Raw genomic sequence first — 139,199 nt, 5'->3', positions numbered from 1 at the left:
GGAGTTTCAGCTTTAGCATCATTCCTTCCAAAGTGTATATATGTCTATCTCAATCTTCCAGTTCATCCCACACCTCCATTTCTCCCATTGGTGTCCATATATTTGTTCTCTACATCTGTGTCTCTATTTCTGATTTGCAAATAAATTCATCTGTATCATTTTTCTAGATTCCACATATATGTGTTAATATACAGTATTTGTTTTTCTCTTTCTGACTTACTTCACTGTATGACAGTCTCTAGGTCCATCCACACCTCTGCAAATGGCACAATTTCTTTTTATGGCTGAGTAATATTCCATTATATATATATGCCACATCTTTATCCATTCCTCTGTTGATGAACATTTAGGTTGCTTCCATGTCTTGGCTATTGTATATATTGCTGCAGTGAGCACTGGGGTGCATGTATCTTTTGGAATTATGGTTTTCTCTGGGTATATGCCCAGGAGTGGGATTGTTGGGTCATATGGTAGTTCTATTTTTAGATTTTTAAAGGAACCTCCATACTTTTCCATACTGGCTATATCAAATTACATTCCCTCCAACAATGTAAGAGGATTCTCTTTCTTCCACACCCTATCCAGAATTCATTGCTTGTAGATTTTTTAATGATGGCCATTCTGAACCAGTGTAAGGTGATACCTCATTGATTTGCATTTCTCTAATAATTAGTGATGTTGAGCATATTTTCATGTGTTTTTGGTCATCTGTATGTATTCTTTTGGAGAAGGCAATGGCACCCCACTCCAGTACTCTTGCCTGGAAAATCCCATGGATGGAGGAGCCTGGTGGGCTACAGTCCATGGGGTCGCGAAGAGTCAGACATGACTGAGCAACTTCACTTTCACTTTTCACTTTCATGCATTGGAGAAGGAAATGGCAACCCACTCCAGTGTTCTTGCCTGGAGAATCCCAGGGATGGCAGAGCCTGGTGGGCTGCCAACTATGGGGTCGCACAGAGTCGGACATGACTGACGCGACTTAGCAGCAGCAGCAGCAGCAGCAGCATGTATTCTTTGGAGAAATGTTTACTTAGTTCTTCTACCCATTTTTTGATTGGGTTGTTTGTTGTTTTGCTATTGAGCTACATGAGCTGTTTGCATATTTTGGAGATTGATCCCTTGTCAGTTGCTTCATTTGCAAATATTTTCTCCCATTCTGAGAGTTGTCTTTTTTTGTCTTGTTTATGGTTTCCTTGGCTGTGCAAAAGTTTTTAAGTTTAATTAGGTCCTCTTTGTTTATGTTTGTGTTTATTTTCATTACTTTAGTTGGTGGGTCTAAAAAGATCTTGCTGCAATTTCTGTCAAAGAGTGTTCTGCCTGTGTTTTCCTCTGAGAGTTTTATAGTGTCTGACTTACATTTAAGAATGCATTGAGCTGTATACCCACCACCTCATCTGGGACCTAGAACAGTTGTATCACATCCAAAAATTATCTTGTGCTTTAGTCAATTTATCCTTGTGCTGATACCATGCTGTATTAATGATTTTAGCTTCACAATAAGTCCTAATATAGGAAGAATATATCTTCTTCATTTTTTTTTTCAGTATGTATTGAGCATTCTTGGTTCTTTGCACTTATATATATGTATACATGCAAAAACTTGGATTCTAATTGGGACTGCATTGAACTGAGAGAGCATTTTGCCTTTTCTCTAAACAATGGGTCCTTAAAAAAATTATTCATTTTTGACTGTGCAGTATCTTCCTTGCTGCTCATGGGCTTTCACTAGTTGTGGCAAGTGGGGGAACTCTTCCTTGTGGTTCACAGGCTTCTTGTGGTGGTGGCTTCTCTTGTTGTGGAGCATGGGCTCTAGGCGTGTGGGCTCAGTAGTCACAGCACTCAGACTCAATCGTTGCAGAACACCGGCCCTAGAGCGTGGGCTCAGCAGTTACGCTGCACAAGGTTAGCTGACCCTCAGCGTGTGGAATCTTCCTTGACCAGGGATCTAACCCATGTCTCCTGCATTGGTAAGCAGATTCTTAACCACTGTACCACCAGTCAAGTCCAATAATGGGCCTTTTTATTGGTTTATAATTGTTATCTTTGTAAGGACATGTTATGAACATTTTAATTGCTGGGGCAATTAGTGAGTGCACATATTCACTATATAGTAAATGATAAAATCACAGGCATCAGATGATATTAATCTGTTATGTTAAATGTTTGAATAATCTTTTTTTTTCCAGCTACCAGCCAATTGTTGACTACCTAGATGCTCAATTTGAGTCCTATCTTCAAGAAGAATTGAAAATTAAACGTTCCTTAGGTGACTACTGTGATTCCCGAGTCCACGTGTGCCTTTACTTCATTTCACCGACAGGACATTCTCTGAAGTCTCTTGATATATTAACCATGAAGAACATTGACAGCAAGGTGCGTTTGGTAAATCCATCAGCCTGTCAAGATTTGATACTTTTTTTCAAACAATACAAATCTTGAACTTCCCTAGTGGTCCAGTAATTAAGAATCCATCTGTGGGTGCAGAGGACATGGGTTCAATTTCTAGTCTGGGAAGATCCCATATGCCGCGGGGCAACTAAGCCCATGTGCCACAACTACTGAACCTAAGAAACAGTGCAAATCTTGAAAGCATTTGCACACAAGAACTTGACTTCCCCAGTGGCTCCGATGGTAAAGAGTCTGCCTTCAGTGCGGAAGACCGGGTTTGATTCCTGGGTTGGGAAGATCCCCTGGAGGAGGAAATGACAACCCACTCCAGTAACCTTGCCTGGAAAATTCCATGGACGGAGGAGCCTAGCAGGCTACAGTCCATGGGGTCACAAAGAGTCGGACACAACTGAGTGACTTCACATATATATCATTTTTCCTGTTAACCTTTAAAGCATTTTCTAGAGATACCATTACAAAATGTCACTTAGTGATTTAACAATAGAAAGAGATTTAAACAATAGACATTTATTTTCTTACAGTTCCAGAAAGTGTCACCAAGTTTTGTTTTTTCTGAAACCTCTCAGTTCAGGAAGTAGATGGCCACTTTCTCACTGTCATCTCACACGATCTTTTGTTTGTACACACATGTGATGTCTCCGCGTGTCCAAGTTTCTCATTTTTATGAGGACACTGGTGGAACTGGGTTAACGCTATTTTAATGGCCTTAGATGGTGCAAATGAATGATAAGTAGAAGGAAAAAGTTGATCTGTTCTACAGTGTTGATGAAAAGTCTCTTCTGACATTTTAATACTCAATCAAATAAGAAATCAAATTGATCATACTTCATTTTGCTACTTACATTTTACCAAACCCAGATGCATTGGAAGTGTAAGAAAATTTGAGAAGAGAAAAAACTGAGCCTTCTAAACCTGATTTCTGATTAAAGTTTAATCTTCAAAAATACTGATGATTTTGGAAAGCAATTTTATGAAGAAGTTATGAAAGCTAGGGATTATTTGGTTACAAAAATATGTTGTCAGATATTGTGAAGTTTTCACTGTAAAAATAACATTTAATAATTAATTCTCAATGGTGAGTTTTTCTTTGCTTCTTTCTTAATAGGTGAACATTATACCAGTGATTGCCAAAGCAGATGCAATTTCTAAAAGTGATTTACAGACATTTAAGTGTGAGATAATGAATGAATTGATTAGTAATGGCATCCAGATGTATCAGTTCCCAACAGATAATGAAACTAGCACTCACATGAACTCCTCGATGAATGTAAGCTTCTAACTATTGAATCTCAATTCTATTTGACAGGGGGAATGAAAACATAATTTATAAGTAACCTTATTAGCAATACAGAAAAAACTGGAAAACACCCTGATGGTGGGAAAGATTGAGGGCAAGAGGAGAAGGGGGCGACAGAGGATGAGACGATTAGATGGCATCACTGACTCAATGGACATGAGTTTGAGCAAACTCCAGGAGATAGTGAAGGGAAGCCTAGCATGCCGCAGTTCATGGGGTCTCAAAGAGTCGGACATGACTTAGCAGCTGAACAACAATGTTAGTAATATAGTGTCACTTGTATCTGACAAAGAGACTATAAATAAGGTATTTTTCCCCAAAATCCAGTGTGGGAAAATGTTTCTTTTTCTTGATTTTGAAAAATATTTGCTGAGAATCAATTATTTTAAGAAGCATTTTATTCTTTTAAAAATGCTTTTAGAAAGATATAGTTCACATACCATATGACTCACCCATGAAAGTATACAATTTAATGATTTTTAGTCTGTTCACAATGTGTGCAACCACCTCCACAACCAAACTGAGAACATTTTTATTATACAATAGAAATAGAAATATTATCTCAAAAAGAAACCCCATACTCTTTAGCTTTTCTCCCCTACCGCCTGTCAACCTTCCTCTCCACCAGCCCTAGGAAACCGCTAATCAACATCTTTCTCCTCAGATTCCTCTGTTCTGGATATCATATGAATGGAATTATATAGTATTTGGTCTTTTCATGCTTTAATTGGCTATTAGTATGTCTTCCCAGGGGAAAAATTTACTCAGATCCTTTGTGCATTTTTAAATGAGCTCTTTTTTTTTTAAATTGAGTTCTTAGAGTTCTTTATGTATTCTTTTCATACTGTTCATGGGGTTCTCAAGGCAAGAATACTGAAGTGGTTTGCCATTCCATTCTCCAGTGGACCACCTTCTGTCAGATCTCTCCACCATGACCCGCACATCTTGGGTTGCCCCACGGGCATGGCTTAGTTTCATTGAGTTAGACAAGGTTGTGGTCCTAGTGTGATTAGATTGACTAGTTTTCTGTGAGTATGGTTTCAGTGTGTCTGCCCTCTGATGCCCTCTTGCAACACCTACTGTCTTACTTGATTTGCAATTATTTTCCCTTATCTACTAGTCATTTTTTCATTTTATTTCTGGTTTCCTTTGAAACATAAGCTTTTTAAAAATATTGATGAAGTCCAATTTATATATTTTAGTTGTTACTTGTGCTTTTGATGTCATATCTAAGACTGTTTTGTCAAATCCAAGGTAATAAAGATTTTCTTATGTTTCCTTCTAAGAGGTTTTAAAATTGTGGTAAAATATACGTCGAATGAAGTTTACCATCTTAAACTTTTAATTTTTTTTAATTTAAAAAAATTTTTTAATGTTTTTGATGTGGACCATTTAAAAAGTCTTTACTGAATTTGTTATGGTTTTATGAAGTCATTACTGAATTTGTTACGGTTCTGTTTTATGTTTTGGGTTTTTTTGGCTGCGAGGCATGTGGGATCTTAGCTCCCTGACCTGGGATCAAAGTTGCAACCCCTGCATTCAAAGGCAAAGTCTTAACCACTGGAATGCCAGGGAAGTCCCCAACCTAAATCTTTCAAAGTTCACAGTTGAGTGGCATTATCTGTTCATAGTGTGCTACTATCCTTGCCACCAACTATATCCACAGAACTTTTTTCATCTTGAAAAACTGAGGCTCTGCAATAAATAATAATTCCGTGTTATTCCTTCCATCAACTTTATGGATTTGACTACTCAAAGTACTTCTAATAGATAGAATTATATAATATTTGTCCTTTCCTAACTGTACAAATATTTCTTTGAGTCTCTGCTTTCAATTCCCTTGGGCCAATTCTTGTCTGTGCCAAGAAGTGGAGTTGCTGGCTTGTATGATAATTGTACGTTTAATTTCTTGAGGAACCACCATACTTTTTTCCATAGTGGCTTCACTATTTTTGCATTCCCACAAAAAGTGCACAGGGTTTCCAGATTATCCACATTCATAGCAACGCTTGTTATTTTCTGTTTTTTTTTAAGTGATACCTTATCTTAATGCATATGAGTTGCTATTGCACTGTGGTTTGTGTGTGTGTGTGTGTATAGTCATCTTTATTATAGTTCATGTGTACATTAGAAACTGACATGGATTTCTTTATTAAGACATAGATTGTTATGGGCAGCTGCTTTCCACTTTTACTTGAGAATGGTAAAGAAGCCAATATTAGTGTCATTACATCAAGTTTTCACCTGGTAGGAAACCTGAACAGGTCTCTTGGGTTTTCTAGGTCACTGTTATACTGTCCCCAGACCTCCCTGCACCCAAGTGTCTCTGGAATTCCCTATACATTTCAAAAGGCACTTGGGCAACAGAACACTATTACTCTGCTTGCTTTTAAGGTGCAATTCCTGGGTTAAATATTGTGCATATGCATCTCTTAATTGCCCAGGCTTATCTTCTAAATAATGCATTACTCATTTTACTAATCTCCCTGCCAAACAAAGGACCCCAAAGCGTTGTGTTAATCTCAAAGAAGTCAGGTGAGGCTCTTCTCTCCATAAATCAACTTATTTGAAATCCCAAATGAAATGCTAGTGTCAAAGCGCAAAACAATAGCCTTTCCTGAAAAGCTGCATTGTGATTTTTTAAAAATTTATTTATATATTTATCTGTTGGCCGTGCTGGATCTTCATGTTGCAGCACATGAGCTCTAGGTGCTTCATTTGTGGCACAAGGGGCTTTGTTGCTCCGTGGCATGTGGGAACTTCCTTGACCAGGAATCAACCCTATCCTTTGCATTGGCAGGAAGATTCTTTACCACTGGACCACCAGGGAAGACCTGCCCTTTTTAAAAAATGGGTTGTTTGCTTTGATATTGAATTGTATGAGCTGTTCATATATTTTAGGTATTAACTCCATATTAGATATGTCATTTCCAAATATTTTCTCCCATTCCGTAGGTTGTCTTTTCATTTTTTGACAGTTTCTTTTGCTGTGCAAAATGTTTTGAGTTAAATTAGGTCCCATTTTTTTAGTTTTGCTTTTGTATCGTTTGCCTGAGAAGAAAGATCTAAAAAATATTGTGACCATTTATGTCAGTGTTCTGCCTAGAGTTTTCTTTTAGGAGTTTCATGGTTTCTGGTCTTACATTTAGGTCTTTAATTCATTTTGTGTTTATCTTTGTATGTATTATGAGAAAAGTTCAAATTTCATTCCTTTACATATTAATTGTGTTGTTATCATGTAGTTATCCCAGTACCACTTATTGATGAGACTGTCTTTTCCCATCGTATATTTTTCCCTCCTTTGTTGTAGATTAATTGGCCATATGTGTGTAATTTTATTTCTGGGTTCTCTGTTCTGTTTCACTGATCTGTGTGTCTGTTTGTGCTGCTGCTAAGTCACTTCAGTCGTGTCCGACTCTGTGCGACCCCATAGATGGCAGCCCACTAGGCTTCTCTGTCCCTGGGATTCTCCAGACAAGAACACTGGAGTGGGTTGCCATTTCCTTCTCCAATACATGAAAGTGAGAAGTGAAAGTGAAGTCGCTCAGTCGTGCCTGACTCTTAGCGACCCCATGGACTGCAGGCTACCAGGCTCCTCCGTCTATTGGATTTTCCAGGCAAGAGTACTGGAGTGGGGTGCCATCGCCTTCTCCACTGTTTGTGCTAGTACCATGCTATTTTGATACTGTAGTTTTATAATATAGTGTGAAGTCAAAGAGTGTGATACTTACAGTTTTGTTCTTTTTTCCTCAAGATTGCTTTGGCTATCTGAGCTCTTTTGCAGTACCATACAATTTTATTATGTATTATGTAACTAATTCCATTAGTTTTGTGGAAAAAGCCATGTCTATTTTGATAGGGATTACATTAAATCTGTAGATTACTCTGAATAGTATGAACATTTTAACATTATTAATTCTTCCAATCCATGAACATGGTATATTTTTTCAGTAATTTGTGTCATCTTCATATTCCTTCATCAGTGTCTGATATTTTTCAGAATATTGGTCTTTCACCTCCTCTTTTAAGCCATCTAGGTATTTTATTCATTTTGATGCAATTTTAAATGGAATGTTTCCTTGATTTCTCTTTTTGACAGTTCATTATTAGTAAATAGAAAAGCAACATGTAGAAATTTGTATGATAACCTTTATTATTCAACTTTATTGAATTCATTTATTATTTCTAGTGATTTTTTGGTAGAGACTTAAAGTTTTCTGTGTATAGTATCATATCATCTGCAAATACTGACAGTTTTACTTTTTCCCTTCCAACTTGGATACCTTTTATTTATTTTTGTTGTCTGATTGCTGTGGCTAAGACTTCTAATATTATGTTAAATAGAACTGGGATCTCACACAAATGCTTACAGAAATTAATCTGCACATATTTAATGCTAAGTCATAAAATCTGAGGCAGGATAAATCACTTGTTTGAGTAAACTTATTGTGTATTCTTGTCTCTGTTATTTCCATAACAGAAATAAGAGTAACAGAGTAAGTCATATTGGTATAAGAAAATATGATGAAATTTGTTCTTACTTTCTAGGGCCTCTTACCTTTTGCTGTAGTAGGAAGTACGGAGGAAGTGAAAGTTGGAAAAAGAACAGTCAGAGGACGTCAGTACCCCTGGGGAATTTTACAAGGTAAGCATAACAAACCTCCATGAGAAGACTTACTCTGGAGTGATTATGCTCAAATACAGATAATTATAAAATTATGTAAAATATAACTAAAAATATATAAAACAAAATATCTTAACTTGAGTCAATATTGGTAACTCTCATTAAACAGCAAATTAACAGTTACTGATAAGGAGCACAGATTCTGTTTCATTTGAGATAGTGATTATTTTGACTATAATTTATTCTCATGGAAATTTTCTGGAATTTTTTTGTACTTTAGGCAAAAATTCAGAAACTGAGCAGAACCTTCTCATCTACCCCAGTCTGCCACATGCAGATTATCTCTGTGGTGCTAAACTATCATATTCAGAATGTGGAAAAGTTCTTTGAACAAAAGAACTTTGAACAGCATGGAAGCATAAATATTGGTTCTTGATACATGTTATATAAGTTAATTGCTACTCAATTTATAAAGCACTTTTAAGTGGTTACTAGTAAAAGGGATGGTAAACTATTTAAAAAATAAAGTAATATAATTTATTTTTGGATGAATTATACCTAGACATTTATATTAGTTACCTAACATCATGATGAATTAGAATATTGTCATAACAGTCATTTATTATCTGATTCATATACTTGTGATACTAATTATTGGAGACTGGATTATCTCTATCTGTAGAGATAATGTTCCAAATGTTATTTTCAATTAATGTATTATAAATTTTAATTTTATTAAATGTACTTAAAGACAATATATTTTAATGAATATTACATTTGGTTACAATATCGTACCCAATACCCAAAATATTGTGATCAGTCTTTTGGATATGACAGGCACAAGAGAGAGCCATGTGAATTTATTGAGTGATTTTAAAAAGTGACTAATTCATTCTCATACATATGGTATACAAATATAATTTAATAACTACATCATGTACAATTGTTAAGGCCTTTACATTAGAAGGCTTTAATTAAATTACTTAGTTTAGTGAAATTATCTTCTTTAAAAGAAGATAATTTATAGTTCATTTATAGACCAGGAAATTTGCTTTAAATTTATTAACCAGAGACTAAATAGGAAACAGTGAAATAATATGTTACATTATATTAGTATATAGCATCAGTTCATCAGTTTACTGCTCTGTAAAATACCTTGAGAATATTCATTTGAAAAATACTAAATTATTAAAGAAAACTTATGCTATATAAGTTTCAAAACCACAAAATTAAAAGACTCTTGCTCCTTGGAAGAAAAGCTATGACCAACCTAGACAGCATATTAAAAAGCAGAGACATCACTTTGGCGACAAAAGTCCATATAGTCAAAGCTATGGTTTTTCCATTAGTCATGTATGGATGTGAGAGTTGGACCATAAAGAAGGCTGAGTGCCCAAGAATTGATGCTTTCAAATTGTGGTGTTGGAGAGGACTCTCGAGAGTTCCTGGGACTACAAGGAGATCAAATCAGTCAATTCTAAAGGAAATCAGTCCTGAATATTCATTGAAAGGACTAATGCTGAAGCTGAAGCTCCAATATTTTAGCTACCTGATTGAGAAGAGTCTTTTCCTCATTGGAAAAGACCCTGATGTTGGAAAAGATTGAAAGCAGGAGGACAGGGGACAACAGAGGATGAGATGGTTGTATGGCATAACCAATTCAATGGACATGAGTTTGAGCAAGTTCCAGGAGACAGTGAAGGACAGAGGGGCCTGGTATGCTGCAATCCATGGGGTCCCAAAGAGTCAGACACAACTGAGCGACTGAACTGAACTGAAGCTCTATAATAATATAATGTAACATATTATTTCACTGTTTCCTATTTAGTCTCTGGCTAATAAATTTAAAGCAAATTTCCTGGTCTATAAATAAACTATACCTATAATTGACATGTACCATATAAGCATATTAAATGGTTAGAAGATTTATAGCTATTATTCAGAACACTCTAAGCTCATTCAAAAATGCTTACTGAGTGATAGAGATTGATAATAAGCTTTGTGGCTTTATTATTTTTCTGCCTAGTGGAAAATGAAAACCACTGTGACTTTGTTAAGCTCCGGGATATGCTTCTTTGTACAAATATGGAAGACTTGAAAGAACAGACTCACACTCTGCACTATGAACGTTACAGGCGCAACAGACTTCACATAATGGGATTTACTGATATGGGTCCAAACAACCAGCCAGTTAGGTGAGTGGAGATCTCGCTCGAACAAGATGATAGGTGACTTGGAAATCCCCTATAACCGTGAGATGTGATTATTTTGGAATGAGAATAGCTCTGCTTCTCATATTCTGGGCCATCTGAATCTTGTTGGTTTTCATTATCTTCAGACCTCAATAGAGGGTTAGTAGGAGCAACATAATGCAAGGGCTCATTTATATGCCTCCAATATGTACATGTCCCTGGAGGAGGGCATGGCAACCCACTCCAGTTCTTGCCTGGAGAGTCCCATGGACTGAGGAACCTGGCAGACTACAGTCCATGGGATTGCAAAGAGTCGGACACGACTGAGCGACTGAGCACACACAGTATGTACTTGTGCTAAAACCCTCCATGTCAATCCCAAAGAGAGAAGTTTTTATAGGCAAAATTTGGGAGGGAGGGCTGTAGGCTGTGTAACCCTCCCCTTACTGGTTGGTGGTGAGGTAACAAGATGGTGTTCAATCATCAGCCTTCTGGTTACAGCCAGTCTGGGGTCCATATGCTTGTGCTCAGCCTGAAGGTATCATCCTCCGCCTGGGTAGGAGCCTTGGTTCCTGTAGAACTCAGAGGTCTGTTTCTGTGTCTTGGCTGTTGTGAATAGTGCTGCTATGAGCACAGGGGTCCAGGTATCTTTTTGAATTGTAGTTTTGTTCTGACATATGCCGAAGAGTGGGATTGCTGGATCATATAGCAACACTATTTTCAGTTTTGGGGGGAATGTCTATACTGTTTTCCATAGTGGCTCTCTTCCACTTTACATTTCCACCAGCAGTGAAGTTTTGGTTTGTTTTTTTCTCACACCCTCTCCAGCATTTGTTATTTGTAGATTTTTTCATAATGGCCTTTCTGACTGGTATGAGGTGGCACCCCATTATAGTTTTGATTTGTATTTCTCTAATAATTAGGAATGCTGAGCATCTTTTCATGTGCCTGATGGCCATCTGTATATCTTTTTTGGAGAAATGTTTATTTAGGTCTTCTGCTTGTTTTTCATTTGGGTTGTTTGGTATTTTGTTTTCAAGTTATATGCGTTGTTTATATTGGGTTGGCCAAAAAGTTTATTTGGGTTTTTCCATACAAAGTTACATATATTTTAATATATAATATATATTTTTATATGTTTATTTATATTAACATTTTAATATAAGAACACACACTTTTTTTTTAGTTTTCAAGAGATCTATGAAGCCAAGAGGCAGGAGCTCTTGGAGCAATGTCAGAGGGAAGAAGAAGAGTTGAAACAGAAGTTTATGCAGCGAGTAAAGGAGAAAGAAACAGCATTTAAAGAAGCTGAAAAAGAGGCAAGTCCTGCTAGTTTGATATAATCCATATTCAAATTTAGGGGTCCTTTAAATTGGGGGTTTTTATCTCAAGAGTTTAGATGATTTTGTTGAAGGATACTTTCTATTCTTCAAAAAGTAGCTATTTACCATGTAAGTTTTGGATGCAGCCTTTAAAAAAATGATTGCCTGTAATCTTATTTTTCCTAGAGCTTTTGGAGAATCAGCTTTTTTGAATTTTTGTAAACTGAAGTATAAATTGACTTACAATATTATATCAGTTTTGGGTGTACAACAGTGAGTCAATATTTTTATATATTAAATACCACCTGTCAATGAGGAGGGCATGGCATCCCACTCAATATTTTTGCCTGGAGAATCCCATGGACAGAGGAGCCTGGCAGGCTACAGTTCAGAGGGTTACACAGAGTCAGACACGACTGAAGCGACTTAGCATGCACGCATGCACCATTTGTCAGCATAGAAAGTTATTAAAATATTATTCACTATATTCTGTATGCTGTACATTACATCCCCATGACTTATTATTTTATAACTGGACGTTTGTATCCTTTAATCTTCTTCACCTATTTCATTCATCCCTCTCCTCTGGCAACCACCAGTTTTTTCTCTGTATCTATGAGTGTGTTTCTGTTTCATTATGTTTATTCATTTGAATTGTTTTCTTTAGATTCCCTGTATAAGTAAAATCATATGGTATTTATCTTTCTCTTTCTTATCTATTATCTACCTCTGACTTATTTACTTAGCATAATACCCTCCAGGTCCTTTCATGTTGTCTCAAAAGGCAAGGTCTCTCTCTCTTTTTCTTTTTAACAGGTAATGTTCCATTGTATGTATGTATATGTATACATATAGCACATCTTTAAGTAAAAAAGTTTCTCAGTGATTTTGCTATCATTTATAAATACCACAATCTCACATCCCCAGCCTTTCCAATCATTCTTCTTGCCCTTGTATGTAGATGCTCATTTGCCCTCAGGTCTGAAAATGTCTTTACCAGCGATATGACTCCAGCAGAGATACTTTTGAGACTACTATTAAGATCAAGTGCTATTCTAATGATTAGGGTAGGTTTGATAATCAGAAGGAAAGAAACAGGTTCCTGGGGATGTGCCCCCATAGGGTGCTTTGAGTCACAACTGCGGGTTTGTTTTACAGCTACAGGACAAGTTTGAACATCTTAAGAAGGTCCAACAAGAGGAGACAATGAGACTTGAGGAGGAGAGGAGACAACTGGAAGAAGAAATCCTGGAATTTTATCAAATGAAGGCCTCCTCTGGGACCTCGCAGGGTCAGGTGTGCACCGGTGTGAAGAAGGACAGAGAGCGGAAGAAATAACCCTTTACCACTCTGTGCTGTAGGGCCCTTTCACTCTCTCATCTTCCTGTGAGATTTTCCTCATAGCCCTTAATTCTGATTGAAATTACGCTAAGTTTGAAAACTTGTTTACTTGCTGTGTATTTCCTCTCCCTAGAAGGTGAGCTCCCTGAGAGCACATACCTTGATCATCTTGTTAGATGCTCTGTTATCAGGGTTTAGAACAAGAGTAGCACAGAACTGGCGTTCAATAAATATTTGCTAAAATGAAAGAAGATCAAAGATTTATGTAGCACAGTGTAAAAGTGTTGATTAGCTGTGGAAATTCTTTTACCATAGCCCTACCTGTGACTCTGGTGACCCAGTATATGTATTATTTCATATCTAAACAGAAGTAGGGGATTTGTTGGCGTGCAGTATTACAAAAAGCTAATCCTTATGCTCATATTCCTTATAAAATTCTACTGATAATAGTTTCTTGATAGTTTTTATTAAATAAAATGCTGTTTCTGATTTTAACTCTTATACTTTTATGTTAGACCTTGTAAAACTAATATTGGAATAAAACTTCAGAAGTGAAGGAGAGTCAGAGAATAATGGGAAACCACGAGTAACATTTGGATGATAATATTATGCCTTACTTACGAACATTTACTTCAAACTAAAGTTATCAACGTTTTAGAAAATAAAGTAGATTTTTAAAACTATTTCCAAAGTTTCCTTCTGACTATATATCCTGAATTTTCTGCATTTACAATGTCAGTTCACCTGTTTGTGTGGCTGAACTTTACCATGACTTATTCAGCAAAACTACTACCCTTGAGTGTCTGTGTATATTTACTCTGAAATTTTTCTCATGTTCCTGAAAGAATAAAAAATTTTTCTGTTGTAATTGTTTTTGCTGCTTTCATTTCAAAGGCAGCATTTTTTTCAGGGCATCAGGATATTGTGATTTAGGTTGGAAAGGGAAAACCTGAAATATTGAAAAAGTTGAGAAACAATGAAGAAAGAAATATCAATACATCAAAGCAATGTTAAAAAAAAGCAATGTTAGAAAATAAAACATGTGGTATCATTGATTTAAGGGACATGGGGTAAATAAAAAGGAAAAAAAAGACATCTGAAGACAGCAAAAATATCAGGCTTTTTGGATGCCAATCTTCTTCTTGGCTACTTATGACAACTTCTCTAGCCCCAAGGTAAACACTCCTGTCACTCATTGAAAGCGAGAGTGGTGAAAAGACTTTTCAGAGCCCCCTTTATGTCCTTGTTCCTCAGAGAGTAAATAAATGGATTCAGCATTGGCGTGACCACAGTGTACATCACAGAGGCTATTGCGCTGGTTCTGGAATTTTGGGTAGTGGCAGAACTGAGGTACACCCCAAGACCTGTGCCATAAAACAAGCAAACAACTGAAAGATGAGACCCACAGGTGGAAAATGCCTTGCACTTCCCCCTTGCTGATGTAATCCTCAGTATGGAGGAGACAATCTGAGAATAAGAAACAACAATGCCAGAGAGGGGAATAATGCCCATGAGCACAGTGGCAAAATACATCTCTATGATACTGAGAAGATTATCAGAACAGGCAAGTTGGATAACCTGATTGATTTCACAGAAGAAATGGGGGATCTCCAAGTCAGTACAAAAGGACAGCCGCAACACCAGCAAACTGCGTAGCAAAGAGTCCAGGACACTCAATATCCAAGATGCCAGCAACAGCAAGCCACAGAGCTGGGGGGTCATCTTGGTTGTGTAGCGCAGTGGATGGCAGATTGCTACGAACCGGTCATAGGCCATCGCAGAGAGGAGGAAAATGTCCAGTTCTGCAAAAAGGATGAAAAAATACAGCTGGGTGAGGCAGCCTTCATAGGTGATGCCTTTATTCTGGATGTAGAGGTTCAGCAGCATCTTTGGGATGGTGGTAGAGGTGAAACAGATGTCTGAAAAAGACAAATTGGAGAGGAAGAAGTACATGGGTGTGTGGAGGTGGGAGTCATAGATGGTGGTCAGAATGATGAGCAGGTTTCCAGCAATAGTTATCAGGTACATGGAGAGGAAAAGCCAAAAGAGGAGAGGCTGCAACTCTGCCTCATCTGATAGTCCGAGGAGAAGAAATCCTGAAAACTGTGTGTGATTTTCCTGTTCCATATAGCTGGTGTGACTGTCTTGAAAGAGGCAATAAAAAAATACAAACAAATAAACATTATCAACCAATTGAACTACTATTGATTATATTTCTCATATCATATAAATACAGTTAATATTACAGTTTACACATAATATAAATACATCCCTATATTTTGTTAATGGATCAGGGTCAGTATAGCCCAAAAGTTCAGAGGATTAAAAATGTAGCCAATCTCTTTTTGCCACTGTCCCCACTTCAGTATGCAAACTAGCCGTTCGTCATATCTTATTCCTCAAAGCCAACGTTATTTCTACCATTTCTCTGAGATTGAATTATGTAGTAGCTCCTTGCCCTTCATTGTCACTCATGGACTCACAGCATTAGCATCATCTGGAAAGCTTGTTAGAAATGCAGAATTATATAAGAAAACTTAGGGATTTCCCTGATGGACCAGTGGCTAAAACCCTGTGCTCCCAGTGCAGGAAGCCCAGGTTTGATCCCTAGTCAAGCAACTTGATTCCACATGCCGCAACTAAGACCTGGCACAGCCAAATAAATTTCCTTTTTTAAAAAAAGAAAACTTTTATGAAGCTCATGGCTAATAAGAATACAGCCATGGTTCTAACCAGCTTGTTCGTCAATTCATTTGCTCCTCATAGTGCTACGAGGTAGGCAAATTGCCACTTACTGGCTGCTTAAAGCAACAGTGACTCAGCAATAAAGAATCTGCCTGCAAAGCCAGAGACCCGGGTTCAACCCCTGGGTTGGGCAGAGCCCCCGGAGGAGGGCATGGCAACCCTCTCCAGTATTCTTACCTGGAGAATCCGATGGACAGAGGAGCCTGGTGGGCTACAGTCCATGGGGTCTCAAAGAGTCAGACACATCTGAGGTGCCTAACACAAAGCAACACCAGCGTATTTTCTTACAGTTCCAGAGTCTACTTTTGAAATCAGTTTCACTGAGCTAAAGTCAAGGTGTTGGCATGGTTGGCTTCTTCTGGAGGCTCTGTAGTGGAATCTGTCTTTTCCAGTTTCTGGATGCTGTCTGTATTCTTTGGTCCCTTTGTTCACATTACTCCAACCTCTTGTTTCCATCATCTCATGGTCTTCTGTCTCTTTGATCTTCTGCCTCCTTTATAAGGAATGCTATGATTAAAATAAGCCCACCCAGAGAAGCCTAACCCTAACCCTCCCTGTTGGACCTCCCTTCCACTTCCCTTATCCCACCCCTCTTGGTCATCACAGAGAAGCCAGCCAAGCTTCCTGTGCTTTATACCAGGTTCCCACTAGCTATCTATTTTACATATGGCAGCGTATATATGTCAATCCTAATCTCCCAGTTCGTCCCACCCTCCCCTTCTGCCCCTGTGTCTACATGTCTGTTCTGGACATCTGTGTCTCTATTCCTGCCTTGGAAATAAATTCATCTGTGCCATTTTTCCAGATTCCACATATATGCGTTGATACACTATGTTTGTTTCTCTCTTTCTCACTTACTTCACTCTGTATGAGACTCTAGGTCCATCCACGTCTCTACAGGTGATCCTATTTCATTCCTTTTAGGGGCTGAGTAATATTCCATTGTATATATGCACCACATCTTCTTTGTCCATTCATCTGTTGATGGACATTTAGGTTCTTTCCATGTCCTGACTATTGTAAATAGTGTTGCAATGAAACAGCCAAGAAATGGAAACATCCCTGGTTCTGAATTCTGGTTTCCCCATCATGAACAAATATTCAGTAAGTACTGGCTTATTCTTATGCACTGTGTCTCTCAGATATTTCAATTATTTCCCCACTACTTCTATCCCATCTCTGTGGTCCCTCATCATCTCTTCCTCTGAAATGACAGGAGACTAGAATGTCTCCAGCACAATTATTGCATTGGCCCCAGAGAGATCTTTCTACAATGTAAACCTACTCATGTATCATAGTTTCCTTTCGTCAGATATTGGACCGGTTTTGTATTAAATTTAGAAATACACTAACTGTATAACAGGGCACTTACTGATTTTTGTCTTGCCAAGCCAATTTCATCTTTTACTGTTCTTCATCTACCCCACATTGTTCTCCAGGCATTTAGGATTATTTTTCATATCGTAAGTATGCAATGCACTTCTTAAAAATTGTGATAAAACTCATATAACATAAAATTCACAACTGTGATCATTTGAAAGTATACAATTTCATGGCACTTGGTATAGTCACAGTGTTGTATGAACATCGCCAATATTTAGTTCCAGAAATTTTTTGCTATCCTAAAAGAAAACCTCGTACCCATCAAGCAGTCATTCACCATTTACCTTTCCTCTAATCTCTGGCAACCACTAATCTACCTTCTGCCTCTACATATTTGTCTGTCCTGGATATTTCATGTAAATAAAACCACACAATACGTAACCTTTTATGTATCTGTGTCTGGCTTCTTTCACTTATTATGACTCCACATTTTTACACCCCAATTTCTTCTGCCAGGATAGCTCGTACCTTGAAAATTCCAATTCCTCCATCAAGACTCATTCCAACATTTTTCTCAGGGAGCATACTCTATTTTACCCTAGTCTTTATTGCCCTCCCGCTCCCTGACACAGCTGAACAGTTTTTATTGCAGTCTGTCGACACTGTTTTGCCTACTGTGAGATTTTTAAAAAAATATTTATTTATCTGGCTGTACCGGGTATTAGGGGTGACATGCAGGATCTTTTCTTTTCTTTTTTTTTTTAGTTGCAGCATGTAAACTCTTAGTGGTGACATGTGGGATCTAGTTTCCTGACCAGGGATTGAACCCAGGCCCCCTGCATTAGGAGCGTGGAGTCTTAACCACTGGACCACCAGGGAAGTCCCCGTATGCTCCTTTTAAAGGGATAGTAGCTGTCTGGCTCCAACTACTTTTTGCCCAGTGGGAATATGGTCCTCAAGGTGTCTAATCTTTCAAACCATCAAGAGAAACCATAAATCTAGACTGTATATGAACCTTACCCCAATTTGGTAGGGAAGTCCTTATCATGGGATATTACTTTTAGTTTTTTGGTCTTATTCCCCTCTTTGATGGAAGGAATAACATCTCATCCCTTCCTTTATTCCAGAACACAGTTAAATGTTGAATTTAGAGTAATCCTTGCTAATTATTTCCTGAATGAAAGAGTTTGACTAGAAATTGTTGATAGTGGAAGGTAAGAGAAACAGAAACAAAAGGAAAAGCTGAAGTGGATATGGAAGATAAACAGGAGAAAATGCGGGAGACGAGGGAAGGGGCAGCCCATGTGACTGAACTGAAAGCCAAAGCAGATAAACCATATTAAGAAACAATAGGCCACAGTTGATGCTAAAACTGTTGCCAAGTTCTTAAAACTGGAAAGTCTCGGTTTTGCTGAACTTTTATTTCTTTATCTCTGTTAGGAACCTTGAAAGTTGATTCCATTCATAGGGATCCTCCCTCCATAGCTCATTTATCTCATTTTTTCCTGCACTTACAAGGATTCTCTGGCTTCCCAAGTTGTATCACTAGAGTCAACTTACACTGACTCCTTTTCCGTTTCTCCTGTGAACAATTGTTAAAAGATGGGAGCTCTGCCCCCAGGAAGGGCAGGGAGACAAAATCACTCATGAGATCTCTGGAAGATAACAGCTGTACTTCCTCTATTACTGATTAAGCCAAATTGCCAAATATGTACAAAGAAAGAAAACCATTACAGCTTCAGAAGTTTCCAGGATCAAAGTCTCATTGTGCCTCATTAAATAAATTGTTACATTGTTACTCTGTTCTCTGAGGACTAGAATTCTCTAGAAGGTAAGGAGCTAAATAAAAGTTGATTTTGTTTTGGCAGTCATGCCTCTTGGGAGTAGCTATGGCTCTCAATGTATGTCTTCTAATCAAGGTTAGGATTATTCCCTTAGATGTGATCTGTAGGGAGCAGGGTGTAAGGATGGTCCCCTTTATATCTCAGTGTAGTTAATTCATTATAGACCTAAAGCAAAGGGCTGGAGAAAGTCTGCTGAGCTCCCGAGGCTTTGACCAAGAAATTTGAAAATGATCAAAAAGTGTAAAAATTACAAAGCTTCAGTGTTTCTCTGCACAAAACATTATTATTGTTATTTCTAAACATTAGTTATCTGGACCTTTGCTGCTCCTTCAACTAAAAGATTTTATAACCATTGTTATCAGTAATCATTGTTTATACTTCATTTATCTTATTATTTTACTTACATAAATTTAATAAAAATGGAATTTCTTATTACAGAGTCTAAATATAGACTCTTCAGTGTCTAACATACATTTTTCATGTAAATGTCTAATGTATTAATACATTTTCCAACATCAATCATTCTCAGCAAATCAAAATAGTCCACCAAATGGAAATGGGTCTTTAAATACTTGCCCATTTTTGGACATTTATTTGCTTTCTAAGTTTTCTTTATAACAATATTGGTTGATTTTATGTACGTCATTTTAGAACTATGTAAACTATATCTTTAGAGCTATATCTTGCTCAGTTTTTAAAGATATTTCCTTGATCATATTATAAATGATCATCTATTCCACGATATTCAGTTCCATTTAGTTCAGTTCAGTCACTCAGTCGTGTCTGACTCTTTGCAACCCATGGACTGCAGCACACCAGGCCTCCCTGTCCATCACCAACTCCCAGAGTTTACACAAACTCGTGTCCATTGAGTCAGTGATGCCATCCAACCATCTCATCCTCTGTAGTCCCCTTCTCCTCCCACCTTCAATCTTTCCCAGCATCAGGGTCTTTTCCAATGAGCCAGTTCTTCGCATCAGGTGGCCAAAATATTGGAGTTTCAGCTTCAGCATCAGTCCTTCCAATGAATATTCAGGACTGATTTCCTTTAGGATTGACTGGTTGGATCTCCTTGCAGTCCAAGTGACTCTCAAGAGTCTTCTCCAACACCACTGTTCAAAAGCTCAAAATTTTTATGCTGTCAAATTTTTATTTTTTGTGCCATATCTTTATTTATCTATCTGCATAAAATGCTTAAATAATGAGTAGAAAAAATGTTATTTCTGTCTACAATACTTTTATGTCAGGTGCCAGGTTACTCTTTCAAACAAACTTCAGAATCATCTAGCCTTGTTGCAAGAAAAATACTACGAATTTATTCAATACTCCATTAAACTTCAAATTTAATTTGCAAACAATTGACATATTTATTGTATTCAGAATTCCATTCCAATAACAAGAATTTGCCTTTAGGTATTTCAGCCTCTTTTGGGATAAGCTTTCCTGTAGTTTGTAGATTATGCTAATTTACTGATAATAGTATTTTAATATATTTTAGGTTTACTTCCATTAAGGTATTTTCCCTATTATCTGATATATTAGGAAAATTTCTGATATTTCTATATTTTTGAAGTATTGTGTTAGTTTTCAGGATTTTTTTTCTTAATTTTAAGATTATTTCCAAAATTCAACTTTATCCTAATAATGTATGTTAGTAGTTCAGTCTTGTCTGCCTCTTTGCAGCCCCATGGACTGTAGCTAGCCAGGCTCCTCTGCTCATGGAATTCTCCAAGCAAGAATACTGGAGTAGATTGCCATTTTCTTCTCCAGGGGATCTTCCCAACCCAGGGATCAAACCTGGGCCTCCCACATTGCATGCAGATTCTTTACTGTCCGAACCACCAGAGTTTTATAAAACCTATTTCACTTTTAGGTCTTATTGCATTGATTTGACATTTCAGTGCACTGTGAAAATTTATGGCAGGAGTTGGGAATTCTTGATGGCAAATTGAAGATGGTGATGTTTAAAGACCCTGACTTCATCTCCTTCCATGGGTATGCCAAAACTGCAACTATTTACAAAGCAACTATCTATGAGAACAATCTCCATGATAACAAGAACAACAATATCCCTTTAGACTAGTAGAAAAGATCTTCTACAGCTACAGATACAAAGAAGGAACCACAGTGAGTCAGGTAGGCAGAGCAGAGACCAGCTGCTGTAGGGCCCTCCTGAGCCCTGGTCCCACCAAGACCTGGCCCCACTCACCAAAAACCCAGGACCAGCCACACCCACCAGCAGGCTGACAGTAGCTCTGGGACCAGAGTGGCCCTACAGCCATCATGTCAAGACTTCACTTACCCATTAGCAGGCCAGGAATGAGACTCCCCTGAGGCATAGCCCCACCAACCAGTGACTGGCAGCCTTGGCACAAGACAGCCTGACAACCAACTGGACCTGCCATGCCCACAACAGACAGCTCACCACAACAGAAGGACTCATGCAGCCCACACAGAGGGCATCTCTAAACCATATAGCTCTAGTGATCTGAGGGGAGTGCACTACTGCACCCTGTAGGATATTTCCTACATAAGGCCACTTCTCCAAGATCAGGAAATGTAACTAACCTACCAAATACATAGGAATAAAAACAACAAATTATGCAAAAGGAGCTAATGGAGACGTATGCTCCAAATGAAGAAACAAGATTAAACCCCAGAAGAACGAAACTAATTGAAGTGGAAACAAGTGATCTACCCAATAAAGAATTTAAGGTAATGATTATAAAGATACTCAAAGAACTTGATGAAGGGATGAATAGAGTGAGAAGTTAGAAGTTTTTAATGAAGAGTTAGAAAATATAAAGAAACAAGGAGAACTGAAGAATACAATAACTGAAATAAAAATACACTAGAAGGAATCAACAGTAGATTAGATGATATGAAGAACAGACATGCAAACTGGAAGACAGAATAGTGGAAATCACTATAGCTAAACAGAAAAAGAAATTTAATGAGAAGAGTTTAAGAGACCTCTGAAACAACAGGAAGTGTACTGACACATTCTTATCATAGGGATTCCAGAAGAAGAGGAGAGAAAGGGCAGAGGACATATTTGAAGACATAATACACTAACCTGGGAGAAAACTCTTGAGAGTCCCATGGAGTGCAAGGAGATCCAACCAGTCCATTCTAAAGGAGATCAGTCCTGGGTGTTCTTTGGAAGGAATGATGCTAAAGCTGAAACTCCAGTACTTTGGCCACCTTATGCAAAGAGGTGACTCATTGAAAAAGACTCTGATGCTGGGAGGGATTGGGGGCAGGGGGAGAAGGGGATGAGAGAGGATGAGATGGCTGGATGGCATCACCGACTCGATGGACGTGAGTTTGAGTGAACTCTGGGAGTTGGTGATGGACAGGGAGGCCTGGCATGCTGCAATTCATGGGGTCGCAGGCAGTTGGACACAACTAAGCAACTGAACTGAACTGAACTGAACACTAACCTGGGAAAGGAAACAGATGTCTAGGTCCAGGAAGTACAAAGAGTCCCAGACAGAATAACCACAAAGAGGGCCACACCAAGATATCTTGTAATTAAAATAGCAAAAATTAAATATAAAGACAAAAAACTAAAAGCAGCAAAGGAAAAGCAACAAGTTGCATACAAGGAAACTCCTATAAGGCTGTCAGCTGACTTTTTGGCAGAAAGTCTGCAAGCCAGAAAGGAGTGATGTGATATATTAAAAGTGGTAAAAAAGAGGAAAACCTACAACTAAGAATACTCTACTCAGCAAGGCTTTCATTCAGATTTGAAAATGAGATAAAAATTTTACAGACAAGAAAAGCCTAAAAGAGTTCCAACACTATGAAATCAGCTTTACAAACAACCCTAAGCAGAAAAGAAAAGTCACAGCTAGACATAGGAAAAGTATGAAAGGAAAAAATCTCATTGGTAAAGGCAAATATACAGTAAAGATAGTAGATCAACCACTTATAAATCAAGTAGGAAGGTTAAAAGGCAAACCTAGTAAAGTCATCTATATCCACAGTAGGTAGATACTAAGGGATATGCAAAACAAAAGGATGTAAAATGTGATGTCACAAACAGTAAACACAGGCAGAGGGACTAAAAATGTAATGTTCTAAAATGCATTTGAAGTTAAGCAATTAGCAATTTAACATAATGATTTTTACAAGTTGCTTATATATAGATGTAGATTGCTACATATAAACTTTATAATAAACACAAACTATAATAGATGTATTAGATACACACACAAAAAGAGAAAAGAAACCAAACATAGTAACAAAGATAGTTGTCAAATCACAGGGAAGAGAACAAAGAAAAAGAAGGGAATGAAAAAGAACCACAAAAACAACTAGAAAAAAAATGTTTTTAAAATGGCAACAAGTACATACCTATAAATAATTACTTTAAAATTAAATGGACTAATTGCATCAATCAAAAGACATACAGTGACCAAATGGATACAGAAACAATACTCAAATATATGCTGTCAACAAAAGACTCACTTCAGATCCAAAGACACACACAGACTGAAAGTGGACTCTGTTCTCCATTGATTTCTATGTCTATCTTCACGCTAAACTACAATGTCTTGATTTCTGCACCTTTAGAGTAAGTTTTGGAGTCAAGTAGTATGAGACCTTTTCTTGTTTTGTTTCAAAATTCTTTTGGCTATTGTAGGTTCTTTGCATTGCTATATAAATATTACATAATGGTCAATTTCTATCAAGCAGTCCTAGCAAATTTTAATTTGGATTTTACAGCAGCCACAGAGCAGTTTAGGCAGACTTGCTCTGTATCATGCCATCTCCCATGAACTCTAAAGTATTACTTACTTCTAACATCAATTCTCCAGTGGACCACATTCTACAAAGCTAGTGGAGGTGATGGAATTCCAGTTGAGCTATTTCATATCCTGAAAGATGATGCTGTGAAAGTGCTGCACTCAATATGCCAGGAAATTTGGAAAACTCAGCAGTGGCCACAGGACTGGAAAAGGTCAGTTTTCATTCCAATCCCAAAGAAAGGCAATGCCAAAGAATGCTCAAACTACTGCACAATTGCACTCATCTTTCACACTAGTAAAGTAATGCTCAAAATTCTCCAAGCCAGGCTTCAGCAATATGTGAACCGTGAACTTCCTGATGTTCAAGCTGGTTTTAGAAAAGTCAGAGGAACCAGAGATCAAATTGCCAACATCCACTGGATTATGGAAAAAGCAAGAGAGTTCCAGAAAAACATCTACTTCTGCTTTATTGACTATGAGAAAGCCTTTGACTGTGTGGATCACAATCAACTGTGGAAAATTCTGAAAGAGATAGGAATACCAGACCACCTGACCTGCCTCTTGAGAAACCTATATGCAGGTCAGGAAGTAACAGTTAGAACTGGACATGGAACAACAGACTGTTTCCAAATCAGGAAAGGAGTACATCAAGGCTGTATATTGTCACCCTGCTTATTTAACGTCTATGCAGAGTACATCATGAGAAACGCTGGGCTGGATGAAGCACAAGCTGGAATCAAGATTGATAGGAGAAATATCAATAACCTCAGATATGCAGATGACACCACCCTTATGGCACAAAGTGAAGAGGAACTAAAAAGCCTCTTGATGAAAGTGAAAGAGGAGAGTGAAAAAGTTGCCTTAAAGCTCAACATTCAGAAAACGAAGATCATGGCATCCGGTCCCATCACTTCATGGGAAATAGATGGGGAAACAGTGGAAACAGTGTCAGACTTTATTTTTCTGGGCTCCAAAATCACTGCAGATGGTGACTGCAGCCATGAAATTAAAAGATGCTGACTCCTTGGAAGGAAAGTTATGTCCAACCTAGATAGCATATTGAAAAGCAGAGACATTACTTTGCCAACAAAGGTCCATCTAGTCAAGGCTATGGTTTTTCCAGTGGCCATGTATGGATGCGAGAGTTGGACTGTGAAGAAAGCTGAGCGTTGAAGAATTGATGCTTTTGAACTGTGGTGTTGGAGAAGACTCTTGAGAATCCCTTGGACTGCAAGGAGATCCAACCAGTCCATTCTAAAGGAGATCAGCCCTGGGACTTCTTTGGAAGGAATGATGCTAAAGCTGAAACTCCAGTACTTTAGCCACCTCATGCAAAGAGTTGACTCATTGGAAAAGACTCTGATGCTGGGAGGGATTGGGGGCAGGAGGAAAAGGGGACGACAGAGGATGAGATGGCTGGATGGCATCACCAACTCGATGGACGTGAGTCTGAGTGAACTCCGGGAGTTGGTGATGGACAGGGAAGCCTGGTGTGCTGCGATTCATGGGGTCGCAACGAGTTGGACACGACTGAGCGACTGAACTGAACTGAACTGAACATCAATTCATAATGTAGGTGGAATTTTCTGAGTTTATCAATAAAGAACCAAAGACCAAAATGTTTTACTTCCTGTCATTAAGGAAATATTCAACAGGGAGGTGTAAACTTGAGTATGCAGAGACTGAGTTACCAAGTCCCATATTTGACCACCTAATGTCAGACCTGAGGTGTGGAACGGTCCTTGGTAGAGAAGGTCTCAAAATACCTCCATCTGACTCTAACAGTAGACCACAATCATGATATTGAAAGTGGTAAACAGAACAGGACCAGCAACGCCAATATCAACTCAGAACTAGTTCCAAATATAGAATCTCTGGGCTTGCTTAAGCAGAATCTGCATTTGAACAAGATTCCCAAGTGATTCATATACACATTACTGCTAGAGACCTTTTGGTCTAAAATACTATTTCTCAAAATGTTGACTTTTGTGTTGGATAATTCTTATTTTAAATTAGTTAATTGTTTTATTTTTGGGCTGTGCTGGGTCTTTGTTGATGTGCACCGGCTTATTGAAATAGCTTCTCTTGTTGTGGAGCACTGCCTCTAGAGTGCAGGCTCGGTAGTTGTAGTGCATGGGCTTAGCTGCTCTGCAGCACGTGGGATCTTACTTCCCCAGCCACGGATTGAACCCATGTCTCCTATTTTAGCAGGCAGATTCTTAACTGCTGGACCACCATGGAAGTCCCTGGAAAATTCTTTGTGATGGGAACACCTTGTGCAGTACAGGATGTTGAGCAGCATTCCTTGCCTTAATCCAACAAATGGCAGTAGTACTTTCCCACTTGTGACAACTAAGATTTCTCCCCCAAATGCCAAATGTGCCTGCAGGCAAAAATACCCGTGTTGAGAACCACTGGCTTTGAGCATGAGAACTAGAAATAACATAATGGGGCTCCAGTCCAACCTCATCCTTTAGTAACTTAAGGCAGATTACTTCACCCATCTAAGCCCAATTTCTGAAAATATAGAATGATATTCTAACAGTATGGACCTCAGAGAAGTGGGCTTTAGTAAAAATTAAATGAGACAATTTGTATGAGAATCTTAAGTTCAGTTCCTGGTGCATAAAAAGATCCAAATATGTATATATATATATTTAAACTAATTTTTTCTGAATGGGTGAATTTAACTCAGATGACCATTATATCTACTAATGTGGGCAAGAATCCCTTAGAAGAAATAGACTAGCCACATAGTCAACAAGAGTCCAAAATGCAGTACTTGGATGCAATCTCAAAAATGACAGAATGATCTCTGTTTGTTTCCAAGGCAAACCATTTAATATAACAGTAATCCAAATCTATGCCCTGATAAGTAATGCTGAAGAAGCTGAAGTTGAAAGGTTCTATGAAGACCTACAAGACCTTCTGGAACTAATACCCCCAAAAGATGTTCTTTTCATTATAGGGGACTGGAATGCAAAAGTAGGAAGTCAAGAAACACCTGGAGTAACAGACAAATTTGGCCTTGGAGTACAAAATGAAGCAGGTCAAAGGCTAATAGAGTTTTGCCAAGAGAACGCCCTAATCATAGCAAACACCCTCTTCCAAAAACACAAGGGAAGACCCTACACATGGACATCAGAAGATGGTCAATACCGAAATCAGATTGATTATATTCTTTGCAGCCAAGATGGAGAAGCTCTATACAGTCAGCAAAAACAAGACCAGGAGCTGAGTGTGGCTCAGATCATGAACTCCTTATTGTCAAATTCAGACTTAAATTGAAGAAAGTAGGGAAAACCACTAGACCATTCAGGTATGACCTAAATCAAATCGCTTATGATTATACAGTGGAAGTGACAAATAGATTCAAGGGATTTGATCTGATAGACAGAGTGCCTGAAAAACTATGGACAGAGATTCATGACATTGTATGGAGGCAGTGATCAAGACCATCCCAAAGAAAAAGAAATGCAAAAAGGAAAAATGGTTGTCTGAGGAGGCCTTACAAATTGCTGAGAAAAGAAGAGAAACTAAAGGCAAAGGAGAAAAGGAAAGATATACCCATTTGAATGCAGAGTTTCAAAGAATAGCAAGAAGAGATAAGAAAGCCTTCCTCAGTGATCAATGCAAAGAAACAGAGGAAAATAATAGAATGGACTAGAGATCTCTTCAAGACTACAGATCTCTTCAAGAAAATTAGAGACACCAAGGGAAAATTTCATGCAAAGATGGGCACAATACAAGACAGAAATGGTATGGACCTAACAGAGGCAGATGATATTAAGAAGAGGTGGCAAGAATACACAGAAGAACTGTACAAAAAAGATCTTCATGAACCAGATAAATACGATGGTGTGATCACTCACCTAGAGCCAGATATCCTGGGATGTGAAATCAAGTGGGCCTTAGGAAGCCTCACTATGAACAAAGCTAGTGGAGGTGATGGAATTCCAGTTGAGCTATTTCAAATCCTAAAAGATGGTGCTGTGAAAATGCTGCACTCAAAATGCCAGCAAATTTGGAAAACTCAGCAGTGGCCACAGGACTGGAAGAAGTCAGTTTTCATTCCAATCCCAAAGAAAGTCAATGCCAGAAAAATGTTAAAACTACCACACAATTGCACTCATCTCACATGTTAGCAAAGCAATGCTCAAAATTCTCCAAGCCAGGCTTCAACAGTACATGAGCTGTGAAATTCCAGATGTTCAAGCTGGATTTGGGAAAGGCAGAGGAACCAGAGATCAAATTGCCAACATCCATTGGATCATAGAAAAAGCAAGAGGATTACAGAAAAACATCTACTTCTGCTTTATTGACTATCCAAAGCCTTTGACTGTGTGGATCATGACAAACTGTGGAAAATTCTTTAAGAGATGGGAATACCAGACCACCTGACCTGCCTCCTGAGAAATCTGTTTGCAGGTCAGGAAGCAACAGTTAGAACTGGACATGGAACAACAGACTGGTTCCAAATTGGGAAGAGTACATCAAGGCTGTATATAGTCACCCTGCTTATTTAACTTATATGCATGAGAAACGCTGGGCTGGATGAAGCACAAGCTGGAATCAAGATTGATAGGAGAAATATCAATAACCTCAGATATGCAGATGACACCAGCCTTATGGCAGAAAGCGAAGAAGAACTAAAGAGCCTCTTGATGAAAATGAAAGAGGAGAGTGAAAAAGTTGCCTTAAAACTCAACATTCGGAAAACTAAGATCCAACCAGTCCATCCTAAAGGAAATCAGTCCTGAGTTGGAAGGACTGATGCTGAAGCTGAAACTCCAATACTCTGGCCACCTGATGCAAAGAACTGACTCATTGGAAAAGACCCTGATGCTGGGAAAGATTGAAGGTGGGAGCGGAAGGGGACGACAGAGGATGAGATGGTTGGATGGCATCACTGACTCAATGGACATGAGTTTGAGTAAACTCTGGGAGTTGGTGATGGATAGGAAAGCCTGGCATGCTGTAGTCCATGGGGTTGCAAAGAGTAGGACATGGCTGAGCAACTGAACTGAACTGAACTGAATGTTTTCTAAATGAAGGGCCAAATGCCAGTTCTTAATCTGTGTTAAAAGCATAAAACTCCTAATTGACTTATCAAAGGCATCACGAAACTAATGGCTAGTACTTATGGTTTTATCTCAAAGGAAAACGCCTCTCACCCTTGTGGAGGGGTGAATAGCAATTTTCTAACGATTTCAGGAGATGTGCCTTGACACAGTCAATACTTTGGAGGTCCGTGAGACCTATGTAACACAGAATCCTCAGTCTTAGATTTGGAGAAAACATGAACTCAAGATTGAGAGACAGTACAAGGAGGTGAGACCTTTAGAAGGCAGGAGAATTCATGGAAAAAGAGTAACAAAAACTGGAGTCACCTGAGGGCCAATCAGATCTATTAGGAATAGACAATCAGCAGGGGATTTTCCCCTTGTGTCCAGACCAGTGTCCCACAGGAAATTGGTATGCTCAGAAGTACAGGTAATAATAAAAAACAGTGCCTAATGAGCAGACCCCAGAAACTGTAAATATCTTCTGTGCTACTGTTCTTGAGCACGGGCACCCTTAAGCTGGAGAGGGCATGGTTGTTGATTCTAGGTTCCTAAGTCTGGCTCAGAAACTGATGTTTCGCTCCTTTCTGCTGTCCTCTGTGGTAACAGAGCCTCAGTCTCCATCACTAACCATCCAGAGAAGAATTCAGACTTCCACACAGAGCCCTTCCTCTCAGAGACCCCATTCAGGTGAGTCTGAGAGCTCAGCAGGTATTTCAGGAAAGATTCAAAGAGGGCAGAAGTGGAGAATTTCCACCCGAGGTCACCTGAGAGAAAAACCAAACTAGCCCAGAGCCTAGAGATTATTTGCTAGTTAGACTGATTAATGGATCATTAATTTATTTAGTATGTTAGAAGGAGAAGTGTCCTTTGGACTCAGAAATACAAGAATCATTGCAACATTTAAATGATGGGAATGCAAGTCCTTTCAGAGGAGAAGAAGGGAACAAAGGTGTAAAGAGGTTCCAATAAAATTATATGTGAAGCATTTTGCATTGAAGAGGAATAGTAAAATAGAGTATTAGGTGTGGAGGCCTGTGCAGTGAACTGAAAACATTTAAAAATATTTACTATGGGGTGTATTTGAGCATGTTCTGTATATATTAGAAATCCCAGACCACAATATAATTTTGCAACAGTTCTTAAGATAAACATTTTGCATTGGTAGCATACTGAATATTCACATGAAAAAACGTTGTATTTAATGTGAAAAAGGAGTATGCTAAAGAGCCTTATTTTACAATCATTTTATTACCTATTTGTGAAAGTGATGGACACATTTGAGATGTAAAATACAAAATTTGACCTCATTTCATCATCATGTTCATCCACAGGAAGGAATTACATTAAACTTTTTACATATGTTGACTAAATCAGTTGACTACCTCAGGACATAGATACCACTATACCCATTATTTGAGTAAAGATTCCTGTGTCAAGAAGATCCCCTGGAGAAGGGAAAGGCTACCCACTCCAGTATTCTTGGGCTTCCCTTGTGGCTCAGCTGGTAAAGAATCCGCCTGCAATGCGGGCGACCTGGTTTCCATCCCTGGGTTGGGAAGATCCCCTGGAGAAGGGACAGGCTTCCCACTCCCGTATTCTGTCCTGGAGAATTCCATGGACTATATAGTCCATTGGGTCACAAAGAGTCAGACATTAAAAAAAAAAAAAAAAGAGTCGGACATGACTGAGTGACTTTCACTTCACTTTCGCTCACATTTTAAATGATTTGTTTGCCTCTCCATAGACCAACAGCTAATACATGGTAGATTCAATATTCTAAAGATGGTTTCCTTAATCTGAAAGTTTTGCATTTAATACCATTTAGAAAGTCTTTTTGCCATTTCATCTTTTACAGTCTCTAATATTGTATGTTGTAATTTTCTGTTGTAAATTGAGGGTTGATTCCCTTTGCTCATTTTTATAGTGGCATGTTTAATCGATAAGGTGTCTTAACATTGTGAGGTATCATTCCTTTCCCTTGAGGATAATTTTTTTTTTCTTTTGCTGCTTTAGTAGTTATTCTGCGTGTGAAGGGGCTATAATGGGATTGGAATGCTGCCAGAACCAAAAGAGCTTTCTCCCTGTCACAATCTCTCAGAAATCTCCTGAGCATTTTGCATCTCTTTCCTTTCATATGTCTTTGTCTTTTCCCTCTGTCTGTTTTTGAAATGCTTCTTTTGTTTCCTTAAATATGAGACCCAAACTGGTCATATAAATATGGAACCCCATGGCCATGGTAGCTTTCCAACTGGAATTGGGTTACTGTTCCTACATTCTTTAGGGTAAAAATAATCAGATGTCCACAGTTTCCCTTGTATCATTTGTTTCTTAATCATTGCGGCAGTGGTGAGAAGATCCTGGTAATAACATGACCCCAGGAAATCATAACGTGGTAACGTGCTCGGTGTGTATATGTGTTGTATGTTGGTTGTGTGTGTTCCTTTGTATTTTGTGGGGCATAAGCAGTTCTCAGGGCAGTGATACCCAGCCCATAAGCTCCAAAATCTGACCTTTAGTACAGATGCCAAAATGTTAACCAACAGATGGAAATAAGAGCATCATCATTACCCAGAGGATTCCTTGGAAACAAAATTGATGAAGTATGAGGGATGGCATGTGAATGAGGACTCCCTGTGTCTTGAAGTTTCACTGTACCAGAAAAGTCACCTGGTTTCTCCACATCCTCTGACAATGTCTTTCATCACATTCCCTCTTGTTTCCTCTCAGCACCCTGGCCCCATTTCGAGTTTTGGATATCTGAAACAAGCCCCTTTGTCAGAGTCTTTGCTAAGGCTCTTTCCCTAGTGAAAGCGTTAGTAGCCCAGTCGTGTCTGACTCTTTAACCCCATGGACTGTAGTCCTCTGTCCATGGGATTCTCCAGGCAAGAATACTGGAGCAGGTTGCCATTTCCTCCTCCAGGGGGAACCCCAGGGACTGAACCCCAGTTTCCTGCATTGCAGGCAGGGTCTTTAACATCTGAGCCACCAGGGAAGCCCCCCTTGTCCTCGTAGGGCAACCCAGAGAACCTCATGTCTTGTATTCAGTCTTCCTTGAGTTCTCTAATTTTATTTGCAGGGCTTTTTGAGTTCCTAATAAAAAATTATACCCTTTCCACTATTTTTATATCTACTCTTTTTTTCTTCTTGATAGATGATAGTACCTGTCACCATCTGACATGATATATAATATTTACTTATATTTTTCACCATCATTATATTCTAGGGAATTTTTCTCTTAGTGCCTTATACCTTTTGCCTAGAAGATGGTCGGTACTCAGCATTTATTTCTCAAATTCATGAAAGCATTTCTCATTAAACTTTGCAATATATGATCTCTTTGGGGAAAATCTGAGTATGGGGTAGGAATCCCTTGTCAGAGAAGTCATGGGATATCCCTTGAAGAGCATAGTTGCTTAGTTGTTCAGTCATGTCCGACTCTTTGCAACCCTGTGGACGTAGCTCGCCCGGCTTCTCTGTCCATAGAGATTCTCCAGGCAAGTATACTGGAGTAGGTTGCCATTTCCTCCTCCAGGGAATCTTCCCAACCCAGGGACTGAACCCGTGTCTCCTGTCTCCTGCATTGCAGGCAAATTCTTTACCTGCTGAGCCATCCAGGAAGCCCTTAAAAGAGGATGAGATCCGTATAAATATATATGTTGATTTCTTCACTGCCTAATATAAATAGTAGCGATTCAAATGTATTAGCAATGTATTAGTAGTCATTATTTTTTGTTTCTTGGTAGTTACCACCACCATATGGTACCAGGCAATGCTACACAATTTTCAAGTTTTCTTCTGGAACTATCAAAAGAACCAGAACTGCAGTCCCTCACATTTGAGTTTTTTCCCTCCATGTACATAATCAGTGTGTTCGGAAATTTGCTTAACATCCCAGCCATTAGTTCAGACTCCCGCCTCCACACACCCACATAGTTCTACCTCTCTAATCTGCCCCTTGTAGCCATCTGTTTTTTCACCACCACAATTCCAAAGATGCTAGTGAATATACAGAGACAGAGAAAAGTTATAACCTATGAAAGTTACATCAGCCATATGTATTTTTACATATACTTTGTAGTATTGGATGTAGTATTGAACGTCTTTCTCTGACCACTTAGTCATCTGCCACTCCCTGCACTAAGTGATTATCATGTACAAGTCATCTTATATCAAACAGGATATCACAATACCTTTATTATCAAATGAAATTATATGCTGTAGTCTTTTCTGTGCTCTGAGTCTGTAGTCAGCAGTCAGTCTCTACACTGTTTCTAAGGCTCATCCATGCTGTGTGTGGCTGAATGCTCTTCCAATTTATTATCAGTTTACTACATTCTTATATTTAGGTTAATCTTCTATTTACAGCAAAATGAGTTTATTATGGGAATTAATTAAAATTAATTCCATTGCTTCTGTCTATATATAGCACTTGACTTTCTATCTAGCTAAAAGAGATATTTTCCAGCCTATAAAGTGAAAATCAGCTACATGTGCTCCATATACTACCCTTAGCTATGCACCATGCAGTTTTCCTTTTTATCTAAATTATTGGAGTATAATTGCATAAATAATAATATATTATAAATCTTATATATTAAAAATTACATACAACTATGTATATAATTCGGAGAAGGCAATGGCACCCCACTCCAGTACTCTTGCCTGGAAAATCCCATGGATGGAGGAGCCTGGTAGGCTGCAGTCCATGGAGTCACTAAGAGTCAGACACGACTGAGCGACTTCACTTTTACTTTTCACTTTCATGCATTGGAGAAGGAAATGGCAACCCACTCCAGTGTTCTTGCCTGGAGAATCCCAGGGACGGGGGAGCCTGGTGGGCTGCTGTCTATGGGGTCGCACAGAGTCGGACACGACTGAAGTGACTTAGCAGCAGCAGCAGCATGTATATAATTGCACAAAATAAGCTGCATATTTAAAGTGTGCCTCTGATGAATTAAAGAAGCTATACAAAAATCAACGTACATATTGCTTGCTTCCATTTGTGTTTAACTTAAGATAGTGCACATGAATTTTAACTACTTTATTATGTAATTGTCAACAAATTTAAAAATAATTATTAAATTTAAAAAATTTAGTCTCTCTGAGCCTCAGTTTCCTTATTTCTGAAGATAATGTGGGATACTACAGGGAGGGAGGTAGGAGGGGCGTTCAGGATAGGGAACACATGTATACCCGTGGCGGATTCATGTTGATGTATGGCAAAACCAATACAATATTGTAAAGTAATTAGCTGCCAATTAAAATAAATAAATTTATTTTAAAAAATTAAAAAATAAATATAACTTCATATAGATGCTATGAAGAATGATGAAATGTGTAATCATTTATTTTTAGTATGAAGAAAATATTCAAGGGCAAAGGTTATATCTGTGCACATGTGTGTATACATTTTTTCCAAAAATATGCACATATATACCCACACAGAGATGTATCTTCTAGTCATTCTTATATGTTAAAAAGTAATATGAAAATTGAAAATGATAGAAATAAAAGAATGAACATTTGAATTAATATGAAATAAAAGAAAGCTGAAATAGATTTAAAGTAAGATGGGTAATCTTAATTTTGATAATATGTTGCTTTTCATATTTCAGTGCCAGAAAAGTCCCACAGTGAGAACAACAGTTACATTTATGCAATGAGAAATTTACTGTGGCAGCTAGACAGAGTGGAATATATCCAAACTGATTTAATTTTTTTTTTCTACTTAACATGAATTTTCAACATAGATTGCCCTTACTCAAGGGAAGCTAAATGCATGACCTGGTAGGCTTAAACTCATTTCCCTAAAAAAATTTTATTGAATCAATGTCTCTATGATACTCCTATTGCCACTGTCACAAAAGACCACTTATTGGCTGAAAAGAAAGCAATTTATGCTCCTAAAGTTCTGCAGTTCAGAAGCCTGAAATGGGTCTCAATAGGCTAAAATCCAGATGTCTGCAGGACTGGGTTCCTTCTAGAGCCTCCAGAAAAGAATCCATTTACTTTCTTTTCTAAAAAAGATATATTTGACTGTAGGGCCTTAGTTGCTGCACATGGGCGCTTCAGTCTTCCCTGTGCCATGTGGGGTTTTTTAGTTTCAGCTTGTAAACCCTACAGTAGGAAATGGCAACCCACTCCAGTATTCTTGCCTGGAAAACTCCATAGACAGGGAGCCTGGAGGGCTACACTCCAAGGGGTCACAAAAGAGTCAGGCACGATTGAGCATGCACACACGTGAACTCAGATGCGGCATGTGGTATCTAGTTACCTGACCAGGGATCAAAGCTGGGTCCCCTCCATTGGGAGTGTGGAGTCTTAACCACTAGGGAAGTCCTGATAAACTATTTTATTTGCCTCTATTCTTTCCTTATCATTGGATTGTAGGGGCTTTGTTTTTTTCAGCACCTTGTACTTATTGCCTAGATAGCGCCTGCATTGTGGTTGCCACTCGGGTACTCCTCAAGTGTGTGAAAGATATTCTCAGTAAAGCAGTAGAATGCATGACTTCTTGGGGAAAATGCTGAGATGTGACCAAAATTCCTAATCAGAGGTGAAACAGGAGATCCTCTAAAGAAGACAAACCCATACACAAAATATCAAAATTAATTTCTTGAGCAAATATATATAGTGACCTTGCAACCCAGCAAGTACTGTCAGTTATGTGAAAATGAGTCATGTTATTGTCCTCTTCTCTGTTAGTCCCCTTCACCACATGGAACCATGGAATCTTACAGGAGTTTCAGAATTTGTTCTTCTGGGGTTTTCAAAGGAAGAAGAATTACAGACACTCATATTTGTGACTTTCCTCTCCATGTACCTGATCACTGTGTTTGGAAATCTGCTCATCATCCTGGCCACCGTCTATGACTCCCACCTCCACACGCCCATGTACTTCTTCCTTTCCAACCTGTCCTTCGCAGACATCTGTTTTACCAGCACTGCTGTCCCCAAGATGCTGGTGAATATCCAGACACAGAGCAAGGTCATAACCTATGCAGGTTGCATCACCCAGATGTACTTTTTCCTATTCTTTTCAGGGTTGGACATCTATCTTTTGACCGTGATGGCCTATGACAGGTTTGTGGCCATCTGTCATCCCTTGCATTACATGGTTATCATGAACCCCCGACTCTGTGGACTGCTGCTTCTGGTGACCTGGATTATAAGTGCCTTGCATTCACTGTTACAAAGCCTAATGGTGTTGCGACTGTCCTTCTGCACAGACGTGGAAATCCCCCACTTTTTCTGTGAACTCAATCAGATGGTCCAACTTGCCTGCCGTGACGCCTTTCTTAACAACATGCTCATGTATTTTGCAGCTGTGCTGTTGGCTGGCGGTCCCCTGGCTGCTATCCTTTTCTCATACTCGAAGATCGTTTCCTCCATATGTGGAATCTCATCAGCTCAGGGGAAGCAAGCAGCGTTTTCCACCTGCATGTCTCACCTCTCAGTTGTCTCTTTATTTTTTTGTACAAGCCTAGGAGTATACCTTAGCTCAGCTGCTACCCACAGATCACACTCAAGTGCAAAAGCTTCAGTGATGTACGCCGTGGTCACGCCCATGCTAAACCCCTTCATCTACAGTCTGAGGAATAAAGACATAAAGGGGGCTCTGAAAAGATTCTTGGGAATGGCAGTTATAAAAGGGACAGTGGTCACAGGGCTGAAGAGTTGCCTATGATTTCAGAGCTTAAAGTCTCAGTGCCAGAAGTTATAATTCTTCAATCAGTCTGCACAAGTAAAACTTACTCTTTCTGTTTATCTCCTGAAAATTTTTTAACTGTACCAGGTTTTAGTTGAGTCGTGTGAGATCTTCGTTGCAGCTTGTGGGATCCAGTTCCCTGACCAAAGATCGAACCCTTGCCCTGGGAATGCGAAGTCTTAACCACTGGTCCACCAGGAAAGTACCTGGAATTTTTATTTTTTCAACTTCTGTGTACAATTTAGTCATTTACTTGATTAGACTTTCTTCTCTGTCTGATATCTAACATATTTCTCTTCATTTTCTTTCTGTTTTCCCTAATTCATTCCCAACCATCGATATGAAAAAAATGAGAAATTTTCATTTATCTCATGGAATTGCTTGGATTTCTTAAGAATAATTTCTCCTCAAATGACTAATAGTACCCCATGTAATATGTCTTTACTTTTAGTAGAAAAAGAGTCATGAGTTTTGCCATTCCAATGGGAACAACCAAACGTGGCAACTTTGCTATTTCTGTAATTTTATAGGAGAGGAAAATCTGAGACCAGTTTTTCACTTTTGGGTCCTTCATTCCTCTCTGCCTCTATTTGCTCAGCCGTGTCTGACTCCTTGCAACCCTGTGGCCGTAGCTTGACAGGCTCCTCTGTCCATGGGATTCTCCAGGCAAGAATACTGGAGTGGGTTGCCATTTCCTTCTCCAGGGGATTTTCCTGACCCAGGGATCAAACCCTGTGTCTCCTGTATTGCAGGCAGACCCTTTACTGTCTGAGCCACCAGGGAAGCCCTCTCTATATAAAACTATCTTACCTGGTCTTCTTGATAATGTAGACTTAACCTACTAGGTTTTTTTGTCATTGGTTTTTATTCTCTTTATTAAGATACTGTACTCTTTTCCAGGCTCTAGTCCACAGTGCCTACTATTGTCACTGAAATAACTGAACATCAAATACATTTATTTTAATGGCATCTACACTGAGACAGAAAGTTGAGTAACATGGCCTTAGAGTCAGACATAACATGATGATGAAGCATATTTTAAATTATACTCTGTATTTCATGCACTAAGTTTCTTTTCAAGCTGTACGTCTACTCACTGAACTATGGAATACCAACGTCAATGTGTAAGGGGATTTATTCATTGAGATGAAGAATGTTAGCAGATTTTATGTTTTCTCATTCAATTTCCTCACTGTTTCTGCTCAAAAACTTACAGTGATGCTACAAATATGACTTCTTCCATCGTTCTAAATAAAGTATCTCATTCATTTCCAAACTTTGTCATAAACACTAAACAGACAGTGAATGAACAATGTCATCTATTATATATTTCCTATATAGAAAGGAATTTCTTCTATTTGTGTGATCAAGACTAACTTGTAAGAGAACATGAATACTGCTTAGTCATATGATTCAGGGTCAGCAGTTTTTCTTCATAAGCATGCATATTCTTGCAAACTCTCCTGGGAACCTGGAAAGAAATACCAACATAGTCATTTTTAATGTAGTTATCTGATAAAAACTTGAATAACAAAATGATCAGAAATGTTGTCTTCAAATGTCAAAACAAAAGACAAAAATAAGAAGCAATAGGGCTCCCCTGGCAGTCTGCTGCTGCTGCTAAGTCATTTCAGTCATGTCCGACTCTGTGAGATCCCATGGACTGCAGCCTACCAGGCTCCCCCATCCCTGGGATTCTCCAGGCAAGAATACTGGAGTGGGATGCCATTTCCTTCTCCAATGCATGAAAGTGAAAAATGAAAGTAAAGTCGCTCAGTCGTGTCCGACTCTTCACGACTCCATGGACTGCAGCCTACCAGGCTCCTCTGTCCATGGATTTTCCAGGCAAGAGTACTGGAGTGGGGTGCCATCGCCTTCTCCGCCCCTGGTGGTCTAGTGGTTAAGAATCCACCTGCCAATGCAGGGGGCAGGGATTCAGTCTTGGGTGGGGTAGATCCCACATGCCATGGAGCAGCTAAGCCTGTGTGCCACAACTACTGAGCCAGTACTCTAGAGCCTGGGCTCTGCAACAAGAAAAACCACTGCAATGAGAAGCCGGCACACCGCAACTAGAGGGTAGCCACTGCTCTCTGTAACTAGAGAAAGCCTGTGCACAGCAACGAAGACTCAGAGCAGCCAAAAATAAATAAAACTTTTTTAAAAAAGAAAAAGAAACAGCAGGTTATTACAATTACCCTGAACTAAGTTCGCTTTGATTGTTGTATCTTTCGCTATTGCTGCATAGCTAGCCATACAAAAATAAAATGGTTTAATACAATGTGTTTCGTATTGAATGAGGTGATGGTGGGGAGGCGTTTTGAGCTCTAAGATGCTTCATGAGTTTGCAATTAGCTGCCAGTGTCTTCATTGTGTTTCTAGGCTCATTTATGAATCTGTGCATTGCTGTAGTGCTCTTCTGTCTCAAACCCAGTTACAGTCAGTCCATTCATTTTTGTATTGGGGTTAATTTTGTCTATAAGAAAATGAGTCTTTAAAATGTGAATTGCCTTAATTTAATTCCATTGTACATATAGCCATAAATAACACTTTCCTTTTTCTCAGTTAGAAGACATATATCATATACCTATTCAATGTGACTCAGCTACCTGTGATCAAGATCAGACAGTATGGTACTGGCACAAAAACAGAAATAAAGAACAACGGAACAAGATAGAAAGTCCAGAGATAAACCCATGCACCTGTGGTCACCTAATCTATGACAAAGGAAGCAAGAATATACAACAGAGAAAAGACAGTCTCTTCAATACACAGTGCTGGGAAAACTGGACAGCTCCATGTAAAAGAATGAAATTAGAACACTCCCTAATACCATACACAAAAGTAAACTAAAAATGGATTAAAGACCTAAATGTAAGACAGGACATTGTAAGACTCTTAAAGGAAAACATAGAAAGAATACTGTTTGACATAAATCAGAGCCAGAGCTTTTTTGACCCAGCTTCCTAGAGTAATGAAAATAAAAACAAAAAGAAACAAATGGAACTTGATTAAACGTAAAGGCTTTTGCACACCAAAGCAAACCATACATAAGATGAAAAGAGAATCTTCAGAATGGGGGATATTTGCAAACAAAGCAACTGACAAGGAAGTAATCTTCAAAATATACAGATAGCTCATGCAGCTCAATATCAAAAAATAAGCAACCTAATATAAAAATGGGCTGAAGACCTAAACAGACATTTCTCCAAGGAAGACATACAGATGGCCAAGAGGCACATTAAAAGATGCTTACTATCACTAATTATTGTTACAGAAATGCAAATCAAAACTACAGTGAGATATCTCCTCACACTGTCAGAATGGCCAGCAGCAAAAAATCTACAAACAACAAATGCTGGAGAGGGTGTAGAGAAAAGGGAACCGTCTTGCACCGTTGATGGGAATGTAACAGCCACTATGGAGAATACTACAGAGGTTCCTTAAAAACCTCTGTTTTTAGGTTCATATCATAGAACCTAAAATGATATGACCCAGCAATCCCACTACTGGGCATATACCTTGCTGCTGCTGCTGCTATACCTTGAGAAAACCATAATTCAAAAAGGCACATGCACCCCAGTGTTCACTGAAGCACTATTTACAATAGCCAGGACATGCAAGCTACCTTAATGCCTATCAACAGAGGAATGGGTAAAGAAGATGTGGTACATATATACAAAGGAATATTACTCAGCCTGCTGCAACAAAAATAGAAATGAGTTGTTTTTTTTTTCCCTCCTGAAAAACAAGGAAATAAAGAGAACAGTGAACAGGCTAGAGAAGAAACATAAAATGGCCTGAAAGAGCTAACCAATCTTAGTTTTATTTTAACTGTTACTAATCTGTAGTGCGTATAACTAGATTTGTCCATCTCAAAGCTTACCTCCTATCATCCCTAATATTATATAAATTACCTCCTGCACCTGGTATTTCCTCTCCCTCACTCTCTAGCAGGTCACCACTTATAGCTGTTTGCATTTCAGAAAGAAGGTTGCAGGCCAATAAGCCAGAGATGAATGGACCCAATTACGGGGCTGTTGGACCCAAGTACCAGGTCACATGATGCCAAAAGTGACTGTTTTATATAATGCCCACAGAAGAATGCAAAACCTTCACCACCTTGTTCCTTATCACATACCCTGGACTACAAGTTTCCACCTATAAAACCCCATGTAATTCCCCAGGAAGGGGGACACAGTTCTTGAGGTGCTAGCCTATCGCGTTTCTCTTTTGCCAGGCAAAATAAAGCTACTCTCTTCTATTTCCTCCAAACCCTATCTACGTATTTCTATTTGGCCTCAATAGACAGGTAGCCAAGATTTTGGGCAGCAAGCTATCAAAAGAAACAAAATTGGGTCATTTGCAGACATAGATGGACCTAGAGACTGTCATAAAGAGTGAAATAAGTCAAAAAGAGAAAAACAAATACCATATACCGTATATTAACACATATGTGTGGAATCTAGAAAAGTGGTACAGATGAACCTATTAACAAAGCAGAAATAGAGACACAGATGTAGAGAACAAATGTATGGATACTGAGGGGGGTGGGAAGAATTGGGAGATTAGGAATGACAAGTATACACTGCTATGCACGGAATAGCTAATTAATAAGAGCCTGTTATATATTGTGGGGAACTCTACTCAATGCTTTGTGGTGATGGGAAGGAAATCCAGAGGGGTGGGGATATATGCATACACATGGCTGGTTCTGTACTTCACTGTACTGCAGAAACTAGCGCAACACTGTGAAGCAACTATACAACAATAAAAAGAAGATCCTAGATGAGTCATGCATCATTTCTTCTTGTTAATTAATTTACTAGAGTATGCTGTGCTTAGTTGCTCAGTCATGTCTGACTCTTTGCAACCCCATGGACTGTAGCCTGTCAGGCTCCTCTGTCCATGGGGATTCTCCAGGCAAGAATACTGGGGTAGGCTGCCATGCCCTCCTCCAGGGGATCTTCCCAATCCAGGGATCAAACCCAGGTCTCCATAATGACATAAAATAAACTGCAAATATTTAAAATATACAGGCAATAGAAGAAGTAGAGGACTTTCTTAGAATGATGTCAACAAGACAACAGTAAGGAACTTTCTACCATCTGTCCCCACCCAGAAACAGCAAATTGATAATGATATAATTAAGATAATGATATCCATAATTATAACTACTGTATATATGTATTTATATAATTTTAGTACATGAAAGAAAATAAAAGGCTTAAAAAAGTTGATTTACAATGTTGTGTTAGTTTCAAGTGTACAGAAAAGTGATTCAGTTATATATATATGTGTATATATATATTTTATTTCAGATTATTTTCTCTTATAGGTTATTAAAAAATATTGAGTATAGTTCCCTGTGCTAAACAGTAGGTCTTCATTGGTCATCTATTTAATATATAGTAGTGTGTGTATCGGAGAAGGCAATGGCACCCCACTCCAGTACTCTTGCCTGGAGAATCCCATGGACAGAGGAGCCTGGTAGGCTGCAGTCCATGGGGTCGCTAGGAATCAGACACGACTGAGCGACTTCACTTTCACTTTTCACTTTCATGCATTGGAGAAGGAAATGGCAACCCATTCCAGTGTTCTTGCCTGGAGAATCCCAGGGACGGGGGAGCCTGGTGGGCTGCCGTCTATGGGGTCGCACAGAGTCGGACGTGACTGAAGCGACTTAGCAGTAGCAGCAGCAGTGTGTGTATGTTAATCTCAAACTTCTAATTTATCCCCCCCTTTTCCCCTTTGGTATCTATAAGTTTGTTTTCTACGTCTGTGAGTCTATTTCTGTTCTGTATGGAAGTTCATTTTTATCATTTTCCTAAGAAAATGATTCCAAATATAGGCAATATTATATGATTTGTCTTTCTCTGTCTGGTTTACTCCACTTAGTATGAGAGGCTACTGAATTGGGAATTCTGGGTACCATTTCTACATTCTTAGAGACAAAATAATACATCTGGCTGGTGTGAGTTGTATTTGTTGCTGTTGTTCAGTCTCCCAGTTGTGTCTGACTCTTTGAGACGCCATGGACTGCAGCACGCCAGGCCTTCTGGTCCCTCACCACCTCCCAAGTTTGCCCAAGTTCATGTCCATTGCATCAGTGATGCCATCCAGTCATCTCATCCTCCGATACCCTCTTATCCTTCCGCCTTCAATCTTTCCCAGCATCAGGGACTTTTCCAATGAGTCAGCTGTTCACATCTGATGACCAAAACACTGAAGCTTCGGCTTTAGCATCAGCCTTTCCAATGAATATTCAGGGTTGATTTCCCTTAAAATTTACTGCTTTGATCTCCTTGCTGTCCAAGAGACTTTAGAAGTCTTATCCAGCACCACATTTCTAAAGCATCAATTCTTCGGCATTCTGCCTTCTTCATGGTCCAGCTCTCACAGCCGTACGTGACCACTGGGAAGACCATAGCCTTGACTAGATAGACCTTTGTCAGGAGAGTAATGTCTCTGCTTTTCAACACACTGTCTAGGTTTGTCATAGCTTTCCTGCCAAGAAGCAATCGTCTTCTGATTTCTGAACTTCTGGAGCTGTATTTACTCCTCACCTAATCAGTAAGCCTGGGAATGCAAAAGGCATGGTAGTAACAGCCCAGAAGACCATGGTTAGATGTGTGCATGTGTTTGGGTGTTTGTGTACCTTGGGGGATGAGAAGGCAGAGTTGTTGTTAAGTTGCTAAGTTGTGTCAGACTCTTTGAGACCCCTGGACTGTAGCCCACCAGGCTGATCTGTCCATGGGATTTTGCAGGCAAGAATACTGGAGTGGGTTGCCATGTCTTTCTCCGGGGGATCTTCCCGGATTAGGGATTGAACTCGGGTCTCCTGTATATGGCCTCATAATTCCAAGATGACTCTTACATTATAGGCACCATAAATAAACCAATAGGTTGTACTAACTGCTGCTACTGCTGCTGCTGCTGATAAGTTGCTTCAGTCGTATCCGACTCTGTGCGACCCCATAGACGGCAGCCCACCAGGCTTCCCCGTCCCTTGGATTCTCCAGGCAAAAACACTGGAGTGGGTTGCCATTTCCTTCTCCAGTGCATGAAAGTGAAAAGTGAAAAGTGAAAGTGAAGTCGCTCAGTCGTGTCCGACTCTAGCGACCCCATGGACTGCAGCCTACCAGGCTCCTCCATCCATGGGATTTTCCAGGCAAGAGTACTGGAGTGGGGTGCCATTGCCTTCTCTGAGGTTGTACTAAAGAGCCAAGCAATTCAGGGGGGGCCCTTGCAACAAAATTAAGAGTATGGAAGAGGACCATAGTGTGGATGAGGGATTCCCTCTGACTTCCTTTTAGCAGCAGTAGGGAAGACACCTGGTTCCTCAAATTTTTCTAACACCATCTCTCATCATGCACCTTCTTGCTCACACCTCTCTGACATACCTCGTTCCTTTGGAGCCTTGATTTTTCTGAAACAAGCACCTTTCTCGGAGCTGTTGTGCTGGCCATTCCTGCATTGAGGCATACACTTCAGATAACTTCCTGGATCTAACCCTGTCTTCTTTGAGATCTGTGTTCAAATGTGGGACTTCCCTGGGGGTCTAGTGGTTGAGACTCAGCAATGCCACTGCAGGGGGCGCTAGTTCCATCCCTGGTCTGGGAACTAAGATTCCGCATGCCTTGCAGTGTGGCCAAAAAAACAAAAAAAAGTCACCTTGTTTGCTGGTGTTACCTAAACACTCAGTAAAAGAAAAAAAAAAATCACACTCCTTGTCTACTGTCTCCTTTATAACTGATTTCTTCACCCTGGCAGCGCTCACCATCTGACATGTTATATGTAGTGTCTTCAGTTAGTGTGATAATTTCTAGGTCCATCATATTTCCTTGATTTTAAAATAGCGTTTGTAGGTATGTGCCTCTTGCTTTCAGGTCAGAATTCAGGTTACAAATAGCAGAAACCTCCTTAACTAAGCTTTGAAGTCTTCTGTTCTTAACAATTCAACAGGCAGGCTGTTAGAATCCTTTCTTTTGTTTTCCAGAAGGTGGCACTACAGCCCATTTGTATTTTCTCCCTTGGCCTGAGCACCCTGTGTCTACTAGGGCTCACTCTGGCAGAGGTGCCTGGCAGCAGAGTACAAGGAAGTATGGGTTTAGCCCTTGGGGTTCTTGGGGTGCCCACAGTTTGTAGGGGTTTCCTTGGGTGAGGTTCTCCAACTGGTTCATGGGCAGACTTCTTGCGGAAGTGCTGGAGCGGACAGCAGGAACCGAACCATTAAAGCCATGGTTCTTATGTTTCCTTCCATGTTTTCCTCTCTCCCCTCAGTTATGGAGATCCCTCCTCAGAAATCTGGGTACTGCTAGAGAGAAATGGGCTTCTCCAGTTGGAATGTGTGCAGCTAGGAATGGGAGGCAGTCACTCACCCCCTCGCGCTTCCCACCCACTCTGTGAGAGGGGTCATGGCTTTCCACCTCCTTTGCCAGAGGGGGGCACCCCTGCTGCTGTGAAAAGCTCAACGTTGGTGGAGTCGCCCTGGGGAGACAGGCCACCTTGGCAAGTTCCTTCCTCTCGCCTCCAGACTCATCCTTACCTTGCTCTAAGGACATGCTGATGTCCCCTCCAGGCAGTCTGGACTTCCACAAAGTCTCTCTCTCCAGAAGGGTCTCTTGGTCTCTTCCCAGTTTGCCATCTCCAGGCTTCACCCCTCCATCCTCTGCTCCCTTGTGACCAGTGGAGATAGAGGAGATTTGTATCTTCCTTGGATCTGCAGCCCTTACTGAGGTCCTATTTGTTAATTTTCAGATACACAGGTGGGTTAGAAACCTCCTGGGCTCCTTGATGGAGTGTGCAGAGGCACTTTTGTTCCCTTATGGATGTTTACTTAGTTGTTTAAAAAGGGAGAGGGCGGACTTCCCTGGTGGTCCAGTGGCTGAGACTGAGCTCCCAATGCAGGTGGACTGGGTTTGATCTCTGGTCAGGGAAGTAGATCCTACATGCCACAACTAAGAGTTTGCATGCTGCAACTTAGACCTGGCGCAGCCAAATAAGTAAATCTTTTTTAAAAAAGGAGGAAGGGGACAGGGAGGAAAAAGAGGAGCAACTTAACCACCGGCTATATGCCATCATCACATCATCTGTCTGTGCTGATATTTCTAACTCCAACCCATTACCACATAGATTATTCTAGCCACCCCCCACCTTGCTTATCCCTAAATTCCCACTCCGACATTGAGAAACTCAACTCCCATTATCCACCGTGTATTTACGCCTATTGTTCAATTCCAATGAGCATGTGCAACAGTATCAGAATTATTAACCAGCACTAAAGCACAGTGCTTGCATGCAATTATTTGTGGCTTAGTCTTATAGATTCCGTCATTTCCACAGTCCGATACGTTAGTACATTTCATTCCCCAACCCCCTACAGTGACGTTGTCTCGTACTTTTGTCATAGTTTAATTCTCTTGTCACACGCTGCAGTGTGAGATAAACAAGACTGGGAGATTCCAAAAACTTTCTTCTAGACAGCATGTCACAGGACCATGCTTTCTGGTGAGCCTCTATCTCTTTTTTGTCCCCTTCCCTGTCCCTCAGCACTTACTCTTTAGAGTTTGTCGGCTGGCCCCTCCTTCAGGCTATTTTAGTACTTCCCAGTGGTTACTTAAGGCTGCAAACCTCTGCTCTAAGGAGTCTGATCTTCAAGACCATATTTAGGAAGCAGGGCTGAAGGAAAAGGGACCAACTGTCTCCACGATTCAGGGATCGGAACCAAAGAAGAGCCAATGAGCCAGGAAGACCACCACAACCAGAACTGGTCTTTATTGAGGTGTCAGGGTGCAGCAACACCATGAAGGAGCAGAGCCCAAAGACTAGAACACAGAGGCAGCGTTTGAGGGTTTCTTAGACTTGCAGCCTGGGTCTCTGGGCTAGGAGAAAGGCAGCGTGTGAGGGGCTGCTCACGAGGACTTCAGGAAGTTCCTATATTTGTCCAGGAAAGAGGCAGACAGGGTATTGAGCTCTTGCCGAAACTCCTGCAGAGCCTTGTCCTGCTCCTGTTGCTCTCCCGACAGCTGCTTCTTGTAATAGTTGATGTAAAAGCTCACCCAGTCATTCACCACAGTCACCATGGCTTCCTCAGAGACGGCAGGATCACTGAAGACCTGGAGGGGACGTAGGGTGGGGGGCGATCAGAATTTGGCAAAGGAGACCCGGCTCAGACATGTGATTCAGGAATAACCACCAACTCTGACCTCCTTTTTGCTCTGATTTGTATTCCTTGTCTCTCATGGTTTCCATCAAGTCCACCATTACCCTCCCCGTTCCAAGTTATTCTCCTTTCTCTGTCCTTGCCCACCTCCCAACACTTCAGGCCTGTCCTCTGAAACAGAGCACCAGGCTTACCTGCTGATTTAGCAGGATGTTGAATTCCTTTAATCCTTTGGAAATGAGATCCTTATTGGTCTGAATAAGGGCCATCTGCGTGGTTAGAGAAAGAGATGAAATTTAAATATCCTTTTCTCCCAATCTCCTCACTCCCACCCGAGGATCCCTGGTGCCCTGCAGGGTCACTTCCCCTACACCACCTTTCTGACCCTGAACTGCCCTGAGATCACATTTCTCCCCAGCTGGCTCACCTTCAAGTCCAACGGTGCTGTGTAGGTCTCAGCCACACTTTTCAGGTTCTGGCTTTCCCTCTGTGCCAAGCTAGATGTAGACAAGGGGTCCAGTGTCAGCCAAAGAGGGAAACGCCCTGCATTTCGGTCCTGAGGGAGGGTGATATGTTAACCAGGGGAGGGGAAGGAGGGAGAGGTTCCCCTGAAATTAGGAAGATAGCAAAGCCAAGAGAACAGATAAGTGGGGAGACCCAGAAAACCACATCAGGGACAGCCTTGCCCTCCCTGCCACATCCCAGAAGCCAGGTTCCAAAGGCTAACAAAATTAACAGTGACTGATCCCCCATTGCAAGACAAGCACTTTAAAAATCATCCCCCTACAAGTGATGGCAATTATTCTTCCAATTCATAGATGATATATTCATAGCAGCTAACATTACAGTGATGATTTGCACGAGGCATTGTTTCAAGCAAGTATTAAGGTATTTATTCTTGGGAGTTCTCTGGAGGCCTAGTGGTTAGGATTCAGAGCTTTCAATGCTGTGGCCTAGGTTCAATCCCTGGTCAAGAAACTGAGATCCTGCAAGCCACACAGCATGGCATTAAAAAAAAAAAAAAAAAAAAAACAAAAACCCTCACAAAGTATGTATTCTTATAAAAGCTTCCATTAGGCCAGTTCCAATAACAGTCATAATTTTGCAGATGAGCCATTTGTAAGATGGGAGGACTGGATGCTACCAGGCTGAATTCCACTGGAATGGACACACATTTATCTTATTCTCTACCATATCATCAGGTACTTGACAAAGCAAAAATACCCTTTTTCATCTTTAAAAATATTTTCCTAATGTTTTCCATTTTAATAGATTTTTTCAAATTTCTAAATCACCATATACTAATTGAAATAAATGAAACATTATAAAAATACACACTGAAAAAATGGATCATTTTTGCTCCTTCCCCCGACAAAATAGCCAACATTAAAGAGATAGGTATTTTCCGTCACATCTTTCTCCATTCAAAAACCAATGTTCAGGGACTTCCTTGGTAGTCCAGTGGTTGACTTTGCCTTCCAATGCAGGGGTTGTGGACTTCATCCCTGGTTCAATCTTTGGTTGGGGAGCTAACATCCCATATGTCTGGAGGCCAAAAAATGAAAACAGAAGCAATTCAAAAACAATAACAAATTCAATAAAGATTTTTAAAATGGTCCACATAAAAAAATCTTAAAAACAAACACCAGTGTTCACAGGCACCTGTACACTCAGTTTGTTGATATGCTTTTTGTTTATTCCATTATCTTAATTAACATACAGCAAAATTAACTTCCTTTTGGTATACAATGTATGGATTTCAATATGTAGATTCATGTAACTACTACCATAATCAGGACACAGAACATTTCCATCACCCCCCAAATTCCTATGTGCTCCCCACTCTGATCCCTGGTGGTTTAGTCGCTAGGTTGTGTCCGACTCTTGCAACCCCATGGACTGTAACTCACCAGGCTCCTCTGTCCATGGGATTTTTCAGGCAAGAATACTGGAGTGGTTGCCATTTCCTTCTCCAGGGGATCTGCCCAACCCAGGCATCAAACCCAGGTCTCCTGCACTGCAGGCAGATTCTGTACTGACTGAGCTACGTGGTAGTCCCCTCTTATCCCTAAACCCTGCCAACCACTGATCTATTTGCCATCACTACAGTTCAGTGTTTTTGAGGACGTCAATGCAGGAGACCCGGATTCGATCCCTGGGTTGGGAAGATCCACTGGAGAAGGGAATGGCTACCCACTCCAGTAGTCTTGCCTGGAGAATCCCCATGGACAGAGGAGCCTGGCGGGCTACAGTCCATAGGGTTACAGAGCTGGACATGACTGAGCAACTAACACACACTATGATGGAATCATACAGCATGTAACCTTTGAGACTGTCTTCTTTCACTCAGAATAATGCCCTCAAGCTCCATCCAAGTTGTTGCGAGTAACAGTGAGTGAGTTGTTCCATTCCATTGCTAAGTGTGTACTGCAAGGATGCACTGCTGCTGCTAAGTCGCTTCAGTCACGTCCGACTCTGTGCGACCCCATAGACGGCAGCCCACCAGGCTCCCCCGTCCCTGGGATTCACCAGGCAAGAAGACCGGAGTGGGTTGCCGTTTCCTTCTCCAATACATGGAAGTGAAAAGTGAAAGTGAAGTCGTTCAGTCGTCTCCGACTCTTTGCGACCCCGTGGACTGCAGTCCACCAGGCTCCTCCATCCATGGGAGTTTCCAGGCAAGAGTACTGGAGTGGGGTGCCATCGCCTTCTCCAACAAGGATGTACTAGATCTTGTTTATTCATTGACCCACTGGAGGATATTTGGATTGTTTGCAATTATTGGTAAGCATCAGTAGAATAGCTATAAATATTTGTGTACAGGTTTTTGTGTGAGCGTGTTTTTATTTATTTAGGGTAGAAAGGATTTGTTGCCACAGAGAGGAATAATCGCAATGCAACCTGACAAAGAACATGTATACAGAATTTAAAATTAACTCTGATAGTTCAATAAGATAATGCAGCTTTTTAAATGGCCAAAAGATTTGAACATGCACTTCACAAAGAAGATATGCAAATAGCCAATAAGCACATAAAGAGATATTCAACACTATTACTCACCAGGGAAATGCAAATGAAAGTTACAATGTGATACCACTACATACCAACTACAAGGACTAAAAGTTTAAAAGACTGATTAAGTGTTGGTAAGGATCTGAGAGAACTAGAATTCTCATACATTGCAAGTGGGAGTGTAAAATGAAAAGTCTGAAAGATAATTTGGCAATGTCTTATAAAGTTCAGCATACATTGACCACATAACCCAGCAATCCCACTCCAAATGGAGTTAATAAGAAATGACCATACAAGTCTACAAAAGTACTTGCACGCAAGTGCAAATGTTCATAGCAGCTTTATCACAATAACTCAAAACTGGGGACAACCCCAAATATCTAATAACCAGTGAGTACATATACAAATTGTGGCATATTCATACAATGGAATACTACTCAGCAAGAAATAAGAAACAGATTAATCAACAGATGACTCAGCAATAAAAAGAAACATGCTGTACTCATGACAACATGGATGAATCTCAAAATCATTAGGCTGAGCAAAAGAAGCCCAAGCATAGAAGACATATACAGTGGAATTCCATTTCTACGAAATTCTAGAATAAGCAAAAGTAATCTATAGTGGCAGAAAGCATTGTCAGTGGTTATCTGTGGCCAGAATACAAGAGTGGAGCTTAAAATGCAAATGTGCCAAAGGGAACTTTTTTAGATAGAAATATATATCTTCACTATGATGAGCATTCTCATACACTGTTAGTAGGAGTGTAAGTTGGTAAGGTTTTTTTCTTTTTCTTTTTGTTTAGACACATGGGCTTAGTAGCTCCAAGACATGTGGGATCTTCCTGAATCAGGGATCAAAATGTCTCCCACATTGGCAGCCGATTCTTTACCACTGAGCCACCAGGGAAGCTCCAGTATGATTTTTTTAGAGGGATAATTTAACAATACTTGTTCAAATTTTAAAATACATAGGGCAGGGAGGGGAGAGTGAGATGAATTGAAAGAGTATCATTGACATATACACACTACCATTTGTAAGACAGATAGCTAGTGGGAAGCTGCAGTATAGCACAGGGTGCCCAGCTGAATGCTCTCTGATGACCTAGAGGAGTGGGATGGGGTGGGAGGGAGACTCAAGAGGGAGGGGATATACGTATACCTATAGCTGATTCACGTTGTTGTACAGCAGAAACGAACACAACACTGTAAAGTAATTATGGGGAATCTTTATAGAAACTGGCACATTCATACCAAGGTATGACTTGCAACTATTAAAATAATGAGACAGCTACACATGTGCTGATACGAAAAGGTATCGAAGATGTTCCATGAACTACAGTTAGGGCAGGCTACCTCAGGCTGAAAGTATGGCAGTGGGCATTAAATATTAAACTATATTTCTCTCTCTCTCTCAAATGGCAAACAGTGTTTACCTCTGGGCATTGACTGGTATCTGTTGAAAATGGAAAGAGGGATAAATGTCAAGGGAGAATTTGACCTTCTCCATCTACATTATCATTTGAATTATTTTACAATAAGAATGTATCCTTCTATTATTTTTATAATACTTAAAAAGAATACAAAATAGGGAATTCCTTCATGGTCCAGTGGTTAGGACTCTGCACTTTCACTGCAAACAGCCCAGGTTCCATCCCTGGTTGGGGAACTAAGATCCCATAAGCCACAGGGCCAGCCAAAAAAGAAAAAAAGATGATGTAGTTCTTAAACCATTAGCCTCCAGTTGGACTCGTGCCTCAGAGCCCAGAAGAGTAGCAGCTTCTTACTAAATAACTGTTGAATGACTAGGTGAACACTTGATGCTTTTCAGCTCTGTCTTCATCCGTTTGATGAAGTCCCATCAAACTCCAGTTTGGGTATGCAAACTCCAGTTTCCTTGTTCAAATGAGAAATAATACCTACAAGGGCTACTGAGAAAATAAATTCATTCATTTCACAAAAAGGTAGTTGGTGCCTGATCTGTGTCAGGCCCTGGGACAAAGACAAAGTTCAGTGCCAAAGACAAAGCTCTTCTCCCCTGGGAGTTTATGTTCTAGTGGGGGCAGTGAGAGGATGAATCAGTAAAGTCTGAGCAATGGAGCAGGGCCTAATCTACAGAGCTCTGTGGGTCATGACAAGAAGTTCATATTTTATTTTATTCATTTATTTGGAAGGCTGAAGGGCAAAAAATTTCCAGTGGAGGGTCAGAGACACCAGAAGGAAAACAAACAAACAAAAAACCCACAAACCAACCAAAAGGGAATCTTAACGGGGCCTCTGCGATCATTTGGTTCAAGTTCTCAACACGCATGCATTCACTGATTCATAAATACCGTTCAGGCACCTACTACGTGTTGGGTACTAGGAACAGGAGTAAAATATAGTCTCTGTCCTCACAGCAGAGAAGGCACCTGAGGCCCAGAGGGGACACTGACTTGCCCAAGGCCACACAAGCTAAAAATTCTGTGGCTGCACTGGGTCAAAACCAATTCCCTAGGGACGCCCTCTTCCCTTGTCCCCATAACCGGAAGTCGTGGGTCACAGCAAAGCCAGTACCTCCAGCGTCTGGCGAGTCAAAGGGCTCCCGCGGCCCCAGACAAGATGCTACAAAGAACCAGGACGAGGAACGACCAGCCCCGGGAGGTCGAGGCAGGGCCGGGAGGCTGGAAAGGAACCATGTCGCTGGTTGAAATCAGACACAGAAGCAGGAGGCCCTTTTCGCGGAGGAAGATTGTCCCTCTGCAGCCGCCGTAGTGGAGCCGGAAGTGCCCTGTGGCCACGTTTCCCATCCTGCAGGGCTGAGGGAGGGTCTCGGGATGGCTGATGTGTTGTGCTCCGAGCAGTTCGGCTCCGGGGCGGCCCGGGGGTGCCGTGCCGCCCCCGACGGGAGCCTGCAGTGGGAGGCCTGGGGGCGCCGCTGGTGGGGGTTCTCCGGAGCCTTCACAGCGAAACCCGGAGGACGAGATGGGGGCAGAGGGGTGGCTCCCGGGACTGCCTCCCCACCTTTCTCCCGGCTGTTGGCCGTGTTCCTGCCTCAGGGCTTCCCCGATAGCGTCAGCCCGGACTACCTGCCCTACCAGCTGTGGGATTCCGTGCAGGTCAGCCTGGCCGACCGGGAAAGGGAGAGACACGTAGCCGGGGCAGGGGAGACAGAGCGCCACCTGTCCCTTCCCACTTACAGACTGGACACTGAGACCCAGAGACGAGCTGTGACACGTCCCAGGCCACACACTCCGGTGATGTGGGGCTGATGATAGATCTCAGATCTCCATGAACCTACGTTTAGTCCTCACCCCACTTATTTTCTTCTCCAGGCCTTTGCTTCCAGCCTCTCGGGCTCCCTGGCCACCCACGCAGTCTTGCTGGGCATAGGGGTAGGGGACGCAAAAGCCTCTGTTTCAGCTGCCACGGCCACCTGGCTCGTGAAAGGTGAGCTGGGCCCCTGAAGTCTCACCCATCGCTCGTCTCAGCCCTGCCATCATCTCTGTCGTCTTTTTCCTTCGACAGGGAAGCCCAACCCCTCCTTTTCCCTTCTCCCAGTGTTTTGACATCTAACTCAGAGCTGTGATGAGTATGTTTATGCATTCCTGTCTGATTAAATCCAGGAGCCAAGTCTCCCCGGTTCCTCGAAGAGTGCCTTGTACCGTTTAAAAGCAAAATTCAACTGAGTAAAACATTTGTGTTGTCTTTATTGACAACTGATGAATAACACAGGGCAGGAATACCCTTATCCCGCCCACCAGCCTTGAAGCTGCACTTTGTTCCCCATACATGCTGTTCAGTGTCCCTTAATCATCTGGAGCCCAGATCCCTAAGCAAAACGTTCCCCTTCCCTTTACTCCTCATCTGTGGAGGACTGCCTACAAGTTCAAGTGTTGAATAAAACTGCCAACTGCCGGGGGTTTGGGAAATTAGTTAATTCTAGAAAAAAGCAATTTTGTAATAGGTCCTGAGTGGCAGAGAGGAAGTTTGGGTAAGAATGAAAGGTGTTTTGGATCCTCTGGGAAAGTAGATGATCTATAAATAATAACTATATTAACCATCTGTTGAATGTATACTGGTTTTTGAAAAACCATTAGCAGGGGTGGGGAGTGCACAGAGATACAGTTTGGTGCCATGCCCTCTAGAGAGTGAAGCAGAAAAGAAGAGGGGAACTGTTTTCCATCAGGAGGGCCCTTGGTTGTCTCTTCCATCCTTTGTCTTTCACTGTTGTTCCCAGTGGGGATTTCAATCAGACCCAAGGCTCATTGCTCCTAGTGTCAGCCTGGCCACGGCTCTGGTGAGCCTCCCTGGATCTTTTGAAGAATCTGGAGGCTCCTGCTTGTACCCTTAGCATTAACCAAACTGTCCAAATGTAAGTCACCTCTGGAAAGAAGCTCTTTCTCTGAGAGTACATGTCAGTGGAAAAGTGGTGATCTGTGGCTCTTGTTTGAGTTGTCTCTTCTTTTAATAATATTAATAATAGTTCCTGCACAGTACTTATTATGTACCAGTCTTTGTTTGTTTGTTTGTTTTTAAATTTTGACTGTGCTGGCCCTTCATTGAGCATGAAGGCTTTCTCTAGTTGCCGAGCACAGGCTCCAGAGCTTGAGGGCTCAGTAGTTGCAGCTCACAGGCTTAGGTATGTGGGATAGCAGTTCCCTGACCAGGAATCAAATTTGTGTCCCCTGCATTTGAAGGCAGAATCTTAACTGCTGGACCACCAGGGAAGTCTCAGTATACCAGTCTTTAAATGTATTGATTCAGCATTCACAATAGCTCTGAGATGGGTGTTGTCATTGTGTCCAATTTGTAGACGGGGAAACTGAGACATAGAACAGTAACTTGCCCAGGGTCACAGCCAGTAAGTGGTGGGGCTTGGATTTGAACCCAGCAGTTTTAGTTGTAGGGTACATTTTTATACCTCCACACTGTTTAAATTGGATCTTTTCTATTGCACCCCTGTGGCTTAAGTGTTTGGAATGCAGTGGGTGCTGGGGTCAGTAGTTTCGTGTCATTTCTAAGCACTCTAGTCTAATCACCAACATATTTATATATGTCTTCAGCTCAGGCAGGTTATTAAGAAAAAAACAAGACCATTTTAAGACGAAAAAACAGCCACTTACTATAAAGCCTGTTGTTGACATTAAAAGAAGCCCCATTCATTAGAAAGGATGTTACATACTTGTTTCCATCAAACATGAGAAATTTGCATGCAGAACTTTACATAAAAAACTCCCTTGGAATTTTTTGATATGGTCATTTTTAGTTACAGGTCTCCTTATGGAACATGATGTTAACTGTCATAACTAGTGATATTAATACTACGAGCAGCCAGTATTTTGACAGCCTGCTGTGTGCCAGGCATTTTGCACACTGACATGTAATATATAGCGTAATCTCTGCAACAGCCATACTGGGTAGATGCTTTTATGAATTCCTTTTCCAGAGGGGGAAGCTGGGACACAGAGAGGTTTAGCAATTTGCCTATGGTCACAGGGCCAAGATTTGGACCCACACTGACGGACTCCTGTGTCCTACATTTTTAAAAAATTGAAGGATAATTGTTTTATGGAATTTTGTTGTCTTCTGTTGAATATCAACATGAGTCAGCCATAGGTATACATATGTCCCCTCCTACTTTTTTTTTTAGCAGCTGTTTTTTTAAAAATCATTTATTTTTGGCTGTGCTAGGTCTTCGCTGTTGGCAGACTTTTCTCTAGTTGCGGCAAGCGGGGGCTAATCTCTAGTTCTGGTGCACGGACTTCTCTTGTTGCAGAGCCTGGACCCTAGGCACACAGGCTCAGTAATGGGATCTTTCCAGACCAGGGATCAAACCTATGTCTCCTGCACTGGGAGGTGGTTTCTTTGCCACTGAGCCACCAGGGAAGCCCCTGTGTCCCACTCTTAACCACCATACCCTTTTGCCAGTTAGAGTTTTCAGAGGGAGCCAAGTACAATTTGTGGACAGCTGATCCCTTACTAGGATTCATAAGTTTTTAGATCTTGCAGCTCAGCTAATTGTAAGTGAGGCAAAGAGGACCAGGTCAGAATTAAGTTTCCTAGAGTGGTGTACTGGAGAAGGCAATGGCACCCCACTCCAGTACTCTTGCCTGGAAAATCCCATGGACGGAGGAGCCTGGTAGGCTGAAGTCCATGGGGTCGCTAAGAGTCGGACACGACTGAGCGACTTCACTTTCACGCATTGGAGAAGGAAATGGCAACCCACTCCAGTGTTCTTGCCTGGAGAATCCCAGGGACGGGGGAGCCTGGTGGGCTGCCGTCTATGGGGTCGCACAGAGTCGGACACGACTGAAGCGACTTAGCAGCAGCCGCAGCAGAGTGGTGTACAGTGTAGACTTTGAAAGACAGCGAGGCTGTGTGTCAGTATTGTGCCCTAGCGCCAGCCTCCACAGCTGACGAGGGCTTTGCACATGGCCTCCAATAGAGTGGTCCCCTTGTCAGGTGTGTATGTCCTTCATCATGGTTGCTGTCTGCTTTTGAGCCTGGAACCATGACTCTCTGGTTCACTGTGGTCCGCTACACCCCGCCACACATACACCTCCTGGCCAGACCCTCACGTAGTGCCTGGCACACAGTAGGGAGCCAGTAAGCCCTTGTGCAAATGAAAGTCTAGTGGATTCCAGAAATTTCTCTGACTTACCCCAGCCTGAGGAAGCATATACTCCCAGCTCTCTTGTCACTAACCTGCAGTTCAAATCCTTTTCATTTATTTATACTCTAATGACCGTCTGTGAACCCACTGCCCAACCTAATAGCTAGAATATCAACAATAACCTCTGAACTTTCCAGAGCGTTTCCTGCTTTTATAAAAAAAATAGTTTTACCATATTGATATATATACCTCAACACTATAGTTTCAGTTGTCTTCAAGCTTTATGAAGAGCATTTGTTCAGTCACTAAGTCGTGTTTGAATCTTTGCCATCCCGTAGACTGCAGCACACCAGGCCTCCCTATCCTTCACCATCTCCCAGAGTTTGCTCAGACTCGTGTCCATTGAGTCAGTGATGCCATCCAACCATCTCTTCCTCTGTTGCCCCCTTCTCCTGTCTTCAATCTTTCCCAGCATCAGGGTCTTTTCTTTAATGAAAGCATCAGGAATTTTTTTCTTTTACAAACAGCATATTGTGCTGTATGTAGTCTTCATGCTGTATGTAGTCTTCATGGCTGACTTTTTCATGTAGGATGATGATACTAGGATCCATCCATGCTGATGTGAGTAGTTGTGGTCCATTGGATTTTCATAGCTATCTAATATGCCCCTGAGTAAATGACCCAGAATTCATTTATGCATTCTCCTGTTGGTGAGCATTTGGTGTCCAACCTAATAGTTTTTTGATATTATAAACAGTGCTGCGAAGAATCCTTCTGGTCCATGTCTCTTGATGTGTGTGGGTACCTAGTTCTCTGGGGTATGTGCTGAGGGACTACTAAGTCTAGGCACTTCTGACCCCATCATGCAGCTAGAACTTATTAAACTGGACTAAGCTCCCAAAGGCAGTGACCCAAGATGGAAAGCCATCTTGGTGCCAGGCCCCACAGCACCCAAGGCTCTTGCTTGTTCCTTACCAATGCTTCTTTCCCCCAGATTCAACTGGCATGCTGGGCCGCATCGTCTTTGCCTGGTGGATGGGGTGAGTTTTTCTTCCTGATCCTCAGAGTCATGTCTGTCTCAGCCTTGGCTGTGTTTTCAGCTCTGCCTCTTTCCTACCCATCTCCAAGGGAGGGGAAATTTATCAGGTACATCAGAGCTAAGGAGTCTTTAATGAGTACCCAGTACAGGTGCCTTCCTGGGGTCACCAAGCAGTGAAGCCACAGAGCCACTGCCGGGATGAGATCTGCCTTTAAGAGCACTGATTGGCCCATCTGCTGCCCATCATGGGAAAAACAGAGGGAGCCAGGATGCTCTGAGCATCCTTTGCTGGTTTGTTAAAAGAGATGCCTGGGTGGGACAGTGCTCAGCTCAAAAGGAATGACCCTCCTGCAGTGTGGTGGCTTAGATACGTGGTTGAATTGTAGAGAGTGGGCTTGGGGAGGTCATCGGAATCCCTGTCCTACATGGGATACATGTCACCATCTATCCAGAAGGGACTGAGGGCCTTGTGCTGCCTGCTTCCTCTTCTGGTCAGTACTGGAAGGACCTCAGGAATGATTTAATATCTGCCATCAATCGTGGTTGTGAGGTGCAGCGAGCTAGTGTATCTAAAGTGCTTAGCACGTAATCAGTGCTCAGCGAATGCCAGCCGCGATTACCAGCCCAAACTGGGCCTCACCAGCTCTCTGTGTATCCTCTCTAATCCTTCTAATAACTCTGTAGAGTAGGATCGAATGTGTACCTTGTCCAGATGTAAAATAGACCAGGTCACAGAGCTTGTAACTGGTGAGATGGGATTTGAACCTAAAGCCTATACTCTTTCTGAGGCATCGGAGCCCCCATGTTCTAGTCCTGCCTTTGTCATGTATTAGTTCCCTCAGGCGTTCTCCATGTGCACCCCATGCCTTACCCAGGAATGCTTTCTTTCTGTCTAGATTTCAAAGTCAGGGTCAGTGTTAATGCTGTAAAGTCTGATCTCGCCCAAGGGCTATAATGTCTCCTGCCACTGGGATCTTGGAGAAGGGGTCCCTGGGGGTTTGTACAAGGGTCCAGGAGTCACTCCACCTGCAGAGGAGGGAACTGTCCATGGTGTCACGAAATAGAGATGTTCTAGGTTGGGTGTCAGAGCTGGCTCTTTCTCTTGGCTATTCTACCCCCATTCTCCACATGATCCGAGGGAAGTCCTACCCTTCTCCAGGCTGGTTGTCTGTAACACGCAGGGTAGCATTTACGCTAAATGTAGTGCTTACAGAATATGCGGGTTTCTTGCTGGGTACCCTCTGAAGCAGGAGGAAGAGAGGAGGGCAGATGGCAGAGGAACCCAGGGATGGCCTCTTTCCCAGCAGGGTCAGGGGATGGGGAGCAGCCACGGGACAATCAGTTTTTTCCTTCGGTGCCTGATGGGTTAGTAAGGGGGAAATGTGAGTGACCACTGAATGTGAGTAACCACTCGTGAGTAACCACGGTCCTTCCTGCTGATGGTGGCATTTCAGGCAGCAGTGACAGTGTGGGGACAGAAGTCTGGCTGGGGTGTGGGTTCTTCTTCTGAGCCCTTGGACCTTCCCAAGTCCTGAGGATGGCCCGCACTGCCCACAGGATGTGTTTTCCCCTTAAATCCAAATTGTTGACCAATGTCTTCTCCCCCATAGGAGCAAAATGGACTGTAATGCCAAGCAGTGGAGGTGAGAAGGGGCTGGAACTGAGGAGAGGGGAGTCTTCTAGCATGAAGGTCTCTGACCTCTGACCCTGTATCCCTTCCCCAGGCTTTTTGCTGACATCCTCAACGACATCGCCATGTTCCTCGAGATAATGGCTCCCATTTTGCCCTTCTGTTTCACCATAACCATCTGCATCAGCAACCTGGCCAAGGTACCCATCTTGGGGCACCCCTATACCCAAGATTCCTGCCCTGGTGGTGCTTTGTGGGGGCTCACTTGGAGCCCCGAGGGCAGCCCAGCCTGGGCTGTGTTCAAGGCACTTCTAAAAGAGTGAAAAAGTTCAGATGTTTCTTCTCAGACCCAGCGGTGTATTCTGATCCTCCTCTCCAGCCAGACACCCTCTAGAGTCTGAGATGGTCTAAGGTGGTGTCTGGAGCCGGGGGTGGGTGAGGGACCTCTGAGCAAGAGATGGAACAGGGGATCCATTGTCAACACCGTGGGACCAGCCCTCTATCCACCTTTCATTCTTTCCATAAAATATTTAGAGTGTCTGCTGCATGTTTGGCACAGAACACAGGCCCTCCCATCTTTGAAAGAAAGCTACACGTAATTAAATATTTATTAAATGATAGCTATAGGTATTCCAGATGAGAAGTATAGGGGCTGCAGGAGGGTTCAGCAGGGACTCTGGCCTGCTCAGGGGATGTAGGAAGGTCTTCCCTGAGAGTGGGCCCTGAAGAATGAGTGTGAGCTGCAGGGTGGGCATTGTGGGTAGAAAGAGCACTGCAGGTCAAAGTCAATGGCAAGACAGAGTGCAGACCAGACAGTGAGGCTGGAGGGGCAAGTGGGGTGAATCTGGGCTCCTCCTCTCTGCCAGGCCGCTCACCCTGGTGGTTCCTTCAGGTTGGCCTCATCCGAAGACGGAACCTGAGGCCCAGCCTGTCTTCCCCACAGGGTTAAATACCAGACGCAGAGCAAAGAGTCAGGAAGACACGTAATTGATCTCCCTGGCAATCCAGTGGTTAAGATTCCACACTTCCACCACAGGAGGCTTGGTGTTCGATCCCTGGTTAGGGAAGTTCTGCATGCCTTGTGGTGTGGCAAAAAAAAAAAAAAAAAAAAAAAAAAAGACCTAAGACCTATCACAAAGGCCCAACCATCCCTTCAAAATCATGTGTGTTATTCCACATGGCACGACTGACATTTAGGAGCCGACAGCTCTTCAAGGTGGAGGCCGCTGAGCTCCTGGCCCAGGACTGAATGCTGTGAGCACCCCGCCCCCTTGAGGGCAGGAAACCCCAGAGGAAAAAAGATTGTGACGTCTGCCAAAATACTGCATTGAGCTCTGCTCTGAGGGCCTCAGTCTCTTCATCTGTTAAATAAGGGACTCCAACATGGCTGTGAGCTTCCCCCTCTGCCCTTCCCACCCCTCTCCAGGGTTCTAGTCTCCAGTGACCAGAACCTCCATCCCCCAGATGCAACAACCAGAAGCCTGGCTATCATCCATGCCTTCGCCTCCTCCCCCTGTCACCTGTCACCCTCACCTAAGCCTCCATTCAAGACTGTATTTTCCCCTCTTAAATCTCTCCAGTCCTTTTATGTCTGCATCCCCATGTCACCTGGTGGATCCTTGTTGCTTAAAAAAAAGCACAGTAATTTTCTGAGGTCATCTCCCTGAATCTGTTATCACCCCTCTTCAGTCCTCAGAGCAACCCCATAGTCCTTATTAGAGTGGAAATCAAATCAGGTCAATACCCTGCCTGTTGCTCTTGGTATAAAGACCTTAATGAGGCTTTTGTGGTTCTGTGTGATCAGGTCCCCACCCATCACCGCAGCCTCCTTTCATACCTCATTCCTCTTACCTTTGAACAAATGCTGACCATGTCATCACTGGTTTATTTGTTTACTATCTGATGATTTCTAAGTTCCAGGAGGGCAGCAGTTGTATCTGAAGTCTACCACAGCACCAAAATGTGTATCTAACATCTAAGAGACTTGACAAATGAATGAAAGCCTTCAGTGGTCCTAGTCGATGAGCTCTCCCATCTCAGAGGGAGAGCCCTAGGTGGTCAGGGCCACTGGTGTGGGTTTTGAACTGGCCTGGAAGGCTTGGCTAGGCCTCGACTGGGGCAGGAAGAAAGTGGAGTTAGTTCCAGGCAGGGAGAACGTAAGCGCCAAGTTGCAAGCCAGACTGGGCCTGGGAGCTCCTCCAGGGGAGGAGGCAGCTAAAGCAGACACTGGAGGCTGGAGAAGTTCTGGATTAAGAATGGCCTTCGGGTCTCCACCTTGGGGGAAGAAAGTGAGTTTCTTCTCCACAGGGTGGCATGGCAGGCACACCTTTAGTTTTCTCCTGGAACAAGACAGGGGAGGTGGGCCTAGTGGAAATGCGGGGTGAGAATGGACAGCATTCAACGTTTCACTGTGGGGTGGCCTGAGGCCTACTTTTTTCAAACTGGTTTGAGCCATTTGTTTGCTCACCCCCAGAAACGCTTGTGTTGCCGCAGCTCACAGCCCCTCTGACTTTTCCTCTCCCTTTCCCCCCAGTGCCTCGTGGGTGTGGCTGGTGGGGCCACTCGGGCCGCATTGACCATGCATCAGGCCCGGAGAAACAACATGGCCGACGTGTCAGCCAAGGATGGCAGCCAGGTGAGCAGCCGAGTCGGAGGGAAGGGGCGGGGCACAGTGTGGGAATAGGAAGTGACGCAGCTGAGGGCTCCAGGGCAGCGCTGGGAGACAGGCGGGAGGAGGCGTCGGTGAGTCTTCGGACAGGTCATCAGCTGTGAGGGCTCCGACTCTGTGGCAACAAGTCCAGGCCCTGCCCGCTGCCCCTGTGGCCAGGAGTGACCCCTGCCCTGGACCTCGTCCTCTTTAAGCAGAGCCTCACCCTGTGAGGTACGTGTTCTGACCACGTGAGACCCTACATGTTAAAGCTCCTGGCAAGTTAGAAAGTGAGGTGCCTAGAGTCACTGGCCTGAGGCTTCCCCCTGGCAGCGTAGCAGGCCCTTCCCGCCCAGCCCCTCGCCTGACCAAAGGAGCCTGGAGTGGGGATGGGGACATTCCTAGGGCCAAACCCTTAAGGAATGGGATCCCTCTGTACCCCCCGCCCCCGTGCTAAGTGCTTATGTAAATTGTTTAACTCACACCAAGCCCCTAAGATAGATACTATTATTATCTCCATTTTACAGATGTGGAAAGTGAGGCCCAGGGAGGTCACAAGTGTGACACGGTTTTCTTTGACATTGAAGCAATTTAGAAACATTTATTCTTGAGACTTCCCTGGTGGTCCAGTGGTTAAGACTCCGTACCAGTACAGGGGGCTGGGTTCTATCCCTGATCAGGGAACTCAGCTCCCACATGCTGGGGTGAGGGTGGGGGGCATGGCCAAAACAAACAAACAAACAAAAAACCTCTGTTCTCTCCAATCCTACTTTGTGGCCTTCTCTTATATGATTCTGTGAAATAGAACTTCATTTAAAAAAAATTAAAACTGTTTTCAATCATATTAACACAAGTTCTTTTTTTTTTTTGCCATGCTGTACAGCATTTGGGATCTTAGTTCCCTGACCAGGAATTGAACCTGTGCCCCCTACATTGGGAGCAGAGTCTTAACCACTGGACCACCAGAGAAGTCCCAACACAATTTAATATTTTTTAAGCATTAACCATGTGCCAAGTATTTCGTTTGTCTGAACTCATGAAATCCTTACAATGGATTCATGCAGGGTGTCATTGTCACCGCTCCACAGCTGAGGCAAAAAAGACCCAGAAAGGTTGATTCTCCCTGGGTCCCCCTGGGCTTGTCCCTTCTCTCAAGAAATGGTTGAACGAGTTCTTCCCTATTGTCTTTCCAAAGTTGTTAGGGAGTGAGTACACCAGGCCCAGGTCTTTAGGATCTCCCAGCCCCGTGCTTGCTGTCTCGCCTGCTCTCTTTCTAACCTCTAGCCCCTTCCACCCCCAGGCCTATTTTCCAGGGCCCCGGGGCTTCCTCAGTTCACAGAGGCGGTAAGGTCACTGGGGTACCCGAGACCGGTGCTCAGCCCGGGACCAGGCCCCTGCTTTCTGAAGCTGTTGCTTTGCTGCCCACTCCGTGTGGCTGCTGGAGATGACTGTTCTCACCCTGGGGAGGGCCCTCTGTTCCTGAGCTCCCAAGGCCCCTGATCCCCAGTTTACACCCACAGCCCACCCCTCTGCACCAGGACCACCTATCCCAGGGACCCCCATAGTCAGGGACCCCAGTTCAGACTTCTCCTCCCTCCTGATGAGTTGGGGGTTGTGGCCATGGGTCTTTTCCCCTAAGGTAGGCTCAGTCAGGCCATCTTGGGCCATCAGTGGGGTCTGATAACATTGATTTTCCAGGGAAGTTGGGATTTTGTGCATTTCTTCCTAGGTTCGTTGACCTCTTTGCAGAAGTGTCTGCCTGTTATTGCATACCAAGGGGCTGGGGGGGATCGGCCTCTTTTTTTGTTGGCCACACCATGCAGCATGTAGATTCTTAGTTCTCTGACCAGGCATTGAACCCATGGCTCCTGCAGTGTAAGCATGGAGTCCTAACCACTGGACCGCCAGGGAAGTCCCAGATCAACCTTTTTAAACCACCAAATAAAGTCATTCTTCTCTGTGGACACTTACTTGCCTGAGTGTAGGGCTACACAAGTGATGTTTGCAAAACAAAGAAATGTTCCACGGGCATTGCATCTAGCTGGACAGAGAAGCAGATGGTATCTCAAAGGATGGCTCACTCATCAAAAATGTTAAAAATTTCCTAGGCACCCATATTGGTGTAGGGAGCATCTGGGGCAGGGAGGACTATGGTGAAAGGCACTCAGGGATGTTCAGTTTGGCCTGGAGGGGAGCCCTCCAGCTCCCAACCCCTCTGCCATTTTCCAGGAGACGCTGGTAAACCTGGCGGGGCTCCTGGTTAGCCTTTTGATGCTGCCCCTGGTGTCCGATAGCCCCAGGTAAGCCGGGATCTAAGGCAGGGAGGAGGCGCCCAGCTGGGCCTCTGCTCCCACGGACCAGCTCACTCTCTTGCCCCAGCTTAAGCCTCGGCTGTTTCTTCTTCCTCACTGCCCTGCACATCTACGCCAACTACCGAGCGGTCCGGGCCCTTGTCATAGAGACCTTGAATGAACAGCGGCTCTGGCTGGTCCTGAGGCACTTCCTTCAGCGGGGAGAGGTACTTGGCCCCACATCAGCCAATCAGATGGAGCCACTGTGGACAGGTGACCCAACCCCTTGGGCTCAAGTCTTATGTCTCCTAGCTCCTTCCTCTGCCTGGGCATCCTGACTCCAGCTTCCCACAGGTTTCTGGTCATCTGTGTCTCTATCCTTGGGGGCCCCCCTACACCGCGTGACGTCCAGGTGAGTGTCCCAACATCTCCCAACCATCACCGCTGTCACCCTTCCCCCCATGTGCTCCTTGTTCTTTTTTTTTTTTTTTTAATAAGTGTATTTATTTATTTTTGGTTGGGTCTTTTGGTCGTTGCTGCATGGGCTTTTCCCTAGTTGCAGAGAGCAGGGGCTACTCTCTAGTTGCAGTGTGGGGGCTTCTCATTGTGGTGGCTTCTCTTGTTGCAGAGACGGACTTTAGGGTTCGAGGGCATCGTAGTTGCGGTACTTGGGCTCAGCAGTTGCAGCTCCCAGGTTGTAGAGCACAGGCTCAGTAGTTGTGGCACACAGGCTTAGCTGCCCCGTGGCATGTGGGCTCTTCTGGATCAGGGATCGAAGCCATGTCTCCTGCATTGGCAGGCGGATTCTTTACCACTGAGCCACCAGGGAAGCCTGTGCTCCTTGTTCTGATTATCACTTGCCTCCCCTGACCAAGCCCTACCTCCCAGGTTCTTCATTTCTATTGGTGGTAGGCGGGGGTGGGGGGGTGGTATCACTGTGGGTGCTTGAGGGCAGGCGGTGTATAACATGAATATGTGAGATCTTAGTTCCCTGACCAGGGATTGAACCCATGCTCCTTGTAGTAGGAGCACTAGAGAAATCCCAGATTGGCCTTTCTGAACCACCAAATAAAGTAGTTCTACTCTGTGGATGTTTACTTGCCTGAGTGTAGGGCTACTCAAGTGACTCTTGTAAGACAAAGAAGACATGTTTGTTGATGTGTTTGTTGGATGCAGGAAGAAAGGAAGGGTTGATGCCGGGGAGGGTAACAGCTGAGGGGCGGATGGGAAAGAGGTGCAGGACAGTTCAGGTTAACAGTTAGGTGGCTGTGCAGTGACTGGATGGTCATGCCTGCTTTGTCTTCTCCCCCGCCACTGACTGCACACTCTTGTTTCCTTCAGTGTCTCTGAGCTGCAGCAGCTGGTTGAGGGGCACCAAGAACCCTACCTCCTTCGCTGGGACCAGTCACGAAGTAAGTGTGCAGTGTTCTCCCAGCTTCAGACTCACCCTCCTGGGCTCAGCCTCTCATTCCTTCAGCCCCTGGGCCCCAAGCTCTGGACACACGCTGGACAGTTCGGAGTCTGCCTGCTGTCCTCAAAGGAGCTTGAAGCTGAGATTGAATCCATTCAAATTGTATAGCTGCATGCCCCTGTAAACTTCCCTTGAGCACTCTGTAAAGTGGAGCTAATAATACTTGTCTTATTATCTGCAGGGTTTTTATGAGGATCAGAAAAGGCAATTAAATAAAAGCACTTTTACATTGCAGCACATACAAATGAGATTGTGACCTTTGGTTCTCTTCTTAGGAACCTCTTTCGTCTCCTATTCAGGTCACCTCTTGAGGAAGCAGGCACTAAAGTTTAATGGTCTGCTGGTTGTGTGTTAAAAGATGCTTATTCTCACTAACTATTAAAGACATGCAAGATAAGCCCACCTCAGGGAGCTGCTTTGAAGTTGTATCTTGGAAATTGGACATTTTAGCTTGGCCAGAGCACTGGGCAGTGACAGGAGATGAAGTTGGAAAGGAAAGGGTGGGAGTTGGCCTTTCATGCCAGGCCAAGGCCTTTGGGCCAGACAGGGATGAAGCAGGCTGGTAGGCCTGAGAGAGTTTCAGATTTAGCCCCTCCCTGGAATCACTCTGTCCCTGGGTCTCTCCAGACCAGGTACAGGTTGTCTTGAGTCAGATGGCAGGACCTGAAGCCATTCTAAGGGCTGCCACTCACGGACTGGTGCTTGGAGCCCTGTGGGGAGATGGACCCCTCCCAGAAGAGCTGGAGGAACTGAGGAACCAAGCACGGGCAGGTAAATGCCTCGCAGTCCAGGCTTCTTCTGACCAAAGCTGGGTGGAGAGGGGAAGGACCCTGTTCGGCTTGGGACACCTGGGAGCTTCTGGTTCTTCACCCCTGTCCAGGTCCTGAGAAGGAGAGCTGGGTCGTTGTCAGGGAGACATACCAAGTGCTGGACAAGCTCTTCCCAAAGTTCTTGAAAGGTAACATCCTTCTGCTCCACGGCTCCTGGACCTTCTCCCCAGAGGCCCTGCCTAGCCCCATCCCGACCCCTCTATCTGGGAGGTGGAAGACCTGGATTTCTCTCTGTGATCTCAAGTCTGGGTCTCAGTTTCCCTGTCTGCAGGACGGGCAGATTAGGACGGTCTGTGAGGCACTCAGTGTTGACAGACTATGGAAGCCCAGTTGGCACTGGAGAGAGGAGTGAGGTGGTGGGTTCTGGGGGAGGGGGAAGGCTCACAAATTACTTATGATGATCTTTCATTTAGCCCCTACTCCATTCTAGCCCTTTCCCCTCTGCTGCTTAGTGAATTCATACGGCAACCAGATGAGGTTTTAGCCTCATTTTACACCAGAGATCACCCCGCAGAGGCAAGGGGAGCCTGAGCAGTACACCCAGCCCGTGCTGCACCTTACCCCTCTCCCCAGGGTTAGCCCAGAGTCTCCCCCACAGCACCACCCCTCTGCCCTGTCCCCAGGTCTACAGGATGCGGGCTGGAGCACTGAGAAGCACCAGCTAGAGGTGGATGAGTGGAGGGCCACGTGGCTCCTGTGCCCAGAAAAGAAGGTCTTGTGAGCAGCCCCGCCGGAGGCCCAGGTCTCAGGACAGGGGCTTGGAACAAGGACACTCTGGCTGCAGCAGGACTAGGCAACGCAGCTTTATTTGTTCTTAGGGGAACTACAGTGGCCAGCTGGCCAAGGCCTCACAGGGTGTGGCTATGGACTGGGTCCCAGGCAGAAACAAGGCAGAGAGTAGGGGTCCCGGGGCCTCCCCGCTACTCTCTGGCCCCAGGCCCTTCTCACTGCAGCTGGCTCCCCACCCCTACTCATCTAAGGCTGTGGCTCAGAGTGTCCAACACAGTGGGCCTCAGGCATAAAAGCCCCAGAGGAATGTGGCCACGGCCATCATGAGCAGGGCGTTGAGGTTGACCACGCGGGCCCAGCGTGGGTCCTCACTGATGTCCTCCAGCCGCCTGGCTGCAGCAGCCGTCTCTTCCTGGGTGGGGCTTGGGGGGCTGCCCGCCCCACCCCTGCTCACGCCACAGAACCAGAGCAGGCACTGCCGCAACAGGCCTGGCCTTGGGGGCGGGGGCGCTGGGAGAAGTTGAGGCCTGACAGTGAGTCTGAGGACACTCTGCTCCCGCAGCTCCCCCGCCGCAACTCCTGGGGGCAGTGCCTTACCCTCCATCTCCACTGCGTGCTCAGGGCGCCCGTTCTGCACGGGGGCTGCGGTCGGACCTTCTAGCTCCTCAGCATCCAGGTCCTCCCTCTCTTCCTTGCTGTGCCGGAGACTGAAAACCAGGCGGTAGAGCTGGGGAAGGAGGGAGCAGGGGCCGAGTGGGAGGCTGTCCCCCGACCCTGCCCCAGAGCAGGTCTCCCGTCCACTCTCTCATGTCTCTCTGTCCAACCTGCACAGCAGCTCGGGACCACCTTCCATGGCTGCCCTCAGGCTAAACCCAAGCTGCTCAACTAAGTGTTTAAAAACTCTTGGCCCTGCTCTGCCCTCGGCTTCATCACCCCCATGTCCCCCATCTACACTCACAATTCAATTCTAGTACTTTAGTCTTCCAGTCCTGCCAATGCCGTGTTCCTCCCTGCGGGTGTTTGCTCCCAGGGCTTCCTTTTGCTGCCTTTGCCCCTCCTGCACCTGTGGAGTCCTGCCCCTCCTTCTGGGCCCCGGCTCTTTTGTCCTGTTCCCCAATCAGCTCTGCCCTGGGGCACCCACCTTCCTGCAGCACAAGACCAAGCCCTTTGGGGGCTTTTGGGGTAGTACTCGGTCCCTCCCGGCCACCACTCAGGCCAAAACTCGGGGGGGCTTTCACCTCCCCCGTGATCTTCAGGCCACCTCCAAACCACCTCAAATAAACTTGATTTGAATCAAAACATTGTGCTTGCTTTGCAAGTAAAGCTTCAAATTGGACTCCTTGGTCTGTCCTCACCAAACCTCCTTACAGACATCAGGTCCTCCCCACTGGAGGTCGTGGGAAGCAGACTGCAGCCTCGGGCTGGAGAGGGGCCACACCCACCCGCGTTTAGTGCTCCTACGGGAGGCCTGCACTTACGTGCTTGCGCGGGATGGGCGGTGTGCACAGCGAGACCACGAGGGTGAGGAGGCCGGAGCAGACGAAGAGCAGGATGGCGAAGTAGAGGTAGTGGACGCGGCAGAGGAGAGCGGGGCACCCCGAGGGGCGCACGCAGCTGCCGGAGCCGAAGGAGAACTCGGGAACCAGGCGTGCCAGGCCCATCAGCAGGCCCCCGATCAGTCCCCAGAAGGCGCCCTGCGGGGCCGGAGAGCGCGTCAGCCTCCACGGGCGTCCAAGTCCGGCCCCAGCGCCCGATGTACACACACGCTCACCTTCTCGTTGACGCGGGGCACGAAGAGCGCCAACACGAAGACGGCCGACACCGGCGGCGCCAGGTAGCTGGAGACCGACTGGATGTAATCGAAGAGCTGCCCGCCCTGCGCCGCCTGCACCACGGGCAGCCAGGCCACCGACACGGCCACGATGAACACCACCCAGAGCCTGCGGTGGGCGGCCATCGGGAGGTTTCACCCAGGACCCGGTCTCCCCCTGTCCCTACTGCCCCTCCCCCGGGGCCGAGTCGTGGGGCCGGAGATGGAAAACCCAGGCCCACCGTCCTACTAGCAGCAGCTCGCGGTCGCCCGCGCGGGGCCGCAGGCGCGTGTAGATGTCCATGGTGAAGAGTGTGCTGCTGCTGTTGAAGATGGAGGCCAGCGAGGACATGAGCGCCGCCAGCATGACCGCCAGCATGAGTCCGCGCAGACCTGCGGGAGGACTGGAGCCGTGAGCATGCGGTCGCGAGGGGGCGACCGTAGGGTGTGGGCCGGGCGAGGGGTGACCCCTCGCACTGGCGCCTATGGACATGGAGGGCAACCCGGGGACCGCCCTTACCATTGGGCATGAGCTTCACGACGAGCCGCGGGTAGGCGATGTTGGAGCAGCCCACCTCGGTGCCGCACACGCGCTTACACACCTCGGGCACCACACACGCCACTTCGTCTGCGGGAAGGAGGGCGCCACGCGGCTAGGGCGGGGCCGGGTCTGAAACTTCGGATCGCCCAAGTGGGGACCGGGAATCCCAGTGGAGAGATGGGATCCCCAGGTGGGAGGCGGGACTGGGTGGCCCAAATCTTCGGACGGGAACGGAAATGGGAGACTCCACTGAGAAAGGGGCTGGATGCGGCTCAGGATTCGGGGGCGGGGCGGGTTGCAGACGTTACCCGGGTAAAGAACGCGGCTGATCATTCCAGGCATGACCATGAGGAACATGGGCATCAGCTTCAAGTAGCCGCACAGGATGCAGCCCGCCTTGATGTGGGTGAGGTTTTTCCCAGCCAGGCAGCGCTGCACTATAACCTGCGACGAGGAGCTTTCAAACTACCTGCGTCCAGTCCCGGGTAAGTCGCCGTCTCTCTGGCCTTGCCCCAAGACGCCTCTCTAATCCGGGCCCCGCCGCTGGCCCCTCGAGGTGGACAAATCAGTTCCAAGAACGGACCTTGCCCCTTGGATCCGCCTGCATCTGGGTAGGTCTATTTGGCAGGCCTCCCCCCCGCCCCCCACCTCGGACCACGCCTTCCACCTGGCTTCCCAGGTGGGTTCAGGCTCCACCCATCTCAGCTCGGCACCCCCGCAGGTTCTATCCGGGCCTCCCATCCCGCCGCAGCCCCGACCCCTCACCTGGTCGCTGCACCAGTACCAGCTGGACACGATAGTAAGCCCCAGAAACAGCGCGGGCCATGGCAGGTCCCCCGTCACAGGGTCCCGGAGCAGGTGGTAGGAGTCCGGCCGGGGTCGATAGCAGGAGCTGGAGATGTTGCCCACGGCCGGATCCTCGGATACCGTCAGGGACGTCACTGCCCGCAAGTATTTGTCGAAAAGCCCCGAATACCCGCCCACCTCGTGGAAGGCTGTGAGGGCACGGCCGTCAGGGGACCCGGCGCCCGCGACAAGGCCCTCCCTCGGACCACCCCGCCTAAGACGCGCGATGTCCCTGCTCCCGAGTGGAGAGCTCTGCGAGCTGCGCCCTCCGCGCCCCTCTGCCATGGGCTGAGCCTGTACCGTAACCCATGAGGACGAAGGCCCCCGCGAGAATGACGAAGGTCTGCACCGTGTCCGTGTACATCAGCGCCGCCAGCCCTCCTGCAACCGGCCTGGGTCAGGGGGCACAGCCCAGACAGGCTGCCTCTAGTACATAGACTGTCTTTGCGGGGAATTGGAAAAGGGTTCCCCCTTTCCAATTAATTTTCCTGGAGGGCAAATTTCAAAATGATGGCCCATTCTCCGAGCTCCTGCACTCCGGTGTCAGGAGGCAGGGCTGGGTGAGCACAGTAGGGCTGAGTTTGGGGCTTCACGGATGCCAGGTGCCCCCCGTGTAGGACCTCCACTACAGGCCCTCCTCTAAGTCCAGGTTTTCTCGTGTATGTAACAGAAGGAGGTGATCCTGTAAGGTCCAATTCTCAGTTCCATCCCACCCCGAGGGGCCGGGCCGTACAGCCGGCCTTGGCACCAGGCCCCGCCCACTCTGGGCTAGCGTCAGGCCTCAGACCCTACCCCGGGCTCCCTGGGCCTACACTGGGATTGGTGAGCTATCCTGGAGTCTGGCCAAGTCCACTCTCCCCCCGCCAGAAGTTAATAAAAACTTAAGTCTTCCTTGTTGTCCAAGCCCAAGAGGGGCTCGGAGCTATGAACTTCCGGACCAATCCAAGGAACGTGGGGGCGGAAGGAGGAGGAGGGAGGGGGAGGGGGTAGAGGGTCGGGGTGGGGGAGGTGTAGTTTGCTTTCCAAAGACTTAGATCCTTCTGCTCACATCACACTTAACTTCTCCAGCCTTCTATCTTTGGTGACTCCTCTAAGCCCCGCCCACACTCCACATCCCTAGCACGGTTCTCTTCCCTAAGCCCCGCCTACAGTCCACGCCCCTAGCACGGCTCCCTTCCCTAAGACCCCGCCCCCGCCACCTGTCACAGTGTAGATCATGGTGATGCCCAGGAGCGCGATGACGGAGGCATAGATGTTCCAGCCCAGAGCCTGTTGAATGAATACTGCCCCGGAGAACATGTCCACCTTGGGGGAAGGAGCGAGCGTGCAGGTCAGGATCCAGGCGCCAGGGTGGGGACCCAGGTCCACCTCCTGCCCAGAATCACGACCCAAAATTTTGGGTCACTTTTGGGCCAAACTTTTGGCCACACCTCAAAAGTGCCCTTATTTTTTGATACCTCCCACTATGGCTGTTTTCCTCTATTTCTTTGCATTGGTCACTGAGGAAGGCTTTCCTATCTCTTCTTGCTCTTCTTTGGAACTCTACATTCAGATGTTTATATCTTTCCTTTTCTCCTTTGCTTTTTGCTTCTCTTCTTTTCACAGCTATTTGTAAGACCTCCTCAGACAGCCATTTTGCTTTTTTGCATTTCTTTTCCATGGGGATGGTCTTGATCCCTGTCTCCTGTACAATGTCACGAGCCTCCATCCATAGTTCATCAGGCACTCTATCTATCAGATCTAGTCCCTTAAATCTATTTCTCACTTCCACTGTATAATCATAAGGGATTTGATTTAGGTCATACCAGAAGGGTCTAGTGGTTTTCCCTACTTTCTTCAATTTAAGTCTGGATTTGGCAATAAGGAGTTCATAATCTGAGCCACAGTCAGCTCCTGGTCTTGTTTTTGTTGACTGTATAGAGCTTCTCCATCTTTGGCTGTAAAGAATATAATCAATCTGATTTTGGTGTTGGCCATCTGGTGATGTCCATGTGTAGAGTCTTCTCTTGTGTTGTTGGAAGAGGGTGTTTGCTATGACCAGTGCATTTTCTTGGCAAAACTCTATTAGTCTTTGCCCTGCTTCATTCCGTATTCCAAGGCCAAATTTGCCTGTTACTCCAGATGTTTATTCACTTCCTACTTTTGCCTTCCAGTCCCCTATAATGAAAAGGACATCTTTTTTGGGTGTTAGTTCTAAAAGGTCTTGCAGGTCTTCATAGAACCGTTCAACTTCAGCTTCTTCAGAGTTACTGGTTGGGGCATAGACTTGGATTACTGTGATATTGAATGGTTTGCCTTGGAAACGAACAGAGATCATTCTGTCATTTTTGAGATTGCATCCAAGTACTGCATTTCGGACTCTTTTGTTGACGATGATGGCTACTCCATTCTTCTAAAGGAATTCCTGCCCACAGTAGTAGATATAATGGTCATCTGAGTTAAATTCACCCATTTCAGTCCATTTTAGTTCGCTGATTCCTAGAACGTTGACACTCACTCTTGCCATCTCCTGTTTGACCACTTCCAATTTGCCTTTATTCATGGACCTGACATTCCAGGTTCCTATGTAATATTGCTCTTTACAGCATCCGACCAATGCGAAGAAATAGAGGAAAACAACAGATTGGGAAAGACTAGAGATCTCTTCAAGAAAATTAGAGCTATCAAGGGAACATTTCATGCAAAGATGGGCTTGGTATAGGACAGAAATGGTATGGACCTAACAGAAGCAGAAGATATTAAGAAGAGGTGGCAGGAATACACAGAAGAACTGTACAAAAAAGATCTTCACGACCAAGATAATCACGATGGTGTGATCACTCACCTAGAGCCAGACATTCTGGAATGTGAAGTCAAGTGGGCCTTAGAAAGCATCACTACAAATAAAGCTAGTGGAGGTGATGGAATTCCAGTTGAGCTATTTCAAATCCTGAAAGATGATGCTGTGAAAGTGCTACACTCAGTATGCCAGCAAATTTGAAAAACTCAGCAGTGGCCACAGGACTGGAAAAGGTCAGTTTTCATTCCAATCCCAAAGAAAGGCAATGCCAAAGAATGCTCAAACTACCGCACAATTGCACTCATCTCACATGCTAGTAAAGTAATGCTCAAAATTCTCCAAGCCAGGCTTCAGCAATATGTGAACTGTGAACTTCCAGATGTTCAAGCTGGTTTTAGAAAAGTCAGAGGAACCAGAGATCAAATTGCCAACATCCGCTGGATCATGGAAAAAGCAAGAGAGTTCCAGAAAAACATCTATTTCTGCTTTATTGACTATGCCAAAGCCTTTGTGTGGATCACAATCAACTGCGGAAAATTCTGAAAGAGATGGGAATACCAGACCACCTGACCTGCCTCTTGAGAAACCTATATGCAGGTCAGGAAGCAACAGTTAGAACTGGACGTGGAACAAAAGACTGGTTCCAAATCAGGAAAGGAGTACGTCAAGGCTGTATATTGTCACCATATTTAACTTCTATGCAGAGTACATCATGAGAAACACTGGGCTAGAAGAAGCATAAGCTGGAATCAAGATTGCTGGGAGAAATATCAATAACCTCAGATATGCAGATGACACCACCCCAAAAGCCTCTTGATGAAAGTGAAAGTGGAGAGTGAAAAAGTTGGCTTAAAGCTCAACATTCAGAAAACAAAGATCATGGCATCTGGTCCCATCACTTCATGGGAAATAGATGGGGAAACAGTAGAAACAGTGTCAGACTTTATTTTTTTGGACTCCAAAATCACTGCAGATGGTGACTGCAGCCATGAAATTAAAAGACACTTACTCCTTGGAAGGAAAGTTATGTCCAACCTAGATAGCATATTGAAAAGCAGAGCCATTATTTGCCAACAAAGGTCCGTCTAGTCAAGGCTATGGTTTCTCCAATGGTCATGTATGGATGTGAGAGTTGGACTGTGAAGAAGGCTGAGTGCTGAAGAATTGATGCTTTTGAAGTGTGGTGTTGGAGAAGACTCTTGAGAGTCCCTTGGACTGCAAGGAGATCCAACCAGTCTCCAGGCTGAAGGAGATCAGCCCTGGGATTTCTTTGGAAGGAATGATGCTAAAGCTGAGACTCCAGTACTTTGGCCACCTCATGCGAAGAGTTGACTCATTGGAAAAGACTCTGATGCTGGGAGGGATTGGGGGCAGGCGGAGAAGGGGACGACAGAGGATGAGATGGCTGGATGGCATCACTGACTCAATGGACGTGAGTCTGAGTGAACTCTGGGAGTTAGTGATGGACAGGAAGGCCTGGCGTGCTGCAATTCATGGGGTCTCAGAGTCAGACATGACTGAGCGACTGAACTGAACTATGGCTGTAGCCCCAGAAACCGATTCCTTCCAGGCCCTGCCTCCATTACGGTTGTTACAGCAATTGTTCCTCAGCTGCGCCCCCTCGGGGGCTTTCTAGAGACCTCCACTGGGTGGTCCCACCCTTCCAGGGGCCCATTCCAACCCACCAAGCGTGTTTACCGAAATCTTGGTGAAGATGTACAGAAAAAGTGAGAGCACGGACAAGTAGAGGCGGATACGATGGCCGCCGAAGCGCTTGCGCAGGTACTGCGGCATGGTGATGACGCCCGCGGTCAGGTACACTGGCACGAAGAGCCACCCAAGTAGCAGGACCACGAACAGTGCCTGTGGGCACAACGCAACATCGGAGGGTGACTCCCCACCCAAGATCTTGCTTTGAGCCCGTCCCCGCCCCCAAGGGGTCTGAAGAACCTTCCTCTCTTGGGGAATATGCTACTCCAAGGCAAGGTCACACCAGGGCCCCAGAGGACACAAATACAGACGATGACCTTGGGCTCTGGGCTTTCTGGACAAGCTCTTGATACTTCGTTGGGCCCTTAACTACAGCCCTTCTTGCCTTCCCAGGCCATGACCCCTGGCCATCTCTCCCAAGATGACCCCTAGACTCCTCCTCCTCCCACCCCCAGCACCTGAATCCAAGTACAGACCCTTCAGCCCAACCCCAGCCTCTGCCTCCCCTCTCTTTTCCACCCACCCAAACCATCTATCCTTCAAGGCTCAGCTCAGAGGCCTCCTCCTCCAGGAAGCCCTGAGCTCAAAGCCCTGATCTTTCCAAGTCTCCGAGGCAAGCCTCAGTCCCAGAGCTTCCTCTCCTGCCCTTTTCTGCAAGGGGCTTTCATTTGGCTTAAAGATGCTCACAGGCCTGCTTCGGAGAGTGTCAGAAGAAGCACTGTACCAACTTTGAGACTGTTCACCCCATTTCAGAGAGGAGTAAATTGAGGCCAATGAGGGTGTGGCTGGTTTAGGCTCACATAGCAATAGTGAATCAAACCACCTGCCATATCCCAGTATTGAACACTATTATTCGTGTGATTGGTTTTGTTTACCGCCATACTATGATCAACTTTGTTATTAAAACACTGCTTACTAACAGACTCGTTCCTATGAATTCAAGCATCTTACCCCCAATGCTGATATGATCAGCTAATACACCTCCTCTAGACCTACCCTTGCCCTGATCCTGGGATCTCCCACCTGCTTCTGCCTCCAAGCTGGCTGCCTGAGCATCACTTGAAGCCTAGCCTCACAGCACATTTGGGAAGTCCCAACTCTGGTCTCACACCTCCACCTGGAGCCTCTCCAGGTGTGACCCTTCCAGGTGTTCCTGGGGTGGGGAGTGGGTTATTGGACAAAAGGAGGGACTCACATTCCACTCAAATCCAGCCACCGCCAGGCCGCTTGCCGCACCGGTCCCTGCCAGGCCCACGAAGTGGCCACTGCCAATGTTGCTGGCGAAGAGAGAGGCCCCGACCTGGGTGGCCAGAGGTGGGGGTGAGCCAAGCTGTTTCTACAGGCCTCCTCCCACTCCACAGCCCCGCCTCTCTCACCGGCCACCACACCATGTTCCGTCCCGCCAGGAAGTAGCCGCCGACGGTGCCTCTGTTGGTTCTGCACATGGACTGGGGGTTGGGAGTGGGGAGAGGCCTGGGTTCGGGGGACATCTTTGGACCTCATTAGCCTCCTCAACACATTCCTCAGCCTTGTTCCAGGCTGAATATTAACCAGCATGCAGCTCCCCTCATGATTCCCACCCGACCCCACCCCCAGCTTCCTCCCAAGACACAGATCCACCCAGGCCCTAACCCAGCATCCAACTCCCCAAGCCCGACTGTGGCTAGATGGGGCCTGACTTTCCTGTGGGCCCTGGATACAGGTTTCTGCTCAGCCACTTGTTATGTAGACAGGGGAACAGAGACCTCATTTAGAATGCTATCCCGATGAAAAGCCACTAACCCCTTAAAACTAGTCCAGCCCCAAAGTGGGCAGACAAGGCGTGAATGAGTGTGGACTGGGCCGCCCTGAAACTATCAAAAGAAGAATTACTTGTCCCACACCGGGTTTCTTTTTCAAAGATCCAGGCATCCTTCCCCTGCCACACACAGGGCTCCCTGAGACATCCCCCCAGGCTCCAGAAGCGGGGCCCTAGCAACATCTCCCAGCTTCTTACCCACAAGCCGACGCCGATGACCAGCAGGAAATAAGCAGCGATGACTAGGATGTCAGCAGGATTGTCAATTAGAGCCTTCTGTTCCCCCAGCACTGGTGCTGAGCCTGCCTCTGTGTGCTCCTCCATTCTGCCCAAGATCTGCCCCTCAGGGCACTAGCCCCTGGATTCCCCCCGGGAAGGATTAATGGTTACCTTGGGGGCAGTGAGCCGACAAGTTTCCCCGCTCCCCAGCTTTGTTTAGCTGAATCAGGCCTCACAGAGGCTGAGGGCTGTGGTCCTGGGGAGCTGGACACTTTGAAATTCAAGGGTATTCCCCTTCCTGGGCCTTAGCCCCTGCCTATTCTCCAGAGACTTGGGCTCAAAATGACTTCTTTCACTGGTTAAAAATGCCTATCCTTCAGCTTTGACCTAGGGAACCTGGCTGAGCTAGCCCCCCAGTTCAAACTAATTCAGAGGAATCATTTTCTTTTTTAAAAAATTGATTACAAATAATTTTATTTATTTATTTTTAGCTGTGCTGGGTCTTCGTTGCTGTGCAGGCTTTTCCCTAGTTGCAGCGAGCAAGGGCTATTCTTTGTTGCGGTGCGCAGGCTTCTTGCGACAGCTTCTCTTGTTGCCGAGCATGGACTCCAGGGTACTTGAGCTTTGGTAGTTGCTGTGTGTGGGCTCACTAATTGCAGCTCCCAGGCTCTAGAGCGCAGGCTCAGTAATGTTGGCGCACAGGCTTAGTTGCTCCATGGCATGTGGGATCTTCCTGGACCAGGGATCAAACCTGTGTCTCCTGCATTGGCAGGCAGATTCTTTACCACTGAGCCTTTTTCTTTCTTTTTGAAATATTTATCTATTTGGTTGTGTCATGGGATCTTCGATCTTCCTTGCGGCATGGAGGATCTTCAGTTACAGCATTTGGGATCTAGTTCCTTGACCAGGGATCAAACCCGAGCCCCGAGTCCTGCCCCACTGGACTGCGAGGGAAGTCCCAGGGAATTATTTTCAGACTCAAATCTGACAGTGACACTCCCCTGCTCAGGAAACCTCCAGAGCTCTCCATCAAACCCGGGAGGAGGCAGGAGCCTCTCATCCTGAGGTTTAAGGCCTGCCATGCCCTGACCCCTGCCCACACTTCTCCTCGTTCCTCCACACCAAACCCAGAATGAAATCACATTTCCTTCCCATGCCCTTGCCCTCCCCAGCCCCTGGATTCTCATACCCTCTGAACTTTTCTATAAGCTATGCCTTCTTCCTGGAACGCCCCCCTGCCTCCCAAATGGCCAGCCCCTACTCAGCCTTCAGTGCTCAGCCCATGGCACCTCTTCGGGAAAGACTTCTCTGACTTTCCTGACACAGTTCTGAGCACGTTGTGTGGACCTTGCCTGGATCCAGATCTGTCTCCCCAATAGACCAGCGACTCCCTCAAGAGCAGGAGATGATCAGATTCATCCCTGGAGTCCCATTGCTCAGCACAGGGCTGGACTTGAGAAGGGAATGGCTTGATAAATAGACACCCGCTGCTCTATCTTTCTAGAAGAACTGCCCAGACTTGGGTGTCTGATTATGGTAGTAGGGTTCATGGTGGAAATGAGAACAGAGAATAATATTTTAGGGGAAGGTGATGAGTTGTTTAAGGAATGCCTTCATTATGGTCCCTTCAAAAACAGACTCTAAGATGAGAATTGGGGTGCAAGAACTGTACTGGGGAGCTGATCACAGTCAGGGCTGTGAAGGAATGAGGAAGAGAGACAAAGAAAGGAGAAAAGCCAGTAAAGGGTGTGTTGATGAAAAGGTTACCACTGTGGAACTTCCCCGGTGGTCCAGTGGCCAACACTCTGAGCTGCCAATGCAGAGGACCTGGGGTTCGATTCCTGGTCAGGGAATTAGACCCTGCATGCCACAACTAAGACCCAGTGCAGCCAAATAAATAAATAATTAATATATAAAATATTTTTTAAAGAAGTTACCCCTTTGACAATCCCAGTGGGGACCCTCTGAGACACTGTGGGGAACTCACCTCAGAACTGACCCCCAGGAACCACAGAGCTGGGATAGTTATTCACCAATCCCTATCTCTAACTGGCTGGAGGTTCTGAGGCTACAGAATCCCACCCACCCAGGACCTCGTCCAGACAGAAACTCAGGGAGCATCTGGGGACACTGAGGGTCTGGGAAGTGTCTGCATATGACTTCCCAGATGGGCCAGGTGGATACAGGCAGGACACCCAGAGTATCTGCTTCAGCAGGTGATGAATTTGAAGTGTCTGGCCAAGTGGTCCAGTGGTTAAGAATCCACCTTGCAATGCAGAGGACTCAGGTTCCATTCCTGGTCAAGATCCCACCTGGTTGGGTGGCATAAGATCCCACATGCCATGGGACAACAAAGCCCGAGCACCACAACTAGAGAGAAGCTCATGCGCCACAACTAAGACCCGACACAGCCAAATAAAATAATTTTTAAAAGTGAAGGGCCAGGAAGAAATCTAGGGGCAAGTATCAGAGGACACATTGGAGTTGTAGGCACTTAAAATCAGATCTCCATGGCTTCCCTGGTGGCGCAGCGGTTAAGAGTCCACCGGCAATGCAGGAGCCGCTGGAGACGTGAGTTCAGTCCCTGGGTAGGGAAGATCCCCTGGAGGAGGGCATGGCAACCCATGCCAGTATTCTTGCCAGGAGAATCCCATGGACAGAGGAGCCTGGAAGGCTACAGTCCATGGGGTCTCAGAGAGTCACACACGACTGAAGTGACTTAGCACGCACACACCTGCCCTCATCAGAGCCTGCAGAGTGCTGCGTGATGTGGCAGCTTGTTCCTCTTTGACCACATCTCCTATGACTCTCCCCTGCTGGCTCTAATCAACCACATTGGCCTTCTTTCCTTTCTTCACATACACCAAGCTCGTTACTACCTCCTGGCCTTTGCACTTGCTCTTTCCTCTGCCTGGGGTGCTCTCCTCAGGCTCTTTGCTCAACCTTCAGTCTCAATGTAGATATTACATATTCACAGAGGCCTTCTCTGATGCTCTGGTTCATGTCATAACTTCTTCCCCACCTTTTCTCAGTTGTCTATTTTTTTCCTTCTCACCTTTCCTCCTTCCCTTCCTTCTTCATTCCTTCTTCCATTAGCAAACATTTTTGGAGCACTTACCACCTGCTGGACAGCAATTTGGACACTGGACAGATAACAGCAAAACAAATGTGTCATTTGACAGACAAGCTCCCAGGAGCTTGCCTTCATTTCAGAAATAAACAAGCATGGGACTTCCCTGGTGGCTCAGTGCTTGAGAATCCACCTTTCAAGGCAGGGGACAAGGATTCCATCCCTGGTCGGGTAACTAAGAGCCCACATGCCTAGGAGCACCTAAGCCCACTTGCTGCAACTACAGAGGCCAGTAAAAAAAATAAATAAATGAACAAGCAACAAATACCTGTTTGCATTAGTGATAAGTGAGGGACTAGGGAGGTGCTATGGGTGGAAACTAGGGAAAAGAACCAGCTTTATCTAGGCCATCAGGGGAGTTTCTGTACTTTATTACACTTGTCATTGCGGTTTTCTTTTTTTTTTTCCCCATCTGTCTCTCCTACGAGACCAGGAGTCGAAGGAACATGTTTCTCAGCACCCAGCATGGACCCTAGCACAGTATGTGGTCAATGAACTCTTGGGAAATAAACGGCTCAAGACTAGGAGGCAGTTACAAGCCAAGGGATGGACAGCACTCTCCAGGGAGGATTTGTGAAAGAGGAAGAGTCGGAGGCTTAGGAAGATCCAGGAGGGGAGCTTCAGAGAGGAAAGAATCTGGGGAAGGTGGTTTGCCCAAAGCCAAGGCAGAGAACCTCACCTTTGGCTCTTGCCCATACCACAGCTGTTCTCCTTGGCTGTTAGCCCCTCTTTGAGCTGGAAGGGCCTTTGGGGAGCCATTGTTTCCAGTCTCAAAGGTCCCTGTAGTTAGAGCAGGAATCTAGGCCCCCTTCTTAGGGAACTGCAGGGTCTAAGATATTGGGCTTAGAAAGACCCCTGGGGTTTGGGGATTCAGATGCAGCCTGAACCTCTCCACACCTAAGAACCCCTGGTCTCACCCTTCTCTGCAGGGGCTTGGCTTGTGTGTCACCTCCTCCAGGAAGCCCTCTTTGACTTCCAAGCTGAGTTAGAAGCCTCTTTCTAGTTTGTACAGCTCCCAGTTTCCCTCAGTCTCCTGACCACCCTAAGTGCCATCTTCTGCCTAAAGCAGATGTTATAAGTCAATACTAATATGAGAGAAGCTGAAATTTAATGGTCAGATCCAAAGGGTGGGAATAAATTGGCACTTTCAAATGGAGCCCCATCTCTGAGGGTCTTTTAAGGGGGTGGGACTGCCTTGATGGCCAAGTGGTTAAAACGGCACTTCCAATGCAGGGGGTGCAAGTTCGATCCCTGGTAGGGGAGCTAAGATCCCACATGCCGCGCAGCGTGGCCAAAAAGTAAAAAAAAAATTTTAAATTATTAAAGGAGGGGGGGAAATCTGGAGACCAGACAAGGTGGCAAGGGTGGAGGGAGTGGGTACAGATTAAGTGCTTATTTCAAGAATATAAGGAGCTGAAGGGTGGGGGATTGGGGACCGGAAGGTTTGATGGGGCTCCGCTTGAATTCCCATCCCGGCTGGTGGGCAGCCTTCTATACGATCCTGCGCACGTGGCCGACCTTTCCAGCCTCAGGCTCATCTGAAGGGCTGAGGCTGCAGGTCCGGCTCCCGCTGCAACGCGGCGGCCTAGAGCCAGCGGCCAGAGCAGTACAAGGGGCGGGGCGTCGCGACGCGAGCCACTTCCGCGCAGAGACACAGCACCGATGTGACGTGGAATGTGTGTTTATGTAGGTAGAAAAAAGTGCACAGAACAGTGGGGGGCGAGGGGAGAGGGACGTCTTGGCCTGGCCTTGGATTCGTGAGAATTGCAGGGGCCCTCCTCCAGTCCGGGGGCTCCCTCAAGGCTGAGAACAAAGTGAAGGGCTCACGTGGGATCGGTCTGTGTACGGACCCACTTCGGGAGGCGAGTGGCCTTAAGGGTTCACTGAGCCTTTTCTGAACTCGCCCACGGAGAACGTACAGTACCTTCGGGGCCAGTCCCTGCAGTGTGGTGGGGCCTCAAGAAGCCGGGCTGGTGGAGCCCGAAGCTCCAACAGCAAGGCCTTGGGGTCTAGAGAGCCCGATCTTTTGAGGGCGTGGGGGGAAAGGCGAGGTTGTTGTGGCTCCGCTCTCCCGGAGGGGCGAGCCCGGCAGGCGGTCAGCCGAAGAGCTTGAGGAAGCAGGGCTGGCAGTAGGGCTTGCCCGCGCGCTCCTGGAAGGAGCCCTTGGTGAGCGGGCGCAGGCAGAAGGTGCAGGTGAAGTGGTCCGGGTGGAAGCGGCGGCCCAGGGCCGACACGCATCGGCCGGTCACCGGGAGGCCACACGTGGCGCACAGAGACCCGCGCCGCGCGTGGAAATGGTTCTCGCACAGCGGGCGGCCCTCGTGCTCGAAAAAGCTGCCTCCCGAGAAGGGCGCGAAACATTCCTGAGGAAGGGAAACCACGAAATGATGGGTCAGGGCCAACCTACAGACCAAATAACCCCCTTTTGGAGCTGAATAACCCCCCGAGACTCCAGCAGCCCCTCGCACCTCCAGCGAGCATGAAGCCCCGCCTCCCGGGACCCCGCTCCGACTATTAACCCCGCCCCGACTCCTAGTCCCGCCCCTACTGGCCCCTCCCTCCAAGGTCCCGCCCCTCACAGTCGAGTACCCTGCAGACGAAACAGTCCGGATGCCAGAGCGCACTGAGCGCCGAGATGTAGTTGTCCAGAATGGGGCCTTGACAACCCTGGCAGCGCGGCGCGAACAGCTGTAGGAAGTCCCGGCGGCAGTAAGGGCGGCCCTCCCGCTCGTGGAAACCTAGGAGCGGGAACAGAGTAAGGAGGAAGGAAAAGGGTGCGAGGTGGCTCCGGGAGCCCACAAAGATCTGAGACTGGGGGGCCGGAAGCAGCGCAGTGAGAGGACGCAGTCGGTGGAGAGGGATAGGGTCTGGGCGGGGAGCAGAGCGGGAGCGAGTGGGATGGGAATTCGCAGGTGGGATAGGCCGGGTCCCGGAGAGAGCAGGAGAAAATTCAGGCCCGCGAGGATTTCGAAAGTCCTAGTGGGCGGGCCCAAAGGGAGCGGGGCGGGATGTCGAGCGGACCCGCGGCTTTAGAGATGGGAGTCAAGCTCTCACCCTCATCTCCGAAGGGCTCCCCGCAACTAACGCAGCAGAAATGCTCCGGGTGCCAGTGGGTGCCCAAGGCAGTAACCATCTTCTGCGGGAAATGAAACTGAACACTCAGCGTGCCGCCCCCCGCCCCCCCCCCCCCCCCCCCCCGCCATTTCCTCTCCCTTCCCTCTTCCACCCTGAACCTAAATGAGTGGCTTGAAGTATGAGTTGAAGCTGCGGGAGACCTAAGCAGGAACTTGGGAATCAAAGAGCGCGGAGTCTAAAGAGCTGCGGAAGAGAACCCTGGAAGCGCCTGGGGTGGGGATGGGAATCGCGCAAGTGGATGAGGCTCATCCCACAGGCTCCTTGGGTGAAACAGAGGCGGGGCTTGTGGTCCAGGCGGGGCTCACGTGTCGGATGGGTTGATTGCAGAGGCCACATCGCGGAGAGAAGCGCTCGAAGTAGCACTCAGGACAGAAGGGAGCTCCATCCTTCTCGAAGAAGCTGCTGCCTCCCAGGGCGGTGGAACAGCCACCGCAAACGAAGTGCTCAGGGTGCCAAGCACGGCCAAGCGCCGTCACCACCTGCGAGTTGGGGGTTGAGGCGGGGGTCAGAGTGGGCCTGGGGCTGCCAGATGCCCAGTGAGCCAAGGTTTACGTGGCACTTTTCACATCTTATCTCTGAGAAGTCAGGATGAAGTATCGAATGTCCAAGTAACTCAAACCCAAAGCTATGGAGATTTAAGCCAGCTTCCAGCACAGTACCTAGGGCCCACCATACTTTCTGTAGGCCACAAAAAAGTTGTAATTTCTTTTAAAATTAGAAGAAAAAAAATAGCTAGAAGAAAATGACTAAATATATATTAATGTATTCATCTTCACTCCAACTGTCATAAAATGCAATTTATATATTTTTTAATGGAGGAAGGGGCCCATGAAGGTGAAAGTGCTTAGAAAATTCATAATGTCACCCTGCTCTGCTGAGATTGGAAATTCTCACCAAAATGGATGGCGGTAGGGCACTTTATCTAGCAGGAGGATCTAGATCAACCGCTGGGCACAGTTGCCCATAACATCTGCTCAGTCAATAAGCCAAGAAATGGAGCTCCCAAACCAGACTGGTAGAGGAGAAAGTCTTTGTGGGTCCTGAAGAGATGGTGGGTGGAGCCAATGAGGCTTTTGTGAAGATTAAATGAGAGGGGGGACTTCCCCGGTGGTGCAGTGGATAAGAATCTGCCTGCCAATGTAGGGGACACAGGTTTGATCCCTGCTCCAGGAAGATCCCACATACCTCTGAGCAACTAAGCCTGAGCACCACAACGACTGAGCACATGCTGTAAAGCCTATGAGCCTCAACTACTGAGCCCATGGGCTGCAACTACTGCAGTTCTTGTGTCTAGAGCCTGTGCTCTGCAACAAGAAAAGCCACCTCAATAAGAAGCCTGCACACTACAACGAGACAGTAGCCCGAATCTCTGCAAGGAGAGAAAGCCCACGCACAGCAATGAAGACCCAGTGCAACCAGAAACGAAATAAATTGACTAATTTAAAAAATTACATGGGGGTTTGTAAAGGAGTTAGCATAATGTCTGGCACACAGTAGGACTAGAATAAATAAAACCTGGGTTGGAATTCTTACTCTGCCACTCACTTGCTCTCTGACTCACAGCTTCAATTTCCTCATCCGCAAAATATGAATAACAGTAATACCCACTGGCTCTCAGTGAAATGAGTCTATAGGTCTCTGGGCTTCCCAGGTGGTGCTAGTAGTAAAGAACTTGTCTGCCAAAGCAGGAGATATAAGAGATGCAGGTTCGATTCCTGGATGGGGAAGATCCCCTGGAGGAGGGCATGGCAACCCACGCCAGTACACTTGCTTGGAGAATCCCATGGACAGAGGAGCCTAGTGGGTCACAGTCCATAGGATTGCAAAGAGTTGGACATGACTGAAGTGACTTGGCACACATAGGTCTCTACCCCCTTACTCACAGAGCTACACTTACTTGCCCAGCAATGGGTTTATTGCAGGAGCCACAGAGGCCCTTGGCCTGGGTGGGAACGCCACGGCGGCTGAGGTCAGACTGAAGCAGCCCCAGCATGGTGTCCAGGCTGCCTTTGTTGGTGGGCCCTGGTGGGGAGGGGGCGTCCTCACTCATGGAGCTTGGCACTGGTGGTGGGGTGGGCCCTGAGGCTGGAAGCTGCAGTAGTGAGGACAGGGGAGTTGAGTCAGCAGGGCAGCATGTGTGAGAAGGTCTCAGATGGGTCGAGAGCCATAAATCCATAGTGGTCTACCCCGCACTCCCTGAGTAACTCACATGGTTCTGGACACGGAAGTCAGAGAGTGAGGCCATCAGTCTATCTAGCTCCAGGGTGGCTGAGGTGGCTGAAGGCTTTGGGAGAACAGGGGAGGGGCTGGGAGGGCTGTGAAGAACACAACTTGTGTCAGCTCAGAGTCTCAGGGTAACACTTCCTCCAGTAACCCCAGCATCCAGAACTGACCACCTCTTTCCCAACCCTGCCAGCTATGCCAGACTCACGGGCTGGGCCTTTTCTTGTCCTCAGACTGGTCCTCCTTCTGCTCCCCTGCTGTCTCCTTGCTAGATGGGAACTGAGACATTATTTCATCTGCAGAGAGGAGAGAAGGGCACTGGGCATGGGGCCATGTGCTAGCCTCCTTCCCAGTTAAGGCTCGCATCCCTTTAGCTGCTACCCTGGGAAGTCTATGGGCTTCCTTAGTGACTTGGACAGTAAAGAATCCATCTGCAAGGCAGGAGACCCTGGTTCAATCCTTGGGTCAGGAATATCCCCTGGAGAAGGAAATGGCTACCCCCCTTAGTCTCTGCCCAGCCCTGCCCTGCCCCCCATCCCATCAAGGCTTGTCCCAGTAACCCTGGTACCTGTTATGTTGAACTGAGTAGCGTTAAGTTCCTGAAGCAACCTGTCTAGCTCACAGAGCCCCGTGCCCAAGACACCGCAGGAAGAGGAGAATGGAGGGGTGGCAGGGGCTGCAGGCTTCGGGGACCGAGGCTTGCATACCGTGCTGGGAAAGAGGGTGGGAGCTTGGGTTCAGGGGTGGGGAATACAAGCCTGAGTCTTAATTGGCCACCCCATCCCCCCATCCCCAGTCTTCTCACCTGTACAGATGGTCTTTGTCCCCGGAGGCTCCTGAAGATTCCCCAGGCCCCATCTATAGAGAAGGACATGTATGTGGATGATACGCCCGTACTCTGCCCTACTCAGGCCCGGGTTTCCTTTCCTCTCACCAAACCTGGCCTGAGTGGTTGTCCCTCTCCCCAGCATCTGAGCTCACCTGTGTCAGAGGAGACGTGAGGGGCTCTGGGGGCCGCTCTTTTAGAGCTCCTGACCTTGGCATGTGTGAGGTTGTGGTCTCCAGGTCAGATAGCAGGGCATCTGCAGGGAGAGGCCGTCAAAGGTGAGAGGTTGAGAGGTCAAGGTTAAGGCAGAGACAGGGCCTTAAGAGATCAGAGAATAAGTGTTCTAAGTGGGCAGTATTTGAGGAGGACAGAAGCGAGTATTAAGAGTAGAGGTCAAGAATCAGAAGAAATACAAGGCAGACCAAGGGCAGCAAGGACTATTTACGGTCACAATATCCCACGTGGCTTATCCTGAGAGTCATTTACTAATTCATCTACCTGACTCTTTAATTCTATGAATCTTCGGTAATACAGTCAAAATTGGCTCTTTACTGGAGGCAAATATGGCTCCACCCCAAATTGCTCAATTGGCTGTATGCCTGACACCTGCTTTCTGATTGGATGCTCTTTCTGCCACACCCCCTACACCTAAACAGGCCCCTCCCAGCCCTGGCCCACCTCCAGATGCCACTGGGCTCCACCCTATGCACCTCATTGGTGAGTCTGCCGGGACCTGCTTTCTGATTGGTTTTTTCTTCAGTACCAGTGCTCGTTACTCATTCTGAGCAGCACCCCCTACCGCAGGGTGCTGGAACTCCTTCTCTCCACGGAGCGCACTGCCTTCCTGCCCCGGTTCCAAACGACAAGGGAGGATGAGATGCGTGGGTCCTCCTTTCTGCCCCAAGTCGGAGGGACAGACAGCACACCCCCCTCCCCCAACACACACAACCCAACTCTCCCTGTCTCCATCCCCAGATCCAGAATCTGAACTCTTTACCTTTCAGAATTTAGAAGTCCCTGCCCCTTTACTCTGCATCTCTGAGCGCCTTGATGGAACCCTTAACCTCTCCCTGGCATCTCGGCACTCATCTATTATATTTACTTTCTGCCCCAAGGACCTGACCCTACCTTATTTAAGGGCCCTTAACTCTTTCGTTTCCCAAACCCTAGGGCAAGCCCATTTTCTTCTCCAGAACTTACTGTCATAGTCTCCTTTCCCGACTACTTTCCCAGTCCCTGGACCCAAGGTCCTTTTAACTCCTCCCTTCCCAGAACTCCCGAGCACAGGCGCCCGCAGGCTCTGCACCTCCCTGCCCATCCATATGCAGCCAGCGACGGGGGAGCGAAGTGAAGGAAGAAGGGAGGGAGCGACCAGTCTGGCAAAGGCAGGAAGGGAGCGGCAGGAAGGGGGACGTGGAGTCGGAAAGGAGGCGCCGGCAGAGACCAGAAGCGAGAAGACCGGGAGGCAGGGATGGAGAGATGCCGGGAGTGCGAGGGGGCCCCAGGATGGGGAAGCGGGTCCAGGCAGTGGTGAGGGGCTTGGGGACAAGGGGACCCGGACCCCACTCACCCAGGTCCTCCATGACGGGGCGCGGGCAGACCGCGCGGGGCGAGCAGGGCGGGGGCCGTGTCCGGTGGGGGCGGGGGGCGGGGGACGTCCGGGAGCTGGAGGCCCAGCCGTGACCATGTAAGGAAGCCGGGACCCGCTGGGATAAGGCTGGAGGGGGGACGGGGGGGGCGGAGAGGGGGGAGAACGGGAGAACCCGGGGTGGGGGCCTGTAAGGGAGGGAGGGCCCCGGCCCACCCAGGCCCAGCCCGCCTGCCTGCTGCGCAGACGGCCACACCCCAGCCTTGGCCTCAGCTGCAGGGAGCCCCAGGCGGCCAGAATCGGAGTAAGAGAAGTGGCTCCTCCAGAAAAAGCCCGGGATCCTCTGCTCAGTGAGACTTTTAGACACAGAATGAGGCCCCCAAGCCCACCTCCCCCCATCCCCAAAGTTAGTACTTTGAGTCCTAGACAGAGCTCCTCTCCCACCCCCTGCTATTCTCAGAAGATTGCTCTAGACAGAATTTTGGAGTTGGAGGCAGTGGTGATGTTCTAAGGATCTGTCAGGTCCCAGGTTCAGAGATCTTCCCTAAGAGACTGTGACAATGATATAACAGAGATCCCAAAAGGCATACAAACTGGATACAAAGAAATCTCCAAGAGACAGAGATGATGAACCCATCCACAGACTCTAAGCCATAGAGTTGGAAACAGACATACAGACACAGGTAAACAGAACTGGAGGCCCAAGTCCCACGCAGACTCAGGAGAAATGCTGCCAGGCAGCCAGACCTCAGCCAACTGTCCCCTGCACCGAGATGACCCAGACCTGTCCCCCAAGAGCCCTTTCCCAAGATACTGATGAATATAGAGAAGAAAGCAAGACACAGACTCCGGCCACAAAGGAACAAGAGGCTTCCCCTGGACTGAGAAATCAAGTTGGAAATGAGAAACTAGAGATAGGTGTGGACGGACACAGCAGTGCTGCAGACAGACTGTGGGTCTCAACTCAGACACAGGTCGAGAACTGAGCACTGGAATGGCAACTCGGGGGCTTTTTAAAAAATACTGATGTGGGGGGAGGGGGCTCCGCTGGGAAGGAGAGGACATTCGTATCCTTATGGCTGATATGCATTGTTGTATGGCAGAAACCAACACAGCATTGTAAAGCAATTATCCACTAATTAAAAATAAATTTAAAAAATACTGATGCCCAAGGCACTCTCCCCTCAGTCCAATTCAGTTAGAAAGGGCCCGGGCATCAGCACTGTTAAAAAAGTTTTCTGGGGAATTCCCTGGTGGTCTAGTGGTTAGGACTCCAAGCTTCGGCTGCAGGGGGCACAGATTGGACCCCTTGTCAGGGAACTGAGATCCCATGAGCCGTCCATGCAGCCAAAAAGAAAGAAAAAAAAAAAAAGCTGGAGAGAGAAACGAGTAAGTCCTTACATAAATATTTATATATTCCATTTAAAAAAAAGCTCTCTGGGTGGTTGTAAAGGACATCATGAGAACAAAGACCTGGATACTCTCAGAGGCAGCAAGGGGCCCCCTTGGCTTCCCAGAAGTTAGTGGACAGCCCCAGTCCAGGCCCTGTCCTCAAAGTCAGGCTGCCACCTAAGTGGTCAATGATCTGGGAGCCAGGTTTATGGAGACCCCGCCTGGGCAAACAAAGCAATGCCAGCCTAGGGCTCCAGCTCCCTCTGGGCATGAATAGTGGCCTCAGGGACTTGAAGAACACAATAGGTCTTCCCTCAGAAAAACAGCAGGACACTTGACCAAGAGATGAAAATGGACCCAGAGACAGAAGATCCACAATGGGTGATGGGTGATGAAACCATAGTGCCAAGGTCTTGGACATCCATCCCCACCCACACATCCCCTCAGCCTCAATCCAGGTCTGTGTCCAGCTGGGTGGGTGGCTGAACAATGAAGTAGCCTGAGCAGGAAGCAGGCTTCCCCTGGGGCCCAAAACCACATCCTCAGGAGCAGCCTGGCAACTGCAGCATATCCCAGGGCTCCAGGAACCTGCACATTGTTATTTATTAAACTCCTGCACGCCAAGGGTGGCCTGTACTGAGACACAGTTGTTGTTTAATTGCTAAGTCATGTCCGACTCTCTACGAGCCCCATCAGGATCCTCCATCCATGGGATTTCCCAGGCAAGAATACTGGAGTGGGTTCTCATTTCCTTCTCCAGGGGATCTTCCAGACCCCAGGACTGAACCTGCGTCTCCTGCATGAGTAGGCAGGTTCTTTACCGCTGAGCCACCAGGGAGGCCCACTGAGCCACAGACACCTGGACACAACCCTGCTGGATGGGTTAAGATGTGCAGGTACTCCCACAGGAAAGGAAGCAGAGACACCATACAACAGGGGGAGCCGACTCCAAAGCTTTTAATTCCAAATCCATAAAGCTGGGCCAGGCCAGGTGCCTGGGGCCCTGGGCTGTTCTCCACCTCGAGGGCCCCATGCCCAGACCCTGGCCTTGGCTTCTCACTCCTGAGTCTTCAGACACCCCGGGCTCCAGGTCCATCCTCTCATGGGCCCTCAACAGTGACTTCTTCTGCTCAGCCTCCTCCCATTGAGAGAGACCTCCTTCTAGCTAACTCATCCCTGGGTCTCCCCCCAGGGTACATCAACAGTCTAGGCTGGGACCCTTGCCCCCTGACTCCACCCCCATCACCACAGCCAGTAAGGCCTCGGTCAGGGGCCCAGCCTCCTCGCCGGCCGCTTCCACAAGCCCCACAAGAGCCAGGGCCCGCTTCCGGGGGCACTGCCCCGGCCCCAGGGTCCAGCGTGCGCAGTGGGCAGCCAGCCGCGGCCGGCCCAGGCGGAACACCTCCCCCACTGACTCTGGGCCACCTTGGGGTCCCAGGTGGATGCGGCCCACGGCTTCTTCCAGCTCCTCCTCCAGCCCTGGCAGCAGGAAACGGCCAGCAGCCTCCAGAGCCTCCTCGGCTTCGGAGCCCAGCAGGGGCTGGCCTGGCGGAGGGACAGGCCCCAGGGCGGCCCCACAGCCCCGGCAGCCATGCAGGTGATGCAGGATGGGCCAGGCCGCGCTGGGCGACAGGCCTCGGAGGGGCACTAGGTCCATCTGGGCTTCGGCAAAGCTGCCAGCCAGCAGGGCCCGGAAGAAGGGGGAGGCAGTGGCTGAGGCGGCTCGTTGGGCAGGGAGCCGGAGGCCTGAGTCCAGCAGGAAGTGGAGGTCGGGGGCTGGCAAGGGGGCTGGGCCCAGCAGAGGTTCATAGAGGCAAGGGGAAGGTGGGTCTAGGTCCAAGGGGATTGCAGGTAGGACGGCTGGGCTCCCCGTGGGAGACACCAGGCCTTGGAGGCAGGAAAGGGAATCTGCGGCGAAAAAGAGAAAGAGCGGGTGCGGAGCGGGCCGGGTAAGCGCCGAGAGGAGGAGCCGGAGGCCGCCCTGGTCCAGAAGTAGCCGGCGCCACAGAGAGGGCTTCCTTTGAGGGGAAAAGAGAATCTTTCAGAAGCTGGAAAAGGGCAGCGCTGGAGAACAGCAATCTTGCGTCCCCTGCCCCCACGAGGTACCCAAGTCTCCCTCACCGACAGATGAAGGGCAGGGTCAGGGCGCAGGCCACACGGTCCTCCGGGCTCCCAGAGAGCAGCAGGTGGGTGAGGGCCCCCACTCCGAAGGGTGACTCGGCTTGCACAGTCAGGTTCTGCAGCAGCATCTCACCTGCAGGGGCAGGCAGGGCAAGTCAGGTTGGCAGCTGGGGTGGGGGTAGGGGTGGGCAAGAGAGGCCCCTGGGTCCCCGAGAGGAAGGAGGGGGTGACCTCAGGGCAAGGCAGAGGGTGATGACCTCAGGCCCTGGAGGGATGGCAACCCAACCCTAGGAACTGGAAGGTTAAGGGCCAGAACAGGAAGTGGGATGGTCAGGGAATGACTCTGGGCCCTTGAGGGCCAAAACAGGGCACAGAAGACTGGGCAGTCCCTGGCAGGGTTGGAAGGGGACTTTCGGAGGACATGAGCCTGGGAAGACGTGGTGCCTGAGCCGCAGTTCACATCAGTGTGCCCAGTGGAGTCAAGGACAGTGCAGAAGTTAGGAATACGGGGAAATGAGAAGAGACTGGGGAAGGAGAGGCAGATTCTAAGTTGTTCAGGCCAAGCCTGGTGCTGGGGTCCCTGGGCCCCAAGACACAGTCAGAGGTTGAAGAACTATGTGTGGGGGCAATGGAGAAGGGAGTCCTTCCCGGCCACCACTTGGTGGCTGTTGTTCCCAGGGATGGCAGTGAGAGAGCAGTTGAGGCACAGTGGGAGGGGAAGGGTGAGAAGGGCGCAGGACCCACCCAACTCCCGGTGCTGGTGCTGGCTGCGGCGGGCCTGCCGGGTGCGCAGCGCCGGCCAGTCGTCGGGGGCGACGCCGAGCACCAGCCAGGCGCGCAGTAGCGCCGCCCCGTAGCTGCGCACGAAGGCCTCGAGGCAGGCTGGGTTGCAGGTGAGCCGCGCCAGGATGCGCAGCGCGCGGGGGCTCGGCGGGCCCGGCGCGCCCGTCACATAGGCCAGCAGGCCGCACAGGGCCGGGCCGGTCACCAGCGCCCCGCTGGGGTCGGGAGCCTGGGAGAAGCGCGACAGCAGCAGCAGTGCCGGCCCCTCGCGGCCCCAGGGCTCCTCGGCGGCAGAGGCGGTGGGGCTGCGGCCGGGCGGGCGCAGGGCGCGGGGCGTCCGCAGCGAGGTGGGGCTGGTCAGATCGGCCGGTTCTGGCGGCGGCGGACAGCACTCCGGGGACCAGTCGGGAGAGATGTCTCCCGGGCCTGCAGCATAACCCTCGGAGATCAGCCAGGACCTGCAGGGGGGACAAAGGATATGGAACCCGGAGCCGAGGGGAGGGAGCAGGTCAAAAGAGCGGTCCTCCAAGAGGTGACTGAGGCCAGAAGAGAAGGCAGCCTGAGGAGGACAGGGGAAAAGGGAATCCCAACACCCACCCCCTCAACCCCGTTCAGCAATTCCTGACTGCCTATTGCCTAGTGTATGCTAAGTGCATTTCAGGTACTACAGAGAAGCAAAAGCAAAAAAAGATCATGACCTTCTAGAGTTTCTGTTCAGCGTGTTGTGAAGCGATATGTGTGGAGAAAAAATAAAAGGGAACAGAAACATGGGGAGGGGGGTGGTAAGGAAAGAGCTGACGTTTTAAATCAAATCCCCATGAACCTAAGTTCTAATCACGGCATCTCAGAGGAGGAGTGCCCTGGGCACAGGGAACAGTAAGCAAAGAGGCCCAGCACGTGTGCATGCATGCTAAGTCCCTTCAGTCGTGTCTGACTCTTTGCGACACTATGGGCCATAGCCTGCCAGGTTCCTCTGTCCATGGGATTCTCCAGGTGAGAATAGTGGAGTGGGTGGCCATACCCTCCTCCAGGGGATCTTCCTGACCCAGGGACTGAACCCAGGTCTCTTGCATCTCTTGCATTGGCAGGTGGGCTGTTTACCACTGTGCCACCTGCGGAGAGCCAAGGTCAAACAAAAGGTGGCTCCAAGAGAGAAGAGGTATATTTGGGGTCTGGAAGGCAGTCATGTTCAGTGAGAACAAGGTATTAGGAGTCAGAATCAAAGTCTTACAAAGACAGAATGGGTGGGGGCGGGGTGAGTGAGGGTAGTGAAGAGGCCCCACCCCATAGCATCAGGTGGGAACTCACTGGAGGCTTCGGAAGCTTCCGGCCTCTGCCCGCTCTGGGGTCCTCTCCTCAGGGAAGTCCCAGGAGGCAGCTTCTCTTCCCTCTTCTTCCTCATCGCCAGCCTCACCACACAGCTGCCCAGCCAGGAGAGGTACCAATCCCAGAGCCTGAAGCCGGCCCAGGGCCCCTGTATCATATAGGAAGCCCACGAGGGCAGCCACCACACGAGGGTGCCAGGCACTGGCACGGGGATCCCGCAGCAAGCCCATCAACAGCTCCAAGCCTCCAGCATCTCGCAGCCGGGCCCGGTTGATAGCCTCCCTGCACAGCAGACACACGGCCCGCACCAGGGGCTGCTGGGAGGCTGGGCTTGCCCCGTTGAGGCCCCGGCGCCGCCGGAGTTCACCCAACAGCACCTCCACGCCCCCAGCATTGCCCAGGGCAGGCCGCACCAGGCCCTGGGCACACAGGTTGGCGAGGATCAATATGGTGGCCTCACGCACGGCTCTTTTGGGATGGGAGGCCAGGCTGACCAGTGGGCCAAGTCCCCCACCCAGACTGAGCTGCTCAGCACAGGCCCGGGAGCAGCCTCGACTCAGCTCTAGGAGGGCACGGACCAAGGCCAAGGTCAGCGCGGGATCTGGCGCTGCAGCCAGAAGTTCAGCCAGTGGGCGCACTGCTCCCTGCTGGGCCAGGGCCAGGCGGTGCTGGGGTGAGTCCGCCAGGTTGCGGAGGGCGCGGACCACACTCTGGCGGCACTGGGAGTCCTGGCAAGCCGTCAGGCTCTCCACGAGCAGGGGAACAGCACCTGGGGGTGGGGGAGGAGATGGAGGGCGAGTGAGGACAGCCCCTGGCCCACCCATCCCTTCTTTAATTCCCAAGCCCTAGCTGGCTCCACCCTCAAAGCCCGCTCACCAGCACAGTGGATGTCCCCGCAGCTCTCAGGTTCCATGGCTAAGTTCCCCAGAGCACGGGCGGTTCGGTTCTGGATGCTGTCTGTCTTCACACACTGAAGAATAGTCACTGCAAGAGAGTTTGGCCTCTTGAGGGTTCTACTCCTTCTTGTCTCTCTCGTTAATCACCTCAAGAACGTGGCCTCAGGACAGGGTGCTCAGGGATGACCCTGAGGGATGGGATGGGGAGGGAGGAGGGAGGGGGGGTTCAGGATGGGGGACACATGTACATCCATGGCTGATTCATGTCAATGTATGGCAAAAACCACTACAATATTGTAATTAGCCTCCAATTAGAATAAATAAATTAATTAAAAAAAAAAAGAATGTGGCCTCAGAGAGTCAGGGAAGGCCTCCAGAATAGGCCTAAAACTTGCAGGATCTGGAAAGTTCGATAGGTAGGTGTTTGCTAGGTGGACGGTGGATGGGAGTGTTAAGGGACATTTCGCGTTTGGTAGCACCCTTTGCAAAGGCCCAAAAGTGAGATCTAGTGTCTATGTTATGACTTCACAAAGGGCTTTATCAGGTCAAGAGATGAGGACTTGAATGTGAGGGCACTGGGAGCCATACAGGGTTCTAAGAATGGACAGGCCATGATCTAAACCGGCAGTCATGAGGAGAATGGATTACAGGGGAAAACAGTAAGGCAGAGGGAGCAGAAGATGGGTTGACCCAGATACCAGCACAGCCCAGCACAGTCTCTGGGCACGTGATGGAAGAAGGCAAAGCAGTGGGATGGATTCAGGAGATATTTAAAGTACAGAACAGTGAATGAATGATGGGGGTTATACACTAACAACAAAACTTATATTTATTGAGGACTTAATGTGCCAGGCCTCTTGTCAAATACATTATGGTCCAGATACATTTTATGAAAACTGAAAATAATGTTTTATTTTATCAAAACAATAAAGATTTCATAAAAATAGGCCTAAGTTTATAGCTGGCAGGCAATGAAGAACGCTGTGTTCACAATGTTGCCACTAGAAGGCGCCAAGTTAGCTGGTAAACAGAAAAGCTTGCTATCTTCTGGGTTTGTTCTTATTTGAAAAACTAAAATGTAGATAATGCACAATACTATATAAGTTGCGTGCTCTGTTGCTCAGTCATGTCTGACTCCTTGTGACCCCAGGGACTGCAGCCTGCCAGGCCTCTCTGTGCATGGGATTTTCCAGGCAAGAATACTGGAGTGGGTTGCTATTTCCTCCTCCAGGGGATCTTCCGGGCCTAGGGATTGAACACACATCTCCTCCATTGGCAGGCAGATTCTTTACCACTGAGCCACCTAAGAAGCACTATTGTATAAGTTAAAAATGTACACTATATAAATTACACATGTACAATATCAGTTCAGTTCAGTATCAGATCAGTCGCCCAGTCGTGTCCGACTCTTTGCAACCCCATGAATTGCAGCACGCCAGGCCTCCCTGTCCATCACCAACTCCCGGAGTTCACCCAGACTCACGTCCATGGAGTCAGTGATGCCATCTCATCCTCTGTCGTCTCCTCCTCCTCCTGCCCCCAATCCCTCCCAGCATCAGAGTCTTTTCCAATGAGTCAACTCTTCGCATGAGGTGGCCAAAGTACTGGAGTCTCAGCTTTAGCATCATTCCTTCCAAAGAAATCCCAGGGCTGATCTCCTTCAGCCTGGAGACTGGTTGGATCTCCTTGCAGTCCAAGGGACTCTCAAGAGTCTTCTCCAACACCACACTTCAAAAGCATCAATTCTTCGGCACTCAGCCTTCTTCACAGTCCAACTCTCACATCCATACATGACCACAGGAAAAACCATAGCCTTGACTAGACGAACCTTTGTTGGCAAAGTAATGTCTCTGCTTTTGAATATGCTATCTAGGTTGGTCATAACTTTCCTTCCAAGGAGTAAGCGTCTTTTAATTTCATGGCTGCAGTCACCATCTGTAGTGATTTTGGAGCCCAGAAAAATAAAGTCTGACACTGTTTCCACTGTTTCCCCATTTCCCATGAAGTGATGGGACCGGATGCCATGATCTTCGTTTTCTGAATGTTGAGCTTTAAGCCAACTTTTCCACTCTCCACTTTCATCCCAAATTTTAAAGGTTACATTCCATTTATAGTTATAACACTGGCTTAGGATTTGTTCTAGTTTTTTTGGCTGTGCCTGGAGGCTTGCAGTTCCCCGACCAGGTATGGAGCCTGGATCCCAGCAGTGAAAGCACCAAGTCCTAACCATTAGACCACCAGGGATTTCCAGGATTTGTTCTTAACGTGCTAGTTTTCAATAACTGGGAGTACCCAGTCACAGATACTTTGAGTATCTGTGCTCCGTCTTTGTATTTTATTTTCTCCCTATTCCAATTTTTTCAGGTAATTATTATTACCCCACTTTACAATCCTAGTCTCTGATGGGTCTAGCTGACTGCAGAGCCCACTTTCTGAAGCACTACACCTGAAGTCTAGCTCATCAAATGGGATTTCAGAGCTCTGCACAAGGCTAGACACAGCAGGCACTGAGTGCCTGCTATGAACATAAATGAGGACTAAGAATCATTTCAAAGTCACCAAATAACTTTTTGGCCTCCATTAGCCCAGATGCGACAGAGGTGATCCTTAATCAATACCCAGGTAATTAGCTTTAATTATCGGATCTAGCAGGGCTAGCATATAATTTCTAGAAAGAGAAGTGACGTCACGTATCTCGACGACAAGAAAACAGAGGGCGCTGCGCCGTCCTAAAACACAACCCTCCAGGTTGCAGCACAAAGAACTCGAGACTCCGCCCAGGCCCAGACAGAGGTATGGGTGGAAACCTTTTAGGAAGTGAGGGCGGAGCACTTACCCAATGGGAGAATGCCTCCGAGTCTGCGCACTTCAGCCCGGCACGCCCCTTCAGTACAGCAGTTGGCCAGGATGCTGAGCGCCAAGTCCAGCGTCTTGCGCAGGCGCGCTGGTGGCGAGGGTGTCGCTGGTGACGCAGCAGAGGGGGCGGAGCCCGGCGAAGGGGCGGGGCCAGAAGAAGCCGCTGACTCGACCGACGAGGGGGCGGAGCCTGCGCCGGCCTGGGACGGGGCGGGACCCGCTGCAGCCGCTCGCCGTAGCAGCGCGAGAAGGGGGCGGAGCCCGCCGCGTGCCCGGAAGCGCTCTATTCCCCCGGCTGCCTTGACGTGGCGCGTACGGAGGGATAAGAGCGCACGGCCCAAGGGTGTCTCGCTGGTAGCTGTGTCCTTTCGCCCACCTAGACCCTCCCCGGCCGCCGCCGTGAGCTGCGCGAGGCAGAACGAGAGCGAGTCCGTGGGGGTTGACTTCGCAGCCGCCATCTTGGCTCAGGCCTAACGCTCCGCCCCTCTCCTCGCAGCTCGTCCAAGTGAGCGGAACTGGAAAAGAGGGGAGTGGCCAGGCACCGCCTCTCTGACGCTTTTTAAATAGCGCCGCAGCTGTTCTGCAGGTCGGAAGTTGTAGTTCTCGATCCTGGTGCTCTGACTTGCACAGTCGCAGAAAAAATGTTGAGAGTAGTGGTTACCTATCTGATCGTTGTGAGTGCACTAGAGGCGCTTGCGGTGCATGCTGGGATATGTAGTCTGCGCCAAGTTTAACACGCCTAGCTTAGGATGGATGGGAAACTCTAAAGGGCCTCAGGTGGACCAGTACCTCCGACCTTGGCATCTCAGTAAGGTGCTACTCCAGGTGACGTGTCTACTCCGCCCCCAGCGTGTCCTTGGCAACGACAGCTCGTTTTGCCGCCCCCCAGCGGTGGCCGGGGCACTGAAGTTTGCGCCGATGGGCTCAGAACCTCCAGCCAAGAGTAAAGTGTCAAGTTCCTGATAGCGGCTGCAGATGGGAGCACTTGCTCCGCCAGGTGAACGAGAGGGTTAAACCCACAGAGACCGTTCGCTACCACTTCCTAGAATGGCACGAGCTAGTGGACATTTCCGTTTCCGGTGCTGGATTCCTGGGTCCCGAGAGTCTTCAGCTCTGGTTGTGCTTGTGAGTTGAGTGGTTGGTATCTAGGAAACGGGACGCTCTTCCGGCTATGGAGTCGCGGGCTCCAGAAACTGCAAGGGAGGACTCCGATGGCGCCGAGCAGCCGGGGAACCGGTTGTCTGGATCCCAGGAAATCCCAAGGTCCGCCTTTGCGGAGTTGTTTCACACAAGCGGCCCTTGGTGTCGCCGGGGCAGCCGGCCGCCTGGGAAATGATGCTGGGCCTGCGGTACCTACGTAGGTCAGTCTCTGGCCCTGGGGAGAGATTAACTCCTGCCAAGACCAACTCTCCTGCGGTCCCTGGAGCCTTCGAGTGCCAGCAGTGTGGATTGACTGCAGCCTACCTCCCCGATCTCAATCATCACCAAAGCAGCGGCGGTGATAAACCCTACTGCTGTCCCCAGTGTAGCAAAAGCTTCCGACGGTGCTCAGATCTGGCTAAGCAGCACGGGGTACACACCGGCGAGAAACCGTCCCCCTGTCCCCAGTGTGACCGTTGCTTCAGCCTGAGCTCTAACCTCATGCGACACCGTCGCTCTCACTCAGGCCTCCGGCCTCATATGTGTCTGGAGTGCGAGGAGCCTATAATTGGCCGCAGCTCGGACACCGGCGGGGGCACATGGGCGAGAAGCCTGACACTTGTGCCGGATGTGGCAAGACTTCTGTGTTAGCTTCAGCCTGATCCAGCACCAGCGCACGCGCACGGGGGTGAAGCCCTACAGCTGCAGGGGACTGAGGCAAGCGCTTCAGCCTCAGCTCCAACCTGGCGCAGCACCAGCGCTGCCACACCGGTGAGAAGCCCTACCTCTGTATCTGGTGTGGTGACCGCTTTGGGTGCAGCTCTTATCTGCTCAAGCACCAGTGATCGCACATGGAGGAGGAGCAAGAACTTCACCCACAGCTCCGGCTGCCTAAGGCACCAACTCACCCACAGTGGAGAGTGACCCTTCAAGTGTCCTGAGTGTGGCCGTGGCTTTAAGGAGCTCACCCAGTTCACCAAGCACCAGCAAGTCCACATGGGCGAACGACCCCACGCCTGCCCAGAATGTGGCAAAACCTTCTTCCACAGCTCCAAGCTTCTTAAACACAGTGCTCGCACACAGGCAAGAAATAAGTGCACCAAACTCAGCTGCAGCAAGAGTTTTGTAGACAGTTCAAATCTGCTGCCGCACCAACACTCCCTCGGGCCAGAAACCTTAGGCTTTGACCCAGTGTGATAGGAGCTTCCGCCAGAGCTCTCCCCTGCTCATCCACCGGGTGGCGCACCGCGGAGAGAACCCTCCGTCTGCCGGCAGAGTGACAAGGCCTTTGCCCCCAGCTCCCTATCTGGGCCAGCACCAGCGGATGCACCAGGGTGGCAGCCCCTGCCAACACCCCTGGCTTAAGTTGCAGCCCAAACTGCAGCTCTGACTTTGGTGCAGTCCTTCAGGAGACTGAGGGGAACAGAATTTCTCAGCAGGCCTCTTCTGCTCCTCCGGGGCTGCTGATTTGTGGGCTGAATCAGGGAAGCCCAGGCTGGAGGAATTGGGACAGAAAAGTTGGGCATGTTCTCTGAGGCCCTGGAGATGGGACTCCGGCTGGAGGGAGAGTTTGGGGATGGACTGAACTGGCCAGGTTGCTTTGAGATGCAAAGCACCTTTGGCAGCTGCTGATCAGATCCCTTCACAGGTCCAGGGAGTGAGGGGGCGAATTACACAGGAACTGTGGCCCCCTCCGCCCAGAAGAATGGGGCCAGATGCCAGGCAAACCCCCATGAGGAAGACAGTGGAGAAGAAGGAGGTCGGGGAGGGCCTCACCTCCAGAGGGGACCATAAGGAAGGGTGTGTCCTAGCACAGGGCTCAGAGAGGTTGAACTGGGGACCATTAGGTGAGCTCAGGGATATATGATCTCTCTGATCATACACTGGTGAAATGAAACTGGTGGGCCCAGGACCAAAGTAACAGACCAGGAAGCCTGGTGGCATTTCTAGGCGGGGGCAAAAGACCAGAGGTTGGTCATCTGCCCCTTCCTTTCCTTTAGCCTCTTCCTTTGAAGGTTTCCCAGGTTCTTTCTCTGATCCGTCAAAGAGGAGAAAATGGTGACAATCTAGTGTGCCCAGACACTGGGGACTGGACACAGCACTGTAGTCTGACCACTGGGGTGGGCTGCCTATGTAAACAAACGTGTTTCTGTTGGTAAAACAGTCTGTGGGAGCCAGAGGGAGGCTTCTCGAAGCACAACACAATGTGTGCCCAGAGCAGAGGCTAAGCTGTGAGGCTCTGCTGTCCTCCCTGTAGCCAGCTCTGTTCCTGGGAGGGGCACGGAACGCAGCCCTTTTGAGGTTGGGGGAGGCCTAGTGCCTGCCCCAAGGAATCATGAGACCCACGCCTCTGGTGCCTTGTCCCAAAGTCTTGCCTCTTAGCAGCTCGGTGCATCTAGAACTGTACCGCAGAGAATAAGGGCCAAAGGGAAGGGATGTGAGCTTCTAGCACAGAGTATCTCTTCCTAACTGCATGACCTTGGACAGGTCTGCCTCTTCTGAGCTTCAGTTTCTTCATCTGTAAAACTGAGGGTGATGGTTGCCTCCCAGGATGGTAGTAAGTTCCCATGGGATCACTGACTTGAAACACCTGGGTCGAGGAGGTAACTCGGCAAAACTCGGCTGCCAACTCTGCTTGCCAACCCTGTCACTGGGGGTGTCAGTCTGCAGGCATTGCACCAGTGCACTTTTTGCCTCCTCCTGAAGGTTACAGAAATGAGTGAGATAGCCCCAGTCCTGGGGTAGCATGGTGTCATGAAGGAGATGGACCCGAACCCAGTTCCGGCGCTGGAGAAAGGGCATCACCTGCAGCGAGTCTAAGAGGCTTCATGAAGGTGCATCTAATGGATGCCACTTGTCTCCTCAATCTGGGTCTGTGATGAAGGGAAGGGTTCTGGAATGTTCCCCGTTGTTGACACCATTTCAAAGAGCACAAACCAGGGTTTGAGCGGGAGGCCTGAGCTGGGCACATCCATGGTAAGCACTCAATAAATGGATGTTATGATCAGCTCCTGTTTATACTCTTACTCGTGGCCTTGGGGCCTCAGCTTCCTCAAAGCTGGATTCTGTTCTCTGCAAAATTGTAGGTGCAGATGGTCGTGAGGTTCATGGTGGAGATGGGCATGGGAGGGGGATCTGTTTGCAAAATCCCTTTCCATCAACTGAGGCTGGTTCTCACCTTAATGTAAGTAGCCCTGCGCTCCTCCTCTCAGTTGTAGAAACAGGTTCTTCCTGGAGCAGGGAGGCAGACCGGACCTTGGAAACAGGAATGTTTATTCAGCATTCACTGTGCCCTGAGCTGGGAGGGAGGCAGTGTCACTGCCCAGGCAGGTGACCAGTGCTCAGGGCAGGGACGGCAAACACGTTAGTTTTGGCCTTCACGGTGTGTGTGTGTGTAAACTATTGAGCCAACTTTGTGTGTGTGTGTGTGTGTGTATATACGTGTGTGTGCACTTGTGCAGCTTGAGGGATCTTAGTTCCCTGACCAGGGATCAAACCCATGCCCTCAGCAGGGAAAGCAGGAAGTCCTAATCATTGGACCTCCAGGGAATCCCCATGAGCCAATATTTCTAGATTGTGATGTGAAATCTCCCAATTTAAATTTCTGGCTTGGGGTTTGGGGAGAGGGGAGAGGATCAGAAAATTCAGCAGCACTGGTTCTCTCCAGCAACAGCTCTTGACAGGGCCGAGTAATGTCTGCCTGGGACATGGACAGTCCACACTGCTCCGTGCTGTATCCCTGAATCAGTGTGTTTCATTTGTATTACTTGCCTAACTGCTACAGAAAGGCGTTTGGGGGTGACCATCCCCACCCTACACTCTCATGGGTGACCAAGACTCTTCATGCAGTGGAGGCAGTTTCTCTTTTTCGTCACCCGTTCCTGCCCCCTCCCCCAATCATTTTTTCTCCTCTTCCCTCCTCCCCTGAATCCTCTGTCTCCCCATCTGAGATTTCACTCTCCAATATTGAAACTCCTTTCCATATCTGCGAGGGAATAGGGATAGAGCTTACAGATTTGGCAAGGCAAGGCAAACCCGTGTGCCTTGGTCAGAGGGTGAGTATTGGACCCTGTGAGCCTCGTGGGGGAAATCACCCCTGGCAGACATCCCTGGAAGGGCTATTTTGGGAAGCAAGAAAGTGTGGAGACACCCAGTGGGCTCAGAGGGAGGGGGAGTCAGTAATACCATTTCCCCTGGGCTGGCTCTGCTTCTGCTTAGTTCTGGACGTGAGCTTAGACTCCATCCAGTTCTGTCTCTGATCTCATCCACTCCTGGGATCCAGGTTCCACGTCTGAGCCTCGTGGGCGGTACAGAGGCTGGTGCTATGTATTGGGTGTGCCATAGGCTGGCAGCTGGAGTCCCGCCCACCTAGAAGCTCAACAGTGGCTGGCAAGTGCTTTGGACGTGCACTGGGGATGGGAACAGCACCGCAGCCCCAAGCCACAACCCCTTCCTTCCTCCGTCCCTTCGCTAGTCACATTGCGGGAGAACAGGAACTCTATGTCTGCTGAGTCCCTGCATCCCACATGGGACAGGGGCAAATCAACTTTAAGAAGGGCTGATCACTGCCCGGGTGATTTGCCGATTCTCTTCCGTAGGATTCAGGATACCCTGGCCCTTTCTCTTATTTCCTCCCAGTTCAAAATGCTAACATCGCTCTATATTCCTAAATAATATGTATTTTCTAAAAACAAGGACATTATCAAAGTCAGGAAATTATCGATGCTCCAGTACTATCATCTAATGAACGGACCTTATTACACCAGTGATTCCAGTAATAGACTGTATAGCAAATGAAACAAAAGCGCGCGACTGGGACGCCCAGGGGAGCGAGCCCTGGCCAAGGTGATATGGCTTAACGTGGTGCGGTGACATCTAAAAATCTCTCGCTTGAGGAAAGACCGCTCCTAGCCGTTTCCTCTCACATTCTAATTAGGGACTGGGATGCCGTTTCTCCGCGGTTCTCTGTGGTGCGTTCATTGCTCTGACCGTTTCAGCCCATCTTGGGAAGGTTGTGGGACAGGCGGGGCGGTTTGTGGGGAAGTGCTAAGCAAGCAGGGCGGCCGCGGGTGGAGCGCCCCCTGCCGGAGGCTGAGTAAGGATGCCCGGGACCCTCCGCATCCGGGTCTCGGGGTCTTTGGCACTAGGGGGTCAACGCACCTCCTTTTCCCAGGTCACCTTGCGGACTACATTTCCCAGCAGGCCCGGCGGAGGCTGCCGGCCTTGGAGAGTTGGCGGCGTCCTTCGCAGTCTTCGCCGCCGGCTTCCCTCTGGGTTCTGCCATGTGGAGTAGCGCCCCTTGCCACGCAGCGGGTGGCTTTCCTTGAGCTGGGGACGAACAACTTTAGCTCATTGCACCCTCGGGTGTCATGCAAGAGACACGTGGGTGCGACGATCAGCCGCCCGGGCAGCCACCTTTTCCCGGAGCAGGGGGGCGATTCTGAACACTCGCCTCCGCGGAGCCCCATTGATGAGGCGCGCCTTGAGACCCGAAAGCACATGGGTGTTATCAGGGGCGGGACGAGCACCTCCATGGCCCTTTTCAGCTTCCCACCCTCCATTCTCTTCCTGGAGTCTTGTTATTCCATTAGCTCATCTCCCAGTAGTCCCTTAAGCAACTCCAGCTCCACCCACTTTAAAATCCGGGCATCTTTCTACCATTCCAGATGTTCAAGCTGGTTTTAGAAAAGGCAGAGGAACCAGAGATCAAGTTGCCAACATCCCATGGATCATCGAAAAAGCAAGAGAGTTCCAGAAAAACATCTATTTCTGCTTTATTGACTGTGCCAAAACCTTTGACTGTGTGGATCACAATAAACTGTGGAAAATTCTGAAAGAGATGGGCATACCAGACCACCTGACCTGCCTCTTGGTCAGGAAGCAACAGTTAGAACTGGACATGGAACAACAGACTGGTTCCAAATAGGAAAAGGAGTACGTCAAGGCTGTATATTGTCACCCTGCTTATTTAACTCATATGCAGAGTACATCATGAGAAACGCTGGGCTGGAGGAAGCACAAGCTGGAATCAAGATTGCCGGGAGAAATATCAATAACCTCAGATATACAGATGACACCACCCTTATGGCAGAAAGTGAAGAAGAACAAAAGAGCCTCTGGATGAAAGTGAAAGAGGAGAGTGAAAAAGTTGGCTTAAAGCTCAACATTCAGAAAACGAAAATCATGGCATCTGGTCTCATCACTTCATGACAGATAGATGGGGAAACAGTGGCTGACTTTATTTTTGGGGGCTCCAAAATCACTGCAGATGGTGATTGCAGCCATGAAATTAAAAGACGCTTACTCCTTGGAAGGAAAGTTATAACCAACCTAGACAGCATATTAAAAAGCAGAGACGTTACTTTGCCAGCAAAGGTCCGTCTAGTCAAGGCTATGGTTTTTCTAGTAGTCATGTATGGATGTGAGAGTTGGACTATAAAGAAAGCTGAGCACCGAAGAATTGATGCTTTTGAACTGTGGTGTTGGAGAAGACTCTTGAGAGTCCCTTGGACTGCAAGGAAATCCAACCAGTCTATCCTAAAGGAGTTCAGTCCTGGGTGTTCATTGGAAAGACTGATGTTGAGGCTGAAACTCCAATAATTTGGCCACCTCATGCGAAGAGTTGATTCATTGAAAAAGACCCTGATGCTGGGAAAGATTGAGGGCAGGAGGAAAAGGGGGCGACAGAGGATGAGATGGTTGGATGGCATCATCGACTCAATGGACATGGGTTTGGGTGGACTCCAGGAGTTGGTGATTGACAGGAAGGCCTGGCGTGCTGGGGTTCATGGGGTCACAGAGTTGGCCACCACTGAGTGACTGAACTGAACTGAACTGAACTACTGTTCCTAAGGTCTCCAGCCGAGTACTGCCTTCACCCACCACACCCCTCACACCTACCTAAACACCCGTCTTCCATCAGGACCCTCTCTCTCTCAACTTTCCACAAGGCCACTGGGTACCCCCAGCAGGGAGACAGCCATTTAGACTTAGATGGTTTGGTGAAGTTAAATTTTATCATCATGTGGCATTGAATCCAGCTACTGAAAGCTGTGCACACCCGAGTTCAGGACCATGATCTTAGTTTCTTAATACCCTGGACCCGTGGCTCAGAAGGGAAGCACTGCAGTGAGGACCAACAGATACTCCTTTAGTTCAAAGGTTCTCAACCTTATGTGTGTGTTAGTTGCTCAGTTGTGTCCAGTTCTTTGCGACCCCATGGTCTCCCGTCAGCCTCCTCTGTCCATGGGATTTCCCAGGCAATAATACTGGAGTGGGTTACCATTTCCTTCTCCAGGGGATCTTCCCGATGCAGGGATCGAACATGGGTCTCCTGCACTGTGGGCAGATTCTTTACGGTCTGAGCCACCTGTATGTCATTTTGATCCCCGGGTGCAATGTATGCAAACTGCTAACTGCTGCTAAGTCACTTCAGTCGTGTCCGACTCTGCGACCCCATAGACGGAAGCGCACCAGGCTCCCCCGTCCCTGGGATTCTCCAGGCAAGAACACTGGAGTGGGTTGCCGGTTCCTTCTCCAATGCGTGAAAGTGAAAAGTGAAAGGGAAGTCTCTCGGTCATGTCCGACTCTTAGCGACCCCATGGACTGCAGCCTACCAGGCTCCTCCGTCCATGGGATTTTCCAGGCAAGAGTACTGGAGTGGGGTGCCATTGCCTTCTAAAGAATTTTGCAAAACTTCTGGGTAATTCTATTGTGCAGCCAGGGTTGAGACCACTGCTTTATCTCCTAGGGCAGATGGGTGGGGCCTGGGATGGCCAGAAGCACTGGGCCAGGCACCTCCAGCTGGGAGCAGCCTCCACCCTTTATCCCAGTGTGGTTCACAAATCACTGTTCACGTTTTGTATGTGTCCCAGGCTGTGCGAAAAGGAAGCTCTGCCCTGTAGTAAGAAATATATTTGACAGCCTTATGTAAGGCAATTGGGAGAAAGGCCAAGTAGGAAACAAACTAATCCCAGCAAGGGGAAAGGAAAGCCTGGGCTAGATGGGGAATGTAATGAGTTCGTCAAAAAGTTCAATCAGGTTTTTCTGTAAGATGGTACGGAAAAATCCTGATGATCTTTTGGCCAACCCAATAGGAGGAGACAGCTGTGATAGTCACAGAGTAATGGATTAAGGTGGCTAACTAGATCAAAGTTCTTGCAAACCTGTGACACTTTTAATTGTCAGAAGAGCTGACTGCACTGGCTATGGCCCTGCTGACTCAGGAGCATTCCAAGAGCTGCTGAGCTTTACCTAGGGCTCCCAAGACCATGAACAGGCTAGAGTCATCAAGCTTGGCTCAGGCTCAGACATGAGCAAATTGAACTGCAGCCATTCATGTTTTTATAAGAACTTCTCCCTTATGAAGACCAAAGGCCCTTGCCTACATGGGGCATCAGCTATGCTCCTGATGATGATTCCTATGTGAGATTCAAAAAATAAGCTCTGTGCATGGTGTGAAGATGCTCGTTCCAGCATTTTCTATCGTAGTGACATATTCCAATAATAAAAGAGATGAATAAAATGTGGTCTTTTAAATGAAAGAATTGTATGTAGCCATTAAAATATCATGATAAAAGAATATGAATGAGCCAGAAAATGTTCACGAGTTAAAAAAAGAGTGCACAAGGACTTCCCTGGTGGGGAAGATTTTGTGCTCCCAATGCAGAGGACTCAGGTTTGATCCCTGGTCAGAAAACTAGATCCCACAGGCCACAACTAAAGATCCCGCATGCAGCAAGGAAGATTAAAGATTCCTGGGGCTGCTACTAAGACCTGGTACAACAGAATTAAAAATAAAAGGAGTGCACATATTCTTTTTGGAAAGAAACTTAGACTCATAGTAGTTTTCTCTTGTTCAGTAGCTAAACTGTGATTGTAGAGTCTAAATATGAAGGTGTGTTGGCAAAGCCTGAATAAACATGCTGAAGGTATTAGTGCTAAACGTGCTGAAGAAAATGTGAAGGTATTAGTGTTAGAATTGGTGGAATTATGGACAAAAGGGAGTTTCTATTTCAAAACTGTCCTAATGAGACAGGCATTTGTAGCAGAGGAATTAGGAGGAAACTCTCTAGAGCCAGACCCTTTGGGTCCTGATTCTGCCATTTATCACATGAATGATCCACGAGCAAGGTTAAGACCTTTCAGTGCCTCAGTTTAGTCATCTGTAAAGTGGGAAAGCCTCTCTCTCGGTTAATTGTCAGAACAGCTCCTGGCTCATAGTAAGTACTCTGTAAGTGCTAACTATTTTATTATTTTAAAAAATACATATTTATTTGGCTGAGCTGAGTCTTAGTTGCGGGACATGGGATCTTTGATCTTTGTTGCACTTGTGGTATGTGTGGTATATTTTAGTTTTTTAGCTGTGGCATGTGTAATCTTTATTTGCAGCACGCAAACTCTTAATTGTGACATGTGGGATCTAGATCTCTCACTCTGCATCGAGCCCCTGCCCCCTGCATGGGGAAACGTGAAGTCTTTGCCATTGGACCACTATGGAAGTCCCGAGGTCTAACATCATTTTGAGATTGAAAAGGAACAACTTCTCTCTGGTCCCTCAAACTTCACAGTTTACAAAAGGATTTAGAGAGGCGGTAGGCAAAGGTAAGTTACTGAAAACCATATCTTCTTGGTATGGACAAGCGTAATATTAAATGATGTCTCAACATCAGTGATAAATGACTTCCCTTGTGTTTTATAAAAATTATTTGTTGGTTTTCCTAACAATGTGTTGTTAGCATAAAAAAAGTCCAGTTAGCTAGTGAGAATTCAGACTGCACAGAGATGCCTCACAGCATTGCCCATCGCATTTCCAGGCTTACTACCCGAGTCCTTGATTCCTCTTTCTCCCGTAGTTCTGCAGCTCCAACTCAAGTTCCTTCAGGCACCACATCCTTTTTATTTTATTGATTCATTTTTTGGCTGCTCTGGGTCTTCAGAGCAGTGCTCGGGCTTTCCCTAGTTGCAGTGCTCAGAGGCTTCTCTAGTTGTGAGGTCCGGCTTAGTTGCCCCACAGCATGTGGGATCTTAGTTCTCCAACCAGGGATCGAACCCATGTCCCCTGCATTGGAAGGCAGATTCTTGACCACTGGACCACCAGGGAAGTCCCCATCCTTTTTGTTCTACTCAGGGAAGATTTTCAAGTCCATCCTTTCCTTGCTGTTGCCAGTACCTTACATGCCTATTGCTGTTATCACCTGCCTGCATTATTGCAAAAGACTCCTCATCAGCCTTCCCTGCATCTAGTCCTTGTGTTCTGGTTCATCATCTGTATAATCCACCAATGATAGCACTCCCTTAAACCCCAGGCTCCAACATCAAATCTGAGGTCACTCCCCTGCTTCAAAGCATCTGTGCCTAAGCCCCACCCCCAGCGTGGGCCTGCGCAAGAGTCAAATGCTCCAGCACGAACATCATAGATCCTCACCCTAGCTTTGCCCCACCTCAGCAGCTTTACTGGCCTTTCACACCTCCATGCTTTTGTACTTATTTTATTTCTGACTTCCCAGAATGCCCTTCCCCCTTTTCTATCACCTAATGTCCTAATTATATGAACCCCAGCTCCACTGAAAGTTTTCCCAAACTCTCCTATCACATTCAATGTGTTGTCTGCTTCTTGGCATTAGGAATCATCACGACATCAGGTCACTTGTCTGACTCCCCCAGAGTCTCTGGCCTAGTGTATGACACAGTAGGCGCTCAATAAATATTAACTCAATCAAGCAATCACTTATGCCAGGACTCAGGTTCTTTCTTTTTAATTGGCTGCACTGGGTCTTGGTTGCGGCAGGCAGGATCTGTTTAGCTGTGGCACATGAACTCTCAGCTGTGGCATGTGGAATCTAGCTCCCCAATCGGGGCTCAAACTCAAGCCCCCTGCATTGAGAGCTCACAGTCTTAGCCACTGAACCACCAGGGAAGTCCCCAAACTCAGATTCTTTTATCCTTGCTTTCTTTCCAATGTGGACACACTTGGAAAGTTAACCAAAGTGACCAACGAAGTGACCACACGTAATTAAATCTTCCCAGTCGCTTTGCCTGCCAGTCAATGAGATCGTGGTTATTTCTATAGCAATAACATAGAAAAGCAACTAAAAAGTGCTTTTTATTTGGGCCCAGTGCCTTTTTCCCACACATCTGTGTTTAGTTGCTCAGTCGTATCTGACTCTTAGTGACCCTTTGGACTGTTGCCCACCAGGCTCCACTGTCCATGGAATTTTTCAGGCAAGAATACTGGAGTGGATTGCCATTTTCTCCTCCAGGAGATATTCCCAACCCAGGGATCAAACCCACGTCTCCTGTGTCTTCTACACTGCAGGCAAGTTCTTTACTCATTGGGCCATCCAGGAAGCCCAGCATCTGTAGTAATGAGATTATCACAAATTGCCAGGATGGTCTCATCAGTTTCTGCAATAGGTGTACTTGAGCATGTGCGCCACAAGAGGGCGACAACAGCAGAGGATGCTAGAAGCCCTTGGGCCAATGGCCAAGCACCAGACAGAAGAGCTCTTAGTGGGATTTTCCAGGGTGAGACTAAGGGATGGGAATCCCCAAGGAATTGTTTGGTGATGACCATCAAAACTCTGAGTGGGAGAGAGGCACCTAGGACTTTTTCGGGTAAAAATACTCCTTTTTTGTTTTTACCAAGAGCCATAATCTTGAATAGGGAGGAGATTTAAGAGTTGGACTGCGTGTGGACAAAGAAATCAAGTAACTGTAAATGAAATAGGGCCCCGTCTTCTCAGTAGCAATTCCAAAGTCCAACTGGGAAAAAGCGACTGTAGGAAGAATTTCATTATAGCTCAGTGAGGGCCCCAGAATAATTTAGCAATACTATACATAACATTTAACTGTTCAACAAGTTACTAAAACTTCCTCTGTTACTTTACTTAAACTTCACTGAGATCATTTAAGGTACAAATTATTATACAGTATACACCTGAAAAGACCTGAGATCCAAAAAGACACTTCATTCATTCTACAAATATTTATTAAAGGCCTACTCTGTGCCAATCACTGGGTCTAGAGTATTGAGCAAAATTAATTCCCTCCAACTATAAAAAGAAAGGCATATTGTACTTTAAATGCCCCCTTACCAAAATAAGAGGCAAAGTAGAGCAAGCCTCCTGGAGAGAAAGACCTCTTGCCAGTCAGGCCTCATTTTAAATATAGAACCCCCCTAAAAATAGCCACCAATTCAAGGGACTCAACAGGTGATTGGCAGGAACAGAGGGGAGGGGAACCGAGGCCTCACTGAAGGAGAAGGAAAGGACAGTGCCCTTGTCCCCAGCTTCTGCCACCGACATGGCTTTGCCTCTGAAGTCCTTGAGTCGGGGCTTGGCCAGTGCGGCCAAGGGAGACCATGGCGGGACAGGAGGTGAGTGCAGCTGGGGCCTGACCCTGTGGCTTCCTGACCTTGTCCCTTGGTTTCCCCCTCACCCCCTGCTCCTGGGGCCTTTCAGCGTCCTGGCGACCCTCCTATCTCTCTCTCACCTCTGGCTTCCTCCCCCACCCTCTGCTGCAGCCCGCACCTGGCGCTTCCTGACTTTCGGGCTGGCGCTCCCGAGCGTGGCCCTCTGCACCCTCAACTCCTGGCTCCACTCGGGCCACCGCGAGCGCCCGGCGTTCATTCCTTACCATCACCTCCGGATCCGCACCAAGGTACACCGACCCCTTGCGGACGCGAGTGGGCGGGTGAGCCAGGGGATGGGGGACCCCCATACTGACATCTCGCTCCCCTTCCCTCTCTCTCCACAGCCCTTCTCATGGGGAGACGGCAACCACACTTTTTTCCACAATCCCCGGGTCAACCCTCTGCCCACGGGCTACGAAAAGCCTTGAGGCTTGGCTGATGCCCCCAGACACAATAAAATTGTGGAAGCGGTGTGTCCGCGGCTCCTTGGGGACCACGGGGCGGGGCTGGTTCGAGCTGGGCGCATGCGCACAGTGCAGTGGGTGCTCCACGTGCTCTTCCGGAGAGCCTGACTCCCCAGGGACTCCAGGGAGCATCCTTGATGGACAGGTAGGAGATAGCCCCTCCCCTTTCACCTATTCATGATTAAGGCTCTAGGTTGTAAAAGGCTTTCACATACACTGATTTCTCATTATAACCCTGAGAGCAAGGTATAATTTCGGTTCTCTTTTCTCCAGAGGAGGAATTTGAGATGCTCAGAGATTAAATGACTGAAATTCAGGCCGCTCACAGAGGCCCGGTGGGAACTCAGGGCTGCAGGCCCTGAAGTAACCCGCGTTGCCTGACACGCCCTGAGGGCCTCTCTGAGTTCCCGCTGTGTGGAGACGATAGTGATTTCAAACACAGATCTACAGACCCATGTGAGAGGCTTCTTGAGCTAATTCTGGATTTGGAATATTTCAGTCATGCTCTACACCATCGTTCACGGGTCTTCTGTATTATTTGGGGGAAGTGAGATGCTTCTTTTCTGGAAGTCTGATTCTCCTAGCTTCTGGGGACCCCATTCAAGGGTTCACGCTCTGGATATTTCATTCACCTTCTAGGACAGTCAGCTCACTTGTCATTACAAGGGAGCCTGAGCGGAAACCCATGACCAACACACACACACACACAGAACTACTTTTGGCCTCCTCTTCTAACACTGTTTACAGTGCACTTATGCTCACAGGTCCCAGTCAACTGAGAGAGTAAGAAACATCTCTACCCACGAGCAGCCCCACCCTCCTAGAACAGCGCTGAGGGTCCTGGATTAGCGCTCTTCCTTACAGCATAGTTATCTTATAAGCATCCTCATTTAATGTGACAGTTCTTATACATAAGAGAATTCACATTGGCATCATGCCCGCGTCTGTGAAAAGTGGGTCATCACTGAAGAAGTCTGGTGGATATGGGAAAATATAAAAATCTTTTGGCCCCTTGGGAAGATGACTTGGCACCTGGTAAGTTGCTCAGGCCTGTCCCCACAGAAGTTATTTTCCCGGAAGTGGATTGGTAGGTGAAGCCAAGGTCAGCCAATAGGAATAGACATAAATGAGAAAGTGGATTATTCAGACAAAGGTGGATCTGGGGTCTCATTGTGGATATCTTCCCCGTTGAGTGCAGCAGTGTTTTCAGGCTTGTTACCCATCATTTCTTTGTATTGACGTTTGAAGAAGCCACACTATGAAGGGAAATAAATCAGAAAATCTGGATAAAGGGGCAGAATGGGAAGTTGGGAGTAGGAGGAAGCTGAGACAGAAGGGAACTAAGTGGCCTTGTACTTGTGTGCTAGGATACTTATGTGAACAACAGTTACCACCGACTGAGTGTTTGCTGTGTGCCGAGCTCTGATCTGTACACATCATTCATAGATTCTGCATACGCTGGCCTCTTGTCTGTCTTGTTTCAGCCATTCTGTGATATAGGCATTGTTATCATTTCAAAAATGAGGAAACAGGCTCAGAGAGGTTGGGCAACTTGCCTGACATTAAACGAGTAAGAGCCAAAATGTGTACCTAGACCAGCCTGACTCCATTGCCTGAGTTCTTCCCTCTATACGATCCTGTCTGTGGGAGGGCAGGGCCGGACGCTGGTCGTCTCAGGAGTGGGATGAAAACACTCACCTTGTACAGTAAGGCTGTGATGAGGGCCAGGAGCAGCAGTCCTCCCATGGAGCTGCTCACAAGGAGGGGCATGGGGCTGTAGACCTCATACTCTTCTAGCACCATCTCTACCTGATTTGGGGATTTGGGGGTCAGAAAGTATCAGGCCTCCCACATTCCCTTTTTTTTTTTTTGGACTGCATCAACAGCATGTGGGATCTTAGCTCCCCGACCAGGGATTGAACCCTCTCCCGCTGCATCCTTGCATTGGAAGTGTGGAGTTTTAACCACTGGACCACCAGGGAAGTCCCTCAGTTTCCCAGTCCTTAACTCCCTTCCTTCATCAGGCTCTGCCTTAAGAGGTGACATACAGAAGCCCTCATGGGCTTAGGGACGATTGTCCCATCCAGGGGCCTCCATCCCTTCTTCCTCTCTCCAAATTTGCAAGCCCTGCCCCGCCCCCCAACCACTCAGCATCACAGATTTAGCATCAGGAGCCCCCTGACCAGCCCAGCCACTGCCTACCACACGGTCATTACCTGGGCTCTCAAAAATGCCTCCTGTCCTGAAATCTGGGTGTACACGGATCTGTTGAATGTGACTTCAGCCATACTCACGACCAATGTCTTCTTCTGCAGCAACTGCAAAAGAGAGAGCTGGGAACTAGCTCTATAGGGGGCAGGGGGGCACGCAGGCAGCTCAGGGATAGAGAAACACCCTGGCCTAAGGGGGCACAGACACTTCAAGCCCCATCTGAGTCGAGGAAGGATGTACCTGGCTGGCCCAGCCGAAGCTGAGGTTGCCCTTCAGGATGAAGTCAAGTTCCTCCTGGACGCCGAAGGAGGGGATGTCACAGCGGAACCTCAGGCAGTCAGCGATGGAGCAGTCCTGGGAACAGGAGAAGAGTGAAGTTGAAGAGGATCTTCACTTAAGCAGGAACCACAAGCGAGAATGAAATCTAGCTGATTTGGGGATGGAGAATAGATAAACCATCAGAGGACATAAACATGGCTCTGAAGCTTAGCAGTCCATTTCCCGGGAGCCTCCAGTGCCCAGCTAGTCCTGCAGTGGGACCTTTCTCACCAGCACAAGACTGCTTGGCATCTGGGTCTGGAAGTCCGGCTGCTGGGGAGGTTCCCTCTCTGACACACAGGGGAGACTCTAGGGAAAGAGAGAAATAGCTACAGGATGATCCGCTGGTTGGAGGGTATGGGCATAGTGGGATCAGACTCTAGGGAGTGACGGAAGGCAGGTAGGCACCTGTGAAGGGGCCACCAATGCCACATCCCACACAACCACACCATTCAGCAGGATGGGGACCCAGAAATGAACGCTGATGGCCAGTTCACGCTGACTCAGGTTATTCACCTGCAGAAAACAGAGACAAAACATGACTGTGGTCCCTGGAGCATCCCAAGTCCCTCCCCTTTCCTGGCTCCAGCTTCCAGCTCTTCTCCATCCTTCCCCCATCAGCTCCCTACATCCCCACGGTAGGGACAGACGTGGATACTCTCTGGCCTCTCACACGATATCGATGCTCAGCTTCTCTTCTGCTCTTCTGGTCAGAAGCTGAAAAATTGAAGTACTTGGTGGATTCTTCTTGCCTGGAGAGAGAGAGGGCTTATGGGTGAAAAACAGCCCGGGGACCATCCTTGGTTGCACCTGCTGGGGAAGGGGCCCAGCAGGTGACCCAGGGGATCGGTGATGGTCCCCACGTGCCTGGGCAGCCTCAACTTTAGCCTCGGTCAGGGAGCTAGATCTCACATGTGCAACTGAAAGATCCTGCATGCCACAACTAAGACCCTGTGCAGCAAATAAATAAATATTTAAAGAGGGGGTATAACAATAACCATATCATAGACCTAATAGGAGGGTTGGGCTTCCCTGGTGGCTCAGATGGTAAAGAACCTGCCAGCAATGCAGAAGACTCAGGTTCAACCCCTGGGTTGGGAAGATCCCCTGGAGAAGGGAATGGCTACCCACTCCAGTATTCTTGCCTGGAGAATTCCATGGACAGAGGAGCCTGGTGGGCTACAGTCCTTGGGGGTCACAAAGAGTTGGACATAACTGAGGGACTAACACTGCTACTAATAGAAGGGTTAAGTTATGTAAATACAGGTAAAGTACTTAAAACAAGGCCTGGCATGTCATAAGTTTATAAATGTAAGCTCTTATTGTGAGTTTTAGTGTTTTCCCATGGATAGAAGGGGAAATTCACACACAGAGTTTGGAAGGGCAATGACACTGCTTGACCCCACCCCCCAGTTCCCCTAAAAATTGGTACGTCAGCAGCAGCAGCAAACTCTGTCCCATGGCAGTATTATAAGCTTATGACCAACTCTAAAGTCTCTGGAGTTTAGCCAGGTAGGTGAAGCTGTCTTGCTTCTGGTCTGGCCTGTCCCTGCTCCCTCCACCACTTTCAGAGCCCAGAGCAGCAGCCATTCACCTGCCTTTCCTGTGGCCTGCTGAGGCTTGTGCTCTTACAAACCACCCCTATAGTTTCGCACATCTCTGTTCTCCCCTGAGTTTTGTGAAAGCAAAGACCTTTCTTTGCTCTGTGTGGTCACAGACCATATCCTGTTAGAGACAAGCTCCCCACTTCAGAGTATTCAGAAAAGCCTCAGTTCTTAATCTAGTAGATCCAGTTCAGCGTATTTGTGTTTGGCACAAAGGCTAGAGTTGGCTTCATGTTAAAGGAAGTCTACACCTTGGAGAGGGAAGAGAGGATGCATAGGGGTGGCAAGGTGTGTGTGTGTCCCACCAGCAGGTCAATTCATCAGAGGAGAACCAAGAATTATGGGATATGGTGGTGCAGTGGATAAGAATCTGCCTGCCCACGCAGGGGACACAGGTTCGATCTCTGGTCTGGGATGATCCCACATGCTTTGGGGCAACTAAGCCCGAGTACCACAATTACTGGGCCTGCCCTCTCGAGCTCGTGAGGCACAATGACTGAAGTCTGCACGCTCTAGGGCCTGTGAGCCCCTGTGTGTCAGCTACTGAAGCCCATTTGTCTGGAGCCTATGCTCTGCAACAAGAGAAGCCACAGCAACTAGAGAGTAGCCCCTGATGTCCAAAACTAGAGAAAGCCTACAGGCAGCAGAGAAGACCAAGTGCAGCCAAAAATAAATAAACAAATAGCAAATAAATATAGCAGTAAAAAAAAAAAAAGAATTATGGGACATGGTGTGCTTAATTGCTCAGCTGTGTAGGACTCTTTTCGACCCTATGGACTGTATCCCACCAGGCTCCTCTGTCCATGAGATTCTCCAGGCAAGAATACTGGAGTGGGTAGCTGTTCCCTTCTCCAGGGGATCTTCCCAACCCAGGGATCAAATCCAGGTCTCGTGCATTGCAGGTAGATTCTTTACCATCTGAGCCACCAGGGAAGCTATGGTGCTATGCTGTAAGTATATAGCTGATCAACAAGAATTTTCATGTGAGAAATCAGAGGGGCTAACTTAGTTACTCATCCTCAAAAGAGCAGGCTGGCTTGCAGGAGGAGGTACTAGGTTTGGAAGAAGGTCCAAGGGGAGGACAGGGATTAAGTACCTGCTGATCACTGTGTAGACAGCATATTTCACTGGGAGCTCCAGCTGGGAGGTGGTCTTGTTGGATGTAGGTTTATTATTTTCACTGGAGGGAGAGAAGGGTGTCTGGTTGGGAAGGAACCCAGGAAGAGTCTCTGGCTGGAGCATGGAACAGGAGAGAGAGAGACACACCCTACCTGGCCTGAGCTCACCTGCTTATGTTGGCACTGAGATGAAACTTATCTCCTAAGGTGGCCTTGTAGGAGACATCAAATGTGACTATGAAGGTGCCCTGAGGGAAAAGAAAGAAGGGTTGAGGATGGGGAAGGCCATGGTGGAGAGAGGGAAGGAAATGGGGTCAGGAAGAGGGAGAAGAGCAATGAGAGTTGGAGGAAGCTCTGACCTTAATGCCCTCACGGAAGATGGGGTGGTTGATGCTACAGCTGCTGCTCTTCAGGCCCTCGTTTCCGGTGGGTACTGCCTCACATGCCAGGCGCAGGGGACGCTGACCAGGTTGCTTCAGAGGAGAAGGAATTTTTAAAAACTTAGCCACATGCATATACAGGCTGGATGCAAAGCAGTGGTGGCATTGCAAAGCTGTAGGGGAAGCTCTCAGTAAATAGTTCTGGGAAAACTGGCCCATACAAAACAAGCAAACAAACGAACGAACGAACACTGGATCCCTACCTCACTCCATGCATTAGAATAAATCCCAACTGAATTAACAACTTAAATGTAAAAGGCAAAATCATAAATCTCTTAGAAGATAATAGAGGGGAAGGTCTTTATAACCATAGAGTAGGGAAGTACTTCTTAAACATGATACACACATAAAATACTAAATACAAAGGAAAAGTTTGATAAAAATCAACCACAATCAAATTAAGACCATCTAGGGAAGGAAAGCCAGTTAATCCTAGAGGAAATCAACCCTGAATGTTCATCGGAAGGACTGATGCTGAAGCTCCAATACTTGGGGCACCTGATATGACAAGCTGACTGATTTGGGAAAGACCCTGATGCTGGGAAAGCAGAAGTGGGTAGAAGAGGATGAGATGGTTAGATAGCATCACCAACTCAACAGACATGAATTTGAGCAAACTCCCAGAGATAGTGGAGGACAGAGAAGCCTGGTGTGCTGCAGTCCATGGGGTTGCAGAGTCAGACACGCTGTAGTGACTGAGATCTAGAGAACAAACGTGGTCCCCAGTGGGGAGAAGAATGAAGGGAGGAGCATACAGATCAGGTGTCAGAGGTGCAGACTACCATTTATAAAATAAATAAGATGCAAGGATATATTATGCAGCACAGGGAATATAACCAGGGTTTTATAATTTTAAATTGAATGTAATCTATAAAATACTGAATTTTTATCTTGTACACCAGAAATTAATATAAGATTGTAAATCAACAGTACTTTAAAAGTTTCAGAAAAAAGGAACATACAATATATTTCCTTATGGCAGAAAGCGAGGAGCCTCTTGATGAAAATGAAAGAGGAGAATGAAAAGGCTGGTTTAAAACTCAACATTCAAAAAACAAAGATCATGGCATTTGGTCCCATTACTTCATGGCAAATAGAAGGGGAAACAATGGAAACAGTGACAGACTTTATTTTCTTGGGCTCCAAAATCACTGCAGATGGTGATGCAGCCATGAAATTAAAAGACACGTGTTCCTTGGAAGAAAAGCTATGACCAAGCTAGACAGCATATTAAAAAGCAGAGACATTATTTTTCTAACAAAGGTCCATATAGTCAAAGCTATTCTTTTTCCAGGGGTCATGTTGGACCAAAAAGAAAGCTGAGTGCGGAAGTATTGATGCTTTTAAACTGTGGTGTTAGAGAAGACTCTTGAGAGTCCCTTGTACTGCGAGGAGATCAAACCAATTAATCTTAAAGGAAATCAGTCCTGAATATTCATTGGAAGGACTGATGCTGAAGCTCCAATACTTTGGCCATCTGATGTGAAGAACTGACTCATTGGAAAAACCCTGATGCTGGGAAAGACTGAAGGCAGGAGAAGGGGATGACAGAGGACGAGATGGTTGGATGGCATTGCCAACTCAATGGACATGAGTTTGAGCAAGCTCTAGGAGTTGGTGATGGACAGGGAAGCCTGGTATGCTGCAGTCCATGGGGTTGCAAAAAGTCGGATACGACTGAGTGACTGAACTGAACTGAACACGTTTCCATATATATAAAGTTCAAATATTGGCAAAACTCAACAGCGTAAGCTAGGGATATATTTATGGGTGGTAAAGAAATACAAGGAATTGAGTATTACAAGGCAGAATAGTGATTACCTTTGCAGAGAGTATGAGGTTAGGATGAGGAAAGTTATATAAAGGGCTTCTGGAGGTGCTAGAAGTGCTTTATTTCTTTTCTTTCTTTTTCTTTTTATTAATCTTTGGACTTTGCCATGCAGCATGTAGCATCTTAGTTCCCCGACCAGGGATTGATCCCCTGCCCCCTGCATTGGCAGCACAGAGTCTTAACCACTGGACCACCAGGAAAATCCTCCCCATCTTTTAAATTTATTATTATTTTAAAAAATCCTTTGGAGTGCTTTATTTCTTCATCTAGATGTTAATTGCATAGATTTTTGCTTAATATTTAGTTATTAAACTATACATATGCCCTGTGCACTTCTCTCTTTGTGTGTGTTGTATATTTCATCATAGAAAAAATTAAAGGAACCTATCATAACCTGGAGCAGGAGAGAGGTCCCAGCCACTGAAGCCCAAGGGAGCTGTTTACCTGGGTTGCTAACGTGCGTCGATAGGACAGCCCTGCTGGATAGTAGAAGCTGATCACCGTTCCATAGGAATCCTCGCCCTCATTGGACACCATCACTGCAAGATTGAGCTCCAGGGAGCTCCCCACCACCAGGGTCTCCAGCCTGAACAAGGAAGGACAAGATTGGAAGAGAGACTCCGCGGAAACAGGTTGGAATTGAATCAGGAGTGGGGGCAGGGCTGTGGGAACGCATGAGCTACTTGCTGATGACCTTCCCGTCAAAAGCACTTCTTTGTTAGAAGGAGAGGCAAAGGGAAACACAGGGACTTCCCATCCTATGAGGATGGGAGCCTCCAAAGCTTTAGTGTATGGCTATGAAAGGAGACAGAGCACACTCACCCTAAGAAGCTCAGGTTGACACTGAGGTCCCCTTCACAAAGGTGATCTTGCCCACAGTTCTTCTCAAAGGGGAGCTGCAGCAAAACAGTACATTCTCTTCCCATCCGTGTCTCAATCCATCCCCAGTCTCATTAGGAACACTAGTCAACACTGAGCATTACTGAGCGCCCACCCTGTGCTAGACTCTGTCCTGGCACTCACTGTCCTAGACTCTGGCAAGGAGGTGGGGCAGACAATGCGAAAGGGGCAGTTAGGATATAAGAGAAAGAGAAGACAAGGTCCTTGGCTTCAAAGAACGTAACGTTTAGTTGAGGAGTCAAATTCAACTGGAACAAGCGTTCAGCAAACATTATTAACAGTCGACAATGAGACAGGTTCTGCACTCAGAAAGGTGGCAACTGCAGGTGAATTAGACATGGTGCTTCTTACATTCAAGGAACCTACAATCCCGAGGGATCCACAGAAGTAGAGGCAGATGGCTATCAGTCCAGTCACGTGGTATTTGGCCTGCTATCACCATGACACAGTAGGAGGCCAGAGAAGAAGTGATGTGCTGAGCAGTGGTTTTCGAAAGAGAAGCAGATAAGACTGGGGCTCTGGGGATGACGAGATCTTTCAGGTAGAGAGAAGATGTTTTTCCAAATAAGAAATATGACATGCAGGAAGGATATAGAAATCAACTGCCAAACCATGTCTTCATCTGTTTATTATGCTGCCCTTACTAGGAACACTATGAGCAATTACAGGTATCTGTAGTCACTTGACAGGGCCTCCTCTTGAAAACAGAAAGGAACTGTAACATGAAAAAGAAAGACAGACAACATGGACAAAGACATAGAGGTAGAAAGGAGAAAAGTTGGGGGACTTCCCCAGCAGTCTAATGGTCAAGACTCCATGCCTCCTGTTATATGACACAGGGGGCTTGGGTTGGTGCTCTGTGATGACCCAGAGGGGTGGGATGGGAGGGCTGGAGGAAGGCTCAAGAGAGAGGGGATCTATGTATATTTATAGCTGATTCATGTTGTACAGCAGAAATCAACACAACACTGGAAAGCAATTATCCTCCAATTTAAAAATTTGCATATGACTAGAGATGATCGTGCGGAGAAGGCGATGGCACCCCACTCCAGTACTCTTGCCTGGAAAATCCCACAGATGGAGGAGCCTGGTAGGCTGCAGTCCATGGGGTCGTTAAGAGTCGGACACGACTGAGCGACTTCACTTTCACTTTTCACTCTCATGCATTGGAGAAGGAAATGGCAACCCACTCCAGTATTCTTGCCTGGAGAATCCCAGGTACAGAGGAGCCTGGTGGGCTGCCGTCTATGGGGTTGCACAGAGTCAGACACGACTGAAGCGACTTAGCAGCAGCAGCAGCAGCAGCAGAGATGATCGTGAAGTCACTCAGAAAAAGACAGATACCACCTGATATCACTTATATGTGGAGTTTAAAATATGACCCAAGTGAACCTATCTATGAGACAGAAACAGAATCAAGAACATAGAGAACAGACTGGTAGTTGCCAAGGGGGAGAGAATGGAGAGGGTTGCATTGGGAGTTTGGGATTAACAGATGCAAATTGGTATATACAGAATGGATAAACACCAAAGTCCTACTGTATGGCACAGGGAACTATACTCAATATCCTGTGATAAACCATAATGGAAAGGAATATGAAAAACATGCATATGTATGTATAACTGAGTCGCTTTGCTGTACAGCAGAAATTAACACAACATTGTAATTCTACTGTGTGTGTGTGTGCGTGCTAAGTCACTTCAGTCGTGTCCCACCCTTTGTGACCCCATGGACTGTGGCCCTCCAGGCTCCTCTGTCTATGGGATTCTCCAGGCAAGAATATTGGAGTGGGTTGCCTTGCCCCCGTCCAAGGGATCTTCTCAACCCAGGGATCGAACCCTCGTCTTCTACATCTCCTGCACTGGCAGGCAGGTTCTTTACCACTGGAGCCACTTGGGAAGCCCAATTCAACTATATCTCAAAAAAAAAACAAAAACAAGATTCCATACTCTACTGCAGGGGGTGCAGGTTTGATCCCTGGTCAGGGAACCAAGATCCCATGGGCCAAGTGACATAGTCAAAATAAAAAAAAATTGATAAATAAATTAAAATTTGGGTTTAAAAAAATAAAAGAAAAAGTTCAAAGGGTCTGCAGAATGAGAACCAGAGAGTTTATGTTGGGGCAAAGTGGATAATCAGCCGAGATGTGGGTAAGGCTACATGCTGGGCCGGGCTGTGGGAACAGGGCGGAAGCATGTTAGATGTGATGTGGTTTCGTGGGCACCTGGGAGCCACCCTAGGTTCTTCAGCACACAGAGACACAGCAAGAGTCAGCACGTCCCTGGGACTTCCTAGGAAGACTCACAGAGGCTGTGAAGAGGTCCTGGGAGCCCACAGCCAGCACGGGGCGGAGGTTCTGAGATGAGGCGATGGGCTCCCCAACCAAGGAGAAGTTGAGTCGCAGGATAATGGGGTTCACCATGTCCTCCACACAGTCCTGGAGAAGAAGGAGCTTTAAAGAACCTGCTTCCTCCTCCTTACTGGCTACCCCGGTGAGGTTTCTCCTCCACCACATCCACGCCGTGGAAAGCCGGTTCCCTAGCCCCAACTTTCTCCTCTCCCACCCCAGGCTCCCCGCCTTTCCTGCCTCATTCAAGAGGGAATGGAGGTGTCAGAGGCTGGCCCTGGGCTCCTTCTTCCCTCTCCCAGAACCCACAGTCCTCACTGGTATAAGCAGCTTCATGGAGTCACAGTGCTCTCCCAGCCCCAGGGTTTTTCTTCGAGTCAAAGTCCAGTTCTTGGTCTCACCAAAAACAGCACGAGAAATCAGCCGACCTGGATCCAACGCCAGATCGTATGTGACAGAGCTTTGGACGTCACCTGAAGCAGAAGGGATGGAAGACGAAAAGTGAGAGAAACGCGAAGATTCTGTTTTCATTTTTTCATGCAATGGAGATTCGCTGAGCAGTTTCTGTGGGCCACGAACTGTACCAGGTGCTGGGATACAGGTGGAGAAGATGAAGAAATATGGTCCCTGCCCTCGGGAGCTCCCAGCCTAGAAATGGAGACCAGCACGAAGGACATAACATCATAGTGTGATCCCTGCAAGGGCCAGATCCTCAGTGGTACCAGAGAAGGCTTGCTAACTCAGATCTGGCGATCAGAGATGCCTTCCTGGATGGACCTTGTCTGAGCTCTAACCTAGAGGATGAGCAGGGGTCAGGTGAAAAGTGGGGAGGGGAAAATCCCATATTTGGGGAACAGTGGCTAAGACCAGAAGGGAGAGGGAGGCTGGTACATTAATTAAAAACTATACTGAGGAGGGCTTCCTGGGTAGTTTAGTGGTGAAGAATCTGCCTGTCAATGCAGAACACACAGGTTTGATCCCTGATCTTGGAAGATCCCACATGCTGTGGAGCAACTGAGCTCATTCGCCACAACTTCGGAAGCCCTAGTGCCCTAAAACCTGTGCTCCACACCAAGAGAAGCCTCTGCACTGCAACTAGAGAAAAGCCCACACAGCAAGGAAGACCCAGCACAGCCAAATATAAATAAAAAATTTTTAAGTGTATGGATGGAATTCCCCTGCAGACCAGTGGCTAGGACTCCATGCTTTCACTGCTGGGGGCCAGGAGTTTGACCCCTGATCAGAGAACTAAGATTTAGCAAGACCCTTGGTGTGGCCAGAAAAAAAAGGGGGTGGGGAGTGCTTGGAGTAAGGGAGGCTGGAGAGGCAGAGGGGCCAAATTAGTGGGGTCACAGTGGGCAAGAATTTTAGTCTTTATAAATGCAACATGGGAGCGGGTGAGGAGAGGTGAACTGTGTTCAGGACCAATCAAGGTAACTACACCCAGTGCAGAGTGGGTGGGAGGGAGCAAGAATAGCCGTGGACACAGCTCAAAGTGGGCTGGATGGAGAAGCCTTGTTCTCTGGCAAGGTGGAAAAGAGGGCAGACCTCCGATGTATCCTGGAGAAGGAACCTAAAGGCCTGGGCGTGGGAAGAGGGAGGGAGAAGAGCAGTTGGGTGGATGTGGAGGTGAGATCGGGGTTCCTGGCTCCATTCTGCCCTGAGGATAGGGCTGCGTAGGGGCGCCTCTGGGAGGTAAGGGTCTGGTCTACCAGGAGGAAGCTCACCTAGGCGATCCTGTGAGCTTTTGTGGATGGTGAGACAGACTGTGGCTTGTCCAGCTTCCGTGGTGGTGGTCAGCTCATCCCAGCACTGATACACAGCCTTTGTCACCTCCGGGGGTGTGAATTTCATAGTCACGTTCACCTTCAGCACCGGCAGGCTCCTGAGGGTGCATGAGGGGCTGAGGACCGGCCTCTGGCCTCCGGCGGGGAAAACGAAGGAGGGGGCAGCTTGGTGAATCAGACGCAAGCGGCAGGCAAGGGGGGAGGGGGGAGTTGTCACCTGAGCAGTAGCGCATGTCCCTGGGCCCCCACAGCAAGGTCCACCAGTCCATCCTGTGTGAGGTCCTGACCCCCACTCAGCGAACGCCCGAAATAATGGAGCCCCAGGGAGAGCTGGGAGCCTGCGATCCGCTGGCCAGAGAGAGAAAAAAGAAGTGCAAGTTAGGGGAAGGGGATGGGAAAGGTTTGAGAAGGAAAATTTGGAAAGGACACTGAATAGAGTAGTTAAAGAGAGGGGAGGGGACATCCCTGGTGGTCCAGGGGTTAAGATTCCACGCTTCCAGTGAAGGGTGCACAGGTTTGATCCCTGGGTGGGGAACTAAGATCCCACATGTCACAGGGCACAGCCAAAAATACAATAATAATAAAAAATAAAATTAAAAAAAAGAGGAGAGGAGTGGAGAGCAAACAAAATGAGGTCCCCAGGGTCCCCAGACAGAGATCGGAGCACTTTTGGTCCAGTGAAGACCTTGAGGATGCAAGTTAATGACAAAATCAAAGCATAATGAAGACAGCATAACAGATTCATTTACTTGTCCTCTGTACGTTCATTCATAAATATTGGAGGAATGGACAGCTTAGTGCTGTCCTCGAGTTATCTTTACAAGAAGTCAATGGAATTTGCTGATCCTTTTATGTTTCACAGAAGGAAATCAAGCTTCACAGAGGTTAAGTCAGTCACTTGCCTAAACCTGCACAGCCCACAGGGCTGGTCAGGCATTCGACCTGGGGCCTGTGATCTCTTAACCACTAAGCTGCCCACACAGTTTGAAGTCTGTTTGGAGTCAAAGGAGAGAAGAGAGAGCCTTTGTGCTTAGCTGGGCCAGCGGCAATTCAGGGAAATAAAACACTAAAAGGAGCAGGGGAATGGTCACTGCCAAGACTGGGACAGGAGGTGGCATCAGTGAACCTAAGACACGGGAGAGGAGGTGAACAGAACAGGTTGAAGGCTGGGGAGCCTCACCTGGCTGTGGGAGGGGCTGATGCCCAGTTCTGAGGTTCCGTGAAACAGGTACACAGCACCCTGGTTCTCCTGCTCTCCCGGGGCCCCAATGGCCACATCCGCCAGCCTGTCCCCATTCACATCTCCCAGCACTGTCAGGGCTGCCCCAAAGCGGCTCCAGGGGTGGCCAGGCTCCCCTCGCAGGACAGCATCACACTGCCACTTAGTCCTCTGCAGAACGGAATGGTGTCAGGGCTCACCCACAGCCAGACCCCACCCAGTCCGGGTCTCATCACTACTCACCCCCCGGGGAAATGGGCACACGGACACCTGGCCCCCCTGGGTCTGCTCGTAGAAATGAGGGGCCCCAATGAGGACCAGGTCAGAGCTTCTATCTCCATTCACATCCACGGAGCAGAGGGAGGCCCCGAAGTAGGAGCCGATCTGGAAGGCAGAGTTGGGAGTCATCCTGTCTGCCCTCTGCCAGGGTCACGCCCTGGGCCAAGTCCCGCCTCTCCCCAGACACCAACACCTCCCCCAGAGGCCCTGCACCCCTTCCTCTCCTCCTTCTCTGCCCCTGGAGACCCCCTCCACACTCAACCTGGGTCCCTGTGACTTCAGCCTGCGGCCTCCATTGCCTGGACACCTGGGTGAAGAGGACCACCTTCCCGGTGTGCTGATGGCGGGGGGCCCCCAGGATCAGGCTCTGTGTCCCCCTCCAAAGGGCCAGCTCTGTGGAGTAACCTGAAGGGGCCAGGGTCAGCACCAAGACTTCCCCACCCCTGTCCCCTCACCCCCCACCCCCGGAGCCCCTGTCCTTCCCAGGCAGCCCATCTTCTGCCCAGTCCCCAACCACAGCCTTGTCTCACCCAGATACGAGTCCCTCATGTCCACGTGCTCCTGGGACATGTTAATGAAGGTGGGGTTCTTATTTTGGGGGTACAGGAAGGCACCTCCAGACCAGCTGAAGCTCCCCACAGCCCCCAGAACTGGTCCATCCTGGGAGAAAAGAAAGGATTCCAGGGGTGAGCAGGTGGGAAGAAGACAGCCTATTCTGAAGAAATGCCTGCCGCTGACCCCGCCCACTCATCTGGAATTCTCTCTTGTCACTTCTAGCTCTCATCAGCAGCCTCGTGTCCCTGACTCCTACATCTCTCAGTCTATCCCCACTACCACTGTCAGCGCCACCCCAGCGCCTCTCACCCACTGTCCTTTCTGCCTCCTCGCTTGTTCTCCTCTGCTTCATCTACCGTCCCAGAGTTGGGCTTTTTAAACCTAAATGTGCAGCCACTACCCTGCTGGCAAACCAAAGTGACTCCCTGTCATCAAACCCCCGGGGGTGGCATTTAGCATCCTTCTCAATCAAGTCTATGGAGTTACCCTGTGTTCCAGAACACACCAACCCTCTGACCTGGACACTCCTCTCTCCTTTTTCTGGGACTCAGCTCCTCTCTCTGGAGGAGTCAACCTCAAAGTTACGCCTGTGAGATGTTCCTGGCTCCCTCAGAAAGTGCTAGGCATTTCCTCTTCTGAATACTTTGTTTATTGCCTTTTCAAACTCTTGATTATGGCTAACTTAGGACATATACAAAAGTCAAAAGGAACGTGTAATGAACCCATTAGTACCCGTGACCTAGCATCACTGATTAACTCATGACAAACCTAGTTCCATTTCTCTGTCCCCCTCAATTGCCCTCAAAATTATTCTGGGTAAGGGGCTTCCCTGGTGGTCCAGGAGCTAAGACTCTGCACCCCAAACGCAGGGATCCAGGGTTCATTCCCTGGTCAGGGAACTAGATCCTACATGCCACCACTAATACCTGGTGCAGCCAAATAAATACACCAATAAACATTATTCTGGATAATATCCTTCTGGATATTTTGAACACATACCTCCTTTCAGACAACTGTCTGTCTCTATCATTATTTTGAACTGAACTGATCGTCACTTCTCTGGTCTTTGTGGTCTGGTCTTTCTCAACCTTTCAGCCCTCTCTCCATGCTGCCCCTAGCTCCCTTTGCTCTGGCTGCGCTGGCCCTTCTCTCATTCTAGTGTAGTAACCCCATTCCTGCCTCAGGACCTTGGCACCTGCTGTTTCTTCTACCTGGAGCAATTTCTCCCTAGATATTTCCAGGCCTCACCCTTTCTCATCATTCAGCCTCAGTAGTTATTCCTTAGCCCTCCTCTGATCACCTCTCTTCTTCTATTGCAGTGCTTAGCACCATCTGAAAGTCTCATTTCTTTGTTTTTTTATCATCTCCTCCCACTAGTTATGCATTCCAGGAAAGCAGGGACCTCAGCTATCCCATTCTCTGCTGTGCTTCTAGCACCTATATTCACTGCCTGCGTGTCTCTCCCAGACTAGACAGTGAGCTTGAGGATTGAGTCCACTTTCTTGTTTATTCTGAGTCCCGGCTCCCAGCCTCAGGCTGGTGCCTGAAACTCTTAATCAAGCACACGCTCCACCCACCATTGTGAGGATGGAACTGAAGCCTTCTTGAGACATCTCATGCTGGAAGGAGCTACTTGTCCTCGACTGTGTTCCTGTGGGGGAAATGGGTCATTCAGGCTCCCAGAGACCTAGAGACGGTGAGGATTCAGAGCAGAGAGAGGAGAACGTGGTTTGGGGCTTGGGTTCTGGGTAACGATTCGGGGCGAGCTAGAGTAGGGATCCAGAAAGAGGACTCTTGGACTGCAAGGAGATCGAACCAGTCAATCCTAAAGGAAATCAACCCTGAACGTGCACTGGAAGGACTGATGCTGAAGCTCCAATACTTCGTCCACCTATGTGAACAGCCGACTCATTGGAAAAGACCCTGATGCTGGGAAAGATTGAGGGCAGGAGGAGAAGGGGGCGACAGAGGATGAGATGGTTGCATGGCATCACCGACTCACTGGACATGAGTTTGAGCAAGCTCCGGGAGATAGTGAAGGACAGGCAAGCCTGGAGTGCTGCAGTCCACAGGGTCGCAAAGAGTTGGACATGACGGAGCTACTGAACAACAACAACACGGGTAGGGACAGATCCTCCAGACTGTGGGGGACAACTGGATCTCGGCTCTTTCAGTTCCGACACCCAAACTCACTCCCCATTTACCCTCAACTGCAAAGATCTTCTCCTGAAGCTGCTTTTGGATGCTGCTGAGTGCTGCAAAGCTGTCCACCTTGAACACATGGTCCTCCGAAGGCATGGAGCCAATGATTTTCAACTCCTCCTTGGCAGCGTGTGCCTGGAAAGCATCTCCCACCTGTGGCAGAGAGGCACATGAGGAGGAGGGGCCCGCCAGCCCTTCTACCTGGGGGAGGTGAAGGCTGAGTCTGGGGGAGCCAGGAGGAAGGCACGCACCCCAATAGCGTAACGGATGATATTGGCTTTCTCTGCCTCGGGGATGACGTCTTTGTATTCCAGGGTGTCTTTAAATTTCTCCCCATCTGTGATGACAATGATGATTTTCCTGGCACTCTTACGGGCCCCATTCTTACTGTGAAATAGTTCTCTCCTGTTAAGGAAGAAAGGGGGATAACTCTACTGAGATTCTGGGAAGCATTCATTTGCAGCACCAGAAGCTCCTCTGGAGAGACCGCAGAGGCCTGGTACCCTGAGACTCAGGCATGTTAAGTCATCGATTCATAGTGACAAAAATTACTGGCCCCAGCATCTAAGCCGTTTTCTTCCTGGGCCACCTGATCCCCAGTATTGGGCAGGCACGCAGTAGTACATAGAGAGCAAGAATGGAGGAGGGATGAGGAAGAGAAAGGAGCTGAGTGGGGAGAAAGGCCCAAAGAAGACACTTGGCAATAATTCCTGAGTCCAGGGAGGTAAAGAGGAGCTGCATTTTTTTTTTTTTTAAATAAAATCCACAGCCGTTTATCTCCGACTTCTTGGGCAGAAGCACTGCGCTGTTATCTTGTTTAATCCTTCCAACCAAGTTGTGAATTTATCCTCATTTCACAGTTTTCCAAGACTTAGAAAAAGCCTATTACTCCAACGGTGACCAAGGTAGCAAGCCGGGAGCTAGGTTGGGAACCGAGAAGCAAACCCAAGTGGGCTCAGAGTCCAGCCAATCCAAAGCCAGGCAAAGAGGAAACACACCGCAAAGGAGTCCGGCCCTCGCCCTGGCTCAGGGGATTGCAACCAGCGAGGGGACCAGAAACACTCCAGGAAGACTCCGCCTGCGCTTCCCCGTGAGCCCTTTCTCCAGATCCTCCTTCAAACACTAGAAAGGGCTGGGCAGACCCAGCGCCAGACAGCGGCGGGGAAGCATTTTATCCGCAGGTAGCGGGTCGGAGCTTACACCACTTTCCGGATGCCGGTGGCTGTGAAGGTCAGACCATTCAGCTGGACGATGGGATCCACCAGGCTCTGAGAGCTCCGGCTGGTCCGAAATTGGTTGAAGGTGAAATGGGTCTTCATAAGGTTTGAATATTGCATCAGCGAGAACTGTGAAGGCCAAGAAAAGGGCCCTGGAGCTCAGGAGTTGTTTTTGTGTGTGTGTGTGTTTTTTAGTAAATTTTAAATTTTGGAATAACTTTGCACTTAGAAACCATGTTCCACGTGATTTTGAGGCCTGACAAGTATATATTGAAACCCAGAAAAAGAAAACTGGAAAATCAAAGCTAAATATTGCTTCTTTCATGGTTTACAAAGAATAACCTTGCCGACTACCGTATTTGTTAAATTTAGATTAAAAAAATTTTTATAATATGCAAAATCAATTTGAAGTCTATATTTCCTTGTTTCTCAAGAATTAATGGACTTCCTAGGTGGCTCAATGGTAAAGAATCCACCTGCCAATGCAGGAGACTCAGGAGACGCTGGTTTGATCCCTAAGTCGGGAAGATCCCCTGGAGAAGGAAATGGTAACCCACTCCAGTATTCTTGCCTGGGAAATCCCATGGACAGAGGGGCAACAAGAATTTACACACACACACACACATATACACACACACTGGTTACTGGGAAATAAAATAATAAGATAAATCATGAGTTATATGGAAAACATGATAAAGAAATCATCAATTATTTGGCCAAGTTACCTTCAGTCAAATTTCACAGCAAAATTATTAGATATTCCTTTCAATGTATTTAAATAGCAAAAACCTATTTCCTGTGACACATGGGGACATAGTAAATGTGATGGAGGAACCTCCTCTCAGGTCAGGTCTCCAATTGGCCCTGCATGGGGACCATGCCTTGACCTTGGACCGTAGCTTCCTCAAGGCACAGGCCTATCGATCCTGCCCCCAGTGACGCCAGGCAGCCTCCCAGGTTGACCTTCCCAGAGGTAGACCCTCCCCCATCCTACTCCCCAGGCCTCAGAGGACCTAGTCTTCACCTGCGTGTGGGTGCCCTTGGACCGGTCCATCACAGCTCTGACGAAGTTCTTCATCCGTTTAAAGTCTGTTTGGTCAATGCTGCCAGAGCCATCAATCAAGAAGGCGATGTCAATCTCTTGATTTGGACACTCTGCAGAGAGGGAGAGAGGAATCAGAAACGCATGTGTGAGGGGACTTCCTTGGTGGTCCGGTGGTTAAGAATCCTGCCTGCCAATGCAGGGGACATGAGTTTGATCCCCTATCCGGGGAGATTCCATATGCCTCGGGGCAACTAAGCTGTGCACCACAACTCCTAAGCCCATGCACCCTAGGGCCTGTGCTCTGCAACAAGAACAGCCACTGCAGTGAGAGGCCTGCACACCGCAACTGCAGAGTAGCCCCTGCTTGCTGCAACTAGAGACAGCCTGCGCGCAGCAACAAAGACCCAGCTCAGTCAAAAGTAAATAAATAAATTTAAAAACAAGAAACTCATGTGTGGGTCCCAGCCACTTCCTGGGGCCCAGAAACCCTTTCTGCTCCACAGAGTCAAGGAGCCATTTTTGGCACAGGGACCAATCCCCACACTATCCACAGAGGAGGTCCAAATTTGTTGTCTCAGCCCCTTCTCCCTTTAGCAGACTCCTTGTTTCTCCCCTCCTCCCACAAGGCTTACAAAAGGGGAGAAAGAAGTAGAGCGTGGGGGCCGGGTGGGCTCCTCACTCTGTTAGTCAATAAATATTTATTGATTACACATGTCAGAGATACTGTGGCATGCATGTGTGTGTGTGTGTGTGTGTGTGTGTGTGCGTGCGCACACGTGCGCTAAGTTGCTTCAGTTGTGTCCAACTCTTTGCGATCCTATGGACTGAATGTAGCCCAGCAGGCTCCTCTGTCCATGGTATTTCCCAGGCAAGATACTTAAACATTGCCGTTTCCGCCTCCAGGCGACATTCCTGACTCAAGGATTGAACCCCTGTCTCCTGCTTGGCAGAGGGATTCTTTACCATGTAACCACCTGGGCACCCACACAGGATTATCGCAAAGATAAAAAGAATGGATATGTCAGCGCTGCTCTCTCCATTCGTCCCACCCTGTCCTTCCCGTGCTGTGCCCTATACAGCACAGGGAGCTCCTAGAGGGGTGGGATGGGGGAGCGGGAGGGAGGCTCAGGAGGGAGGGGATATATGATCACACACAGCTGACTCACTTTGTGGTACAGCAGAAACGAACACAACAATGTAAAGGAGTCCTACTCCAATTTAAGAAAGGAATGAATACGGACCTGAGGTACTTAAGACAGGGCTTGGCGCCCCATAAGGGATAGGTGTTATCACCATCACCACCACATACCAGGCATTTTTCTGTGCCCAAGGACACACCTGGAACACATGTTAAGGTGTGCTCCCAAGACCTGTCCCCCATCAGGATGGACGTGCTCATTCCCAGCTGTAGGGAGTTGGCTGTCAATGGCTCCCGATGGAGTTCCTCCCTAGTGTCACCCTACTCAAAAGGGAGGTGTCTTGCCCAAGGTTACACTTCCTGCTCCAGGGGGCAACCTGTACCCAGCCATGCTCCAAGCTCCCGGTGGGGCGGCTGAGGCCTCTCACAGTCTACCCTCTCCATCTACTACTCAGTCCTGCTTCCCTCATACTCTCATGGGGGTTGCTCCTGAGAATATTCTCAACGGAGCCTCAGAGTCCGTCTCTAGGGAAATCTGATTGAAGGCCAGAGTTTTATAAAAAAATCTCATTCCTGCCCTTGTGGAGTCCACACAGTAGTGGAGAGACACAGCATATGCACATGAAGAAATAAGACATTTCAGGCTGTCCCCAGACTTACGTAGGGGGTTGTGGTCTCCGTGCAAAACCCAGCTGATGCCTCTACCAGCACCCCACATCCTGTGTTGGTCTCGGGGTGCTAAGAGATCAGGCCACCACAACGTTGAGGTGTGAGGCAGAGCTGTGGCAGCTGGCCTCAGGTCACTGAAGCAAAAATGCCTTCTCCCAGCTCCCACTCCTCCCCCACCCTGCCTGCTCAACCAGTATCACCAGTGCTGAAAAGAAATGGAAGAATGGAAGGTCACTTTCCTCCCCGCTTCCTTGGAGACTAGGAAATCCAGCCACCCACAGGGCAGGCTGAGTGTGTGCTCAGGTGCTCCCAAGCTGGGTAGCTGGTGTTCTCTGTAACCATATCTTGTACTCATACCCACTTTTTTAGCTGCATGACAAAATCCCCCTCCCCCTCCACATGCTCTCTCAGACCAGGCCTGTGGCCAGTGCCCTTGAAATGTCACTTCTGTTTCTTGCTCTTTTTATTGTATCCCACAGCAGGCACCTGGCTGTAGCTGATTGCCTTCTGGAAAAAGAACCAAGCCAGTCAGGCAAGGTTGGTTCAAGCTCTGGGCTCTGCCACTTCCGAAAGTGGAAACTCATCTCTCTGAGCCTCAGTCTTCTCATCTATAAAATGGGGATCATCCTGGCCTCCACGAGGATCTTATGAGGACCTAGAAGGGGATGCACACCCAGAACCCAGTACCCAGCACTGCCTGGTGCACAGTCCTTCCACATCTATTCAAACCTGCCTTGTCTGCACCAGTTTTACACATGTATGTCCCATTTTCATCAGACATCACACTCATAAGCCCCAGAAACAACTAAGAGAAGACATTTACCACTTAGCGTTCAAATCCACCTCTCCTGCCCTGCTGCACAGACATCCCCAGTGGGGCCTGGGACCCACAAGAGTCTTTGCCACTCTCTCTGTCCCCTCTGTAGACTCTGCTCTCACAACTTTGTCTGGGGGCTATTACTGCTGCTGCTTCACTTTTGGCTAAAAGCCCACGAAGTCTGGGTTTCTGTTTTCTCTGGGCCAAAACATATGCCTTGGGACTCCCCTGGTGGTCCCATGGTTAAGAATCTGCCTGCCAATGCAGGGAACATGGGTTTGATCCCTGGTCGGGGCGGTAAGACCCACATGCTGTGGGGCAACTAAGCCTGTGTGCCGCAGCTCCTGAGCCCAAGCTCTACAGCCCGTGCCCCGCAAAAAGAGAAGTCACTGCAGGGAGAAGCCCACACATCACAACTAGAGAGTGACCCCTACTCACTGCAGCTAGAGAAAGCCTGCTTAGCAATGAAGACCCAGTGCAGCCATAAATAGATAGATAAGTAAACAACAGCAACAAAACATGTGCCTTGTGCGGTCCCTGGCTCTCACTGGGGGCCCATTGTTTCCTCTGATGCCACGCACAGGGTTGTTTATCTGTGCCTTCCTCCTGGTCCAAACAGATAGTCTTCAGTTAGAAAATCAGTCATAAAGGCAATCACATACACGTGCCAGGCTGGAGTCTAAGCACTTAGACATGTATATTAAATCTTTTAAATTCTAATAACCACCTCAATTATTAAGTTCCATTTTACCAATGAGGAAACTGAGGCCCAGGGAATGAAGCCACTTGCTCAAGGACACAGAAGATGAACTTGTAAAGACTGACCCTCAGAGGACTTCGCTGGTGGCCCAATGGTTACGAATCTGCCTTGAAATACAGGATACTTGGGTTCAATCCCTGGTCTGGGAAGATTCTACATGCCTCGGAGCAAGCCCATACACCACAACTACTGAAGCCCATATGCTCTAGAGCCCGGGAGTTGCAACTACTGAGCCCCTGTGCTGTAACTACTGAGACCTGTATGTGCTCTAGAGCACGTGCTCTGAAACAAGAGAAGCCACCACAATGAGAAGCCCTCCAACTGCAGCTAGAGAGTAGCCCCTGCTCACCACAACTAGAGAAAGTCTGTGTGCAGTAATGAAGACTCAGCACAGCCATAATTTTTTTAAAAAGGAAAGAAAGAAAGGAAAAAAAAAAAAAGACTGACTCTCAGAGAGAGAGACTGCTGCAGGGCCCGCCTAGGCACCATTCTCTGTGGGAGACATCAGTGCTGGCAAAACTGTGCCTCACACTCCCCGTGATCAGGTCCTTTTCTGCCCTTGTAAGGGGAAGAGTGAGTCTGGGTGTGTCTTGGCAGACTAGCAGAATGCCCCAGGACTGCCTCCCTCTTGGATTCTTGGATCTATGGTCCTCACCTCACGTTTTCACCACCCAAAACCCTTCCTCTGGAAACCAGGAGGTACCCCAGCACCTGCTGGCTGATGTGGGACCCTCATGCCTCCTGCAGCAGCACCCTGAGGCTCCTTCCTGCCCCGTCAGAGTCATCATGGCTCGCCCAGCTTAGGGGGTCCCGCTGCAACTACACTTCCTGTTGGGCCAGACTGTGCCCCCAGCCCCTGCTGAGCTTGCTGAGCCCTCTGGGAGGGCGCCCGAGGCACAAGAGGCGCAGGAAAACAAAGACCTAGAAGGTGGAGACCCAAGTTTCATGCTCTGCTCGCATGAGTGGTTCCAGTACACGCTCCACCCAGAACTGGTATCTCTGGGGGACCTACCTGGCAGGGCGGCGGGGACCGTCCGGATGATCTGCAGGTGGGAGCTCAGCAGGAGGCAAGTGCCTTTTAGGTACATGTTCTCCCCACAGGCTTTGTGCACGGTCGGGCCGCAGGCCTGGGGGCAGAGGCCTGTGTGGGTGAGGGGGCCCCCATAACACTACCCCACCTTTTCCCTCAGCCCCAGCCTCCTCTCCCCCCCAACCCCCTGTCAACCTATTTCTCCCTCAAGACCCTCCAGGACCCAGAAACACTCACCAACAGCTGGGAGAGATGGGTGGAGGCCGCCAGGGACAGGCCCAGGGACATGTCCACAGCCTCTGAGGTGGCTGAGAGGGCAGACACACAGGGTCACACCCATGGGTACACCCTCACTTGGGGGCACAGTCCGGGCTGGAGGCTGAGGAGGGGGCAGTCCTGTGTAGGAGGGTTGAAGGACCCAATCCCTGGGGCGAGACACTCACTGTTCAGCGAGATGGGCCGACACCGACGGGTGGCAGGCGTGCAGTCGTACAAACGTCCTGTTTTGTTGACTGTGACCACCTCCAAGGGGGCTCCCACCACGAGTCTGGAGGTACAACCAGGACAGACAGTCGCAGGAGGGGTGGGAGCATGGGGCGCTTTGGGTGAAGAAGTGTCATGGGGAAGTGAGATTTCACGAGGGGAGCTCTCGGCCTGGGACTGTGTGAGGCTACTCAAAATCAGGGCCTGAGCCTAACCCACAGAGGCTGAAAGGCCATGCTGGGCTTTCTGTTTGCCTGTTTGGGTACATGTGCATGTATATAAATATACGTGTATTTGTGTATGCAAATAGTTGTGGAGTTTGTATGTGTGTGTTTTAACATTCGCCCAGAATAAAACTATTCAGAACAAAAAATAGCATTTCCCAACCACAAGTCAGTGCAGTTTGTCTTCTAGGAGCCATCATTCTGAGAGAGCCATTATTCCAAGAAATAGGTCACCTCAAGTTAAATGGAAAAATGTCCTGAAGCCAATAGATAATTCTGTAATTAATTGGACTATTTATTTATTTACAATTTTGTTTATTTATTTGGCTGCTCCGGATCTTAGCTGCAGCAATGTGGGATCTAGTTCCTTGATCAGGGATTGAACCTGGGTCCCCTGCATTGGCAGCATGGAAGCCTTAGCCACTGGACCACAAGGAAATTCCCAAACCGGATAATTTAAATATGATAAACAATTTAATTTAAAGCAGCTGTATCAGAAACTGCTTCATATCATTTATATTCATTTATAAATGAAACTGTTTATTTGCAAAACACCTTGGGAGGAGAGAATTTTTTAATTTGGAAAAATGTTCTCATTACCAACAAGCTCACTATTCAGATGAGGGAACTAGACAAATACTAATATATTTTAACTGATTAGCCATGCAAGACTTGTTGAATTGGCATTTAAAGATTCATTCTAGAGGACCATTCCCTTATGGAAACCTGAAATCCTTGTTTGTCTAAGACTTGAGGATGACACTGAATCAGGTGGTTGGAGATGTAGCCATTTGGTTTCTTCTGGCACAATCGGGTAAATAAACTTTTAGTCTTAAACTATTGACCTACGGGGTTTTTTTTTACCCCAACCCATTCCTTACATGTCAGCTCAACCTTTTCATTATCACTCAGCAGAAACCAGGAAAAACAGTAGCTTTGTAGCAATCAGAATGTCATCCAATTATATTATATACTTGGTTGGAAAGTCACTCAGTTGTGTCCGACTCTTTGTGACCCCATGGACTAAAGTACTGGTGAACGGCAGATAATCAAGTTTCATTTTTGAAAAAAATAGGGCCTGAACACAAATTGATGGTAAGCGGGACAGAAGCTGTCTGGATTTGTTGGGTGTTGTGTGGTCGTGTGGGGCTCAAGGGAAGCCAGTGGGGGGATGTGCTGGAGAGATTCTACATCTTGTTATAAGTGGTTGTTACCTGGATACACATATGTGAAAAATTTATTGAGTTGGACCTTCTAGATTCGTGCATATCAATCTCTGTGTTATATGTCAAAACAAAGAAAATAAAACTCTAGGGCCTGACATCTGCTTCCATGTCCTCAGCCTGCCAGTCGAGGAAGAAGGAGGAGGGATGTACATTTAGGACTCAGTGACCTCTGTGTGCTTCTTGACCTTCTTGGCTAACTGAAACTTCCTGTGCTCTCAGGGTCATTGCCAGTGCCACTGCCTCTGTGAAGTCCTCCTGGAGTTCCGTCCTGGGTTTGACGTCTCCCTTCCTGTGGCTCCCAGACTTTGGTTATGCTTGCATCACATTGTGACTTCAACTCCTTGGGTCTCTGTCTCTGGGACCCAAGAATGTGCCCTTCTGGAGGCAGCGTGGGTACATAATTTGCTGATCCCAATGCAAAATAAAATTATGAGGCCTCCCTCCTGTTCTTGGAAAAAAGATTTTATCTCCCTTTCTTCTACAGGCCCTCTCTGCTGTCCTGGTGTTTCCTATTTGCTATTTAGTGTCACACTCCTTCATACACCAGGAATACAGCATAGATCCTTAGAGTCTGAGCAAGCCAGGTACAGCAGACCCTAACCTTGCCCGCCTCATGCAGGTGTTGTGGACAGGTTTGTAGCCCACGCTGCCCTTCCTCCAGGTAGTAGGAATCAAAATGCCAGCCTGCAGGCCAAGGGGGCGGAGTTGAGGAAAGTGGGCGGGGCCTACCTAGATCTGTCAAACTGGACCACGCTCTGGCCAAAGCCGGCTCCGTCCTCTCGGAAGACCAGGGGCTCCTCCACATCCAAGTTGAATCCATGATAAGAAGCCAGGCCTGAGGAATACGTGGAGATGGGGGTGGGGAGAACAGTCAGAGAAGCTCCTTCTCCTTTGGACCCCTGACTTCTCGGGGTCTTGACACCCACCACGCTCAGCCCTGATTCCCCATCTGCCCGGGAGAAAGGCATTCTTATCATTGCCACCCATGTGGTTCCCATGTCTCCTCCTCCCTTAAAAATAGTCTAATTACAATACAGAGGGCAACCATCCAGAGAAATGCCCCTCACCCACAGTCTGAAATTAGGCCAGTCACCTCCTGGTAGGTTAGACAGAGCAGAATATCCCTTAAAGATAAAGTGACCAGTACAATTTATTGTCTAAACTGGGACCTCCCAAGAGGGGAGGGGGCACCATTAATAATTACACCAGGGACATTGGTACTGCCTCCAGGCAAACTAGGGTGTATGGTCATTCCATTTAAAAACTGTCCTGCTCCATCTTCCCATTAGGCTTGGGGAACAGACTTAGAATTCTGTGATTTATTATTTGTCATTTTGTATTCTCCATGTCCTTGTTCCTGGTGCCAGGCTCTAGGAGGACAAGGACAGCCCCACCTGCCTTGTCTTGGCGCCTGGAACAGTGCCCAGCCCTAAGCAGGTGACTTTAGCATTTACTGACTGACTCTGAACCACACAGCATGTCACTGACACAGCCAGGATTCCAACTCCCTCTCCCTTGGGATTCTTGACTCGTCCCAGTGGCTAAGCTAGAAAGCCCCAGGGGAAGACACTTTACATTTCAAGAGCTTTTCCCAACCCCTTCTCTCCCAATCAATCACCTTTCCTCTCCATTCGTCCTAGAAGCCTGGTTGTCTCTGGATGGAGGAGCTGCCTCCAGCCCCAAGAGTAGGGAAGCTTTAAGGAGACCAGGCATCAGCACAGGCAGGGACAAGGAGGATCCAGACACCTGAACCCTGGGGCTCTGGGCAGAGGCCAGATGTTTAGGGTGCTGGTCCTTACTGGGGCCACATGCAAGGGAGCCTCACGTCCGACATCTTCCTCACAAAGGGTGATTCTATTCCTAGTCTGGAAGCGAGACTTCCTCTGGAGAGGAAGGGAGACAGAAGCCATGGGCAACCTGGAGAGCAGCTCACCTTCCACCCAAGCATAACCTGTGAGCCTACTTCCCTCAGCTTTGCCCAGCTCCTGCCCCTCCCCAGATTCCAAGCCATTCCTCCCACCACACCAGACTGGACAGGAGTCCTCTCCTTTTACTTCAGCTCCTCCTGCCTGGCCTACCAGGCAGAGACCACTGCTCGCCCAACCCACAAGAAGGCTTCTCACAGCCCCGAGGAGCCCCACTCACCAGTCAGGAACAGCACAACTGCAAAGGCCATCCCCAAGCAGCTCATCAGAGAAAAAGAGGAGGGAGGGCTGGCAGCAGAGCACTGGAGGGTGCTCAGTGTCTCCGGGGGAGTTAAAATAACGAGTCAGGGCTTGACGTGGCAGGAGGAAGGCTCAGTGAGGAAGTACTTGGTTATTTATAAAAAGGCGGGGGCCAAAGACACCTTGGGGCAAAGCCCCCATACTCCTTCCCATTCTACGTCCAGGGAGTTGGCTTCCCTGGCTGTCCCAGACCACCCTCCCCTGGCCCTTGAGACCTACTTGATGCCCAGGGTCCTGGGAACTCTCTGGGGCCTCAGGAATCGGGCTACATATGAGTGGAAGAGGCAGGACAGAGGGCTGCAGAAGACCCTCTGCATGGACATGAGCCTGGAGAAGAGCAGACCACTGCCTGGGTACTTGGGGGGGCTGGAGCATGGCTGAGGGTGTTGTTTAAAGAATCAGAGCCCAGGGAGTTCCCTGTGGTCCAGTGGTTAAGACTTCACACTTCAAATGCAGGGAGTGAGGATTCGATCCCTGGTTGATGAACCAAGATCCCACACGCTAGGCGGCACGGCTAAAAAATACTTA

At 47.5% G+C, this 139,199-nt stretch overlaps 10 protein-coding genes and 1 pseudogene across 12 annotated transcripts in view; 5 read left to right on the top strand and 6 right to left on the bottom strand.

The window, feature by feature from the left end:
- Positions 1-13,895, top strand: part of SEPTIN14 (septin 14) — a 24,321-nt gene extending 10,426 nt beyond the window's left edge. Inside the window, exons 4-9 of the mRNA XM_055561598.1 lie at positions 2,190-2,376; positions 3,518-3,679; positions 8,258-8,354; positions 10,360-10,528; positions 11,712-11,844; positions 13,006-13,895. Coding sequence (XP_055417573.1) covers positions 2,190-2,376; positions 3,518-3,679; positions 8,258-8,354; positions 10,360-10,528; positions 11,712-11,844; positions 13,006-13,185 — 928 coding nt within the window. The 3' untranslated portion in view covers positions 13,186-13,895. The remainder of the gene's footprint in view (positions 1-2,189; positions 2,377-3,517; positions 3,680-8,257; positions 8,355-10,359; positions 10,529-11,711; positions 11,845-13,005) is intronic.
- A 324-nt stretch (positions 13,896-14,219) lies between these two features.
- Positions 14,220-15,600, bottom strand: LOC129637720 (olfactory receptor 7A10-like). Its single transcript, XM_055561951.1, has one exon. It carries the CDS (start codon positions 15,313-15,315, stop codon positions 14,377-14,379), a length of 939 nt encoding a protein of 312 aa, XP_055417926.1. The 5' UTR covers positions 15,316-15,600; the 3' UTR covers positions 14,220-14,376.
- Positions 15,601-35,635: 20,035 nt separating this feature from the next.
- On the top strand, positions 35,636-36,607 carry LOC129637657 (olfactory receptor 7A17-like). Its single transcript, XM_055561879.1, has one exon. The coding sequence runs from the start codon at positions 35,639-35,641 to the stop codon at positions 36,605-36,607; it is 969 nt and encodes a 322-aa protein (XP_055417854.1). The 5' UTR covers positions 35,636-35,638.
- Positions 36,608-46,400: 9,793 nt separating this feature from the next.
- On the bottom strand, positions 46,401-47,731 carry AHSP (alpha hemoglobin stabilizing protein). The gene is made up of 3 exons (XM_055562247.1): positions 47,218-47,731; positions 46,985-47,059; positions 46,401-46,743 (listed from the first exon to the last, which is right to left on the bottom strand). Exons 2-3 carry the CDS (start codon positions 47,057-47,059, stop codon positions 46,540-46,542), a joined length of 279 nt encoding a protein of 92 aa, XP_055418222.1. The 5' UTR covers positions 47,218-47,731; the 3' UTR covers positions 46,401-46,539.
- A 4,748-nt stretch (positions 47,732-52,479) lies between these two features.
- On the top strand, positions 52,480-69,605 carry RUSF1 (RUS family member 1). Its single transcript, XM_055561718.1, has 13 exons — positions 52,480-52,896; positions 53,113-53,227; positions 57,388-57,433; positions 59,043-59,075; positions 59,157-59,262; positions 61,596-61,697; positions 63,939-64,009; positions 64,089-64,273; positions 64,355-64,412; positions 65,342-65,412; positions 66,099-66,242; positions 66,352-66,429; positions 66,925-69,605. The coding sequence occupies exons 1-13, from the start codon at positions 52,615-52,617 to the stop codon at positions 67,020-67,022; spliced, it is 1,389 nt and encodes a 462-aa protein (XP_055417693.1). The 5' UTR covers positions 52,480-52,614; the 3' UTR covers positions 67,023-69,605.
- Positions 67,314-76,838, bottom strand: SLC5A2 (solute carrier family 5 member 2). 2 transcript variants are annotated; one of them, XM_055561717.1, is made up of 14 exons: positions 76,713-76,838; positions 76,093-76,164; positions 75,912-76,016; positions 74,705-74,869; positions 71,427-71,532; positions 70,528-70,608; positions 70,147-70,376; positions 69,690-69,825; positions 69,361-69,468; positions 69,083-69,233; positions 68,802-68,970; positions 68,509-68,724; positions 67,628-67,757; positions 67,314-67,540 (listed from the first exon to the last, which is right to left on the bottom strand). In XM_055561717.1, the coding sequence occupies exons 1-14, from the start codon at positions 76,836-76,838 to the stop codon at positions 67,314-67,316; spliced, it is 2,022 nt and encodes a 673-aa protein (XP_055417692.1). The 2 variants fall into 2 exon arrangements, with proteins under 2 accessions (XP_055417692.1, XP_055417691.1); XM_055561716.1 differs by having other exon boundaries at positions 67,314-67,757.
- Positions 76,839-80,954: 4,116 nt separating this feature from the next.
- TGFB1I1 (transforming growth factor beta 1 induced transcript 1) lies at positions 80,955-87,669 on the bottom strand. 2 transcript variants are annotated; one of them, XM_055561719.1, is made up of 11 exons: positions 87,618-87,669; positions 86,203-86,303; positions 86,027-86,079; positions 85,790-85,932; positions 85,430-85,517; positions 85,208-85,313; positions 84,896-85,090; positions 83,304-83,477; positions 82,918-82,999; positions 82,453-82,601; positions 80,955-82,226 (listed from the first exon to the last, which is right to left on the bottom strand). In XM_055561719.1, exons 1-11 carry the CDS (start codon positions 87,628-87,630, stop codon positions 81,960-81,962), a joined length of 1,371 nt encoding a protein of 456 aa, XP_055417694.1. In that variant the 5' UTR covers positions 87,631-87,669; the 3' UTR covers positions 80,955-81,959. The 2 variants fall into 2 exon arrangements, with proteins under 2 accessions (XP_055417694.1, XP_055417695.1); XM_055561720.1 differs by having other exon boundaries at positions 86,203-86,365; positions 87,618-87,635.
- Positions 87,670-89,801: 2,132 nt separating this feature from the next.
- Positions 89,802-97,489, bottom strand: ARMC5 (armadillo repeat containing 5). The gene is made up of 6 exons (XM_055562066.1): positions 96,990-97,489; positions 94,134-94,241; positions 93,240-94,026; positions 91,893-92,389; positions 91,149-91,281; positions 89,802-91,045 (listed from the first exon to the last, which is right to left on the bottom strand). The coding sequence occupies exons 1-6, from the start codon at positions 97,465-97,467 to the stop codon at positions 90,226-90,228; spliced, it is 2,823 nt and encodes a 940-aa protein (XP_055418041.1). The 5' UTR covers positions 97,468-97,489; the 3' UTR covers positions 89,802-90,225.
- A 295-nt stretch (positions 97,490-97,784) lies between these two features.
- Positions 97,785-101,159, top strand: LOC129637789 (zinc finger protein 774-like; annotated as a pseudogene).
- Positions 101,160-110,365: 9,206 nt separating this feature from the next.
- Positions 110,366-111,032, top strand: LOC129637865 (cytochrome c oxidase subunit 6A2, mitochondrial). Its single transcript, XM_055562170.1, has 3 exons — positions 110,366-110,525; positions 110,673-110,809; positions 110,906-111,032. The coding sequence occupies exons 1-3, from the start codon at positions 110,453-110,455 to the stop codon at positions 110,987-110,989; spliced, it is 294 nt and encodes a 97-aa protein (XP_055418145.1). The 5' UTR covers positions 110,366-110,452; the 3' UTR covers positions 110,990-111,032.
- A 975-nt stretch (positions 111,033-112,007) lies between these two features.
- ITGAD (integrin subunit alpha D) lies at positions 112,008-138,637 on the bottom strand. The gene is made up of 30 exons (XM_055562169.1): positions 138,592-138,637; positions 137,176-137,281; positions 134,957-135,060; positions 134,751-134,821; positions 134,496-134,610; positions 130,079-130,209; positions 129,038-129,183; positions 128,089-128,242; positions 127,840-127,990; positions 127,213-127,286; positions 125,611-125,740; positions 125,343-125,485; positions 125,045-125,185; positions 124,763-124,972; positions 123,800-123,930; positions 123,523-123,680; positions 122,114-122,268; positions 121,754-121,885; positions 119,370-119,443; positions 118,992-119,133; positions 116,636-116,749; positions 116,445-116,524; positions 116,255-116,338; positions 114,228-114,306; positions 113,963-114,070; positions 113,786-113,863; positions 113,477-113,590; positions 113,242-113,343; positions 112,724-112,834; positions 112,008-112,281 (listed from the first exon to the last, which is right to left on the bottom strand). Exons 1-30 carry the CDS (start codon positions 138,635-138,637, stop codon positions 112,165-112,167), a joined length of 3,501 nt encoding a protein of 1,166 aa, XP_055418144.1. The 3' UTR covers positions 112,008-112,164.
- Between the last annotated feature and the right edge of the window lie 562 nt (positions 138,638-139,199).

This window comes from Bubalus kerabau, chromosome 23, assembly GCF_029407905.1.
Source record: "Bubalus kerabau isolate K-KA32 ecotype Philippines breed swamp buffalo chromosome 23, PCC_UOA_SB_1v2, whole genome shotgun sequence".
NCBI lineage: Eukaryota > Metazoa > Chordata > Mammalia > Artiodactyla > Bovidae > Bubalus > Bubalus kerabau.
Note: the sequence above shows the minus strand (reverse complement) of the source record. Positions and strands in the feature narration are given on the sequence as shown.

Excerpts from the sequence above, each read along its gene's own strand:
- AHSP (XM_055562247.1), bottom strand. The coding sequence starts at position 47,059 with ATGGCCCTTATTCAGACCAATAAGGATCTCATTTCCAAAGGATTAAAG. Across the intron at positions 46,744-46,984 it reads ACATCCTGCTAAATCAGCAG|GTCTTCAGTGATCCTGCCGT; the intron begins GTAAGCCTGGTG and ends CGTCCCCTCCAG.
- TGFB1I1 (XM_055561719.1), bottom strand. Across the intron at positions 86,080-86,202 it reads TCACGTCTCCTCTGACACAG|ATGGGGCCTGGGGAATCTTC; the intron begins GTGAGCTCAGAT and ends CCTTCTCTATAG. Across the intron at positions 82,227-82,452 it reads CGGACTGTTTCGTCTGCAGG|GAATGTTTCGCGCCCTTCTC; the intron begins GTACTCGACTGT and ends TCCCTTCCTCAG.
- RUSF1 (XM_055561718.1), top strand. The coding sequence starts at position 52,615 with ATGGCTGATGTGTTGTGCTCCGAGCAGTTCGGCTCCGGGGCGGCCCGG. Across the intron at positions 65,413-66,098 it reads TCGCTGGGACCAGTCACGAA|ACCAGGTACAGGTTGTCTTG; the intron begins GTAAGTGTGCAG and ends GGGTCTCTCCAG. Across the intron at positions 66,430-66,924 it reads CTTCCCAAAGTTCTTGAAAG|GTCTACAGGATGCGGGCTGG; the intron begins GTAACATCCTTC and ends CCCTGTCCCCAG.
- SLC5A2 (XM_055561716.1), bottom strand. The coding sequence starts at position 76,838 with ATGGAGGAGCACACAGAGGCAGGCTCAGCACCAGTGCTGGGGGAACAG. Across the intron at positions 71,533-74,704 it reads ACATCTTCACCAAGATTTCG|GTGGACATGTTCTCCGGGGC; the intron begins GTAAACACGCTT and ends CCTTCCCCCAAG. Across the intron at positions 70,609-71,426 it reads CATGATCTACACTGTGACAG|GAGGGCTGGCGGCGCTGATG; the intron begins GTGGCGGGGGCG and ends GGCCGGTTGCAG.
- LOC129637865 (XM_055562170.1), top strand. The coding sequence starts at position 110,453 with ATGGCTTTGCCTCTGAAGTCCTTGAGTCGGGGCTTGGCCAGTGCGGCC. Across the intron at positions 110,526-110,672 it reads AGACCATGGCGGGACAGGAG|CCCGCACCTGGCGCTTCCTG; the intron begins GTGAGTGCAGCT and ends CCTCTGCTGCAG. Across the intron at positions 110,810-110,905 it reads ACCTCCGGATCCGCACCAAG|CCCTTCTCATGGGGAGACGG; the intron begins GTACACCGACCC and ends CTCTCTCCACAG.
- ARMC5 (XM_055562066.1), bottom strand. The coding sequence starts at position 97,467 with ATGGCGGCTGCGAAGTCAACCCCCACGGACTCGCTCTCGTTCTGCCTC. Across the intron at positions 94,242-96,989 it reads CGGAGGCATTCTCCCATTGG|TGACTATTCTTCAGTGTGTG; the intron begins GTAAGTGCTCCG and ends ACTCTCTTGCAG. Across the intron at positions 92,390-93,239 it reads GGAAGCTTCCGAAGCCTCCA|GTCCTGGCTGATCTCCGAGG; the intron begins GTGAGTTCCCAC and ends TCCCCCCTGCAG.
- ITGAD (XM_055562169.1), bottom strand. The coding sequence starts at position 138,637 with ATGAGCTGCTTGGGGATGGCCTTTGCAGTTGTGCTGTTCCTGACTG. Across the intron at positions 114,307-116,254 it reads GTCTACACAGTGATCAGCAG|GCAAGAAGAATCCACCAAGT; the intron begins GTACTTAATCCC and ends CTCTCTCTCCAG. Across the intron at positions 113,864-113,962 it reads CATTGGTGGCCCCTTCACAG|AGTCTCCCCTGTGTGTCAGA; the intron begins GTGCCTACCTGC and ends CTCTTTCCCTAG.
- LOC129637720 (XM_055561951.1), bottom strand. The coding sequence starts at position 15,315 with ATGGAACAGGAAAATCACACACAGTTTTCAGGATTTCTTCTCCTCGGA.
- LOC129637657 (XM_055561879.1), top strand. The coding sequence starts at position 35,639 with ATGGAACCATGGAATCTTACAGGAGTTTCAGAATTTGTTCTTCTGGGG.